Source organism: Caretta caretta, chromosome 24 (assembly GCF_965140235.1).
Source record: "Caretta caretta isolate rCarCar2 chromosome 24, rCarCar1.hap1, whole genome shotgun sequence".
Lineage (NCBI taxonomy): Eukaryota > Metazoa > Chordata > Testudines > Cheloniidae > Caretta > Caretta caretta.
In genome coordinates this window covers 13,518,199-13,645,118 of record NC_134229.1, presented here as the reverse complement: position 1 = coordinate 13,645,118, position 126,920 = coordinate 13,518,199, and the positions used below count along the sequence as shown (strand labels likewise).

Below are 126,920 nucleotides of genomic sequence, written 5' to 3'. Positions count from 1 at the left end.
GGCAGCTGGGGAACAGCCGCACAGGGATGGCTCACCCAGCTCTGAGATGCAGCCTCCTCTGGGGTGGGGTGCAACAGGTGTTTAACACACAGATGCACAGCAACACTTTGGGACAGGAAGTGAAGGAGAATCCTGAATTCAACTGAAAGCTCTCTAAGAATCTATGAATCAATAAACGCTTCTGGCAAAGGCTTTGGATTTGCTTCTGTGCCATTATTTTTCTCCCACCTACATCTTAGTTAGTTAGCCATTTCTCTTTGCACGTGGCTAAATAGACAAACAATCTCCTTCTGAGCCCCCGCTGTCCTGCTCCCAATAGCACAGTGCTCCCTACTCAGTCCCCGTCCTGCTCTCTGCACCCCAGTGCCCCCTACTCAGCCCCCATCCTGCTCTCTGCAGCCCGGCGCCCCCTACTCAGCCCCCACCCACGACACCCACGACTGCGCCCCCTACTCAGCCCCCGTCCTGCTCTCTGCAGCCCGGCGCCCCCTACTCAGCCCCCACCCACGACATCCCCTACTGTGCCCCCTATTCAGCCCCCGTCCTGCTCTCTGCAGCCTGGCGCCCCCTACTAAGCCCCCGTCCTGCTCTCTATAGTCCGTCACCCCTTACTCAGCCCCCCCACGACACCCCCTACTGCACCCTCTACTCAGCCCCCGTCCTGCTCTCTGCAGCCCAGCACCCCCTACTCAGCCCCCCCCACGACACCCCCTACTGCGCCCCCTACTCAGCCCCCGTCCTGCTCTCTGCACCCCGGTGCCCCCTACTCAGCCGCCATCCTGCTCTCTGCAGCCCAGCACCCCCTACTCAGCCCCCGTCCTGCTCTCTGCAGCCTAGCACGCCCTACTCAGCCCCCGTCCTGCTCTCTGCAGCCCGGCACACCCTACTCAAACCCCCCCCACGACACCCCCTACTGCGCCCCCTACTCAGCCCCCGTCCTGCTCTCTGCACCCCGGTGCCCCCTACTCAGCCCCCGTCCTGCTCTCTGCACCCCAGCACCCCCTACTGAGTCTCTGGATAGATAAATAGAGAGAGAGGGAGAGGAAGAGAGAGTAGTGGATGGTGGATGGAACAATAGGTTGATGCACCAAAGGATGGAGTGATAGATAGACTGGTGAAAAGCAATATCACACTGACCCCTGGGCAACACAGAAGGAAATTCAGGGAAATGCATCAAATAAGTGGGGAAAGCTTGTGCCAGGAGGCAGATTCATACTGTCACGAAGTCCAAGGCCAGAAGGGAGCATTGTGACCTTCTCGTCTGACCTCCTGGATAACACAGGCCAGAGACCTGCCCCACAATGAACCCTTGAGCAGATCTGTTTATAAAGCATCCAGCTGGGAGCTCAAAATGGCTAGTGATGGAGAATCCACCACACCCCTGGGGAAATGGTGTCAATGATTCATTCCCCTCAAGGTTGAAAATTTACACCTCAGTTCCAGTCTGACCTCATGAAGCTTCTTCCACTTCCAGCCATCAGATGGTGTTAGACCTTCCTCTGCTCAATGGAAGAGCCCATTACTAAATATTTGCTCCCCACTGGAGGAGTGTTTAGAGCACCAGCAGCCAGGGCACAAAGCAGAAACTTGGGAAAAGGCATTGTAGCAGGTGATCCAGAGCAGTTGTGGAATGGTTGCCCATGAGAGTTCAAGGTGGACACTCTGTATAAAGAACGTGCCACAGTGGTGGAGGCAGCCGAATTGGCCAGTGTGCTGGAGAGCCATAGGGAGGCATCAGGGAGCAAGGAGCTGTTAATTCCTTGGAAAAGAGATTCAGGGTGACTGGGTCAAGAGAGGAAAGCCCAGGGAAAGTTGTCCCAAAGGAGAGCAGGATGGTAGGAAGGCAGACGGGAAATATGCAGCTATAGAAAAGAGATCAGGTTGGTTTGGCACGACTGACCTTTATAAGAAAGAGTTTCCTCCCAGATCAGATTGGCAGAGATCCGGGGGGGCTTTTGCTTTCCTCTTAACAGGCCATTTGCTGGAGTAAATGGTGGAGTCCTACTAACTTGAAGTCCTTAAATCAAGATTTGACGACTTCAATCCCTCAGTCAGAGGTTCCCGGGTGGGTGGGTGACATTCTGTGACCTGCAATGTGCAGGTGGGATGCAAACAAAGGTGTGGTGGATGGCGGGTACGTCACTGCTCCCAAGTTACAGAGAAACTCTCTCCCTTTAAATACATTTACACATCTCATTGCAATCACTACACATTGCATCACACAGTCTTGGCTTGGCTTAGTTACTTTGCAGGAACCAATCCCTGTGCAGCGTGCTCTGGGTACATATTGTCCATGTTCAACCTACTCTTTACCTCATCTCTACATTCCTAACTTATTGTGAATTTGTTCACAGTAAATATTTCCCTGGGAGTTCCCCCACTTCTCTTAGCTAGCTCAGACATTCTGTCTTTTTGCTTACTGACAGATTTACTTACCTTGGTTAGCACAAACATTTGGTTTCCAGCCTGATGATTTATTTACCTCCCTAATCCTATCATCCAAAGACTGAGGCATCGCCCCACGTGTTTAATTTCACATGTCAGGCCAGGCAACCTCAGGCATGCCTCAGCCTTATAGCCCTATTCTAGGGGAAGCAATTTAACTCTTATAGACACCGTAGGTAACAGCACAAAGTTCGTGGTTAGGTACAGGGTCATACACATTGGTCATAAACATGGACAAGTAGTAATGGGCTTAATCTGCAGCAAGGGAGATTGAGGTTAGACATCAGGAAAAACTTTTCAACTCTACTCTATCTCTGGGATAGGCTTCCAAGGGAGGTTGTGGGATCCCTGTCACTGGAGGTTTTTAACAACAGGTTGGACAAACACCTTGTCAGGGCTGGTCTGGGTTTACCTGGTTGTGCCTCAGCGCAGGGGGATGGACTTGAAAACTTCTCAAGGTCCCTTTCAGTTCAGCATTTCTTTGATACCATACTACAGAAATCTGTGATTCACACACACATAGAGGTTGATAGAAAGGACCTGTGGGGGTGGAGAAACGCCGGGTCTCGGTTTATCATGGTTCAGTCCAATTTCATAGAATCATAGAATATTAGGGTTGGAAGGGACCTCAGAAGGTCATCTAGTCCAACCCCCTGCTCAAAGCAGGACCAAACCCCAATTTTTGCCCCAGATCCCTAAATGGCCCCCTCAAGGATTGAACTCACAACCCTGGGTTTAGCAGGCCAATGCTCAAACCACTAAATTTAATAGAGCTAAAGATAGTTCTCCCCTGCAGGGGGATGTCTCTGACCGGCATTGAGTACACATTGTCCGTGGTCCCTCTGTCTCGTGTAGACATGGAATGGCCTGGGGATTCAAGTCTGGTTGAAGTTGAGTCGTCAGACACAATGAGTGTAGGTATTCTTGGGGGTAATGGCTTGACAATAGATCAGGGATGGGCAAACTTTTTGGCCCAAGGGCCACATATGGGTATGGAAATTGTATGGTGGGCCATGAATGCTCACAAAATTGGGGGTGGGGCCAGAAATGAGGAGTTCAGGGTGTGGGAGGAGGCTCCGGACTGGGCCAGGGGGGTCGGGGTGCGGGGGGGGTGAGGGCTCCAGCTGGCGGTGCGGGCTCTGGGATGGGGCTGGGGATGAGGGGTTGGGGGTGCAGGAGGGTGCTCTGGGCTGGGACCGAGGGGCTCAGAGGGCAAGAGGGGGATCAGGGCTAGGGCGGGGGGTTGGGGCACAGGACTGGGTCAGGGGTGCAGGCTCCAGGCAGCGCTTAACTCAAGCAGCTCCTGGAAGCAGTGGCATGTTCGCCCTCCAGCTCCTACGCAGAGGTGTGGCCAGGCAGCTCTGCGCACTGCCCCATCTTCAGGCGCCACGCCTACAGTTCCCACTGGCTGCAGATCCCAGCCAATTGGTGCTGCGGGGGCGGCACTTGGGGTGGGGGCAGTGTGCAGAGCCCCCTGGTTGCCCCTAAGCATAGGAGCCAGAGGGGGGACATGCCACTGCTTCCAGGAGCCACGCAGAGCCATGGCATGTTCGGAGAGGGGCAAGCCCCAGACCTCACTTCCCAGCGGGAGCTCAAGGGCTGGATTAGAATGTCTGAAGGGCCAGATGTGGCCTCCAGGCCGTAGTTTGCCCACCCCTGCAATAGATGCCAATATTGATTTTATGGTCACACACAACCAAAGGGAAAAGCTGGCTGCAAATCAGCAGAAAAATGAGCTCATTGTCATTGTGACGCTGTATGGAATTGTGAGACACGTTGTATTAATTATTATTATTATTAATACCAATATTATAAAATTGCAATGAATCGTGCTAGATATGCCATGTAAGGTGTGAGTGAAAATGTTATGAACTGCCAAGTATGATAAACTTGTTTATATGTTTGTATCACCTTTGTATTATGAGTTATAGATATGTAGGATATATCTGTATTTCAAACTTATGCTGTGTTTCTGGGTGACACCCCAGACAGATTGGCATCAGCACTGCCTAGCCTGTTTGATGGCCAAGGGTCATCAACTGTACAATGAACCCATTGAAAGGAGCCAGGGGATACATTTAAGAGTTAGCAAGGCATGTAGGGGCAGGCCTGTGGTCAGAGAACTCTAAGGCTTTTCTATGCCATGTGCTGTGAAGCTTGTGCCTGGGACACAGGAAGTACGAGCCACATGGCAAAAGGAATATAAAGGGCAGCTGAATCAGCTCCATTTTGTCTTCAATCCTGCTTCTTACCTCTGGAGTGACTTTTCTACAAACAAAGCTCTGAACAAAGAACTGAATGACCCACCCAAGCTATGGATGTGTTCCAGAGGGACTTTCAAGCCAGCAAACTCACCAGCACTGCTAAGAATCTGTTATATGGACTTTGAAGTCTCTGTATGTATGTGATTGCTTTACCATTTACCAACTCTCTTCTTCTTCTTTCTTTTTTCTTTATAATAAACCTTTAGTTTTCTACACTAAAGGATTGGCTGGCAGTGTGGTATTTTGGGTAAGATCCAAACTAATATTGACCTGGTAACGTGGCAGGCCCTTTGGGGTTCAGAAGAATATTTTGTATAGTGAGCAAGAGTTTTTTAAATAACTTCTTACTGTACTGGACCTAGGTGCTGATTGGGAGCCAGAGAACTGGAATGCAATGAAGGGGGCTGTGTAATTTCTTTTTTTAGCTTCTCAGTAACCAGTGGGGGGATCAGGAGCACAGTCTGTGACTGGCTGGGGAGTTTAATTTCAGTGTGACCCACCTGTCTTGGGAGAATCTGCTCTCCTTTTTGCAGTCTGCCCTGTCATTGACATTTTCAGTGAGGGCTGCCCCAGGCACATAGGTGCACAGTCACGAAGCAACGTGATATGGCCTGCAATAGTAAATACATGTCCTAAAGGGAGCAGTGATTGAAAACCTCCCTTATAGTGATGGACTCAACGCGCTCACTCTAGTTAGCGAAACAAAGAGAAGGCTAAGGGGTGACTCAATCGCAATACCTACACAGGGAACAAATATTTAGTAGTGGGCTCTTCAGTCTAACATGATCCAATGGCTGGAAGTTGAAGCTCAACAAATACAGACTGGAACTAAGGTGGAAATTTGTAACGATGAGAGTAATTAGCCATTGGAACAATTTCCCAAGGGTGATGGTGGATTCACCATCAGTGACAATTTTTAACTCAAGGTAGGTGGTGTTTCTGAAAGACCTGCTCTAGGGGTTATCTGGGGGTAGTTCTCTGGCCTGTGCTGTACAAGAGGTCGGCCTAGATGACCACAGTGGACCCTTCTGACCATGGACTCTATGAATCTGTGACGGGAACGATGTGACTTCTGAATGCTTTGAGGCTGAAGAGCAGAAAGATGAAGGGTGAAGCCCCAGCTCTGAAACAACCCCTTGAAGCGTTGGAGCACAGCGAGGAATTTAGAAAAGAATCATAGACTCGTAGAAGATTGGGGTTGGAAGAGACCTCAGGAGGTCATCTAGTCCAACCCCTGCTCAATGGGGGGTGGGGGAATAGCTCAGTGGTTTGAGCATTGGCCTGCTAAACCCAGGGTTGTGAGTTCAATCCTTGAGGGGGCCAGTTAGGGATCTGGGGCAAAAATTGGGGATTTGTCCTGCTTTGAGCAGGGGGTTGGACTAGATGACCTCCTGAGGTCCCTTCCAACCCTGATATTCTATGACTTCTATGACAATGCAGGACCAGCCCCAACTAAATCATCCCAGCCAGGGCTTTGTCAAGCCAGGTCTTAAAAACCTCTAAGGATGGAGATTCCACCATCTCCCTAGGTAACCCATTCCAGTGCTTCACCATCCTCCTAGTGAAATAGTGTTTCCTAATATCCTAGACCACCCCCACTGCAACTTGAGACCAGCAGAGGGATAGATCTCAGGCCCAATTCAGGGAACTAGCCACTGGGAAAGTGAATGCTCTCTCCCTGACAGCTGTAGGTGTCATGCTTTGGGGTGCTGTGACACACAGTCCGCACACAACAGCCAGTGGACAAGCATGCCAGTATCCTGAGTGCCCATGTTGTATGCTGCCCTGATTCAGCACTCGTGACCCCAGCAGCCTGCTGACAACACGACAGCCCCACCCTGCTTTCCACCAGCTTTGCGGGTGACCCCACCACCCTTCCAGTCCTGAATTCTTCTCAGCCCAATCATCCCCAAAGTGGCCAACCCCCTCCTGGGCCACTCAGAGAAATAACGAGGTTGGTTTGCTCCTTTAAAGAGACAATCCCCAGCAGCTTGCCATGTTGACTGGAATTAACAATCACTCCCATTCCAAGGCAGCACTGGGTTGGTTTAGACTAAAATACGACAAGTTGATTAACAAAAGGACATAGGTTCAGTGACACCAAGGAAACCCAAATGAAGGGGGAGATGGTGACAAAAAAATAAAAGTGAAAACGTGCACCGAAAAGTCTAAAACTTACTCTAGCAAGGCCCAGCTGTTAGGGGGCTTATTCCTTCACCCACTTACTTCCCTGGTCCTTCTCGCATGAACAGAGAGCAACAATACCCGAAGTCCAAAGGTGCAAACAATTTGATGTTTATTGGGGTGAACGTCCAGCAAGCATGATTCCAGTTTCCTTCCTTAGTGTCCCCCTTCCCAGCTCTGACACCACAGAGCCTTACACCTGTGTCCGTGTTCCCATTCCTGCCCTTAGCCAAACATGATTCCAATTTCCCCACCCCCATTCCCTGTTCCCATCCCCCCCACACGCACCCACTCACTTCCTGATTGACTGCAGACTATATAGTAAAACTTGAGTTCTGCTTAGCTTAGAGTTCTGCTTAGAAAACTTGAGTTCTGCTTAGAAAATCATTTTCCTGAAATTTAACGAACCAATCCTAACATATTGTAACATGATTATTTAACCAATTATATCCCACCACCTTAATTAGTTTACACCCAGCAAAATTAATTATACAGTAGACAGGAACAATCACAGAACCAGACAGAGATTATACAGACAAACAATAGGAAAATGGGGACTACAGTGATAGAACAATACAGAAGTGAGGATTTCACATCCCAGCTATTGATAAGTGAGTTCTTACCAGACAGGATGCTATCAAACTAAGTTTCCTTTTACATTTTCGAGGCACTTCCCTTTCTCTGGAGGCGATCGGCGTTATCAGGACAGGATTGTATTCCTAACAGCCCAATAGCACCTTATTTCAATGTGACTAGTTTGGAATGTGAGGAGGTGACCGGTCGCTTCCCAGCTTATGGCTGCCTCTGCTGCTTAGCCAAAGGCCTTAGCCTAAGAACAGGGCCTCAGACTGTCACAGTAAGAGAAGGCCCTTACACCGGCAGACAGTGATTTTGATTCTTTCTTTTATACCTCTATAACTAGCTAAGTGATAAGAATACACCTAAATTCTTAGAGTATAGGCCTTTACAAACAGGCCTGAATATCTATATCCTAACATCGGCCTTTGGTTAAGATGGTTTGACTCACCAGTTACTCTTGGTCCATCATGGGTGACTGTCTGTCAGGCAGGGCCTTGCAGGGAAGTACGAGGCACTGGGTTTCCCTTATCTTCTTAGGTGAAAGGTAAAGCCAGAGTCTCTGTTCCGTCTATTCCCAGAGAATTGTCTTTGTTCTCAAAGTCAGGAAGGCCTCATGGGGATTGTGTTTCCTGTGTCTCTTGGGATGCAGGAGCCAGGTTAATTCTCTAGACTTGTCTATACTTACAATGGTACAGCAGCCGATGGGAGTTTTCCCGCCAGTGTATGTAATCCACTTCCCTGAGAGGCCGTAGCTAGGTCAAAGGCAGAATTCTTCCATCAACCTAGGGCTGTCTATACAGGGACTTCGGTCAGCTTAACTATGCTGCTCAGGAGCGTGGACACAGTTGGGTTGACCTCATTTTCTTCTGTAGACCAGCCCTCTGTCTCTCAAGTGAAAACTCAACACAACCCACGCTGGTTTGCCTGATAGCTTGGCTTCTGGCTACTTGGTAAATTGAGGCAGACCCATATTCCTTTGCCTCGGACAGCCCTGGTGGAGTAATTACTTCATAACTTCACATATGGGGCTAACGCTCACATTTTACAATGATATTCGTGACCAGGGTGCTATTAGTTTTCCAGGGGTGCCTTCCAAGGAATACTCAGGACAAATATCATTGCAGTAGCATGTAGTGTGAATACTGGGGGGCCCTGGTGGGCAAAGAGTGGTCTGGGATAAAAATCTGTTGTTTAGAGAATGGGTCTATTAGAAGGCCAGGGCAGTATGAGGGGGCAAAGGTGGCTAAGAAATGGGCTAATTAACCTAGCAGCACCTGGGGAGAGATTTAGGCTGGATTGACAAGGACTAATTGAAGATGGAACCCATCTGTGGGAGGGGCTTGTATGAAGCCAGGAAATGACCACAGAGGCGGGAGTAGGAAGAAGCCCAGGGAAACGCCAGCAAGGTTTGGAACAGTGCAGACCTGGGGTGGGCTGGAACCCAGAGGAGCGGGCGGTCCCTGGTTCCCCTGCCAGCCAATGGGAAAGTGGCACACTCTTGAATCAGAAGACTGCCTGGGATGGCACCCAGATAGCTGGTCCAGTGAGACTTTGATACCCTGGCAGGGGAAACCTGTGTAGTGACTAAACCACGAAGAGGAAGGGCCAAGCCACAAAGAGGAAGCACTGCGACTCCTAGAGATCAAGAGGGGCCGCAGCACGAGCTAAGTAGGGGGCATTGGACCCAGCAGAGCTAATCCCCAGACTCAGCCACCAGGAGAAGCTCCAGTGATGCACGTGTCACAGGCAGTCAGAAGGAAGCTTGTAATTCCCACGAAACCGAGGGAGCAGGCATTGCCAATAGCTACCTTTGGGGGACATATACTGACGACAAAGCTATTTACAGCAAAATAGGAGACTCTCCTCTCCCACATGTGCAAGCTGGCTTAACAACTAAAGTGGTAAGATCCAAAGTGGGTCTGACCAAGTAACGTATCTCAGATACTGAGAAGGAAATGAAGTTGTGAGGCAGGAGCGTAGTAAGGTAGAAGACATAACAGGCCAGTCTCCTCCCAAGACCAAGAATCAGGCATCATTGTTCACAGGGCCAGCAGAATATTATGGACAATTTATTACAAATTTCAGACCTGAAGAAGAGCTCTGTGTAGCTTGAAAGCTTGTCTCTCTCTCACCAACAGAAGTTGGTCCAATCAAAGATATTCCCTCACTCACCTTGTCTCTCTCATATCCTGGGACCCACTCAGCTATAGCAACAATGCAAAGTACACTGGGACACCAAGATGGGGTCCCTTCCCTATTCTTTGCAAACAACTTTCAGACCTAACAAATTCATTACACCAAACACGAGTTGCAGTATATTTATCCATAAAGAGTAAGCATTTTCAGGGTTTTTTTGTAAAAAAATTTGGAAACCTTTCAGTGTTTATTTTCCAAGCATTAAAACCAGGATTAAATCAGGTTAAAAATTAAAAATTAAAAAATTGGGAAAAATCGGGGGAAAAGAAAAACAAAAGAACATTTATAATATATACATTTTACTACAGTATAATTGGGAAAAAATGTAATGTACAAAGGTATACTTTCTCTCTCTCAGAGCTAGTAGCTTTTCCAGAAATCCTGATTTGCAAACGCTCACATAATTTTCTTCAGAGTATCCTCCCTCACGTTGAGCCTCTTGCTGTCTTGGAGGTAGTCCAGCTTTGAAAATAAGTGCTTTGCATCAACAGACCAAGGGGGTACACTCAAAGCTCACCATGCCCCTTTGCTGAAGTTGGAAAGTGTGTCTTGATGACTTCCAAAATTATGGGGAGTGGCTGGAGAGAGGCCTTGATCTGGTCTTGGGGCTTTCCGATCCTCTGGCACACCTCACCAGATCGGACGTAGCTAGAAACATTCTTGCCCATTCCCTCCCAGTGAAATGACTTCCCTGAATGGTCTTTGGTTCCGTTCATCCCAGAATGGCCACTAGGGTGATCGTGGGCTAAGCTCAGGAGATTTTCCCTATACTTAGTTGGAATTACCATCTGTCTCTGAGGATGCCAGTCCTCCTTGTTCCCACCAAAAAGGGTTTCCTTGGATAAGAGTCCTCCTTCAACAACAAACCTGGACCTATTGGAAGAGCTGAGAGGCGGTGGGTTGTTCCGTGCCGCTGTCTAAGCTCAGGCTTTCATCTGCTTCCTGCTCTGCCTGGAACTGCTCCCTTGATGCTGGAGACATCAGTTCCTCTTGGGTTGTGGACTTGGGTGTGACGTCGCACTCCATATGTTTTATGGTGTGGAAGTGGAAAAAGGGATAAAGGGAATTTGAACACAGACATCTTAGTTTTCTTAGGAATAGAGCAAGAGTCAGGCTAACTCTAACTCTAATAAAGCAAGACGTTAAGGCAGGGCCTGGGCGAGTAGAAAGCGAGTGGGAAAACTGTAAGAGATGCTGTTTTGACCTTGTGTCAGATAAGAATGGAATGCAGACTGTAGCAGGAACTGCTGAGAAAAGTAAGATATCAGGAAGGAATATGTATAAACAAGATGCATCTGTTGATCATTATTATGCAACAAAAAGTATAAATGCTTGCCCTAATTCTTTATCTGGCGGAGACCTGCTGAGGAAGGGGGAATCCCTGTCCGTGCGCACTCTCCCCCTTGCAATTGCTTGAGAATAAACTGTCTCTGATTTGTTGCAAACAAGCTAAGAGTGAAGACTGCATTTTTCTTCCACAATTGAAATATGCTAATCATAGAATCATAGAATATCAGGGTTGGAAGGGACCTCAGGAGGTCATCTAGTCCAACCCCCTGCTCAAAGCAGGACCAATCCCCAATTAAATCATCCCAGCCAGGGCTTTGTCAAGCCTGACCTTAAAAACTTCTAAGGAAGGAGATTCCACCACCTCCCTAGGTAACCCATTCCAGTGCTTCACCACCCTCCGAGTGAAAAAGTTTTTCCTAATATCCAACCTAAACCTCCCCCACTGCAACTTGAGACCATTACTCCTCGTTCTGTCATTTGCTATCACTGAGAACAGTCTAGATCGATCCTCTTTGGAACCCCATTTCAGGTAGTTGAAAGCAGCTATCAAATCCCCCCTCATTCTTCTCTTCTGCAGATTAAACAATCCCAGTTCCCTCAGCCTCTCCTCATAAGTCATGTGCTCCAGTCCCCTAATCATTTTTGTTACCCTCTGCTTGATGTTTTCCAATTTTTCCACATCCTTCTTGTAGTGTGGGGCCCAAAACTGGACACAGTACTCCAGATGAGGCCTCACCAATGTCGAATAGAGGGGAACGATCTGCTGGCAATGCCCCTACTTATACAGCCCAAAATGCCATTGGCCTTCTTGGCAACAACGGCACACTATTGACTCATATCCAGCTTCTCGTCCACTGTAACCCCTAGGTCCTTTTCTACAGAACTGCTGCCGAGCCATTCGGTCCCTGTCATCGAGTCCCCGGGCGATGCTCTGGAACTGCTCCCTATGAAGCCAGGCAGGACTCTGGTGAGGTCTCCTCTCTACGAGCAGACTATCTCCAGGACACACAGCTCACACAGCTTCCACCTTCCTGGGTCTGACCTCGCAGCATTCAGCATCCTCTGTCCCTCCATGCGCTTCCCATAGTGAGTCCGCTCAGGCTGGGTCCTGGGGAAGCCAGAGGGTCCTGCCCCCAACTTCGCAGTCAGACGTGACTCTTAGCCAGCCAGTAAAACAGAGGTTTATTAGACGACAGGAACATTGTCTAAAATAGAGCTTGTAGGTGCGGAGAACAGGACCCCTCAGCTGGGTCCATTTTGGGGGGCAGTGAGCCAGACAACCATGTCTGCACTTCACTCCATGTCCCCAGCCAGCCTCAAACTGAAACTCTCTCCAGCCCCTCCTCCTCTGGGCTTTGTCCCTTTCCGGGCCAGGAGGTCACCTGATTCCTTTTTTCTCCAGCCCTTTACCTCTCACCTTGCAGGGGGGAAGGGCCAGGCCATCAGTTGCCAGAAAACAGGGCGTTGGCTCTTCTCTGTGTCCAGACCCCTGCACACACCTGCCCACTAGGGCTCTGCAACAATCATACACTCTTCTCCCACCACCTAGATACTTAAGAATTGCACAGGGGAAACTGAGGCACCCCCACAATATTCAGAGGAAACATTAAGAACAGTCCGGCTACGTCATATCCCCTAGTCTGTAGCGATGAATGGGATTCTTCCATCCTAAGTGCAGGACTCTGCACTTGTCCTTGTTGAATCTCATCAGATTTCTTTTGGCCCAATACTCTAATTTGTCTCGGTCTCTCTGTATCCTATCCCTACCCTCCAGCGTATCTACCTCTCCTCCCAGTTTAGTGTCATCTGCAAACTTCCTGAAGGTGTAATCCACACCATCCTCCAGATCATTAATGAAGATATTGAACAAAACTGGCCTGAGGACCAACCCTTGGGGCACTCCACTTGATACCGACTGCCAACTAGACATGGAGCCATTGATCACTACCCACTGAGCCCGACAATCTAGCCAGCATTCTATCCACCTAATCGTCCATTCATCCAGCCCATACTTCTTGAACTTATTGGCAAGAACACTGTGGGAGACTTTGTCAAAAGCTTTGCTAAAGTCAAGGAACAACACGTCCACTGCTTTCCCCTCATCCACAGAGCCAGTTATCTCGTCATAGAAGGCAATTAGATTAGTCAGGCATGACTTGCCCTTGGTGAATCCATGCTGACTGTTCCTGATCATTTTCCTCTCCTCTAAGTGCTTCAGAATTGATTCCTTGAGGACCTGCTGCATGATTTTTCCGGGGACTGAGGTGAGGCTGACTGGCCTGTAGTTCCCAGGATCCTCCGTCTTCCCTTTTTAAAGATGGGCACTACATTAGCCTTTCTCCAGTCATCCGGGACCTCCCCCGATCACCATGAGTTTTCAAAGACAATGGCCAATGGCTCTGCAATCACATCCGCCAACTCCTTTAGCACTCTCGGATGCAGCACATCCGGCCCCATAGACTTGTGCTCGTCCAGCTTTTCTAAATAGTCCCGAACCACTTCTTTCTCCACAGAGGGCTGGTCACCTCCTCCCCATGCCGTGCTGCCCAGTGAGCTGACCTTGAGCTGACCTTGTTCGTGAAGACAGAGGCAAAAAAAGCATTGAGTACATTAGCTTTTTCCACATCCTCTGTCACTAGGTAGCATCCCTCATTCAGTAAGGGGCCCACACTTTCCTTGACTTTCTTCTTGTTGCTAACATACCTGAAGAAACCCTTCTTGTTACTCTTAACATCTCTTGCTAGCTGCAACTCCAGGTGTGATTTGGCCTTCCTGATTTCACTCCTGCATCCCCGAGCAATATTTTTATACTTCTCCCTGGTCATTTGTCCAATCTTCCACTTCTTGTAAGCTTCTTCTTTGTGTTTAAGATCAGCAAGGATTCATTCTTAAGCCAAGCTGGTCGCCTGCCATATTTAGTATCCTTTCTACACATCGGATGGTTTGTCCCTATAACCTCAATAAGGATTCTTTAAAATACAGCCAGCAATCTTGGACTCCTTTCCCCTTCATGTTATTCTCCCAGGGGATCCTGCCCATCAGTTCCCTGAGGTTGTCAAAGTCTGCTTTTCTGAAGTCCAGGGTCCATATTCTGCTGCTCTCCTTTCTTCCCTGTGTCAGGATCCTGAACTCGACTATCTCATGGTCACTGCCTCCCAGGTTCCCATCCACTTTTGCTTCCCCTACTAATTCTTCCCGGTTTGTGAGCAGCAGGTCAAGAAGAGCTCTGCCCCTAGTTGGTTCCTGCAGCACTTACACCAGGAAATTGTCCCCTACACTTTCCAAAAACTTCCTGGATTGTCTGTGCACAGCTGTATTGCTCTCCTAGCAGATATCAGGGTGATTGAAGTCCCACATGAGAACCAGGGCCTATGATCTAGTAACTTCTGTTAGTTGCCTGAAGAAAGCTTTAGGTGTTACTTGTAACAAGAGCAGGTACAAAATTTTTAGGCAGACAATCAGGTAGCCCTAACAGTCCTTCTCCGGGTACAGCTCCCCATTCCAAGAAATTCCCCACTTACAAGGTAGGCAATGATAAAGAGGCCTTCTTAGACAATTTCAAAAGGGCCTGCCTTAGGTACAGCATCCCTGCAGACCAGTATATGGTGGAGCTGAGGCCACAAATCAGTGGACCCTTAGCAAGGTGGCAGCTGAAGTGCCTAAAGAACACATGAACGAGCACAAACTTTTTAAACAAAAGGCCAGAATTCGGATGGGGCTAACACCCAAGTAGGCCTGTCAGTGGTTCAGAGGCCTACAATGGAAACCAGACGTGGCATTTCCCCGACATGCCAACCACATTGTGAAAAATTGGGATGTCTGGATATCAGGAGCACATGTTGAGTCTCAGGAAGATCGGTCTCTCCTAATGCAAACGGAGCCATTCTCAGAGGGTGTTCCTGAGGAAATAGAAAGGTTCATCCTCAGTGGGAAGCCCAAAACTGTAACTGAGGCAGGGGAGAGATCGGAACCAAACGGGTGGAGGTGGTGGAGAAAGAGAAAGCTAGTAGCAGTTGGAGCAGATACCAAAGGGGCAATCCGAGACAACACCCCACCATCGGGGTCAGCCCAAGGCCCCACCTCGCAAGGAGAAGCCCTCCGTGCAGCCAGAGAGACCCCAGATGCCCTCTTGTCCCACCATCCCACTCTCCAACCACCCACGTCGCCCCAGCCCACAGTCAGCTGGGCGATGCTTCAAATGTAATGAGCTGGGGCATGTGAAGGCCAACTGCCCCAAGAGCACCAGCCGACTGCAACTCATCACCCCAGGGTCCCAACAAGAGCCTTCACGGCCAGATGCCTCACAAATATCCCCAGAGCGAAGGGAAACTGTGAGTGTGGGCGGGAGGAAGATTACTGCGTGGAGAGACAGTGGAGCACAAGTGTTAGCTACCCACCAATCTCTGGTGGACCCCAAATTCATTGACCCAGAGGCCCAACTTATGGTGCAACCCTTTAAAGCCATTTACAATCGACAGAGACACCCCCATCACCTACATCGCTTCCAGTGGGACCAAGTTCAATGTGACGGGTTCAGTCACAGAGACCCCCTTGGGATTGTCACCTGATGTGCTGAAACTACCTCTGAGCCCATTTTCCCTGCCAGCTTGGGACTTCAGAACCCTGACTTGTTGAGCCAGACACGCAAGCCTGCTGCAACACAGACCCAGGGTCTGAACCATGCGCCTGAAGCTGCAGACTGAACTGGAAACAGCTCGGCAAGTACTCCTGTCTCCGGCACTCAGACACCCAGCTCCCAATGGGATCCAAATGCCAAATAAATCCATTTTACTCTGCATAAAGCTTATACAGGATAAACTCATAAATTGTCCACCCTCTATAACACTGATAGAGAGATATGCGTAGCTGTTTGCTCTCCCAGGTATTAATCACTTACTCTGGGTTAATTAATAAACAAAATGGTTTTATTAAGTATAAAAAGTGTTTTATATACTAGTATATAAGTGTATAAGTGGTTATATACTAGTGGTTATTTAATAGTATAAAAGTATATAAGTGGTTTCAAGTAATAACAGTCAGAACAAAGTAAGTTACCAAGCAAAATGAAACAAAACACGCAAGTCTAAGCCTAATACATTAAGAAGCTGCATACAGGTAAATCTCACCCTCAGAGATGTTCCAATAAGCTTCTTTCACAGACTAGATTTCTTCCTAGTCTGGGCCCAATCATTTCCCCTGGTACCGTTCTTGTAGTGCCAGCTCAGGTGGTAACTAGGGGATTTCTCATGACTGGCCGCCCTTTCATAGAATCATAGAATCATAGAATCATAGAATATCAGGGTTGGAAGGGACCCCAGAAGGTCATCTAGTCCAACCCCCTGCTCGAAGCAGGACCAATTCCCAGTTAAATCATCCCAGCCAGGGCTTTGTCAAGCCTGACCTTAAAAACCTCTAAGGAAGGAGATTCTACCACCTCCCTAGGTAACGCATTCCAGTGTTTCACCACCCTCTTAGTGAAAAAGTTTTTCCTAATATCCAATCTAAACCTCCCCCACTGCAGCTTGAGACCATTACTCCTCGTTCTGTCATCTGCTACCATTGAGAACAGTCTAGAGCCATCCTCTTTGGAACCCCCTTTCAGGTAGTTGAAAGCAGCTATCAAATCCCCCCTCATTCTTCTCTTCTGCAGGCTAAACAATCCCAGCTCCCTCAGCCTCTCCTCATAACTCATGTGTTCCAGACCCCTAATCATTTTTGTTGCCCTTCGCTGGACTCTCTCCAATTTATCCACATCCTTCTTGAAGTGTGGGGCCCAAAACTGGACACAGTACTCCAGATGAGGCCTCACCAATGTCGAATAGAGGGGAACGATCACGTCCCTCGATCTGCTCGCTATGCCCCTACTTATACATCCCAAAATGCCATTGGCCTTCTTGGCAACAAGGGCACACTGCTGACTCATATCCAGCTTCTCGTCCACTGTCACCCCTAGGTCCTTTTCCGCAGAACTGCTGCCTAGCCATTCGGTCCCTAGTCTGTAGCTGTGCATTGGGTTCTTCCGTCCTAAGTGCAGGACCCTGCACTTATCCTTATTGAACCTCATCAGATTTCTTTTGGCCCAATCCTCCAATTTGTCTAGGTCCTTCTGTATCCTATCCCTCCCCTCCAGCATATCTACCACTCCTCCCAGTTTAGTATCATCCGCAAATTTGCTGAGAGTGCAATCCACACCATCCTCCAGATCATTTATGAAGATATTGAACAAAACCGGCCCCAGGACTGACCCTTGGGGCACTCCACTTGATACCGGCTGCCAACTAGACATGGAGCCATTGATCACTACCCGTTGAGCCCGACAATGTTCTGTTCCACCCCCTTTTATAGCTTTGGCACAAGGCGGAAATCCTTTGTCTCTCTCTGGGTTCCCACCCTTCCTTCTAAATGGAAAAGCACCAGGTTTAAGATGAATTCCAGTATCATGTGACATGTTCACATGTCCTGTGAGACTTCATTACTCACTGACTGGCACCCAGAGGAAGACTTACAAGTAAACAAAACCATTTACAACCAATTGTCCTAGTTAATGAGAGCCATCAAGATTCCAAGCCACCATTAATGGCCCACACTTTGCATAGTTACTATAGGACTTCAGAGTAATACTTCGTATTTCTAGCTTTACATACAAGGATGATACATTCATACAAATAGGATAAACACATTCAGTAGATTATAAGCTTTGTAATGATACCTTACAAGAGACCTTTTGTATGAAGCTTATTCCAGTTACATTATATTTACACTCAATTCTCATAATGAGAAAGCAGGTATGATCAGCGAGTTAGCTTAAGTGCCTATACACAAATGCAAGAAGCCTGGGAAACAAGCAGGGAGAACTGGAAGTCCTGGCACAGTCAAGGAATTATGATGTGATTGGAATAACAGAGACTTGGTGGGATAACTCACATGACTGGAGTACTGTCATGGATGGATATAAACTGTTCAGGAAGGACAGACAGTTGGATCTTTATTCTCATTTACATAACCCCTATTCTGATTTATTGGGAGTGCTCACAAGTGCTACGTGGTTTGCAAGAGCAATGGTTTAAGGAAAAACTGATAAACTGGGGCACACTGCCCCTTTGGGTGCAGAGGATCTGGTATTTCTGGGAGTGGCTAGTGGTAGGGGCTTGATATCACACAGGAATGATTCAAAGGAACTTGGGGTACACCTACTGTTAACCAGCCAGGTAAAGACAGGGCTGGAATAGCCCAGAGGAGAGTGTTTGGCAGTGCCAGGGATCTGACTCCGAGCTGCCACAAGAAAGATGCCTCTCACTGAAGGAAACTACTGGGTAAGCCTGAGAAACATAACAGTGGTGTTGGCAGCAAGATCTGTACTCCATTTTCTAGCTATCCACATACCACACTCCCAGCACATACCCACCAGTTGCTGAGAGACTACAGAGCATGAAGGTGGGGAGTAAGTGCAACCCTTCTGCCACGCGGGACTGGCACCAACCAGGGCCAGGTTCAATATCTAGGGGTTACTTTTCAACAATACAACACAGAACCGGCTCGAGCCCCCACCCTGTAACCTGGGAAAATTACATACCACCCCATGGACACCTCTGTAACGATGCTGGTTCTGGCGGGATCCAACTGAGAGTGCCAGTTCAGGACAAATTGCTTCAAGCAGGGCAGTTACAGCCCAAGCTGGGGTTTCTATGCACACCAAGGCAAACCAAACCAGCCAGACAGAGAAGACTTTGGTTTCACCCCACTGGCTAACCACAAGTCACACAAGCAATTCCCTTAGACACTCCAGTTTCCCAGTATCACCACCAGTGCCACTTTATGAAAACCAATACCCCAGTAACAGAAAATAGGTTCTCTCGATCCCAAAGGACCAAGCCCCAGACCCAGGTCAATATTCAAATCAGATCTTACCCACAAATCACGCTGTTGCCAATCCTTCAGAATCTAAAATCTAAAGGTTTATTCATAAAAGGAAAAAGATACAGATAAGAACTAGAATCGGTTAAATGGAATCAATTACATACAGTGATGGCAAAGTTCTTGGTTCAGGCTTATAGCAGTGATGGAATAGACTACATGTTCAAATCAAGTCTCTGGAGAACATCCACAGCTGGGATGGGTCTTTCAGTTCTTTGTTCAATGCTTCAGTGCAGCAAAGTTCCTCCAGAGGTAAGAAGCAGATTGAAGACAAGATGGAGGAGCTGCAGCAGGTTTTTATATTCTCTTGCCATGTGGTCTTTCTTTCTTTGTTCCAAAGACAAGCTGTCCATCACATGGCCTGGAAAACGTCAGAGTTCTGTCCATAGGCATGTCCCTGCATACCTTGCTGAGTCGCAAGGTGTATCCGCCTTCTCTCAATGGGTCAGTTTTATAGCTGATGGTCCTTAATGGGCCATCAAGCAGGCTAGGCAGAGCTGACACCAACTTGTCTCGGGTGTCACTCAGAAGCATAGCACAAGTTTGAAATACAGACAGTATAGAGCCAATAGTCATAACTTCAACTACAAAAATGATACACACATATAGACAGCATAATCATAACCAGCAAACCATAACCTTGTCTCAGACACCTTATTCGACCCCCTTCATACAAGATTTGGTGTCACTACAGGACTTTGGTTGCAACAATGATCTATACGGTCCCAGTTTATGTCAATAATGTCACATCCCCAACGCAAAATTGATGCAGGAAGGGATGACACAAACATCACTGACTGCATTCCAAGAGCTCCCCATCCTGGGTTGCTAGTATTGTATTAGAAGCTGTACCAGTGTATAACTGAAATGGTTTATCAAAGTCATGTTCAATAACATGATTGAATCTCTTTGCAAACTCAAGGTAAAACCTGGTTAGAGCAATAGTGGATTGGATCTGCTCTTGCAGCATGGTTCCTGTATGTCTTATGTGATCTTGCCAAGAGCTAAAGAACATAGCTACCTTATCCATACAAGCTCTGGCAAATGTTTGAAACCCAATTAACATCAAGTCAATGTAGACATTAATGTTGTCCATAGTATAGAAATCTTGGCATTTAGCCATGAAAGCAATATGGTAGTGTGCCTCAATTTCCCCTTTCATACAGCACATCAGGTTTGGAATATCTTTTTCACTGTGAAAAGTTCCAAGACTGTTTACAGGCAACATCAGTATAACAAGGCCTTTTAACATAAAGTGTGATCTTACCTATCGCTTTTAACATAGTCAAGGGATTTTCCAAAAGATTAGGCACATTTTACATTTTTACAGATTTTGGTAATAGCAACACATCAGTTACAAGAATTACCATTAGCAATAACAACAAATTCATTGCAAGTGTCCATTTACAATCATTTTTGTCATGCCACACCTTTGGCTCAATACCATTGGGGTTTGGGCCTTCTAGGGTTAGCCTGTGGCTTCCCTTTGCAGAATTAAGGTCACCCTTTCCCCCTTGTCCTGAAGGATCAAACCCCGATTTTTCTTGCTTAACAGAATTCACTGGCTGATTGGGTGTGCTCTCTGTGCTAACAGCTATTAGCAAGTCCTTTTTCTCCCTGCCAACCAAGTAATTTGCATTACCACAGACAGGAGCCAGTTCACCAGTTTTCAGATCCTCAACTGCTACCAATTCCAATGCTGGACTCTTGTCTTAAAGAGATACCATCCATTTCCACTAACAAGCCAGACTCAAAGTTCTGTTGCCCTTCCCTTACCAACCTCTGCTTCCACATGGAATCAGATGTTAAGTTCACTGAGAGAATACAAGTCATATCCAGAGTGTCTAGAGATGAGAGTATACCTGCCATCCCCTGCATTCTCAAGAGATTACCTGCACAGCTGTTCTGCTCTGCGGACTCAGCTACCCAGTCTTCCCTCTGAACCGTATGACTACACTATGAAATTAGGTCAAATTTATAGAAGTCGAATTTTTAGAAAACAATTTTATACAGTCGATTATGTGTGTCCCCACTTAAGACCATTAAGACCATTAAGTCGGCGGAGTGTGTCCACAGTACCAAGGCTAGCATCGACTTCCGGAGTGTTGCACTGTGGGTAGCTATCCCACAGTTCCCGCAGTCTCCACCGCCCATTGGAATTCTGGGTTGAGATCCCAATGCCTGATGGGGCAAAAAACATTGTCGCGGGTGGTTCTGGGTACATGTCGTCAGGCCCCCGTTCCCTCCCTCCCTCCGTGAAAGCAAGGGCAGACAATCGTTTCGCACCTTTTTTCATGGGTTAGCCGTGCAGACGCCATACCACAGCAAGCATGGAGCCCACTCAGCTCACCGTCACCGTATGTCTCCTGGGTGCTTGCAGATGTGGTACTGCATTGCTACACAGCAGCAGCTCATTGCCTTGTGGCAGCAGATAGTGCAATACAACCAGTAGCCATCCTCGTCGTCTCCTGGATGCTCTTGGCCAGCCTTGGTCAGGTCGGTCGGGGCGCCTGGGCAGACATGAGTGCTCCTGGCGGACCTCGGTAAAGTCTGTCAGGGGCGCCTGCACATAAATGGGAGTGACTACAGTCATTTTCTTCTTTAAGTTTTGTCTAATGGAGAGTCAGTCCTGCCTAGAATATTGGCAGAGGGATAGCTCAGTTGTTTGAGCATTGGCCTGCTAAACCCAGGGTTGTGAGTTCAGTCGTTGAGGGGACCAGGCTGCTCTCCCAGCCAGCAGCACCATCTACTGCCAGCCTACCCCTCCGTGAAAGCAACGGCCGACAATCATTTTGTGCCTTTTTCCGTGCGGGCGCCATATTGCTGTCAGCATCGTCATCCACCCGCCGCTTCCACTGCCACTCTGCTCTTCTGCTCACGCCATACCACGGCAAGCATGGAATCCGCTCCAATCACTGTGGCAGTTGTGAGCACTCTAAACACCACGCGCATTATCATGCAGTATATGCAGAACCAGAACCTGCAAAAGCAGGTGAAGAGACAACAGCAGCGAGGTGACGAGAGTGATGAGGACATGGACACAGACTTCTCTCAAAGTATGGGCCCCGGCAATTTGGCCATCCTGGTGGCAATGGGGCAGGTTCATGCTGTGGAATGCCGATTCTGGGCCTGGGAAACAAGCACAGACTGGTGGGACCACATAGTGTTGTAGGTCTGGAACAATTCCCAGTGGCTACAAAACTTTCGTATGCATAAGGGCAGTTTCATGGAACTTTGTGACTTGCTTTCCCCTGCCCTGAAGCGCAAGAATACCAAGATGAGAGCAGCCCTCACAGTTCACAAGCGAGTGGCTATAGCCCTCTGGAAGCTTGCAACACCAGACAGCTACCAGTCAGTCAGGAATCAATTTGGAGTGGGCAAATCTACTCTGGGGGCTGCTGTGATGCAAGTAGCCAACGCGATCACTGAGCTTGCTGCTATCAAGGGTAGTGACCCTGGGAAATGTGCAGGTCATAGTGGATGGTTTTGCTGCAATGGGATTCCCTAACCGTGGTTGGGCAATAGACAGAATGCATATTCCTATCTTGGGACCAGACCACCAAGGCAGCCAGTACATAAACCAAAAGGGGTACTTTTCAATGGTGCTGCAAGCACTGGTGGATCACAAAGGACGTTTCACCAACATCAACGTGGGATGGCCAGGAAAGGTACATGACGCTCGCATCTTTAGGAACTCTGGTCTGTGGGAATGGCTGCAGCAAGGGACTTACTTTCCAGATCAGAAAATAACCGTTGGGGATGTTGAAATGCCTATAGTTATCCTTGGGGACCCAGCCTACCCCTTAATGCCCTGGCTCATGAAGCGATACACAGGTACCCTGGACAGTAGTCAGGAGCTGTTCAACTATAGGCTGAGCAAGTGCAGAATGGTGGTAGAATGTGCCTTTGGACATTTAAAAGCGCGCTGGCGCAGTTTACTGACTCAGTTAGACCTCAGCGAAACCAATATTCCCATCGTTATTACTGCTTGCTGTGTGCTCCATAATATCTGTGAGAGTAAGGGGAAGACGTTTATGGCGGGGTGGGAGGTTGAGGCAAATCGCCTGGCCGCTGATTAAGCACAGCCAGACACCAGGGCAGTTAGAAGAGCACAGCAGGGCGCGCTGCTCATCAGAGAAGCTTTGAAAACCAGTTTCATGACTGGCCAGGCTACAGTGTGAAAGTTCTGTTTGTTTCTTGATGAAAACCTGCCCCCTTGGTTCACTCTAATTCCCTGTAAGCCAACCGCCCTCCCCTCCCCGCTTTGATCACCACTTGAAGAGGCAATAAAGTCATTGTTGTTTCAAATTCATGCATTCTTTATTAATTTGTCACACAAATCAGGGGATAACTGCCAAGGTAGCCCAGGAGGGGTGGGGGAGGAAGGAACCACCACGTTCTTGGGCATCTGGGTGAGGAGGCTATGGAACTTGGGGAGGAGGGCAGTTGGTTACACAGGGGCAGTTGGTTACACAGGGGCTGCAGCGGTGGTCTGTGCTCCTGCTGCCTTTCCTGCACCTCAACCATACGCCGGAGCATATCAGTTTGATCCTCCAGTAGCCTCAGCATTGCATCCTGCCTCCTCTCATCACGCTGACGCCACCTCTCCTCTCACTCATCCCTCCTCTCCTCTTGTTCATTTTGTGCTTTCCTGGACTCTGGCATTGTCTCCCTCAATGCATTGTGCTGGGCTCTTTCAGCGTGGGAGGCCTGCATGAACTCAGAGAACATTTCATCGTGAGTGCGGTTTTTTTGGCTTCTAATCTTTGGTAGCCTCTGGGACGGAGATGATAGGGGGGAGCATTGAAATATTTGCAGCTGCGGGAGGGAAAAAAGGGAGATTAGTCTTTAAAACGAGACATTTTAGAGAACAATGGGTAGATTCTTTCACGGTGAACCAAGCTGTTAACATGACATAGCATGTGTGCTTTCTTTACAAGGTCGCATTTTTCCTCTTATATCGAAGGCCTGCCAGTTTGGTGTGAGAGATCACACATACAGGGCCGGCGGGCAACAGAATTCGGTTTGCAGGCAGCCATGGTAAGCCACAGTCTTTTGGCTTCTTTAACCTTCCTAACATGTGGGAATGGTTTCAAACAGCAGCACCCTCATTTCACATACCAAGCACCCGTTGGGTTGGCCATTTAAAAGGAGGGGCTGTGATTTTTGGGTTAACGTGCAGCACAAACCCAACTGAACACCCCACACACACACACAATTCTCTGGGATGATCGCTTCACCCCACCGCATGGCTAACAGCGGGGATGATTTCTGTTCAGCCACAGGCAAACAGCTCAGCAGGAACAGCCACCTCTGAATGTCCCCTTAAGAAAATTCCCCTAGTTCAACCAGGTGACCATGAATGATATCACTCTACTGAGGATAACTCAGAGAGATAAAGAACAGATGTTGGTTGAATGCCAGCAAACACCGGGACCATACACTGCAATGCTTTGTTCTGCAATGATTCCCAACTACGTGCTACTGGCCTGGCGTAGTAAAGTGTCCTACCGTGGAGGACGGAATAAGGCTGCCGTCCCCAGAAACCTTTTGCAAAGGCTTTGGGAGTACATCCAGGAGAGCTTCATTGAGATGTCACTGGAGGATTTCTGCTCCATCCCCAAACATGTTAACAGACTTTTCCAGTAGCTATACTGGCCGTGAATGCATCCCAAGTCTTCAAGGCAAATTAATCATTAAACATGCTTGCTTTTAAACAGTGTATTATATTTACAAAGGTACACTAACCAGAGCTGTCTTCTCCACCTTCAAGGTCCAGGAGCCCGGGTTGGGAGGGTATTGGATCCAAGGTGATAAACAGTTCCTGGCTGTCAGGGAGAAAGGTTTCTCCACTTGCCTGGTGTGTGCTATCTTCAACCTCCCCCTCCTCATCATCTTCCTCGTCCCCCAAGTCCTCATCCCTGTTGCGTGAGACTCCCCCTTGCAGGAGTCCACATACAGGGGTGGGGCACTGGTAGGGGCACCCCCTAGAATTGCATGCAGCTCATCATAGAAGCGGCATGTCTGGGGTTCTGACCCGAAGCAGGCATTTGCTTTTTGGGTTTTTTAGTAGGCTTGCCTAAGCTACTTAAGTTTCATGTGGCACTGCTGGAGGTCCCTGTGATAGCCTCTGTCCTTCATGCCCTTGGAGATTTTTTCAAATATTTTGGCATTTCGTCTTTTGGAATACAGTTCTCATAACATGGATTCGTCTCCCCATACAGCGATCAGATCCAGTACCTTCTGCTCAGTCCATGCTGGAGCACTTTTGCGATTCTGGGACTCCATGGTCACCTCTGCTGATGAGCTCTCCACACTGGCCAAACAGGAAATGAAATTCAACAGTTCACAGGGCTTTTCCTGTCTACCTGGCCAGTGCATCTGAGTTGAGAGTGCTGTCCAGAGCGGTCACAATGGAGCACTCTGGGATAGCTCCCGGAGGCCAATACCATCGAATTGCATCCACACTACCCCAAAATTCGACCCAGCGAGGTCGATTTCACTGCTAATCCACTTGTCGGGAAGGAGTACAGAAACCGGTTTTAAGAGCCCTTAAAGTCGGAAAAAATGGCTTCGTAGTGTGGACGGATGCAGGGCTAAACCGATCTAACACTGCTAAATCCAACCTAAACTCGTAGTGTAGACCAGGGTTAAGAGAGCAAGATGACTGCTTAGAGCTCCGGTATGAAACTGCAGAAAAACCTGGGAGTCTCTAGATTAAGTTTAGAAATGTGAGCAACAAGGGTGATGTCACGGTGGGAGTCTGCTATAGACCACCAGACCAGCGGGATGAGGTGGACAAGGCTTTCTTCCGGCAACTAACGGAAGTTACTAGATCACAGGCCCTGGTTCTCATGTGGGACTTCAATCACCCTGATATCTGCTGGGAGAGCAATTCAGTGGTGCACAGACAATCCAGGAAGTTTTTGGAAAGTGTAGGGGACAATTTCCTGGTGCAAGTGCTGTAGGAACTAACTAGGGGCAGAGCTCTTCTTGACTTGCTGCTCACAAACCGGGAAGAATTAGTAGGGGAAGCAAAAGTGGATGGGAACCTGGGAGGCAGTGACCATGAGATGGTCGAGTTCAGAATCCTGACACAAGGAAGAAAGGAGAGCAGCAGAATATGGACCCTGGACTTCAGAAAAGTAGACTTTGACTCCCTCAGGGAACTGATGGGTAGGATCCCCTAGGAAAATAATAAGAGGAAAGGAGTCCAGGATTGCTGGCTGTATTTTAAAGAATCCTTATTGAGGTTTCAGGAACAAACCATCCCGATGTGTAGAAAGGATAGTAAATATGTAACCCTTCTGCCCGTCAGAGTTGGCAGCAACAAGGGCCGGGTTCAATATCTAGGGGTTCCATTCCAATAACACAATGCAAACCGGCTCGAGCCCCCACCCAGTGACCTGGGACAAATATATACCACCCCCGCTGTGCGCCTCCAAGAGGCAATACTTCCCCTCTCGCAAGCACATAGTCTGAGTGTAGCAAAAGCCTTTTAATAACAGAGAGAAACAATGTGGCATTATGTTGGGGAAACACCACCAACAGGATTCATAACACAACCCATGAGCAAAAAAAAAAAGAACCCACCCCAGGCAAATTGGGGCATGCCCTTTTCCCTTTGGTTCTTGAGTCCAGCAACCCCAAATCACCCAAAGTCCCAAAAGTCCAATGCCCCAAAAGTCTCTGTCCCTGGTCAGGGCAGCCCCAGAGTTCGAAAGTTTATCTGCGGAGCTTTACCTCCCAACCTGGGTGGAAATGGGACGGGGGTAAGAGGCACCTTACGTGATCTGAAGCTGACCGCCCCATAGCTCCATAGCGGCACTCCGCTCCGCCAGCTGCCCCACAAACTCCTTCGCTCAGCTGCACTCCGCTCCGCCAGCCGCCCCACGAACTCCTTCGCTCCGCTCCGCCAGCCGCCCCACGAACTCCTTCGCTCCGCTCCGCCAGCCGCCCCACGAACTCCTTCGCTCAGCTGCGCTCTGCTCCGCCAGCCGCCCCACGAACTCCTTCGCTCAGCTCCACGGCCCACAAGCCGCTCCTGCCAGCCACACACTGCTCCGCGTCGAACTGCTTCACCAGCCGTCCCGCAAACTGCTCCACAATATATCTTCAGGCTCCCCCACTACTTAACACAACACTCAGTGATTTCAGCTCTTAGGTGAATTCAGCTTATAGTAGGGGAGCCCCAGTGCTGGTGCACTGTCAGCCCAAAGTGAGCTCAGCAGCCTATAACTAGACTTCTAATGAAATCAAAATTAGCTCTGATATTCCACAGTGGAGAGAGGAGGAAGTGCAATTAGCATGTAAGGCCCTCACCAAGGGGCCCATGCCACCAAGTATTAATACTTGTCCCCAGCCTCTCTCCATTCACACAGTTTTGGAACCCATGACCCTTGCCTAGCGAGTGCTACTTAGTTGATGGTGAATCCCTCCATCATAACAAAAGGCCACGTACAGTTCCAAGCACAGTTCCCATAATCAGGGTAATAACAATTTATTCTTCCTGCCCCAATAACAGAGACACTGGGGACCCCACAGCAGCCAAAGTGACCATTTGGGCAGCTATGGTCTCATTCTAGGTGGGGTGGGTGTGCCTATGCAAATGAGATCGGCCCCTGAAGTTCTTTTCCACAACTTGCCACACCTCACCACCAGATGTCAGGGTGGAGCTCATCCTGACACTGCTTACATCCTCCCCCCAGCCGAGACTTTGTCGTCCCGACAAATCACACTCCCTTTATACCAACTCATTGGTTTCCTCCAAAGGGCCTCAGGAAGCCCACTTTAGCTTCCACAAGCCTGTGTGCTAAATGTATTGGCTCCTCACTAGTCACCCCAGGTGCATCATAAGTTAACCGTTTCACTGGTCTTATCACCCTGTCTCGTCTATTGAGAATCTCTGTTGTCGAGGTAGGGGGAACATCCTCTTGAGTGACGGATGGAGAGGCTTCCCTGGAGGGTCCCTCGGCTACTGGCGTAGGCCCCTGCACTCCTAGTTCTAACGCTGGAGGGTCCAAGGTGCCCAGGACATCCTCTACCTGTCTGTCCCCATTGTCCAATAACCTGTGTGTGTCATCACAGGGGGGTCTCATCAGCAGCACCGGGGTATCAGAAAGGGGCCTAAATAGTTCCGCCATTGGGTTTAGGGCGGAAGAGGGAAAACTCTCGTTTGGTTCAGCTGATCGAGACTGAAATCTTGTCTCCATCCCAGGATACACCAGGGTTGTGTCTTCCTCCTCAGACTCACTCTCAGATGTGCAGAATAGGGATAAGTTAGCTGCAGGGGGCCCACTGTCTGTGTTGGATGGCGGCTTTGGTCTAGCACCTCTCTTCTGCCCGGCGGCCCTGCCGTGGCCCATCTCACAAGGGGTGCTTACCAATTCCCCCACAGGGAGCAAAAGGTTTCTATGCACCGTCTTTATTTGCCCTGGACCGTCTTCAGGTTTGATCTTGTAGACCGGCAGATCTCCCAGCTTTTCCATCACCAGGTAAGGTATTGCCTTCCATCTGTCAGCTATCTTGTGTTTGCCAGCAATACCCAAATTTCGCAGCAGGACTCTGTCCCCCGGCTGGAGCTCCTGCGAACGCACTCTAGCATCATATCGATGTTTGTTGCGGTCTGCGTTCTTCCGAGCCGCAGCGGTAGCTAAGCGATAAGCATCCCGCAGCTTTTCTCTTAGTCGGGATACATATTGCTGATGAGTTTCATAGCTATCTCCATCCTCTGATACACCAAAGCACAAGTCTATGGGTAATCTTGGTTCTCGCCCAAACATCAAGAGATATGGGGTGACTCCCGTAGCATCGTTCTTTGTGGCATTGTAGGCATGCACCAGAAATGCGACATGCTGGCTCCAGGTTGCCTTCTGCTCTGGTCGCAAAGTTCCCAACATATCTAATAGGGTTCGATTGAACCTCTCTGGCTGAGGATCACCTTGGGGGTGATAAGGCGTTGTCCTAGACTTTTTAATTCCTGCTATCTTCAGCACCTCCTTCAGAAGGTGACTCTCAAAATCCCTCCCCTGATCAGAGTGTATCCGAGCCGGGAATCCATAGACTGAGAAATATTTGTCCCACAATACTCGAGCAACGGTGGTGGCCCTCTGATCACGTGTGGGATATGCTTGTGCATACCGTGTAAAATGGTCAGTCACTACTAGAATGTTTCCAACATTCCTCTTGTCTACCTCTACAGACAAGAAATCAATGCATACCAACTCCAAAGGTTTGTTGCTGGTGATGTTCTTGAGATATGCAGCCCTCGTGGGCAGAGTTTTCCTTTGAACACATCGAGCGCAAGTCTCACATTTCCTGCGAACATCTTCAGCCATTCGGGGCCAATAGAACCTACTACGAATAAGTTCCAGGGTCCTCTCCATCCCTAAATGCCCAAAGTCATCATGAAGGGCCCTCATGGCCAGGGCTCTGTACTTTTTTGGCAGTACTAGTTGTGCTCGTTGTTTTTGTAAAGGGTCAGTGGTCATTCGGTGTAGCACTCCCTGAATCAGTTTTAGTTTGGTCCATTCTCTCAATAGTAGTTTACCCTCCGGGTTAGGTGGGACAACCGCAGCTGGGCTTCGCCCCTCCCTTTTGGCAAGTAGTGTATCACGAATGTCAATATCTTGCCGCTGGGCTTCTTGCCAGTCAGCCGCATTGAGCATGGGCAAAGGAGATTGGTCTAATGCAATATAGTTCACCGAAGCAGAAGGCATGCATTCAGGGGGCAGGCCCAAAGCTTCTGCAACACATCCCTGAAAGCCCTCACGGGCCTCTGGCTCTCGGCGACTCACACTGCAAATAGCTCTCACTCCATCTGTGGGTATCACAGCAACTTCTGGAGCCTGCGGACGCCTGGACAATGCATCTGCATCTACATTGCTTCTCCCTGATCGGTACTGAATGCTGAACTCATAGCTAGCCAAGGCGGCCACCCATCTCTGCCCTGTAGCATCCAGCTTAGCACTTGTTAACACATAAGTCAGTGGATTGTTGTCTGTCCACACCTGGAACTGAGCACCATACAAGTAGTCTCGAAATTTCTCAGTGATGGCCCATTTCAAGGCCAAAAATTCCAGCTTGTGGGTGGGATAGCGAGTTTCACTATCAGACAATCCTCGGCTGGCAAAGGCTACAGGTTTACATTTGCCTTCCACTTCCTGGTACAGGACTGCTCCCAGACCCTCCAAACTGGCATCAGTATGCAGGATAAATGGTTTGCTTGGGTCAGCAAAAACTAGGACTGGAGCATGAGTTAGGCAAGTAATGATTTCTCGAAAAGCCCTTTCACATCTCTCATCCCACCGTGGCCCAAATGGTGCAAAGGGGCCATTGTGTCTCTGCACAGGAGGCTTTGGGGACCTCCCCTTATTCTTGGACTTAGATTTGTTCTTGCTGGACTGATGTCCCCTGGTAAGATCATTCAGAGGCTTTACAATCGTAGCATAGTTTTTCACAAATCTGCGGTAGTAGCCACTAAATCCAAGGAAGGTCTTGAGTTCTCTGTAGTTACTTGGACGTGGCCATGTAGTGAGTGCTTCTATTTTATCAGGATCAGTACTCACACCTTCTTGGGACACAATGTGACCCACATACTTCACTGAGGTTCTGCAGAACTGGCATTTGTCAATTGAAAGCTTCAGACCATAATCCTCCAACCTATCAAGCACTTTAAGAAGTCTTTCTTCATGCTCCTCTAAGGTTCTTCCAAACACAATCAGGTCATCCAAATAAACTAACACTTGCAGTAAATTCATGTCTCCCACAACTTTCTCCATGAGACGTTGAAAGGTGGCAGGTGCTCCAGAAATCCCTTGGGGCATGCGTTCGAACTGATAAAACCCTAATGGGCAGATGAAGGCTGTCTTCTCCTTATCTTCTTCTCCCAGAGGGATCTGGTAGTATCCACTTCGAAGATCCAACACAGAGAACCACTGGCTTCCCAGCAAACAGTCTAAGGCATCTTGCACTCGAGGCATAGTGTACTGGTCGACCACAGTACAGCTGTTTAGGGTGCGGTAGTCAATACACATCCGGATTTTCCCATTCTTTTTGCGGACTACCACAATGGGTGAGGCGTATGGGCTGCGGGACTCTGTAATGATGCCATTCGCAGCCAGCTCCTGAAGATGATGTCGCACATCTTCCATCTCAGAGAGAGCAATCTTCCTAGATCTCTCCCTGAAAGGTCGAGAGTCATGTATTCTGATATTGTGCTCTACTCCTTTTGCACATCCCACATCCCACTCATGCAGTGAGAACACCTTGGATCTTTCACAAAGGTTCTTCCTCAGGCGATCTTTCCAGTCCTCGGACACTGGTGAATCTCCAAAGTCAAATTTTGCTGGGTCTATTGTCGGAACTTGAGTTTCACACTGGGGTTTTATAATCGACTCAGGCTCAAAGAGGTCTGCTATCTTTTGTCCTTGCTTCACAAAAATATCACGACTCGTTTCATTAGCAATCAGTATAGTCACCCTTTCCTGGGCGTCAGCAGGTAGGGTTATGACTCCACTGGGGACCAGCACTCCTTCAGGGAGCTCTCCTCCCATCGGCTGCTCTATCATTGCTAACGTCCCTTTACTGCCTTTCAGACAGGTACTCATGACAAGCACTTCTTGCTCCGTCCTTGCAGGCACTACTAAGGGGGTTGTGCCCGCGTACTTCAGTGCCCCAAGTGGTAGCTCAGATGTGTCCCTTTTAGCGCTCTCAATTTTCCTATAGGCTTCAGCACAAAGCGTATGGATCATCAGGGTATTAAGGTACTGGTCCCCAGCCCGCCTTCTGCAGTAATCCGCCAGTACCTTGAAGAGACTGGAGTTGGTCCCTATCAGCACAGACACATCAGAAGTCCCTTTAGGGTCAGGGCATATTAAGGCGGCTGTGTCTACCTCTTCTCTTACCCCAGCAACCTCCTCTGGGAATTCCAGGTGCACTATGACATACCCTTGGTAGGGGTATTCATCCATGCTGAGGCCACACAGGCCAAGGCCAGTCAGTGGCTGTATTGGCAGGTGCCTAAGCATCTGTTGGTAGAATGACTGAAATATAATAGTCACTTGAGATCCAGTGTCAAGCACTGCTTTACACTCCACCCCTTCGATCCTCACCTTGACCTCTGCTCGAGGCCCTATCAGTCCTGCAGGGATCCCAGCTGGACAGTCTTTTCTGGGGGAATCTTCAAATCCTGCAGACCTGGGGGGTCCCCGTCCCCAGACCCTTTGGCAGCTACCGGATCTCTCCCAACTGATCCTCAGCTTTCCATACACTAAGGAGGGGTTTTCTTCATTACGGCACTTGGCAGCACTGTGTCCATCCTGACCACATCGGTAGCAGAAGAATTGACCTTTCCCCCTTTGCCTGGGGGGGATGGTGGCTCTAAGTGCGGGCTTCTCAATCGCCACAGTTTGAGGCTTCTTATTCCTGGAAGTCTTAACTCGGTCAACGGTACTTTGCAGCTCAGCTATCCGTTCCGTCAGGACCTGCATTTGTTGGGCAAGTTCCTCTCTGGTGCTCACCATCAGTACACTGGCCGTTTGCAGTGGTGTTGTGCTGGCTGGATCCGATGTTTGGGCTTCCCAAAACTCACTGGCAACCTGCCTCTCTTCCTCCTCTCGGACCTCTTTTATCAGCTGGGAGTAACTTGGGGGATGTTCCCGTCGTTCTCTTAGCTGGAGATGAAGTAGAATCGGGTTCTGATACTGAGTTCCTCTTACAATTTGAGCCAGTCTGGTCTGATCCATCTGCTCAGCAGTCACTGCTCCCCTCATGACAGCTCTCTGAAGCAGTCTCTCCAGTCTCTGTATGTAGGCTGAAGCCTTCTCGCCCTTTTGTTGTCGGGAATTAAGGAACTTACAGTAGCTGTCTTCAGGGCCCTCTACGCTCCCAAAGTTGTGTTCAAGGGCCTCTAGGCAGTCCTTCACACTGACCCCAGGGTCAATGAGCTTCAGGGTGCGAATCACATCTAATGCTGGGCCGCCAAGGCTCTCTATAAGGCATCTTCGCTTTTCTGCATCTGGTACGGCCCACTCTTGCAGCATTTCAGTGGTATGCTCTAACCAGGGTTCAAACTCCTCCTCCCCAGCAAATAATCTTAACTTACGACAAGAGTCTGACTCAGCATGGGGCAGCACAACCTTTTCCAATATTTGCCCCAGAGCTTTTGTCCAATCATCAGCCGAGGCTGCAGCCTCTGAGCTAGAAGCTGCTGAGCCAGGGCCCAACAAACCTGACATATTAGCCATTATACAAACAGTAATTTCCTCAAAATATAAGCACAAACAAAAAAATATAAATTGTTTCCCAATGTAGTGGATCACTCAACAGGTGCTTGCGAGGGGTACTGACCCAGGCGATCCCGGACGAGCCCCCAAAAATGTAACCCTTCTGCCCGTCAGAGTTGGCAGCAACAAGGGCCGGGTTCAATATCTAGGGGTTCCATTCCAATAACACAATGCAAACCGGCTCGAGCCCCCACCCAGTGACCTGGGACAAATATATACCACCCCCGCTGTGCGCCTCCAAGAGGCAATACTTCCCCTCCAGAGGCAATACTTCCCCTCTCGCAAGCACATAGTCTGAGTGTAGCAAAAGCCTTTTAATAACAGAGAGAAACAATGTGGCATTATGTTGGGGAAACACCACCAACAGGATTCATAACACAACCCATGAGCAAAAAAAAAAAGAACCCACCCCAGGCAAATTGGGGCATGCCCTTTTCCCTTTGGTTCTTGAGTCCAGCAACCCCAAATCACCCAAAGTCCCAAAAGTCCAATGCCCCAAAAGTCTCTGTCCCTGGTCAGGGCAGCCCCAGAGTTCGAAAGTTTATCTGCGGAGCTTTACCTCCCAACCTGGGTGGAAATGGGACGGGGGTAAGAGGCACCTTACGTGATCTGAAGCTGACCGCCCCATAGCTCCATAGCGGCACTCCGCTCCGCCAGCTGCCCCACAAACTCCTTCGCTCAGCTGCACTCCGCTCCGCCAGCCGCCCCACGAACTCCTTCGCTCCGCTCCGCCAGCCGCCCCACGAACTCCTTCACTCAGCTGCGCTCTGCTCCGCCAGCCGCCCCACGAACTCCTTCGCTCAGCTCCACGGCCCACAAGCCGCTCCTGCCAGCCACACACTGCTCCGCGTCGAACTGCTCCACAATATATCTTCAGGCTCCCCCACTACTTAACACAACACTCAGTGATTTCAGCTCTTAGGTGAATTCAGCTTGTAGTAGGGGAGCCCCAGTGCTGGTGCACTGTCAGCCCAAAGTGAGCTCAGCAGCCTATAACTAGACTTCTAATGAAATCAAAATTAGCTCTGATATTCCACAGTGGAGAGAGGAGGAAGTGCAATTAGCATGTAAGGCCCTCACCAAGGGGCCCATGCCACCAAGTATTAATACTTGTCCCCAGCCTCTCTCCATTCACACAGTTTTGGAACCCATGACCCTTGCCTAGCGAGTGCTACTTAGTTGATGGTGAATCCCTCCATCATAACAAAAGGCCACGTACAGTTCCAAGCACAGTTCCCATAATCAGGGTAATAACAATTTATTCTTCCTGCCCCAATAACAGAGACACTGGGGACCCAACAGCAGCCAAAGTGACCATTTGGGCAGCTATGGTCTCATTCTAGGTGGGGTGGGTGTGCCTATGCAAATGAGATCGGCCCCTGAAGTTCTTTTCCACAACTTGCCACACCTCACCACCAGATGTCAGGGTGGAGCTCATCCTGACACTGCTTACAAATATGGCAGGTGACCAGCTTGGCTTAAGAGTGAAATCCTTGCTGATCTTAAACACAAAAAAGAAGCTTACAAGAAGTGGAAGATTGGACAAATGACCAGGGAAGAGTATAAAAATATTGCTCAGGCATGCAGGAGTGAAATCAGGAAGGCCAAATCTCACCTTTAGGTGCAGCTAGCAAGAGATGTTAAGAGTAACAAGAAGGGTTTCTTCAGGTATGTTAGCAACAAGAAGAAGGTCAAGGAAAGTGTGGGCCCCTTACTGAATGAGGGAGGCAACCTAGTGACAAAGGATGTGGAAAAAGCTAATGTACTCAATGCTTTTTTTGCCTCTGTCGTCACGAACAAGGTCAGCTCCCAGACTACTGCACTGGGCAGCACAGCATGGGGAGGAGGTGACCAGCCCTCTGTGGAGAAAGAAGTGGTTCAGGACTATTTAGAAAAGTTGGACGAGCACAAGTCCATGGGGCCATCCAAGAGTGCTAAAGGAGTTGGCGGGTGTGACTGCAGAGCCATTGGCCATTATCTTTGAAAACTCATGGCGATCAGGGGAGGTCCCGGATGACTGGAAAAAGGCTAATGTAGTGCCCATCTTTAAAAAGGGAAGATGGAGGATCCTGGAAACTACAGGCCAGTCAGCCCCACCTCAGTCCCTGGAAAACTCATGGAGCAGGTCCTCAAGGAATCAGTTTTGAAGCACTTAGAGGAGAGGAAAGTGATCAGGAACAGTCAGCATGGATTCAAGCGCAAGTCATGCCTGACTAACCTAATTGCTCTCTATGATGAGATAACTGACTCTGTGAATGAGGGGAAAGCAGTGGATGTGTTATTCCTTGACTTTAGCAAAGCTTTTGCTGCGGTCTCCCACAGTATTCTTGCCAGCAACTTCAAGAACTATGGGCTGGATGAATGGACTATAAGGTGGATAGAAAGCTGGCTAGATCATTGGGCTCAACAGGTAGTGATCAATGGCTCCATGTCTAGTTGGTGTCCGGTTTCAAGTGGAGTGCCCCAAGGCTCGGTCCTGGGGCCGGTTTTGTCAATATCTTCATTAATGATCTGGAGGATGGTGTGCATTGCACCCTCAGCAAGTTTGCAGATGACACTAAACTGGGAGGAGAGGTAGATACGATGGAGGGTAGGGATAGGATACAGAGAGACCGAGACAAATTAGAGGATTGGGCCAAAAGAAATCTGAGGAGGTTCAACAAGGACAAATGCAGAGTCCTGCACTTAGGACAGAAGAATCCCATGCACCACTACAGACTAAGGACCGAATGGCTCGGCAGCAGTTCTGCAGAAAAGGACCTAGGGGTGACAGTGGACGAGAAGCTAGCTATGAGTCAACAGTGTGCCCTTGTTGCCAAGAAGGCCAATGGCATTTTGGGATGTATAAGTACGGGCATTGCCAGCAGATCGAGGGATGTGATCTTTCCCCTCTATTTGACATTGGTGCTGCCTCATCTGGAGTACTGTGTCCAGTTTTGGGCCCCACACTAGAAGAAGGATGTGGAAAAATTGGAAAGCGTCCAGCGGAGGTCAACAAAAATGATTAGGGGGCTGGGGCACATGATTTACGAGGAGAGACTGAGGGAACTGGGATTGTTTAGTCTGCAAAAGAGAAGAATGAGGGGGGATTTGATAGCTGATTTCAACTACCTGAAAGAGGGTTCCAAAGAGGATGGATCTAGACTGTTCTCAGTGGTGGCAGATGACAGAACAAGAAGCAATGGTCTCAAGTTGCAGTGGGGGCGGTTTAGGTTGGATGTTAGGAAAAACTTTTTCATTAAAGGGTGGTGAAGCACTGGAATAGGTTACCTAGGGAGGTGGTGGAATCTCCTTCCTTAGAGGTTTTCAAGCTCAGGCTTGGCAAAGCCCTGGCTGGGATGATTTAGTTGGTATTGGTCCTGCTTTGAGCACGGGGTTGGACTAGACACCCTCTTGAGGTCCCTTCCAACCCTGATATTCTATGAAAACTCCATCCCAGGGCAGGGGGGGGTCCAACCCGCAACTGTACCTGCTACTCAATGGCCCACAGAACAACTGGCCCCATTGCTCACTCTGGGACTATCTTCCCACCCGGCCCTGACGCCTCCTCTTAACCACCTATCCAAGCTAGAAATGCCCTTGGTTTGTCTTTCCAGGGAAGGGAAGGAAGCATCAGACTAGGGATGTGAAAAGCAAAGGAGCTTCCTGCAAACAAACAGACCTGGTCACCTGCCAGGGGGTGAAACAAGGAAATAACCCCAAACCCATGCCTGAGGCACCCCCAGCATGTACCTCAGACACCAACCCCTACCCCCAGACCTCCCTGGGCTGACCCAAGCCTGCAATCCCTAGGTTCCTGCCAGGTCACCTACTTGTTGTGTCTGATGCTGCCCTGAGATGGGAGTTTCCCTGCGGGGAAGGGACTGTTGGTGCAACAAAAACAAGTGGGAACAGAATAGCTGGTACTCCGGCCAGTGGGTGTTTGTGATCTAGTTGGCACAGGCTGTCTGTGCACCGGGACCCTGCAAATCCCAGCTGGTTTGCAGGGCTGAGGGCTTCCACAGAAATCTCTCTGCTCCATGGGCACCAAATGGCTCCTGGAGGAGGTGGTTAAAGGAAAGTCACCAGACACCCTGTCATAACCATAGGGGTAGCCTACATTCCTCCTTACCTGTAAGGGGTTAAGAAGCTCAAGTAACCTGGTTGGCACCTGACCAAAGGAACCAATGGGGACAAAAGATACTTTCAAATCTGGTGGTGGGGAGAGGTTTTGTTTTTGGGTTCTTTGTTTCTGTGGCCCTTCACTCTTGGGACTAAGAGGGACCGGACATCAATCCATGTTCTCCAAATCTTTCTAAACAAGCCTTTCATATTTCAGACTTGTAAGTAACAGCCAGGCAAGGCGTATTAGTTTACCTTTGTTTTCTCAACTTGTGAATTTTCCCTTTGCTGAGAGAGGTTTATCCCTGTTTTGTTGTAACTTTGAAACTAAGGCTAGAGGGGGTTCCTCTGTGCTCTTTGAATTTTCTGCTACTCTGTAAGGTTAACTACCAGCCTAACTTTACAGAGGTGATTCTTTTACCTTTTTCTCTTTAAATAAAATCCTTCTTTTTAAGAACCTGACTGATTTTTCCATTGTTCTAAGACCCAGGGGTTTGGGTCTGTAGTCCCTTTGTAACCAATTGGTGAGGATATATGCTCAAGCCTTCCCCAGGAAAGGGGGTGTAGGCTTGGGGGAATATTTTGGGGGAATAGGACTCCAAGTGGTCCCTTCCCTGATTGTTTGTTAAACCACTTGGTGGTGGAAGTGACCGCAAGGCAAGAAAGGAATCTGTGCCTGGGGGAAGTTTTAACCTAAGCTGCTAAGAATAAGCTTAGGGGGTCTTTCATGCAGGTTCCCACGTCTGTACCCTAGAGTTCAGAGTGGGGAGGGAACCCTGACATGGTGGCAGCGGTCCCAAGGCAAGAAAGGAATTTGTGCCTTGGGGAAGTTTTAACCTAAGCTGCTAAGAATAAGCTTAGGGGGTCTTTCATGTGGGTCCCCACATCTGTAGCCTAGAGTTCAGAGTGATGAGGAAACCCTGACACACACCTTGAAAGTTTCCTGAATGAAACCCCAGTGCTCTGTCTCTCAGAACAGCCCAGCCTGTTCTGGTTCTAAAATCCTGTTTTCTTCTCTCTGCTTCAAAACCAAGCTCCTCTGGGCCCTCACACCTGTTCTCACCCCCCTAGACTAACACACCCCCATCTTTGAAGAGCTCTCCCTGGCTTCTCTTTGCACCCAGCTGGGCTCTGCAGACAGAGCGTTATCGCCACCTGCTGGCAAAACCCAACCATTGCTGCACCCTCACAGGTACCCATCTCCACAAACATGCCCTCAGCTCTCCCGTCAGATCTGCCCTCCTGTGACCCACCCCCCTCCAGCTCCACACACCATCCTCCCCCACAAATCCCTCTTCTGCATTCCCTGCCAGCCCCAGAGCCCAGCGCTCACAGCTGGCCCCCAGCCCACTCTGCGATGGCCTTGGCTGGGGTCAGGGTGGGGGGTGTAGTGAGACCCTGTCAGCGACAGGCCTCAACATTCCTGTGACTCAGCGTCGCCCCACATCCCCCGTCTATGGCACAGGGTTAGAGCAGGACTCCAGCCCCTGAAACGAGTGGAGACGGTGCTCAGTCAGGCTTTGGGGGGGCACTGGCAGAGCTGTGCGAGGAATGCAGGGCTGGACAACGGAGGGCTGTGGGTCAGGATTGAGGGCCTCCAGCAAAGCTGCTGGGGGAGGATGGACCCCAGGACTGGGATAGCAGGGGGCTGCAGACCAGGATTCAGCAGCACTGACAGAGCTGTTGGGTGGGGAGCAGACAGCTGCGATAGCAGTGGGCTGCCGGCTGTGGGTTAGGATTGAGCTCAAGAGGGAAAATTTGGGTTTTAATGTGAAGGTTCCTCTTTGATCTCAGCCTCGGCCTGTTCACTGCCCACACGTGATGTAAACCTGCCCTTTTACTACAGTCGAACCTCAGAGTTACGAACTGACCAGCCAACCACACACCTCAGTGGGAACCAGCAGTACACAATCCGGCAGCAGCAGAGACCAAAAAAAAAAAAAAGCCAATCCAGTGCGGTGCTGTGTTAAACGCAAATTACTAAAAAACAAAGGGCAAGTTTAAAAAAAGACTTGACCAGGTAAGGAAACTGCCTGTGCTTGTTTCATTTCAATGAAGATGATTACTTCTGCCTAGTAAAGTTTCAGAGCTGCATTAGGCCAATGTTCAGTTGTAAACTTTTGAAAGAACCAGAGTTATGAACCCCTCCCTTAAATCATAGAATATCAGGATTGGAAGGGACCTCAGGAGGTCATCTAGTCCAACCCCCTGATCAGAGCAGGACCAACACCAACTAAATCATCCCAGCCAGGCCTTGTCAAGCCTGACCTTAAAAACCTCTAAGGAAGGCGATTCCACCACTTCCCTAGGGAACCCATTCCAGTGTTTCACCACCCTCCTAGTGAAAAAGATTTTCCTAATATCCAACCTAAACCTCCCCCACTGCAACTTGAGACCATTGCTCCTTGTTCTGTCATCTGCCACCACTGAGAACAGTCTAGATCCATCCTCTTTGGAACCCCCTTTCAGGTAGTTGAAAGCAGCTATCAAATCCCCCCTCACTCTTCTCTTTTGCAGACTAAACAATCCCAGTTCTCTCAGCCTCTCCTCATAACTCATGTGTTCCAGTCCCCTAATCATTTTTGTTGCCCTCCGCTGGACGCTTTCCAATTTTTTCACATCCTTCTTGTAGTGTGGGGCCCAAACCTGGACACAGTATTCCAGATGAGGCCTCACCAGTGTCAAATAGAGGGGAATGATCACGTCCCTCGATCTGCTGGCAATGCCCCTACTTATACATCCCAAAATGCCATTGGCCTTCTTGGCAACAAGGGCACACTGTTGACTCATATCCAGCTTCTCGTCCACTGTAACCCCTAGGTCCTTTTCTGCAGAACTGCTGTCGAGCCATTCGATCCCTAGTCTGTAGAGGTGCATGGGATTCTTCCGTCCTAAGTGCAGGACTCTGCACTTGTCCTTGTTGAACCTCATCAGATTTCTTTTGGCCCAATCCTCTAATTTGTCTAGATCACTCTGGACCCTATCCCTACCCTCCAGCGTATCTACTTCTCCTCCCAGTTTAGTGTCATCTGCAAACTTGCTGAGGGTGCAATCCACACCATCCTCCAGATCATTAATGAAGATATTGAACAAAACCGGCCCCAGGACCGAGCCTTGGGGCACTCCACTTGATACTACCCGTTGAGCCCGACAATCTAGCCAGCTTTCTATCCACCTTATCATCCATTCATCCAGCCCATCCTTCTTGAACTTGGGCTGGCAAGAATACTGTGGGAGACCGCAGCAAAAGCTTTGCTAAAGTCAAGGAATAACACATCCACTGCTTTCCCCTCATCCACAGAGCCAGTTATCTCATCATAGAAGGCAATTAGATTAGTCAGACACGACTTGCGCTTGGTGTGTCCATGCTGACTGTTCCTGATCACTTTCCTCTCCTCTAAGTGCTTCAGAATTGATTCCTTGAGGACCTGCTCCATGAGTTTTCCAGGGACAGAGGTGAGGCTGACTGGCCTGTAGTTCCCAGGATCCTCCTTCTTCCTTTTTCTAAAGATGGGCACTACATTAGCCTTTTTCCAGTCGTCCGGGACCTCCCCCGATTGCCATGAGTTTTCAAAGATAACTTCACGCGGTGCCCGTAACTCTGCGGTTCTGCTGTACGTGTGTAACCCCCACACGTCCTGGGTGTGCTGTTCTGTCCCATCTAGTGGCACTGAGACCACTTAGAGCACTGGTTCTCAAAGTTTTGTACTGTGACCCCTTTCACACAGCAAGCCTCTGAGTGCATCCCCCCCTTATAAATTAAAACCACATTTTTATATATTTAACATTATAAATGCTGGAGGTAAAATAGGGTTTGGGGTGGAGGCTGACAGCTCGTGACCCCCTGAGGGGTCCTTATCTCCAGTTTGAGAACCCCTGACTTACAGAGAGAGTGAGAGAAAATGAGTCTGCTCTACAGCCTTAGCTAACAGCCAGGTGGCTTTTAGCTCATGTGTAGAGGCTCCAGGTTCGATCCCACCTGACGACAACTGGGGTCTGTCAGGGTTACACATGTTCTCAGGAGAGCTGAATTTCCAGACTCAGCATTGTCTCCCTCACCTTCCTGACATTACAGTGGGGATGTTTGCGGTCCCAGGGTGTGCTACCCATAGTGGTGTGAGGACCCAGGCACATGGGCTGCGACAAAAACATTTTCATATTGCTTGAAACACTGTGACAGTGTGTCTCAGCCGGGGGAGCCGGGAGGGCCACGTCCCCCCGACTTGTTACCAAAAGAACCATGCCTTGGGGCAGGCGGGTGGGCTGCCCGGGGCACCTGGCACAGCGCAGCCCTGGGCAGCGGGTGCTGCGACATGTTGGCCTGGGAGAGGGGAAATTTTAAAAAAATGCTTGCACCCTATTTTTGCAAACCCAGCAGGTGCCCCTCCCCCATGCCACGGCTTTGCCCCCTGCCACTCTCTGGTCTGAACCTCATCCCTGGGCTGAACCCCCGGGTCCTGTTCCCCCCTGGCCCCTCTCCTGCCCCTGCCTCCAGCTGCTTCACCCCCCCACCCCCCAGACCCTGCCCATCCTCCCCACTCCAAGTAAGGGCAGAGCGAGGGCAGCGGCTTCAGCAGGTGTTACCGAGCATGCTCGGTCCGGATGCGCATGCTCAGTACAAGCCAACCGCCCCGTCTGTCTGGGGGCCTATGGGGTGGGGACTACAATTCCCAGCGTGCCTTGGGGCGGGTGGAAGAGGGAAGATGGCCGAGTATCTGGCCTCCATCTTCGGCACCGAGAAAGACAAGTGAGTGGGGGGAGGGGGGCAAAGGTCAGATGACCAGAACTCCTGGGTTCTCTCCCTAGCTGGGGGGCTGGGAGTCAGGACTCCTGGGTTCTCTCCCTGGCTGGGGGGCGGCTGGGAGTCAGGACTCCTGGGTTCTCTCCCTGGCTGGGGGGCGGCTGGGAGTCAGGACTCCTGGGTACTCTGCCTGGCTGGGAGTTGTGGGGGGCTGGGAGTCAGGACTCCTGGGTTCTCTCCCTAGCTGGGGGCGGGGTGGGAGTCAGGACTCCTGGGTTCTCTCCCTGGCTGGGGGGTTGGGGGGGGCTGGGAGTCAGGACTCCTGGGTTCTCTCCCTGGCTGGGAGGTCGTGGGGGGGCTGGGAGTCAGGACTCCTGGGTTCTCTCCCTGGCTGGGGGGTTGGGAGTCAGGACTCCTGGGTCCCAGACACTGTGCGGGTTGCTGGCACCACCAGCCCCTCGCTCACTAAACGTCTCTGGCCCTTTTCCAGGGTTAACTGCTCTTTTTACTTTAAGATCGGGGCTTGTCGGCACGGAGACAGGTGTTCCCGCCTCCACAACAGACCCACCTTCAGCCAGGTGAGCCTGACAGTGGGGCTCCGGGGCGCAGAGTCTGGAGGATCAGGAAACCACCACCTCTGGGACGGGGCGGGCAGGGAACAGCCACACATAACGCCACATGGGGACTGCTCACCTGGCGCTGGGACACGGCCATCTTCGGGCGGGGGGCAGCTGGGGAACACGGACACCTCACTGTGTCTCCATCTCCATTTGTAGACCATCGTCCTGCTGAATCTGTATCGGAACCCACAGAACACGGCCCAGTCGGCAGACGGCTCGCACTGTGAGTACCCGATACCCCCTCCTGGCCCAGCTGCATGAGACACGGTCTGGGGAAGTGTACGGCCTCCCAGCCCTTCCCGTCCCTTAACGCCCTTGTTGGGCCTCCGTCCATGGTCCTGGGCACCGCCTTGCTTGTGAGGAAGCTCGGTGCCTCCTTCTGGAGACACCCCTCACTCCTGGCGACAGGAGGCACGGGGGGTACCGCATGCAGCTTGCCCATTGTCCGACAGCATAGTGAGTCTGTGTCTCTCTCCTCCAGGTCATGTCAGCGATGTGGAAGTGCAGGAGCATTATGATAATTTCTTTGAGGTAAGTCACTGAAAGCAAGCTAGGAATAGAACCCAGGAGTCCTGGCTCCCCCCTCCCAGCTCTAACCGCTAGGCCTCACTCCCCTCCCAGAGCTAGGATAGAACCCAGGAGTCCCGGCTCCCAACTCCCCCCACTCTACAACCAGCAAACTCCACTCCCCTCCCAGAGCTGGGAATAGAAGCCAGAAATCCTGACTCCATCTCACATCAGGCAAGCCATCCTGATGTGGTATCACTGTGCGGCTGTTCCCCAGCTGCCCTGCCCCAGAGGTGGCTGCATCCCAGGGCCAGGCGACCCATTCCTGTGCAGCATTATGTGCGGCTGTCCCCCAGCTGCCCTGCCCCAGAGGTGGCTGCATCCCGGGGCAGGTGACTCGTCTCTGTGCAGTGTCGCTGGGTATTCGCCCCATGAAGCTCATTCTGTCCCTGTGCCAGGAGGTCTTCACGGAGCTAGAGGAGAAGTATGGGGAGATAGAGGAGATGAACGTTTGTGACAACCTCGGGGACCACCTGGTCGGCAATGTCTATGTCAAGGTAACCGCCAGGCCCTGCCCTGAGGCCGGATCAGGGCCAGCGCCTCCTGGAAGGGAAAGGCCCAGTGCCCCATTCCTCCCACCCTCCCCAAGCACCTAGAGGCAGGCCCTTTTGACTCTCGTTCCTCCCCAGTTCCGGCGGGAGGAGGACGCCGAGAGGGCCGTGGGGGAGCTGAACAATCGCTGGTTCAATGGCCAGGCCGTGCGGGCCGAGCTGTCCCCAGTCACCGACTTTCGCGAGTCCTGCTGCCGCCAGTACGAGATGGGGTAAGTGACCGGACACAGGGATGGCACCTCTGGGACTCTGCCCTCGTTAACCCCTCAGGGATCACCCTTTCTGGCTGGTACCTGCTGGGCGCCCAGGCCCCATAATCCCTCGGGATCACCTCTCCCCAGGAAGGTACCTGCCAGTCACCCCAGCCCTCTAACCCCTCAGGGACCCCCCTCTCCCCAGGCCAGTACCCGCCAGGCTCCCTGGTCCTGTTAACCCCTTGGGGACCTCCCCTCCCCAGCAAGTACCCACTGAGCGCCTGGACCCCATTAACCCTTGGCAGTGTTCCCTCTCATTTTTTCCACCCATGTGCGGAATGAATTTTGTGTGACACGTCCCCTCCATATTGGCGCACCTAACAAAATTCATGTGGTGGGGTGGGGTTGAGGGATTCAGAGTGTGGGAGGGGGCTCAGGGCGGGGGCAGAGGGTTGGGGGGCTGGGAGTGTGGGCTCTGGGGTGGGGCTGGAGATGAGGAGGGGTTTGGGGTGCAGTGGGGCTCCCTGGGGCTACCGTGGGGAGAGAGGACTCCCCCCATCTCTTTGTCCCCACAGCAGCACCTGGGCTGGTGGGGAGAGGTGCCTTTCCCCCAGCCGCAGCAGGTCCGGGCGGGGCGGGGCACGGCGCCTGTCCCCCAGCCGCAGCAGGTTCGGGGCCGGGGGAGGTCTGGGCCTTGGGGAGAAGCATTTCTCCCTGTCTTAGCCCTAAGCACCTGTGTGGCACTTAATAGGCAGCTGTGTGGCCACGCAGGGAGGGAACTGAGAGCCTTGGGGATTCCTCTCCCCAGGTAGGTACCCACCAGGCGCCCAGGCCCCGTTAACCCTTGGGGATCCCTCTCCTCAGGCAGGTACCCGCCAGGTACCCCGGCCCTGTTAACCCTTCAGGGTCAGTGCCCCCTGGGCAGCACCAGCTGCCACAAGGTGCCCCCATCGCCGACCGTCACACCCTTGCTCTCTGCCCCCCAGGGAGTGCACACGTGGAGGGTTCTGCAACTTCATGCACCTGCGGCCGATATCCCGAGAGCTGCGCCGGCAGCTCTACGGGCAGAGCCGGCGCCGGCGGTGAGTGGGGGTAGGGGGCCTGGGCTCCTGGGGCGTGACTGGAGGGCAGGGGCAGCTCTGCAGTGTCAGCTGCTGTCCCGGAGCAGGGGGGCACAGGGGTCCTGCGGGGGCAGGGTAGGGAAGTCCCTGGGCTGTACAAATGAGGTTGTGGGGTGCTGGGGCAGAATGGGTAGCAGGGGTCAGGGGTGCTGGGTGAATGATGATGGCAGGAGGAGGTATAGGGGCTGAGGGGCAGTGCCCCCGAGAGGGAGCTCAGGAGGGAAGAGAGGGTGACACAGCACCCCCTGGGGGGCAGGGGGAGCTCTAGGGGCCGGGGGGTGACGCAGCGCCCCCTGGGGTCTGGCCATGGCCATACTGACTTTGTTCTCTCCCCCAGAGCCCCATCCCCCTCGCGCTCCCACGACCGGCCCCGGGGCAAGAAACGCCAGCGCTCACCTGACCATCGCTATGGACGCTTCTGACCCCTCCCCGGGCTCCTTGCCTTCCCTAGCCTCCCCCAGCCACTAGGTCAGCCCCCCGACCTGCCATAGACCCAGCGGAAGTGCGGCAGCTGGAGCCCCCACAGTGGGAGGGTTTGGGGATCCCTAAGGCCCCTCTCTATTTACATTCTGCTAGTGTAACCCTGCATAGCCCATGATTGTATTGGGCGGGCCTGTCCCCAGCTGTGGAGTCGATAGCACCCAGGCGTCTGGGGAGCAGTGCTCAGGGAGTGATGGTCTGAACTTTCTCCCTCCACCTGTGTGGGATGTAATGATGAGAGCTGGAATACACTAGACATGATCCACCCCACTCCTGTCTGCTTCACTCTGGTTGCAGCATGAACTAGGGGTTAGGTCGATTGGCAGCAGGAGGCGCATTGCCATGGGGAGGGGGCAGGGGACCATTAGGGGGTGCTGTGCTGCAGGGAGCGGGGTTGGGGCACTGTGCTGAGGGGTTGGAGGCATGGCAGGGAGCGCTGTGCTGCGGGGAGTGGGGGGCTGTGCCATGGGGTGGGGGGCATGGCAGGAGGCACCATGCGGCAGGGCTGGGGGCTTGGCAGAGGGCACCGTGCCGTGGGATGGGGGGCATAGCAGGAGGCGTGCCATGCTGGGGGGCGGGGGGGCCATGCTGCAGGGTGGGGGGCATTGTGCTGCAGGGCGTGGGGTGGGGAGCCTTACGCAGGGCAGGGAGCGCAGGAGGGGAACTGAGTCTTGGTTTGCATTTGTCCTGTTGAGTTCCGTTCCCGAAATGAGCTTCGTCCCTGTAAAATGTGTTGTCTTGCAGCTACGTCCGACCTTCCCGCCGAGCCTGGCGCTTCCCCTGGCTAAGCAGGACGCTGCCCGTCTCCGGGCCTGGCTATTTCCCCAGCTGTCGAGCGGCTCAGCCACGAACAAGCGTCTGCATTTTGACCTTTTTAACGGTGTTAGAAAACCGGGCCAGCTGCTTTTCCTTGGTTCTGCGTCCACGCTTTGTACACCGGAGTCGTGTTACGCTGCCAGGTTACTCCGGGGGATTGTGCGCTACTTCGTGTGCGCACAATTAACGAGTCCTGCAGATCGCCAACATTTTGAGCAGAAAGAAGCTGCTGCAGTTTTCTTGCTTCAGTGCCGCCTTTTTCCCACCAGAGGGCGTTGTGGTGCTAGAACAAAGCTGCAGCTCCCCACCAGTGAGGGCAGAGTAAGAGCCGGCCTTCTGCACAGTGCCGGCCAGGCCAGGCCAGGCCAGAAGACAGGGGCTATGGGGAGACAGACCGCGTGGGGTGCTGGGGGGTCAGACAGGGGCTCACAAGGGCTAGTGGGGGAGGACAGACTGGGGCAGGGGCTCAATGGGAGTGGAGGCACAGAGCCATAGTGGGGAGGGAGGTGCAGGGCCACATGGTGATGGGGGGTGGGGGGCAGAGCTACATAGGGACGGGAGAGGTTGGATGGGGACAGAGAGACACATGGGGATGGGGAAGGGGTACAGGGCCACAAAGGGACAGAGGAGGGGTGCAGGGCCACTTGGGGATGGGGGTAGTGGGTGTCTTGAGTGGTGGTGGAGGGACACATAGGGGTGCAAGAACACATGGGGATGGGGCAGATGTGCCTGACTGAATGGGAGAGGCTCGGGGTCAGCCAGGGTCTGCATGAGGGAATCTCCTGAACAGTCCCGCCCCACCCCCCAAAAAAAACCCTCCAAGTTCACACGTAGGCTCCTTCCCAGCAATTTACTTCCCTCTCCCTCAGCAACTCCGTTACACCGGATTCCCCCAAGCTTTTGCACCGCTTCTGAGGAGTGCGGGAAATACGGTTCTGTATTGTCGTTTAAATGAATTATTACTCAGAGGTCTGTATTAATATGCCTAGTAAGGAATCTATTTGTCAAAAAACATTTCCTAAATATTTTCTGTTGTCTGTAGGGTTACAAACATACTTGCTGACAAGTATTTTGAAATAAATGACCAAAAATAATTGAAACTGGTGTGATTATATTGTGTTATGCAGAATTTTAAAACGTGTGCAGAATTTTTAATTTTTTGGTGCCGAATTCCCCCAGGAGTAGCAAGGGCAGTTCTGGTAACAAGGCACAAACACAATATTTTCCAAGGGTTTCTTCTTTCTTCAAGAAAACGCCCTTCAATAGGCTGGAGCCAGATGTGAAACAAAACCTTTGGCCTTTAAAACGACCTGCTGCAGTAAGTGTGAACTGCATGTAGTGACTGCGGGGACTGGGCGCTCGATGAGCCAGGTTTGGAGATCTAACAAGGTGGGTAATTATAAACCTTTGCTTTTTAGCTAGCACTTCCCAGCAGCGCATCTCCAAACTTGTCACAAAGCTGGCCTGTTACGACACTGGGGTTGGTGTTTAACTGTCACGCTGTCCGAGGTGGCTCCCGCAGATTGTCACAAGCAGAGCAGATACCCCCAGGCTGGTGGTGTGGTCTGTAATTAGATTTCCCTGATCCAGTAACAGATGAGAGCGCCTGGATCGTGGCACCCGTCTCACCATAGAGTCCCAGACAGTCTGTGGGTTCTCCATTCTGTCTCGCCACCCAGACAAGCTGGACTTCGTGATCAATGGTCACTGACACATTCATGTCACGTCTGGTCCCAAGAGACTGCTCACCCCAGATCCATGGGACCCTATATCAGTGGGTTTCAGCCTGTGTCCGCAGATGTTTTGTGGGCCGCAGACTATCCAAACTCCATTCAAACTTTTTTAGGGGTCTGCAGATGAAAAAAAGGTTGAAAACAACTGGCCTAGATCTTCCCCCAAAGAGGATGTCTATAGTCTATTACAGGATCAGCCATCTATTAATTAGGAATGAGCGAGTTATTTACAAGTTAAAGCAAACCTATGTATGTTGGCAGGGGTCTAGCTCCCTCCTCCCTTTCAGTTCCCAGACCCACTTTGCCGAAAAATAGCTGTCCAGAGTCCCGTTTGCAGGCAATTGGATGGGTTTATTGGGGCTAAACAAACAATCTTCTTCCGAAGCCCATCGCACCAGTCGGGCTATCGCTAGACACCGATAGTTTTCCTCTTCCTCTCCCCCAGCTACAGTTCTATAAGCTGCCAGAACCCCCTTCTTCTCCTGACCCCGAGCTTTGCCCGCCGACCTTGGCAAACATACTTCTACTGGTAGTGCCCCTCCCCGCTACCTCCCCTTTCCATACATAGTCGTGTTCTGTTCTGGGGGGTCCTGAGGCTGGGGTCGATAAGACTGCCTCTTTTGTACCTGAGGCGAGGGGTAAAGAGCAGGGATTCTTTTGGTCACGGTCACTATTCTGCAGCCTCTGCGTCTCCTCCTTACACCCTCCCCTGCCCTCCAGCTACTTGGTAACCGTTGCAACCCCTTACTCCATTAGCCCCTTATCTTCCAGGGTACCAGCTGTGGGGGGAAGAAGCGGGGGGCAGCCTGGTGCTTTCACTTACATTCTCTTACTTGTTTATTTAGCCTGTTTAAAGCAAAGCCAGAAGCAAGGTTATTATTGTTTAGTCTCTACCCTATTTACTTTACATTCTCCTAACAACCGACACACTGATGAGTTACCATCTGATCTGAAGAGTGACTGAGGTTGTAGTGATCTGTCTTTTGGGGTGGATCCCCTGGGATCTCTGGCTTCAGTGAGAGCCTCTGGCCCTGTCGGAAGTGCCCAGATGGAAATTGTTCCTGTGACTTTCTTTGATTTCCTTCATTCAGCTTCTAAGCTTCCCTGCACAGAGCAGTTCTCCGGTGGGACAATCCTTCGCATTGCAAAACGTTTTCAGAGGTTTAAAGCAAAACTCATGTCTTTCCTTCTCGCCGGGAATACCGACATTGCAAGTGAGATGAACCCAGGCAGCAATTTACGAGCATGTCATAGAGGCTAACCACTAAATCCGTCCTCATTAGACTAATACCTATTCTGGGCAAAACTAGCAAACAGGTGACCTGGTCTGGGCTTCAGCTATGAGTCCGTTAGGTCTTCGCTAATGCCTGCAGCCTGTGCGTGGGCTGGCAGCTGGCCTGCCAGCATCACGAATGTAACTTGGGAATCTGTGAAATTTCCACAAGGCGACTATCTGCACTTTTTGATTCTTACACCCCTGTCGAACTCTGGCCTTGTGGCTTTGCAGAACTTGTAGCTCTCAGTTTCTCCCGACTGCTCTGGATTCACAGAAAGAGGGAAAAGAAGCTTCTGGCTTTTTCAGCTCCCAAGCAGTGGTGCGATTTGGAATGAACTGGGCCCAAAAGACAAAAAATGTGCCCTTTGCACCTGCCCCATAAACTGCATCCCAAATGCTGATGGTAAAAAGCTTTTCTCCCCCACAGGAACTGTAACAGCCACAGGGGGATGGCATGCCCAATGCTGAGATGCAGCCACCACTGGTGTGGGGCAGCCAGGGAACAGCCACACATAACGCCACACAGGGACAGCTTGCCCGACACTGAGATGCAGCCACCTCTGAGGGCGGGGCAGCTGGGGAACAGCCGTGCAGCACCAGCCCCAGGCTTATAGGAGTGAGAGCGTTCCACTCAGTGACCTTCATTCTACCAAGAACCATCTCACCCCTTCTCAGTCCTGCCCATTTAGTGTCACTGGCTTTTCCTGCACTCACATCCCATGTATTTTATCTAGATTCATCAACTGCAAGAACCTCAGAGCTGGCCGTGTCTCATTGCCGGGCGAGCCATTCCTATGCGGCAATACATGTGGCCGCTCCCCAGCTGCCCCCCCCGCCGGCAGAGGTAATTGCATCTCAGGACCTGATGAGCCTTCCCCGTGTGGTGTTCTGTGCGGCTGTTCCCAAGTTACCCTGACCCAGAACTGGCTGCACCTCAGTGCCGGGCAAGCGGTCGCCATGTGGCGTTATGTGTGGCTGTTCCTTGGCTGCCCAGCCCCAGAAGTGGCTGAAGCTCAGCGCCAGGTGCGCCATCCTGTCTGGTGTTCCGTACAGCCGTTCCCCAGCACCCCCGCCCTGGTGGTGGCTGGGTAATCCCCAGGCGGTTCGCAGTGCTGAGTTGACTGGTTATATCAGCCTCAGCTGACTGCTGTTTTTCAAGCTGGCAGGAAGTGTGCAGGGTGGAGACGGGAAATGGGGGACAGGCTGGGGTAGGGGAGGCCAGCACCACAGAGTCCACATGCCTTACAGAGGTGAGCAGTGAAGCAGACACACGTGCAACTCGCCAGCCCAGATGAACGTGGTGGGACAGCAGGAAAGAGCATACACACGCCAGGCAGGGGTGAGAGCCTGGGGACAGCTGGGGCTGGTAGGGGATCGGGGGGGGGGGGCACAGGCTGGTGGGATTATGGAGGGTGTGTGGGGAAGGGGTACAGACTAAAGGGGTGAGCTGGGGGGGAGGGGTACAGGCTGTAGGGGTAGGATTAGTGGGGCGGGGGCTGAAGCAGCCAGGGGGCCTGTGGGGAAGGGATACAGGTGGGGTGGGTTGACGTGAGCTGGGGGGTTACGGGCAGCTGGCTGGGGGCGGGAGGGGTGGAGAACGGGGATTTAAGGACCTGGATGTGGTTGGGCTCAGGGTCAGCTGTGGGGGGTATCAGTAAGGCAGGGGCTGTGGCTGGGGGAGGGAGTAGCTGGGATGTGGGGGGGTTACAGCCCCAGGAATGTGGGGGGTTGGGGTGAGCTGGAAGATGTGGGGGGCTTGTAGGTGAACCCCCCCATCTCCCCTCCCCATATTCCCCCCTCTCCCAGGTCCCAGCACATCCCAGCCCCCCTCCCCTCCCCACGGTCCTTGCCATGCTGCTGCCCCTGCTTCTCTGTCTCCTGCCGCCCCCCGGCGCCTGGGCGAGGGCCCGGGGCTCCCTGTCCAGAAAGTGCGGCCACCTGCAGTATTGGCACCAGGAGGTCCAGGCCTGCGTCCCCTGTGAGATCGGCTATGCACACCTGGTCCCGCTGCGTGGTGAGTGGGAGGGCAGAGAGGGGTCAGCAGGGGGCACCATGCTTCGGGGTGGGGGGCTCATCAGGGGGCACCATGCTGTGGGGTGGGTGGCTTGGTAGGGAGTGCTGTGGGGTGGTCAGCAGGGGGCCCTGGGGCACGGGGGGGGGGGGGGAGCGCCGTGCTGCAGGGAGCGGGGCGGGGGCTCTATAGGGGGCGTTGTGCTGTGAGGAGGGTGGTCAGCAGGGGGCCCTGGGGCGCGGGGGGGGGGAGCGCCGTGCTGCAGGGAGCGGGGCGGGGGCTCTGTAGGGGGTGTTGTGCTGTGGGGAGGATGGTCAGCAGGGGGCCCTGGGGTGCGGGGGGGGGGGGAGCGCCGTGCTGCAGGGAGCGGGGCGGGGGCTCTGTAGGGGGTGTTGTGCTGTGGGGAGGGTGGTCAGCTGGGGACCCTGGGGCGCGTGCTGTGGGGCACTGTGCCATGGGGCTCTGATCCACTCCACGGTCTCCCCAGGGCAGGAGTTCACCGTGAACTGTGGCATGAGGGACACAGGCGGCCGTTTCGCAACTCCCAGCCAGGCGTGTGCCCCCCGGTCCTTCAACAATGGGCAATTCCTGCTGTGCCAGCCCTGCTCCCAGTGCCCGCCCGGCACCCAGCTCAGCCCCTGCACCCCTCTGCAGGACACCCAGTGCTGCCCCCCCGGGTATGACATGGACCCACCTTGGCTAGAGGAGGGGCTGGGAGTCAGGATGCCTGGGATCAATCCCTGGGCCTGGGAGGGGAGTGGGGTCTAGTGGTTGGGGGGGGTTGGGCACCAGGACACCTGGGTTCTCTCCATGGCGGGGGGAGGGGTGCTGCTCTCTGCCCTGTCCGACTGGCTGCTCTCGGCTCCACAGGCAGCGGTGGGGGCCGGCTGGCAGGTGCCAACCCCGGTGCTGCTTCCCTGACGAGCAGTGTCACCCCGAGGTCCGGGCTTACCTCGACTGCAGCAGCCCAGCGGAGGTAGGTGCCGGGGGTGGGGAGGCCGTATCAGTTAGAGCGGGGGTCTGGAAGCCAGGACTCCTGGGTTCTATTCGGACTTGGGCGGGGGGGGGCGGTGTCAGATGTGTTCATTCCCAATTGCATGGCTCTGCCTTTCAGGCTCCCGGCGCCGAGTCTTCTGCCTCCCCTAGGTCCCCCACTTGGCTTCCGCCTTCAGAGATACCGGGACGCTCTGGCCATGCCCCAGGCTCTGCTTTGGCCCCCACCTCTGGGACCCCTCAGGGCCCTGGAGGGCACGAATCCCGCAGGGACACGGCAGGTATGTGGGGTCTGTCAGCGCCCCAGCTGGGCCAGACCGGGTCTGGAGTCACAGGGAGCTCCCCCCACACCAGTACACCCACCCTGTGCCCACAGCGGCCCCTGCTGGCCAAGGCCAGAGTAGCCAGGAGCTGTCCCCATGACCCACTGTCGCCCCCTTGCAGGCTATGGTGGGTATGTCGCTCTTCTGATGCTGCTGCTCGTGCTGCTGGCTGGGGCCTTTGCCCTCCTGGTCTGGACACAGCGTGGCCTATGCCCCCACCAGGGTGAGTAGCCAGCCAGCCCCACGGCTGCCCTGCAGCACTGCCCCCCTTCTGCCCATGCTGCAATAGACCCCCAACTCCATCAAGCTCCTCCCGCTGCTGAGAGCCCCCCCACTGCCCATCAGGCTCCTCCCCCATACCCCAGCCTCTCCATCCCCCACTCCCATTCTCATTGAACTCCTGAGGCAGAGACTAGGAGGAGCCTGCCCCCTTGGGAAGGGGTGGGTCTGCTCTGTTCTGCGAGGAGCTCCTTGGAAGAGTGGGAGGGGCCTGCCCCCAGAGAAGGGCTGCTCTAAGCACTAGAAACCCATATCCTGGGGGCAGTGCTGCTTGGACAGCAGGTGGGGCCTAGCCCCTCAGCTGATGCTCCTTGGGGAGCAGGTGGGGGCCTAGTGCCTGGGGGGTGAAGCTCCGCTCCATGAGCGGGGGGCAGGGTTCTGGTAGCTGCTCAGTGCTCCCCTCGGGCTGGGGATCCAGGGCCTCAACCCTCACCACCTCCTTCTGCCCCCCAGCCTCCAGCCCCATGGCTAAGCCCCATCGGCTGCTTCCCCCCCAGAGTACAGACAAGACATCTGGCAACATAGCACCCCCCGCTGGCCATGCAGGTAGGTGCGGCTCCCTTCCCCCACCAGCCATGCCTACACCCACACCTCCCCGGTCCCAGCTCACCCCCGCTCTGTGCCCCACAGGCCTGTGGGGGGCACCGCTGCAGCACCTGCTGGACAACGTGGACGTGCTGGAGGAGCTGATCATGCTCCTGGACCCCGAGGGCAAGGCCGGGGGGGGGACCCGGCACCTGGCTGCGCGCTACGGCCTCTCGGCCACCTGGATTGACTACGCCTATTCCCTGCGCAGCACACGCAGCCCCCTGCGCGCCACCCTGGAGACCGTGGCTGCCCGCCAGCCCGATGCCACGCTGGGGCAGCTGGCCGGGCTGCTGGCTGCCCTGGGGCGCAAGGATGCCCTACAGGTGTTGGAAAGGGCGCAGGTGGGGGTGTGAGCTGCCTGCCTGGACTGACGCTCAGACCCCCCCGCCAACCACAGGAAGGAAACAAGCCAGGACCTCGTTCACGTTGCCCTCCGCTCTCTAGCTGCGCAGCCTCACTGCTACAGCCCCCCTCCCCATGGCCCGGGGGAGGGAAGGGGGGCAGGCCACTGGGGTTCCCATCTATCCCCCTCGGCCAGAATCACGGAGAGCACAGGACAGCTGGTTTTCCGCTGCTGGCCTCTTCCCGAGGGGGGCTATGCACCAAGAACCATCAAGGAGCGTCGTTACAGTGAAGGCCAGGACACCTCGGTTGCCAGGGGGCTGGGGGCAGCATTTGCCCCCATGCTAGAGGAGGGTTGAGGGGCAAGCAGCCAGAGGGGCTGCCCTCCCCAACTAGTCTCAGAGCCCATGGTGCAGCCGGTCACATCAAAGGCCAGCAGGAGGCGCCAAAGCCGCACTGAAGACCTTGACACCACCACCAAGCCCAGGAGACCGAGTCTGATGCAGGCCAGGAGCGTTTGAGGCAGAGCATCTGAGTAACTGCCACACTGCAGCAACCCAGGGGGACAGCTCGCCCAGCACAGAGATGCAGCCACCTCCGGGATGGGGCCAGCCCCTGCCATGAACCTGGCCCGAGCAGCAGGCACAAGCCCTGAAGGTGTCTCGGGAGCCAGCGGACGCTGCCCAGTGGAACTCTGCCTGGAGGCGTGAGACGAGGGAGGAACGGAAATATGTCCCAGAGTCGCAGAGCACCCCCTCGGCCAGCATCCTCCTCCTGGTGTCAGAGATGGTGACTTTGGCCAGAGCCAGGTTGAGGCGGCTGGGGAAGCAGCAGGGAGCTGTGGCTGCCCCAGGCCTGAACCAGTGGAACAGAGGAGGCCCTGTTGCAGAGCAGGAGGGAGGAGCTGGGGCAGGCCTTTCCCAGCTGGGGGCAGTGTGCCCAGACCCCCCCTCAACCTCTGGGCATCTCCACAAAGCCCATTTCCTCCCCCCCCCGCATGAGAGCGCCCCCCCTTCCCCAGGCACTTATGCGAGGAAGAGCACAGCATGTGAAAATGACCATTTATTTAAAATTATACCAACGGGGCGGGGCCGGGGGGCACAGGGCCGACTCACCGCTTTAAATAAAAAAGTGCATAGAAAATAAACAGGTTTAGAAACATCTGTACAAATATCTACAGGGTTGGGGGGCCGTTGGGGGGCCTGCCCTGGCCCCCCACCCCCCACTCACACCCTCCCCGTACAAAAAGGAAAACAGCCCCTGGGCCAGAGCTGGGAGTTCAGTCTCAGGAGGCGGCAGCTGGGCAAACTCCCCCCTCCCCACACACCCCTCATGCCTCTGCTAGTGCAGATCAGCAGGGGGGTTATTGTGCACCCCTGCTCTGGGGGGAACCCCACTAGTCCAGCCCACATTGGGGGCTCTGAAAAAGGGGGCAAGACCCTGTTCCCCAAGGGGCCTGCCCCAAGTCAAGTCTTGCTCCTCCCCGCCCAGGAAAGGGGGTCAATTGAGGGGCAGGAGCCACAAGCTGCCCTGGAACCAGGGGCAGGGGGGGAAAAAAGGGGGAGATCACAGCAGAGGAGTCTGGGGCACCGGGCCCTGCCCCCAGCACTAACACAAGGGGCCCTCCCTCCTCAGGCCAGTGTCTGGGGGGTGCTGAGCAGCTGGGCTCCCTCACCCCCCAAAAACCCAACCCCGGGCTGTTGGGGGCCTGGAAGTGGTCGGGGGATGGGGAGAGGTAGCAGGAAATAGGGGGTCCCAGCGAGGCCGGATCCCAGCCCCCAAAGGCCGGGCCAGGCAGAGCAGGGAGCACTAGTTGAGGAACCGGCGGCAGCGCTTGGCCCCGCAGTTGCAGGGCAGCTTGGAGCCGGCGTCCTCAATGGGGAACTTGTAGTCGTAGGTGAGCTCCTCGCCGCGGAAGATGCGCCGCAGGGCGAAGATCACGATGTGCTTCTGCCCCTCCACGTGGATGACGCGCGAGTAGCAGTTGGGCTCGCACGAGTGGTTGATGAAGCGGGCGGCGTTGCCGTGCATCGTGGCATCCACCACGTCGAAGTCGTCAATGCGGAACATGTAGCAGCCAATGCCCTGCGGGGCGGGGGCGGGTCACGGGAGGCTCCATGGCCGCTGCTGGGCCCCCGAGCCGGCAACCCCCCCAGCCGCTCCTCTGCACCCCCTGAGCCAGCAACCCCCCCCCCCCCCCAGCTGCTCCTCTCCTGCCCCCAGCCACCTCTCCCGATCTCCAGAGCCAGCAAACCCCACCCCCCCAGCCACCCCTCTCCTGCCCCCAGCCGCCCCTCCCGATCTCCCGAGCCTGCAACCCCCCCCAGCTGCCCCTCCCGATCTCCCGAGCCAGCAACCCACCCCCAGCAACCCCCCCTCCGCCACTCCTGCCCCCGCAAGCTGGTAACCCACCTCACCGCAACCCCCACAGCCACCAACCTCCACTCACCTACCCCTCTCCTGCCCTCCCCCAAAGCAGCCCCCTCCTGCCCTCAGCCCCTATGGATCAGGTCCCAGCAGCCCACCTCCTGCTCCCCCAGTGCTGACAACCTCCCCCCACCCCCAAGACAGACTTTCGCAGCGAAGCTCCCCCAGCCCAGCCCCCCCACACCTTGCCATCGTAGTACTTCTCACGCTTGTCGGTCAGCACCGAGCGGATGACGATGCCCGAGTACTCAATGACCATCTCGCCCGCATCAATGGTGCGTTTGCAGAACAGCCCACGCCCGTGGATGGCCGACCTGGGGGGGAGGGGGGGGGCACACAGGGTCAGCGCAGGAGCCAGGCCTGAGATCAGAGGCAGCACACTGGGGGGAGGGGGGAAGGCAGGCAGCACTAGCCGAGCACCACAGGGAGGCGCCCCAGGAAGCAGGGCAAGCCAACAGCAAGTGTCCCCAGGGCAAAAAGCAGCAGAGTGAGAGGGGGCGCCAGCTGTAGCCAGATGCCCATTTCTGCCCCCCTGTACATGCCGTGTAAGAGCGGCGCCATGTGCTGGGCCCTGGGATGGGCTTGGGGGGGGGCAGGCGCATTACCTGTACACGCCCACAGCCTCCTTGGAGGTTCTCTTGAGGTGCCGGAAGCGCATGGCCATGGGCAGCTCCAGGCTGGTGGCTCGCCTGGGGAGAGAGCAGGGCACAAAGCGGATCAGAACCGAGCCCACCCAGGGCCCCCGCCAATAGACACAGGGCAGCCCTCCCACAGCTGGACACAGAACCCAGGAGTCCTGGCTCCCAGTCCCCCCCCGCTCCATTACCTGGTGGATTTCAGCTGCACCTCATCCTCTTCCTCGTCATAGGTGCCGCCCTCGGGCAGCGTGCGGTGCTGCGACGCCAGGAAGTTGAACATGTCAAAGGTGCATTTCCTGGGTGAGGGGGGGCGGGAGGGCAGGATTAAAGCACCATCGACCCCTCCCCCATTCCCACCCACATCCCCACCCCGATCAACCCTGCACCCCCCACCAACCCGCACCCCACTCCTGACAGACCCCTCACTCTCCTACCGGCCAGGTCGCAAGCCCCACTCCCAATGGCATCCTCACCCCAGGGTGTCTCCCCCACTCCCTGAGACCAGACCTGCTCCACCCAGGTCCACGTCCCCTCGGCCCCACCTGACGTAGACCTCGGCGCGGGCGCAGCCACGGGGGTTCAGGGGCAGTGACTCCTCCTCCTCCTCGTGCTGGTGGTAGCGGAACTTGTACTTGTGGCAGGACTTGGCGCCGTGCAGCTGCTCCACCAGGAAGGTGACTGCGTCATGGTGCATGCCCAGCAGGCGCACCCCGTTCATGCCTGGGGAGACCCCCAGGCATCAGAGACCCGCATGGCCTTGAGCCCCGCCCCGTCCCAGAGCTGGCAGAGAACCCAGGAGTCCTGGTTCCCAGCTCTGCCCGCTCTAACCACTAGACCCCACTGCCCTCCCAGAACTGGGAGAGAACCCAGGAGTCCTGGCTTCCAGCCCCCCTGCTCTAACCCACAAGACCCTAGGCCAGGGCTCCCCACACTCACCAGCGAATGACAGGTGCTTGAGGCGGGCATTGGCTCGTGCCTCCTGCACCTTCTCAATCACAGCCTTCCAGGCACCTGGGGAGAGAGCAGGGGAGAGCATGAGCCCCTAGGCTGCCTGGCACTCCCACAGCCCTGTGCCCCATTCCCTACCCCTCCCTCCGCCCAAGCCAGCCAGTCCCCTCCCTGAGGCCTGATCAGAGCCGGTGCCCCTTGGAGGGGAAGGCCCAGTGTCCCTTTCCCCCACTAGCCAGTCCCCTCCCAACGGGGCTGCTCAGAGCCAGCATCCCCTGGAGGTGAAAGGCCCCATACCGTCAATGCTGTCAGCCTGCACGCTAAGGCCATCCTCACTGCTGATCTCGAAGCATAGGTGCGGCTGGCTCTTGGGTGGCGCCTCATTCTCCTTATCCTCGCAGTACAGGGCGTCCTCGTCGGAGCTGGACAGCTCCCCTAGGGGTAGAGAGTGAGAATGGGGCAGGGTGGGGCAGGGCACAGAGTCCTGGCTCACGTCTCCACGACACCTCCCACCCTGCTCCAGTCCCAGGCTCCCCTCTGCCTACCAGCCAAGCCCTGCAGCACGGCATCCCCCAAACCCCCTCACAGCATGGCATGATGCCCCAACCCCCCTGCCCCCCCATGGCACAGCACCACACCAGTCCCACTCCCCACACTGGCTGCCCAGGCAGTACCTGTGTAGCGGTGCCACGTGGGCTCTGGCGGAGGCTCCAGGCTGGGATCCGGCATGCGGGGGCTGCACTCCGGGACGAGGGAGGGATCCGAGGGTGACCTGCAGGGGTCAGGCAGAGAGAGCTCAGCACGGACAGGCCACCGGCCGGGAAGGTGGGGCAGGGTAGGGGGCCAGCAGGGCTCACACTCACCCTGTGCTGCCCCCATCGCTCAGCTCCGCCTGCTCCTTCAGCGCCACCAGCTCCAGGACACTCTTCACCGAGGGGGTCTTCATCCGCACCCGGCCGGGCCTACAATGCCAGCACAGCAGTGGACTTAGGGGGCAGGCAATGGCAGCTGTGGGTTGGGATCAAGGGGCCCTGGCAGAGCAGGGCAGGTTGTGGGGAGCCCAGGGCTAGGACAGGAGGGGGCTGTGGGTCAAAATTGAGGGGTACTGGCAGAGCTGGGGGGGGCGGGGTTAAGGCACCCCATGGCACAGATCTGACATGTCCTTACAGGGAGACATGCACTGGGCGGCCATGTCCCAGAATGCACTACTCCCCACAGCTTATGGGGTTGGGGTCACCTACCTGGGGCCCTGCGGGGGGCTGGTGAGGCCGTTCCTGCTCTGGCTGTCAGGGGTACCAGCTGACAATGCAGGGGGCAGCAGCTCCTCCTCTTCCTCCAGCTTGGGCCTCTTGGGGTGGGCACCAGCGACGGCAGAAACCCTCTTGGCACTGCTGGGGAGCTGGTGGGCATGTGGCTGGGGTGGGGGGACAGGCAGGTGGAGCAAGCCTGAGTTGAGGGCCAGGCGCTGCAGCAGGCAGGGCTGGGGCAGCCCCAGCGAGGGCGTAACCAGGGCCGAGGGGCCCAGGGTGAGCTGCCCCCCAGCACCTGGTGGCCGCAGCACATTCATCATGGGCACCATGCTGAGAACAGGCGCTCGGATGGTCCAGGTGGGCACTGGGCTCCTGGCCACGCCCAGTGGGGCTGCAGCACGGAAGATCACTGTGCCCAGGCTGGCTGGGGGCTGTGGGGGCAGAGCCGGGCCTGGCTTGGCAGGGGCACCCGGCCCCTCCAGGCTGCCCCCCGCCAGCGCCTCCTCCCCGCCCTGCATCTTGACAAACACCTGCCCCAGCTTGTTGACCAGGATGACCTTGGAGCCAGGCTTGGGCGGGGCGGGCGCCTCGGGGCCCAGCACCCGGACGCCCGGGCTGCCTGGCACCCAGCCCAAGGCACGGGCTGGCTCGGGTGCGGGGCCTGCCTCGCTGCCATTCACACTGGGCTCCGGGGCCTTGCCCTCGCCCAGGTTCTTCAGCACAAAGTCCACGATTTCCGAAGGCAGGTCCTCGGGTGGGGGGGCGGGGCCAGCTGACCCCTGCTCCGCCCCTGGCTCCACCCGCTTGCCATTGGCACCCCGCCCCTCACCCTCCCCATCGTCCACCCCATCCAGCTGGTCGATGTGGGGTAGCGGTAGGTCCAGTGGGTACGGCGCCAGGTCTAGCTCCCGTGTCACCACCGTGCGGGGAAAGCGGAAGTAGCGCCCAGTGCCCCCAGCCCCTTCCTCCTCCTCGTCTTCGTCACTGGGGCCGGCCAGGGGCAGGCCAGGCGAGGAGCAGGGCCCCCGCCCCTCACCCCCCACCTGGAAGGGCTCATCCAGCAGGCTGTCGTCGAACTCCAGGTCCGAGACGTTGAGCTCATCGAAGGTCAGTTCGGGGGGCACGCCGGGGGACGAGGGGATTGCCGGGGGGGAGGTAGGTGGGCCGGGCCTGGCTGAGGTAGGGGGGTGCTGTGGGCTGCTCCCCGGGGGAGCGGCTCCTGCCCTGAGAGAGGTGGGGCCCGGCGGCCGAGTCCTGGTGGGGCGCAGGGGGGAGGGGGCCCGGCGCGGGGGCGGCGAGAGGGGGCTGTGGCGCCGGGGGCGGCGCAGTGGTGTGAAGTCCGGGTCGCCCACCGTCAGGATGTGGTGGGCCATGGACGACGTGCTGCCTGAGGGGGGAAAACGGGGGGGTGAGATGCTGGCACCGGGTTTGGGGGGACCCCGCACACCCCTCCCAGGCGGGATCAGACCACCAGCCCCCAGAAAGCATCTCACAACCCTTGGCCCACAACACTGCCCCCAATTCCAAACCCCAAAGAGTGCATCCCAGAACCCCCTAGGCCACAACTCCTCCCGCCACCACCACCCCCACAGTGCTTGTTTCCCAGAATCCTTTGAGAGACCAGGCCACGAGCAGCAGCCCACCCTTCTCCCTCCCCCCACAGGGCAACCAGCCCTGCCCCTCATGACCAGGCAGGGGGCACGTACCGGGTGACGGCAGCGGCCGGGAGGAGACCCCAGCCAGGGGCCGGCGCGTCGGAGAGTAGTTGGGCACTTTGATGCGAGCTCCAGCCAAGGAGCGGGGCACGGAAGTGGTGGCCGGCTCCGGGGGAGGCAGGGGCCCCGGGTTGCAGGAAGGCGAGTGGCACTCTGGTGCCAGCATGGCAGGCGCTGTGCCCGGGAGGTGCAGATCCCAAAGGTGAGCGTCTGAAACGGGAGCAAAAACAACATGCTAGGTAGAGCGAGGAGCCGCCTACGGCACGGAGGCCCGACTGCATGGCCCTGGAGACAGCACCAGGACACGCGCCTGGTACGGAAATGCAGCCACCTCTGGGGCAGGGCAGCAGCCACACAACGCTGCACTTTGAGCTGAAAGGAGTCTCCCCTAGCTGCAGCAGCGGGTATTTTATCCTCTGCCAGGGTGAGAGGACAGCTCCCAGGCAGGACACAGGGGCTGGTGCACCAAGGACAGCCCCGCCCCCGAGGATGGGAGCCCCCACCCAGAACACGCTTGGCTTGTGCAGAGCCCACAAAGCCCCCTTGTATGGTGGCAGAGTGTCTCCCCCTTCAACCGGGTCAGCCCCTCACCCCACCCCTCACCTGTGGTAGGGCTGTGCACGATGGTCTGGTTCTCCTCCTGCCCCACCAGCGGGTCTGGCTCCTTCTGGTTCGGCTGGGGCCGGCACTCCAGGATTCGGCACTTGTACCAGCAGCGCCTCCGGGCATCTACCGTGCTCCAATACAGCCGAGTGCACCTGGCAGGAGAGGGCACCGCCCAGAGCCACCTGAGCTCTGGGACAGCACAAGCCAGAGACTCCACCCCCACCCCAAGCCCAGCCGCAGGTATCTGGCTAAAGCACCTCCCTGAAAGGTGGCTGGCCCAGGTCACTGCACCGTGCCCTGGTCACTCCTTCCACTGGTTGCCCCTATCCCGCCTGGTGCGGCCAGTGAGTTGCAATGAGCCTGCCAGGGAACCGTCCCACGGGCTGGACGCCTGCGGCCAGACGGGTCTCGACATTGGCTCGGCACCATATGCGTCCTTGCCACCTTTCCCTTGTGCTGATAGTTCAACCCTCCCTGGCTGCTCCGGCATGGCCCCAGCCGCCCACTTAGCCCCCCAAAGAAGGGCATGGGGGGCTGGAAATTGGGGTGGGGTACACAGGCAGCCCCAGGGCAGGGGGGGGGGGTTGGGGATGGGTTCATCCCTGTAGCGCACACACCGCAGGGCAGGGAGCCAGGGAAGCCCCGCACCGGGGGCCAGATACTCACTGGTAGCCGACAGGGAAGAGGCGTCCCTCGCACTCCGACAGGTCCGTCAGCAGCCCCAGACTGTCTATCTTGATGGAACCTACAATAGGAGATGAGATGAGGACATCCGCACGCACCTACGGCCAGATGGGAGCTGGCACCCCGTGGAGGGGGAGGCCAAATGCCCCATTCCCTGCCCGCCTCTTCCCCAGTCAGCCAGTCCTCCGCTCTGGGGCCGGATGAGAGCTGGCGCCCCCTAGAAGGAAGAAGCCCCCCCGCACTCACCGATCATCATGTTGACTGTGTCGGGTTCGAGGCCAACCATGAATTTCCTCTTGAAGCTGATGCCCTCAAAGTCCACGTAGACCCGGCGCAGCACATCGAACCCGTCCTCGGTGACGATCTCCTGGAGCGGGTGGGGGTATGGGTCAGCAGCTGGGTAGTACCCCCTTGCCTGGAAGCACTTTAGCAGGGACCCCCCACAAGGGCCAGCCTAGCCATAGGGACCCCCCAAACACACCATGGGGCCCTAGCCCTCAATCTCCAGGGGAGTAGCACCCCACAGCCCAACCCGCCCGGCTCGCAGCCCCCGCCCCCCGCAGGTGCATCCGGCACGGCCCCTCACCGTCCCATCCAGCAGGTCCGTGTGCTTCTGGCAGAAAACCTTCTTGTCCTCCTGGAAGGTGCAGCGGCGCAGGCGGGCGCACATGAAGTGGTAATTGCTGAGACAGGCCGACAGGCAGCAGCCCACTGTGGCGCCGGTACGCTGGCAGTGCTCGCAGCGCTGGGGGCACAGCGGGGGTAAGGGGGCAGCGCTCGCAGCCTGGCCTGCGCCAGTGCAGAGGGCAAACAGCCGGCCTCAGGCGCCCCCCCACCACACCCCGGCCTCAGCCTGCCCCCGCACTGGCCAACAGCTGCCCCACCCCCACAGGGGGAGACAGGCCCCACCCCCGGCCCTCAGCCCTGCCCCCCACCAGGAGACAGGCCCCACCCCCAAAGGCTTCAGCCCCGCCCACCCCAACCCCCCAGTGGCAGACAGGCCCCACCACCCACCTCAATGGGAGAGCAGCAGTCCTTGCCCCAAAGGCAGACACACCTGCTCCCCTACAGCCTTACCCCGCCAGCACCTCAGCCTCGCCCCCTCACTCAGCTGAGGCCGACCCCCGGCCTGCAGGGACCTGCCCCCTCACCATCTGGCGCCCCCGCACCACGGCAGCATGCACATTCTTCAGGGATCCATCGTTCTCCTCAAAGACCTCGGCCGACCAGATGGCGCAGTTGACGTGGGTCCATTCATTCTGGCCGATGTACAGGAGCCGCCCTGCGTCCTGGGGAGGGGTGGAGAGTGAGGGGGACAGGGTCAGCATCACCAGCCAGAGGGGGAGCAAAGGGCAAAAAACTCCAGCAGTGACCTGGGACAGAACCAGGAGTCCCGGCTCCTAGCCCCCTCTGCTGTAACCTTTAGCCCCCACTTCCCCCACCCTGAGCAGGGGACTGAACCCAGGTGTCCAAGCCCCACACTCCATGCTCCCCTGGATCCCCAGCGGCCCAAGGCCATGCGTTTGGGGGTTGATGGCTCACCCAAGCCCTGGTGCAGCCTTGGGGTGGGCCAGGCCTTACCTTGGACGGGGCGTCCCCATACTGAAGGCACAGGGCGCACTGACGCTTGTCCTCAGCGCCGCTGCCCAGCCCCTGCTTCGACAGCGCCACCTCCTGGCCCTTCCCACCTGCCGGGAGAGAGGGTGAGAGCTGCTGGGGGCAGAGACCCGATGGTGGTGATGGGGTGGGGGCGTAGGAGAGAGGCCTTAACAATGCACATGGAGAGTGACCACCAGCTTCCTTCCCCCATCGCCCCTACCAACTCAGCAGCTGGCCCAACTTCCAGCCCCCATTCCCCCAGTCTAACCCACCAGACCTCACTCCCCTCCCAGAGCCAGGGACAGAACCCAAGAGTCCTCTCCCCCAACCACTCGCCCACCCCTGCCCTAACCACTAGACCCCACTTCCCTCCCAGAGCCCGGGAGAACACAGTTCTGGCTCCCAGCTCCCATCCCCCTACTCTAACCCATCAGACCGCACTCCCCTCCCAGAGCAAGGGACAGAACCCAGGAGTCCTAGCTCCCAGCCCCCCTGTACTCACAGGTGCCCATGGTTCCGGGTGCCAACTGGCCATTCTCTGTGGCGCTGGGCTCCTCGGGCCGGCGCCACTGCGCATACATGTGGTCGGAGGAGGGGGGCAGCACAGCGTCAGGCAGCATGCCACTGTGGGGGGGAGGGGGCAGAGTAACAGTGTGAGGGCAAGGGAGCCGGGGCCCTGGGAGTCACCCCAAGCCCTCCCTGAACCCCCCAGTGTCCCTGTTGCCAGTCCCCCCCACCTCCCAGTACTCACTTGGGGAGGCAGCTGCGCCGCTGCCAGCGCTTGGCGTCCTGGGCGTTGAACCAGCTGAACGAGCGCGCCATGAGCTGCAGGAGAGAGCCAAGTGGTGGGGGCTGCACCGGGGAACGCTTGCCACATCCACAGGGTCCCCCAGCCACCCCGCCCACCGCTTCTGCCCCCCAGCCACCACCACGGGGGCCCAGCATCCGCCCCCAACCAGACCCACAGTGGGCCCAACTGACCAGAATCCTGTCTCGCCCCCCCATGTGCAGTGCCCCCCGAGTGCCCTGGCACGCACACCATGCTTGCCCCTCGTGCTCCCTGCGGTACCTCAATGTAGAGCGCCTTGGCAGAGGGACCGCCCTGCTCCTCCTCGAGGCCCTCATGCTCCTCCAGGTGCCGCAACAGGATGCCCACCACGTCCTCGCTGAACCCGTGCTGGGGGGAGAGCGACCGTGGGGGCAGAGCCTAACCACTACCCCGCCCTGCCCACCACCCCCTCTGAGCCCCCCTGCACTGCTCTGTCCCCCACCTCCCTTGCCCATCCTTCATGCTCCATCCGTGCCCTGCACGGCCTGCAGCCCCCTCACCACGGAGCTGTAGTGGCCCTGTTCGAAGAGCTTGCTGATAGTGCGCAGGTTGCAGGGTCGCCGGTGCACCTTCACGCCGTCATCCGGGCAGCACTGCAGGGAAATGGGGGTCAGCACCCAGGAAAACCACAGGTCGCTGGTGGGGGAGGGTCTGCTCTCCCCAGAGTCTGCACCCTGCCCCCCTCTGTGTTCCACTGTCCCAGACCAGGGTCCATCCCCCCGCAGGCAGGGACTCATCCACCTGGCATGGGCCTTGTGCGCCTTGCAGCCAGAAACGCCCCCACAATCAGCTCCCAGACAGCTGCCGGGGGGGGGGGGGCACCAGACAGTGTCACTGCAACAACATGGACTAACGGGGGCTAGGAGCCAGGACACCTAGGTTCTACCCACAGCTGAGAGGAATAAGGGGACTCATGGATTCCAGGGGGCGCTGGGAGCCAGGGGGCTGAGGTCTCTCCCAGCTGGGAGTGCTGTGGGAACTAGTGGGTTAGAGCGCAGGGAGAGGCCGAGAGCCAGGGGGCGGGGGCTCTCCTGGCTCCGGGGCGCAGGGCCGTACCTGGGGGCACTACAGCAGGGGCTGGGAGCCAGGGGGCGGGGTCTCTCCTGGCTCCGGGGCGCAGGGCCGTACCTGGGCGCACTGCAGCAGGGGCTCAGCATGCTGGGAGGCCAGCATTCCCTGCAGCACGTTACGCAGCCCCTTGCGCAGCTCCGAGGTGAGGACATCCCGCCACTTGGCCCGGTCGCTGCCAGAGCAGGGCCGGCAGTTGTAGACCACGCTCTCTGGCAGGCTGGACAAGATCTCGTAGTCCTCGTCTGGGGAGAGAGCATAGCAGGTCAGGCAGCCCCAGCCCCATGCAGCCTTCCACCACGGGGGCAGGGGGCGCATGGGCCAACCATGGCCAGTAAAGCAGGGCCAGGGCTAAGATGGCAGCCCAAGGCAAAAGGGGTGTGCTGCAGATACTGAGGGGACACACTAGGGGGTGCTGTGCCAAAGGGGTCATGGCTCTCCCCAACCAGCAGGGCCAGCCCTGAAGCCCCAGGGCAGCACTTGAGGGCACTGTGGGGGTTCTGTGCTGCAGGTGGGCATGGCTCTCCCCAGCTGGCAAGACCAGCACCGAAGCCCCAGGGCAGCACTAGGGGGCACTGTGCTGCAGGGGGCAGGGCTCTCCCCAGCTGGCAGGGCCAGCCCTGACACCCAGCGCAGCTCACTGGACAAGCCCGCAGACTGACCTGAGAGCCCCTCACATTTGGCATGAACCCAGTGCTCGCACTTGGCGCATTGCATCATCTTGCTCTCGTAGTCGTTGTCCTCGTAGCAGTGAGAGCAGATGGGGCAGTAGTTACCTGGGGGGCAGAGGGGTTAGTGCTGCACATGGGGCTGGCACCCCCAGAGGGAACAGGCCCCATTCCCCATCCCGAGCCAGTCCCCTGCCCTGGGGCCAGATGGGAGCCTGTGTCCCCTAGAGGGGAAAAGGCCCATGCACCATTCCTTGCTGCCCTTATCCAGCCAGCCCCCAACCCTGGGGCCGGATGGGAGCTGGCGTCCCCTAAAGGAGAAAGGCCCCGCATCCCATTCCCCACCCCCCTGAGCCAGCCAGCCCTCCACCCTGGGGCTGGATGGGAGCCTGCATCCCATAGAGGAGAAAGGCCCTGCGCCCCATTCCCCACCACACACACCTTTGTCATAGAGCAGGGAGCAGGGGGGGCAGAAGCTGTAATCATGGGACCACTCTGTGTCCCAGTTCTTCCCTGGGGCAGCCCCACAGCTCTTGCAGCGGATGCAGGCAGAGCAGATCTGGGGAGCCAACAAGAGCGTTAGTGTGGGAGAAACCCCCCCCTCACAACACCTCAACCCTGCCGACCCCAGGATAGACCCTGCCCCCTTCCTCCCCATCCTGGCACGGCCCTGCCCCTGTGCTCACCCAGCCCCTCTTCTTGCGAATGGGCTTGCTGGGGTAGTTGGGGCCCAGGCAGGCCGGGTGGTAGCAGTTGCGGCAGCGCTCGCACTCCAGCAGGGGCTGTGACAGGGCAGAAAGGAGAAGGCAGGCGTGAGACACGGATGGAGACCCCCTGCCCCACCCCGAGATGGCGAGGGCTGAGATGCAGCTGCCTCAGGGTGAGGCCGAAGGCTGGTCACCCAGGGCCCCCTCACCTGGCATTGAGGAGGAGGGGCTGGCAGGGGGTGGAGGTTGTCGGGCCCCTCTGGAGGCTGGCAGGTTGCCACCCCCTCCCTCAGGTGTCCCACCACTCCCTGCCACCCGTCAGGTGTGCCCAGTGGCTGCACTGGGGGTGGGGAGGCTGGTCCACTCTCGGGTGGGGCAGGTCACCCAGGGCCCCTCGCCCGGCACCCTCTGGGGTCGGGTGAGTAGCTGGTCACCCAGGGACCCCCTACCTGGCACTAAGACACAGCCCTGCTGGGAATTCCCAGCTGCTTGGCATTACCAGGTTTGGGCAGGAATGAAAGCCGAGCCCCAGTCACGCTGCCCACGTGGGTGATTTCGGGGAGCAGAACGGAATCACCCGAGGGGGACTAACGGGCCGGACACTTGGGTTCACACCTGGCTTTTGGCGGCAAAGAACTGTACAGAACCCAGAGGAGTCAGGAGGTGGGTGTACAGCGCAGGGGGAGGACGGACCTCAACGCTAGGCATTGGGGCCAGCCCCGACTGCCAGGGAGAGCCCCCGACCCGCGCTCCCTGCAGCACAGCGCCCCCTAGTGCCGTGCTAGGGCACAGGCTAACGCTGCCTGGCGGGAAGGGCCCCAACCTCCTGCCAGGGCACCTACCTTGGAGACCTTGTTCTTGCGCCCACACACGTGGCAGAACTTGCAGCAGCGACAGCACCAGTTCGCTTCCTGCTCCCGCTGCGGCTGCTCGTCCTCCTCCAGGCAGAACACGTGGAAGGGGTCGCAGCAAACCTGGCAGAACACCAGCTGGGGAGGGGACGGGCCGATGAGATGGCTCCGCCCAGAGCCAGGAGGGAACCCTGGAGTCCTGGCTCCCTGCCTCCAGAGCTGGGAGAGAACCTGATCTCTGGGTTCCCAGCCCTCCCCACAACCACTAGACACCCCCCACCTCCAGAGCAGAAGGGGAACCCCCGTGTCTGGGCTCCCAGCGCCCCCTGCCCCCAGAGCGGGGAGAGAACCTGATCTCTGGGTTCCCAGCCCTCCCCACAACCACTAGACACCCCCCACCTCCAGAGCAGAAGGGGAACCCCCGTGTCTGGGCTCCCAGCGCCCCCTGCCCCCAGAGCGGGGAGAGAACCCCGGCATCCGGGCCCCACGCTCTCACCTCATGGAAGCCCTTGCTGGCGCAGAGCAGGCACATGAGCTGGGCTGTGACAGGTCCAGAGGTCAGGATGCTGAGCCCCCCCATCAGCCACACATTCTCCAAGTCACAGTCTTCCTGCAAGAGATGGTGCCCACCCCACAGCTATGAGCCTCTCGCCCTGCCCACAGACGGCTTGCTGGGACCCTGGAGACAGATACGGGCTGGGGCCGCAGCCAGGGACACAGAGCCATGCCACCCTCTGTTCCCACCCACCCCACAGGATCCTAAGTGGGCAGGCCAGAGGGGACCCTCACACCGTGGGGCACAGGCTGGAGATTCCTCAGCGGTGCCTCCCAGCTCAAAGGGAAGCATGGGGACCAGCCTCCCCACCCCCAGTGCAGCCCCTGGGCACACCTGACGGGTGGCAGGGAGTGGTGGGACACCTGAGGGAGGGGGTGGCAACCTGCCAGCCTCCAGAGGGGCCCGACAACCTCCACCCCCTGCCAGCCCCTCCTCCAGCCCTGCCTGGTGTGGGGGGGGGGGCTCCAGCACCAGAAAGGGGCTTAATTCCTTTGCCCCACCACCCGTGTGGGACTGAGCTGCCCTGTGTCCTCAGCACCTCAAGGGAAGGGGGCTGGAGGCTCGCGCTGAGATGTGGAGCCAGTGCCGACACCCCTCCCGCAGCAGGGCCGAGTTGGGTGTGGATTCTGCCCAACACTGGGGACCAGAGAGCGCTGCCCCCTCACCTTGAAGTCAACACGCAGACGGTGGACCCCGTCAGTGGATTTCTGCTTCCCGTTCCAGCCATTGGGGAAGGAAGGGAACGAGCCAGAGGAGAGTGTGTCCTGGGGGGAGAAGGAGGTCAGTGGGAGGGAAGGCAGGGGACCTCCACCCTCTAAGGGGCATCAGCTCCCATCTGGCTCCAGGGCAGGAGACTGGCTGGCTCATGGGGGTAGGGAAGGGACACATGGCCTTTCCACTCTGGACAGTGCGGGCTCTGATCCAGCCACAAAGCAGGAGAATGGCTGGCTCAGAGGGCAGAAAACAGGACACGGGTCCTGGAACCAGCCAGTGAGAGCTGTGCCAGTCATGTGGAGGCCTGGATGGAACAAGGTGGGGTTCCCCATCCTGGCAGACCCCTGCCTGCCCACCCATGATGGTGTTCGCACTGGAATCCCTGGGCCCCATGCAGGCTCCTCTCCCTCTGCTCTGGGCCTGGGTCCTTCCAGTGCTGGAGCATAGGTGCATCACACCCCATACACTGCTCACTCCATGCCTGGGGCCACCTCACCTTCTCCAGCCTCCTTCTCGCCTTGAGCTGCACGACGGGCTGCAGCGGCGTCCTCCGCGGCCGGCTCTGCTCCTCTGCCTCCATGGGGAGCAGGTCTGGAGGGGCAGAGAGACTGTTAGAGGGCCAGCAGCCCCAGCCCACCTGCTGGCACGGCAACATCCCAGGCCCTGACCCCTCTGCACCCCAGGTACCCAATACACAGGTGGGGGAGACAGCCCAGGGAAGCCAGCAACCTGTCACGGGGAGAGGGGAGCCGGCCGCCACGCAGTGGGGGGCGGGTGGGAGCCAGCTCAGGCGCAGGGGGGACGGAGGTCCCAGCAGAGCGGCTCACCCGAGTCGCGGGAGGGCTTCCTACGGGGCGTGGTGGAGCCGGGCTGGGGCTCAGCATCCGAGTCATCCGTGGACTCGAAGATGTCGTAGGAGGGTCTCTGCTTGACGCAGCGCCGGGCCGACTTGCGCTGCAGCAGGGCCTCCTGCTCTGCTGTCTCTGTCGCCCCCAGCATCAGCTCCCAGGGCGCTGGGAACTCCTCCTGTGAGTCCTCCGAGTCCCGCGCCACCACCGGCTTCACCACCGTGCGACCTGTGGGCGGCCGAGAGTCACTGAAACACGGGGCCCATGGCACTGCTGGCCCCATCGCAGGGTAGCCAAGAGACAGCCCCCACCATCCCCACAACCACACAAACCACAGGGGGCAACCAAAACACACAGACAGCCCCAGGTGCCATGGGAGCAGCTCAGAGACACAGATGGGTCCTACAGCCCCACCACCAGGCAACCTGCCAAGAGACACTGATACACAGCAATGCAGCAGCTGCCCCCCAGCCTGGCTCCTCTCAGTAGGTCACAGACCCATCCGCCCCACTAAGCGCCACATACGCAGTGGCCTCCTGAACTGTCCCACTATGGCTTCTCGCAGCACCCACCTCCAGTCAACACAACCCACCAGCTCATGCCTGCCCCCCATGCTCCAGATCCACCCCCCACATGGGACCAGGCACCCAAGTGAACACGGCATGCTGGGCTGGGGCCAGAGATCACACCCCACCCCACTGTGCTCTGCACACCCCCCACCCCAAACAGACCCAGATGCTGTAGGGATGGACCCTGCCCCAGGGGCCTGTGATCTGCAGACAGAGCACAGAGGGGGCAGGGGCCCCACAGGGGGGAGGAGGGAGAGAAGGGGCAGGATAGAATGCAGGAGTCCTGGCTCCCAGCCTAGTGCTGGAGCAAGTCTGGTTCCGTGAATAGCTTCCTCCCCTCCCCCATCCCATTGACACACACCCCAGGGCTCCCCTCCTGCCCCCCACACACCCAGCACCACAGACTCCACCCCACCCATTCCATCTCTCCCCCCAGCCACATATGGCTCATGACCCCACACACACACACCCCTCCCCCACATACATGCAGCGCCCCCCCCATTCCACTCCCCCTCCCCAAGGGGCTGGGACCTTTCCCCCACACACAGGCCTTGAGCCTTCCCAGTGGCAGCAGCACAGAGCAGCCTGTCTGCCCCCCAGCTCAGGTCCCCGCCACAGCCTCCTCCTGCCCCCCAGCTCTACCTGCCCCACCATGCTGGCTGCAGAGCAGGGCCGGCTCTGGGTGAGCTGGGGGCAGGGAGCGGAGGACAAAGGACAGGGTGGTGGGGCTAGGCCAGTTTCCCTCCTCAGCCACAGAGCAGGTGAGGAGGGCTGGCCTACCCACAGGAGGAGGAGCTGGTGCAGCGTCCACAGACCCTGCCCGAGCTTGGGGGCTGCCTCCTCCCCTGGCAGGCCAGGTGTCTCAAAGATGCAGCAGGCCCCTCCAATCTAAGCAGGCAAAGGGGGGGTCCCAGCAGCACTGAGGAAAACATCCAGCTCTCCTCCAGTGCCCCCATCCATAGATCTCAAAAGCACCCCACACAGTGGGGAAACTGAGGCACAGGGCGATGACAACTTACTCGCTCACTCAGCAAGCAGAGCTGGGAACAGAGCAGAGGTCTCCTGCGTCCCAGCCCAGGGCTGTATCCGCTAGGCTGCGCTGCTTCCCCAAGCTCAGCAATCCCTGGCCTCAGAGCAAACACCCACTGGCGAGTTTCACCCTGGGCAGTTTCCCAGCTCAGCAGCTATGCCATGGTGAAGACACGCAGCCCTGCTGGGCCCAGCAGTGCCACAGGGACTCATCCCTTGGCCAGGGCGCCCGGGGCCTTTCCCCCACAAGGATTGTGTGGGACATGTGGACAGGTTAACCCTAACCCTTACTGGCCACTCATGTGCCATCCTTGCCAGCAAGCTCTCTCACAACCTTAAGGAAGGTGCATCAACTTCTACACTACGTTAACTCTGAAGCTTAATAACAATATGTGTCAACCTTGCTGTGTTCACTCTGAAACCTAACAACTCCATTATAAATGAACAACACTACTAGACTGCCAACCTCGGGTTGTGTTAACCCTGATCCTCAACTACTACCCCACAATTGTTGTTGTGTTAACTCTGAACTCTAATGAGATGCCACTGCAGCCCTTGCTACTTACAACCTCTGAGCGTTTCCCGGACAGGATCGGGGAATGGAGCTAGCCAGGGAGGTTAGACGTACGCAGAGCGGGGGGTGTCCCTCCTGAGGGGGACTGGGTCCTCTCTGCGAAACACATGAAGAGGACACTGGCGAACTAGCAAGGAGGCAGCAAGTGAGAGCTGTGACTCCATTCCAACCCCACCTTGCACCAACATCCACCGAACCCAGGAGTTCTGCAAGGACAGCTTCTAGATTCACACCGTGGCCCGCAGCCAGAAGAGGGCATACAGGCTGCTCCCCCAATGCCCCTGGCTCCAGCAGTCAGACAGGAACACCCCAGATATTTTCAAAAAGGGTTGCTATGGGCCAGAGGAGGGACACTGTGGTGAAGGCAATGGGGGGGGGGGTCACTCAGTAGCGGGAGCTCTCCCCTAAGCCACTGATGGCCCCAGTGCCGCACTAGGGGCTGCTGTGCTGCAGGGAGCACAGGCAGGGCTGGCCCAATTTCCCAGGGCGATGCTGGGCTACAGGGGACAGGATGGGGAGCTCTGAAGGTCCCTGGAACATGCAGCTCACAGCCTCAGAGGACTGGGTGAGCAGGACCCAGCTGAGGGTGCCCTCCAGGCTCTACCATGGCAGTTTTTCTGTAGTAGGATGGGGTATGGGCCCCAGATGAGAGTGGGCAGGAAGAGAAAGCACTCCACCACCCGCCCACCCCCACTGCCTGCAGCGCTCAGTGTACAAACCCAGCGTGTGCAGGGGTCTGCAGCACACAGGAAGCCCCAGGACATCTAAAGGTTACTCAGCAAGACACTGGCAGAGCCAGGGAAAGAACCCAGGAGTCCTGGCTCCCAGCCCAGGCCCCTGCCAGGCTGCAGCAGCACTGGCTTTACCTTTCTTGGAGAGCCGCTCCATCTTGCGTGCCTCGATTTTATCGCACTTGCGGTACCTGCCAGGGCAGAGAGCCGGTCAGAGTGAGGGGGCCACAGGCGCGGGATCGCAGAAGGGGGCAGCAACACGCACGGGTATGTGTGTGTTGTGTCCATCACATGTGATGCGAAGGGGAGCTAGCAGGAGGGTGAGTGCATTCACACAGTGCTTTAGGGGGAGCTGGAGGGGTCGGGGGAAATAATACAGGGAGCTCCGGCAAAGTGACATGACTTGCCTTAAGCCACACAGGGGCACAGTCAGGGGGAAAGCATAGGAGTCCTGGCCCCCAACTCCCCACTCTAACCACCATGCCTCACTCCCTGCCCAGAGCCAGCCTGGCAGTCGGGCGCCCGGCCCCCTGCCCCGGGGACACTCACACACAGCACTGTTTCTTGGTGTTGGGTCCCCCGAACTTGGGCTTGTCCAGGCAGTTGACGCAGGCCCCGCAGTCCTGCAGCTTCAGGCAGCCCTTGCACTTGCCACAGCGTGTCATGCGGTTCTTCTTGCCTGAGTGATGGTGGTGGGGGACGGGGCGGCGCACAGGGGGCGGGGCCTTCACTGCCACTGGCTCCACCTTCCCCCGTCGTGCTCGCCCGCCCTCGCTCTCTGAGGCGGAGGAGGTCTCTGTGGGGGAGATGGCAGCGGGGTTACCATGGGGTGCCCCTGGGCCCACCATGTGAGGCATGGGGCCGCCTGCAGGACAGCACCCCGTAGCACAGTCCCCCCCCCACCCACCGCCCCACAAGCCCTCTCACCCTGCCCCTGCAGCACATCACCCCCTGCCAAGCCACCTCATAGCGCAGCCCCCCACCCCACTGCCATCCCTGCAGCACAGCAGCCCCCTCCAAACCCTCCCACACGGCCCCTGCCACACGGCACCCTGCTGAGCCACCCTATAGTGCAGTCCCCCCCACCCCACCCCACCCCTAAATGCAGCCCAGCACTCCCTGGCGTCACCCCAAAGCCAGCACCGATGGTGATGGAAGAGTCACCCACAGGGACAGCCCTGCATGGAGGCACCGCCCTGAGTGGGCACCATCTCCATACTCACCCTCGGCGGCCGGCGAAGCAGCGATCTCCTCCCGCTCGCGCAGGGGCAGGGCACTCAGGCGGGGCATGTCCTCAGGCACCATGGCACGCGATTGGCCCAGCGCCACTGCCGCATGCCGGCACACATGCTTGATCCGGGGGCCCTGCACTGGGGACTCCTGGCCCTGTGGAGATATCACAGCAGGTTGGGTACCAAAGGCAGAGATGCTGTCCTGCAGGAAGTGCCACGAGACCAAGAGGCTGCCTCGCTCCCCAACCACTGGGAGGGGGTGTGCGGAGCAGGGCTGGAGAAGATATATCCTCCCCCCACCACTGTGTTCCTCCTTGTCCCCCATCACCTCTGCACAAAGCCCCCCACCCCACACACAGTGGCAACGATCCAGCTCCCAGCCCAGCATACCAATTTCTTGATCTCGTTCCTGTCCACGCTGGCCAGGTCCGGCACAGCCTCCCCCGGTGCAGCCTCTGCATTCTCCTCCGATTTGACGCTGGGTGATGGCTGCAGGCGGGACACAGACAGACACAGCTGTGACAGCACAACCAGAGCTACGGGGACAGACCCCTTTCCCTCTCTGGCTCTGGGACATTGGTGGGCTTGGTTAAGGCATCAGGTACCCAGCACTGCAGGGTTCTCTCCCTGGCTCTGGGAAAGGAGTGGGGTCTAGTGAGTTAAAGAGGGGGCTAGGAGCCAGGATTCCTAGAGCCATGGATAGAACCCAGGAGTCCTGGCTCCCAGGTCCACCTTCATGCTCTAATAGATGCCACTCCCCTTCCAGGGCTGGGGACAGAACCCGGGAGTCCTGGCTCCCAGCCCTGCCCTTCTCTAACCACGCATCTCCACTCCCCCTCCCAGAGCTGGGGAGAAAAAGACAGTTACTAACCTTCCCTTATCTGTTGTTCGAGTGCTTCCTCATGCCCATGCCATTATGGGTGTGTGCACATCATTTGCACCGTCGCTGGAAGACTTTCCCCTAGCGGTTTCCGTGGGCTTGGCTCTGGTGCCCCCTGGAGCAGCACCTCCATGGCACGGTAGATAGGCACCAGCCACCTCCTCAGTTCCTTCTTGCCAGCAACTCCAACAGAGGGGCAGGTGGGCAGGTTGTGGGATGGAAGTGAGCAACGCATCCTGAAGAACAGGGGTTACGGAAAGGTTAGTAACCGTCTCTTCTTCTTGGAGCGCTTGCACATGGCCAGCCCAATGTAGGGGACTCCCACACAATCCATCAATGGGGGGGGGGGGGGTCAGAGTTCCTGTGAGACTGAATGAAGGAGCACTGCCCCAAAGACTGCATTATCCCTTACCCAGCAGGCAAGGAACAAGTGCCCATGAATGTGTGGCTAGAGGACCAGGTCACCACCTTGCAGATATCTACAAACAGAGCATGAGCCACGAACGCTGCTGGTGAGGCCTGTGACCGTGTGAAGTGCGCTGTTAAGCATGGGGGAGCCATCTTTGCCAGATGCAGGACATTATACAGAAGGAGGTCCTCCACAACAAGACCATGCTGCCTTTCATCCTTTCTGCAACAGCAACGAATAACTGGGTGGACTTTCAAAAGGGTTTGGTCCTTTCTATGTAAAAGGCCAGAGCACATCTAACATCCAGAGAGTGCAGCCTCTGTTTGTGTCTATTAGCATGAGGTTCAAGACAGAAGATTGGAAGATGTCCTGACTATTGTGGAAATGGGAGACCACTTTCAGAAGGAAGGACATGTGATGACACACACAGACTTTGTCTCAGCCATGAAGTTGCCAAGCAGTCAGATGCAGGGACTGCATGTGGCCACGGCCCTGGGAGATCAGAACTGGCCACACTGGGAGACCAACTGGGGCATCTATTGAGAGGTCCAGCAAGATTCTGAACCAATGCTGGCGCGGCCATGCTGGTGCTAGGAGAATCATGTGGGGTTTGTCCCTTTTGACCCTGAGGAGCACTTTGCAGATGAGGGTGTGGGAGGAAAGGAGTAGAAGGAACCGGCCTCCCCATGACAGATAGAAGGCATCTGAGAGAGACACCAGGCTGTGTCCCTGGTACGAGCAGAACTGGGGTATTTCCTTTTGCTTCTGGTTGCAGACAGGTCCACCTAGGGAAACCCTCACTTCTGGAAAATAGCCTCCAGGACGTCCAGCCAGAGAGACCACTGGTGATGACTGGTGAAGGACCTGCTCAGGTGGTCTGCAAGCCCAGAAGCTAAGCAGCCTCCAGGTGAATGGAGTGGGCTAAGCAGTAGTCCCAGAGTTTCAATGCCTTAGACACAGGGGAGAGGATTGGGTTCCCCCTTGCGTGTTTATATAGAACATTGCTATGGTGTCCATGAGGACTGACACATCTGCCCCAGAGCTTGCAACAGAAGGCTTGGCAGGCAAGGCGCACTGCCCTTCGCTCCCTGACACTGATATGCAGGCAAACCTCCTGTATCCGGAGAGGCCCCGGGTGGGCTCCCCACCCCATATCTGGGGCATCTCACACCAGCTCTACAGCTGGTGTGGGCCTTGCAAAAGGAACACCAGCACACACACTGTCCTCACCCAGCCACCACTGAAGGGCGTTGAGCGTCGTCTGGGGAAGAGCAACCACTCGATCTAGTGAGTGACACCTGGTAAATGTACACCACCGCCAGCCACAGCTGCAGAGGGTGGAGTCTGAGATGTGCACTTACATGGAACAGCGTGCAGGAGGCCATGTGCCCCAGGAGCTTTAGGCAGCTCCTGGCTGTAGCGGTGGGGTATGCTGTCTGGCCTGGTATGAGGGCTGAGATGGCCATGAAAGCGGCTCTCCGGTAGGCAGGCCCTTGCTTGAGTCATGCCGAGGATTGCTTCTATGAGTTCTACCCTCTGGACGGGAGTGAAAGTTGATTCTGCTCATTGATCAGGAGTCCCAAGCTCTTGAAAGCGGATAGAACGATTTCCATGGGTTGGACTGACCTCTAAGCAACCGTTGTCCAGGTCAGGATAGACATGCACCTCTCTCCTCCCCAAGGAGCTGCCCCCTCTGCCACGCATTCCGTGAACAGTCCCGGGGCAGCTGAGAGGCCGGAGGGCAGAACAGTGAACTGACAGTGGTTCCAGTTTACCACACACCGAAGGTATCTGTGTCCCCGGAAGAGAGCTATAGGTCAAGGGCGGCATACCAGCCCCCTGGATCCAGCAAAACCATGCAGAACTTTAACTTCTTTAAGAACTTGTTACAAGTTGAGGTCTCGGATAAACCCGAGATCCCCACTGGACTTTGGAATCAGGAAGGAGCAGGAGTAAAACCCCTTGCCACTTAGTTCCCCGGGAACCTCCTCCACTGCCCCCGCCCTTAGGAGCAACTGCACTTCCTGGGCCAGGAGATTTTTGTGAGGAGGATCCCTGAAGAGGAATGGGCAGGTGGTGTGGGGAAGAGACAAACTGCAAGGCTTCTCCTACTTTTGCCGCGCAGAGCAACCACCAGTTGGACATGATGTTGGCCCAAGCTCTGTAAATGTGGGACAAACGGTCCACAAATATAAGGCCAAGATCCAGGTACTGGGCTGGTGCCCTGTCCTCAGGTGCCCCCTCAAAAGCATCGTCTGTTCCCCGACAGTTGTTTCATGTGTGCAGACGTTGAGGCTGCAGAGGAGTGAGAGGCTGGTCTCTTCCTGAAACCCCTATTACTCTGTCACCTGAAGTCCTGCCTCTAGTGGGACTAGTAAATATGGCCCATGGGCTGCGGCTTATCCAGGATGGGACAGTCCAACAATGTCAAGGTCACCCTTGAATCTTTCAGGCTGTGCAGCTGGGCGTCAGTTTGTTCTGAAAATAAGACTGCCCTTCGAATAGGAGGTCCTGAACAGTCTGCTGGACTTCATGGGGGAGGCCTGATGACTGAAGCCAGGAACTTCTCATGACAACTCCAGTAGCCATTGCCCGGGCTGCTGAGTCCACGGTGCTTAGGGCCGCCTGGAGGGACGCCTTGGCTATGGCGCTGCCCTCTTCAGTCACGGCAGCAAATTCTGCCCTAGGCTATGTCTACACTGGCAATTGAACGACAAAACTTTGGTCTTTCACAGGTGTTCAAAAAACCCACTCGTTGGGGTGGAAGATTTTGTCGGCAGGAGAGCTGACAAACAGCAGCTACATGACCCGACTTTTGGCTGCAAGGCTGTAGCAACACAGTCACTTTGCTAAAAGCTGGGTAGTGTAGACGTAGCCCTAGAGTCAGAGGGCAAGAGCTCTCTGAATTTTCTGGACCGCTGACCAGGAATTAAAATTGTGACAGCTAAACGGAGCCTGGTGTTTCGCGACCCTAAGCTGGAGGCGGCTGTGGAATAGATTTTCCTCCCCAGGAGGTCCAGCTTCTTTGCCTCTCTGGCCCCCTGCTGCCTCGCGTCTCCTTCTTGTTGGCTGCAGTGACAACCAAGGAGCCCAGCATAAAGGTATTTGTAACCCTTAGGGGCAGGAAATACTTCCTCTTCACCCACTTGGCCTTAGGCTGGAGAAAGGCTGGGGTCTGCAACAAGGCCCTCACAGGCTGCAGAATGGCCTTGTTCAGGGGCAGCGCAATTCTTGCTGGCCCTGAAGCAGTCAATGTCCACCAACGCTGGCCTGACTCTGCGATCTCCTCTATCTGGAGGTTACGGTTCTGAGCCATCCGACACAGGAGCTCCTGGTGGGCTTTGTAGCCATCCTGCGTCGGGGCTGCAGCCATACCCACCACTGTCTCATCGGGGAGGGTGACAAAGTGGTCTGGACCATTGCCGGCACCTGGTTCTCCTCCAGCCCTGGCAGTCTCCTGCCGGTGTGGCTTGAGAACCCCTGATCTCTGCCCCAGGAACCAATCCTCTTTCCAACAGGGATGCAGGGGGTGCGCTTGTCTCTGAGGGTGCCAAAAAGGAGTGTCCCCCATGGGAGCCCTGGACCTGTGCGGCCAAGGGGTCCAGCATCTGCCATTGGACGGAACCCCACCCTGGTGGGAAAAGTCCCAGGGCCATATCCGTGGGGGGTCTGATCTGCCTAAGGTCCGGTCCCTTGCAAGGCACATGACTCTGCCTGAGATTCGGAGCGCAAGGACCGGCTCCTAGGTGACAGGATGGCGCTGTGCCTCATGGGGCCAAATGACTGTCTTGCTGGGGGCGGCGCCACAACTGCTAGCGGCGTAGGGATTGCGACCGGTGCTGGAGACGAGACAAGGCATCGCTGAAGCAAGCATGGCCTGGGTGCTGAGTCTCCCAACGACGAGTGGGATGGAGGGCAGTGCCTCGCCATAAGAACATAAGAATGGCCATACTGTGTCAGACCAAAGGTCCGTCCAGCCCAGCATCCTGTCTACCAACAGTGGCCAATGCCAGGTTCACTCCCTCTGGGGCACCTAACAGGTAATGATCTAGTGATCTTTCTCCTGCCATCCATCTCCACCCTCTGACAGACAGAGACTAGGGACACCATTCCTTACCCATCTTGGCTAATAGCTATTAATGGACTTAAATTCATGGAGGTTATCGAGTTCTCTTTTAAACCCGGTTACAGCCATCTTCATGGGCTTGTCCAGGACTGGTGCTTGCCCTCTTAATGACTGTCTTGCTGGGCCCCGCAGTGCCTGACTTGTCCCTCGTAGACTGCTGTTTGGAGACAACGGTGCCGGGAGGGGTAAGAGGTTTTGCACTGCCCCATAAGCCTCTGGTGCTGCCAGGTTCATGTCCTCTTCTTGAGGAGCTCCCCACGTGGGGAGCTCCTCAATACTGGACTTGACAGGTCTCCCATCCCTGGGGCTGGAGTCAATGGGCTGGTTGAGATGCACCCGGTTGAGAGTGGTTCACCACAGCTCAGTCATCCCCCAACGCCCCGATCAGACTTCTTTTTGGCCCCAGTGATGGGGGAAACAGTGCTGTGTCATCAGTGCAGATTTCTTGGGTGCCAGAGATGCGTGCTGGGGACCCGACGGACGCCAGCGTGCACCTGGTGGAGGGAGCGCTCAGTACTGGGTCTGGTCACCGCTCTGAAGCGGGACAGAGTGCCATTTCCGTAAGTAGGAACTTCAGTTGATTCTCTATATTTGGGTTCTTGAAGTTCCTACAGATCTGGCACTTACCCTAGATGAGACCCTCTCCTGGGCACTTCAAAACATTGCTCGTGAGGGTCACTAACTGGCATGTGCCCGGCACACTGTTTAAACTAAGTCCTGGGACCAAGGCATGCCCTGGGGCCAGGGCGGGTGCTTACCAGAAAACTAACTAGCTTTATACTTATGCTAACAAACTATTTACGCTTATCTACCATCTATTTACAGGAAGACCACCATGAGGGGATCTATTGCTGAGCAAGAAAAGATCGTTCCAGGCGGAAACAAAACAACTGAGGAGTCAACAGGTGCCCACCAATTGCGCCGTGGAGGCGCCACTCCAGGGGGCACCAGAGTCAACCCAACAGACACCACTTGCGATCAGGGGGAAAAAGCCTTACTTACAGTGACCGTGCATGCAACACACGCACACCCATATTGGAATGGGCATGAGCAAGCACTCGAAGAAGAAACCAGGAGTCCCAGCTCCCAGAGCCCCCTGCTCTAACTGCTCGACCCGACTCCCCTCCCAGAGCTGGGGAGAGAACCCAGGAGTCCTGGCTCCCAGCCCCATCCCCTGGCCCCATGGGAAGCACGGTCATTAAGGCAGGCTGACAGGTCAGCATGTGCAGCACCCCCCACGGCACCCGGAGACCCAGTGCCCGCTTCCCTTCCCCCCCCCGCACGGGGGCTTGGTCTCTCACCGGGGCCAATCTGAGCAGTTGCTGCTGGTCGATCTTGAAGAGCTGCACCTTGGCACGAGTCAGCAGGCTGTAGACTTTGTCCATGCCCGACAACTGGGCTGGCTGTGCAGCCGGCGCTGCCTCCTCCCGGGTGGGTGCCGCAGCTCCCTGCTCCTCGGCCTCACACCCAGAGCCCTCCTCCTCGGACTCATGGCTGGCCAGCGAGGCCACGCGGCGGATGGCTACCTTGCGCACCACGCCTGGCGCGTCCACATCCTCCATCTTGATCAGCTCTGTGTCTGGAGGGGCAGGCAGGTGCTGGGGGGGCTCCCCAAAGAGGGGCAGGGTTAGGTGATTCGTTCGGCCCAGCAGCCGCTTGCCACTGCGGGTCACCACAGGCTCGTAGTGGGGGGAGGGGGGCTCCGGCCGAGGCACGGGGGACAGTGGGGGGTCCTTCCCGGCCTCGCTGAGGCACATGGGCTCCGACTCCTCAGCCGACACGGTCAGCGACTCGTAGATCTTCAGGTGGGCTTCACTGGGGGTGAACTGAGGGGCCCGGAGCAGCGGGAGCCGCCTGGCTGGTGGGGAGGGGGCCAGGAGGGGGCCAGGCGGAAAGATGTGGGACTCCTCAGGGGGCAGCCGGAAGAGGGACTTGCCCGCCTCGGGGGGCAGAGGCGGCGAGGTGCTGAGGGAGGTCCAGCGGAAGGTGGGCTCCCGCAGGATAGAGCGTCGCTTGCCAGGGAGGGTGGGGAGGGGGGAGGCTGGGGGCGAGAGGCCAGGGGAAGGAGGGGATGACGAGAGCGGGGAGGGGTACTCATCAGGTGAGCGGGGGGGCTGGCCAGGCACCACCTCCTGACCAGGGGCCTGCTCTGGGACCGGGGGCTCCCTGCGGAGCAGCTCCCCTGCTTCAGGGACCTTGGCCCGGGGCGCTCGCCGGGGGGGCTCATCCATGAAGCGCCGGGGAGGGCGGATGAGGCGGCAGGAGCGGGCGCTCACCACAGGCATGATGAACTGGCGGATATTCTTCAGGAATGTGGCCTTGTGCCCGGGGGGCTCCTCGCCCGCCGCGCCAGCCCCCTCCCGCTGGGCAGCCGCCACCCGCTCGGCCCGCTGGCTGGGGGTGAGGGGCGGCCGACCCCGACCCCGCTTCAGACACTGTGCCCGCGTGGACTGGGCGATGGAGGCCGGGGCAGCTGACTCCTCCTCTGCCTGGGCCGGGCATGGGGGGGACACCGGCCTTTCCTCCCCAGCACCCTCGCCCTGGGCCGGCAGCTGCAGCCGCCTCCGCCGCTTCCACCGAGCTTGGGTCGGAGAGGCCGGCTCGGCTGGTGCCTCATGGGGCCGCTGCTCCTTCGGGGGGGCAGGGGAAGTGGGGGAGCCCCCTGGCGAAACATCCCTCCTCTTTGGTGGGCTGCTCTTCGTCCTCTTGCTGCCCTGCTTCCTGCCCATGGGGGGCTTTAGCCTGGCACGGGCCAGCGCCACCCGCCCCGACTTCAGCCGCTTGGCTTTGGAGACGAACTTGAGCAGCAAGGGCAATTTCTTCCGCCCACGCCCAGGGCCCTTCCCCCCAGAGCTCGGCCTGGAAGCCGGGGCCGGCTGCTGGCTCTTCCTAGGCGGCGCAGGGGCAGCAACAGGAGCCTTGGCACCCCGCCGAGGAGCTCCCGGCTTCTTCTTGAATGAGCCGCGGGGGCGGCCCCGTGGCCGGTGGGGCACCATGGGGTCTTGACTCTGCCCCCTTGGGGGGCTGCTGGGGGATGGGGAATGGGGCTTGACCTCAGAGGGCCCTGGGTCCTGCTCGGGAGGCGTCCTGGTGGTTTGGACAGGGCTAGCACCCGGAGGCAAGCTTGGCCTGGCCAGTGGGGGCCTAGATCTCTGGAGCAGCTCAGCCAGGGCCTTGACCATGCGCTCCCGCTGGGCCTCGCCCTTCCTCGGCTTGGCCAGCACCTTGGAGGGGGCAGCAAGCAGGGAAACGCCCCTCTTCTTCCTACTGCTGGCTTGGGGCGACATGCCTGCAACGAGAAAGGGGAGGGGGTGAACCGCAGGGGTGGGACTCGGGCCCCCACCCGTGCACCACCACACACCCGGCCAGCCAGCTAGTAAGGGTGGTTAACATGTGACAACTCCACCCCAGCCCCCCAGTGCTGGGGGGAAAAGCAGCCATCACCACAAGGCCTGGCTTAACACTCGGGGGACAGCAGCCATCAACCCAACCAAGGCCTGGCTTAACATTCGGGGTGGCACTGTGTGCCTTGCAGTATAGAGACAGGACCCCCTCCCCCCCACCATTCGTACCAGGGCACCCCAACTGAGATGAGATCCCCTTATTGTGCCAGGCACTGCACAGACACCCCATATCCATTACTGTGAGTGCCAGCCGCTGCCCAGACAGACCCTGCCCCAGCTTACATCAGAGCTCCACTGTGCCAGGCACTGCACAGATACAGTGAGAGACAGGACCTGCCTAAAGAGCTCACTGTCTGAACAGCCAGAGGCGTATTACCCCCATTTCACAGATGGGGAAACTGGGGCCCAGGGAGAAGCAGTGAGCTGCTCAGGATGATGCCAGGAGTCAGCGGCAGAGCCCTAGCTTGTCTGGCATCCCTCCTCTGCACACCTCTCCCTCCCCTTCCATGCTGGAAACGTGCTAGGAACAGACAGCAGGGAAGCCAAGGCTGGCAGGGGGTCTGTGGGCACTGGACAAAGGGAATCCTGCGTCCCCAGGAGGGGCCCTCACCCTGACCGGGCACCCTGGGTACTGCAGAAAGCTGGCGTGGCCAAGCAGTTTCAAGCAGAAGAGAAGCATGTTCGCAGTGGGAAGCAGTCTCAGTTTATCCACACCCAAGTTAACTCTGCCAGGAGAAGCTGGCACCTAGACCCCAGCGGGACCGCCGTTATGCGGTGGGGATGAAACAGCAATTCCCTGTTGTCTGCAGGCATGAGCTATGGCTGGTGTAACTGGGCCCACCCTATGGCGGGAGGTAGGGGTAGCTATTTTAGTTAAGTTTCAGAGTAGCAGCCGTGTTAGTCTGTATCCGCAAAAAGAAAAGGAGGACTTGTGGCACCTTAGAGACTAACAAATTTATTTGAGCATGAGCTTTCATGAGCTATAGCTCACTTCCGATGAACTGAGCTATAGCTCACAAAAGCTTATGCTCCAATAAATTTGTTAGTCTAAGGTGCCACAAGTCCTCCTTTCCTTTTAAATAAGATTCCCTCCCCCCAAGATCAGTCTTCATGCCAGGCCTTGTGCTGCGATGCGAAGGGACATTGAATGGGGAGGCCCAGCTGGGAGAGCTGCTGTAAAGTCAGTGCAGAGTCCTGGGGGGGACAATTAACTCAGTGTCAGAGCAGCAGGTGATGGTTCAGCCTGAATCGTGCCCCGGTCTGCCCCGGCGAGATGAGTGCATCCCCGCGGGTGTGCCCTTTGATTTCACACGGTGCCTGGTCCTGCAGGTTGGTGCCCTTCGGCCCACCACCCCACTACACCCAGGACAGAGGGAAGTGGATTGTCTCGAGTGTTCAGATTTGAGTCGTAACAGGACCAGAGCCCCACCCATTGCTGCACTCACGTCAGCAGCCTCAGAAAATCCTACAGGTCCTGCAGGCTGACCCCTGTGGGACAGAGGTAGCCTCCAGACAGCAGCCCCATTGCAATCAGAGACGGCCAGGCCGCTGTGCAGCGGTGCTCGGCCGAAGGGGGCTGGGGAACCCCAAGGGCCTTATGGAGAAGCACAGCGCAGGAGACGTGATGAGGGGCTGGGGACGTGGGATGCCAGTGCTGACACCTCCCTGGTGCCGGATTGAGGGGGTGTCCGTGTGGGTCGGGCCGGCCAGTGCCCTCACCTCTCTGGGAGCGCAGGACGGTGCGCAAGGAACTCTGGGAGACAGGCTCATCGGGAGGGAAGCCCTGGAACTCTTCCTGCAGGGAGGGAACAGAAAAGGGCTGTGGTTAGATGGAGGGTACAAAGCTCCAGCCCCAATATGAGCCCTGCCCATACCTGGGGATGGCTCCAGCCACCCCTTGCTACATAGCTACATTCCAAGCAGCACCAAGCTGGGCCTACCCATAGCCCCAGGTCCCACTCTCCCATTTGCCCCAGGATGACCTCACCCACCTGGCCCCAGCCATACCCCCTAGGCCCCATCTAATACACCTATTCAGAGCAACTAGAGGTGGCCATGCCCACACCCCTTAGGCTCCACCCACCCAGCAGCTGTCCCACCTACACCCCCTCCACAGGCCCCACCTACTGACGTGCCACACAGCTGGAAGCAAGTGCCCAGGCAGGTAGGCTGGCACAGCCCCACCGTGGGACAGTGAAGGATCAGGATGAGCAACTGCGGCACTGCCATGCCAGCAATGGGGGGATGAGATAATCCCAGTGGGCTCCATGCTACAGCTATGGGGCGGGGGGCTCCCCATCACAGGGGCACAGACTCCCCTTGAGCCACTAGGTGGGGCGGGCTCCTCCCCCATTGCCAGCGGGACTGTACCCAAGGTGAGGCCTGGACAAGCCACTGGGACCAATCCCTCCTCCAGCAGCCCTCTGCTGAACCCAGCCCCACAGCCGCCATGCGTTCAGCAGCCCCGGATGGGGCAGGCAGTGGAGCCCACCCAGCAGCTGCAGTGATCTAACCAGCACTAACCCCTAAGTAACTCCAACTTGCTGGCTTCCTCCTGTACCGGGTCGCCCGGCTTCCATACTGCACACTGAGACACGGCCCATAGGACCCTTGCATCAGGCACAATCGGGGACCCTCAGATGCCCAAGAGTCAGCACTGCCCCAGCCAGCGTGCAATCCACCACGAGGGGATACCCTGCCCCAACATATGTTGCCCATTCCCTCGCAGCTTTGATAGAGGCCCCAAAGGACAGCAAGGGCCTTAACGGATTGCACTCCCCCAGCTCCGAGATGCAGCTGCCTCTAGGGCAGGGCAGCTGGGGAAAGCCGCATACAATGCCACCCAGGGAGGCTTGCCCAGCACTAGATGCAGCTGCCTTCACCAGGGCTTTGGAGCTGTATTCCGGCACCGCTCCAGCTCCAGGCAAAATCCTGCAGCCCCACTGCTTCGGAGCTGCTCCGCGCTCCAGCTCCGGGCTCCGCTCCAAAGCCCTGGCCTTCATAGTGGAGTATGGCAGGCACACAATACATGAGCACTTCATCATCTTGTAGCCGTACCCAGCTACCCAACCCCAGAAGCAGCAACATGTCAGCGGGGTCAATGAGAGACTGTTCCTCAGGTGCCCCAGCGCCAGATAAGTCATCTCCATGTGGCTGTTTCCCAGCATCCCCCAGAGCTGGCTGGATCTCAGTGCTGGACGAGCCGTCCCTGCACAACATGCTTCAGTTCAACTAGCCCCAGCAGTTGGGTACGTTGGGAAGCTAGAAGCAGCCCTGGGGCATGAACCCTGCACAACAGCGCCCCCTCCTCTCTGCCAGTCAGGTGGTGCTGCCCCTCTGTTGCAGGCTCTTCACAATGGGCTGCTTTGCCAGCTCAAGGGCACCCAGCATGAGCTGGGTCCAAGCCGCAAGCATGCAGGGCTATGCAGGTTCATACCACCAGACTCCCCCTCTCCACATGCCGCCTCAAGCAGCGGCCAGCACTGGGGGTGTCTCACGCACCTGGAGGAGGCGGTGGCGATATTCACCTGTGCGCTGGGGAAGAACCGGGGCCTGTCTGAGGTCAGCCTGGGCACGGTGCTGCAGGTGCACCTGACGGTTCGCTAGGCAACAGAGCAAGGCCAAGCTACGGCAGGACAAACTCCTCGGCTCAGGTGCCAAGAGACCACACCACCCACCGGTACATGGGTAACTCCACTCGGGAGGAAACAGAACCAGCCCCTCTGCTGGCACAGCAGGAGACTGGCAGCCACCTCTACATGCCCCTTGAAGGATCTCCAGCTAGGTCAGGAACCAGCAACCTTACGCTGGCAGAACTGCAGCAAAATGAGCCAAGGAATAGCGAGAGCAGGGAACAGAGCAGGAGAGCTTTTCCTCTAGGGGCTCCAGCTGTGAGTAGACCCCAGGGCAGGGACTGGCTGGCTCAGGGGGGCAAGAAATGGGTCATGGCACCTTCCCCCTCTAGGGGGCACCGGCTCCAATTGGGCCCCAGGTCTGTAGTGGCCTTATCCCAAGCGCCTTTGCTGGAGTCTGCAGCTCCCAGCACCCCCTGCAGAAGACAGCTGCACTCCACTGTCCACAGGCCCCTGCAACCGGACAACCCAAGGCCCATGGGCTGGGAACAACCAGCTCCCCATACCCACAGGAGACAAATAACCCATTCTGCAGGGCAGGCTGATCCAGCGCTGGCCTTCTCCCGCCCCGTGGGATCCCTGCCAGCTGGCTGCCCTCACCGCAGCTGGCCCAGCCCCGAACGCTGCCCATTCCAGCAATGTTGGCACCTCTCTCCAAGGCCGGGCTCCTGGAGTCCCGTGACCAGGCGAAATGCAGCGCTTTCCTCTCCAAACAAGAAGGGCAAGTTCCCCGACCCAGTGTACACAGAGACATACAAGAGTGACGGCTCAAGCTCTGGGGCAGAGATTGGCATGTGCAACATCTAGCAAAGAAGGGTCTGTTCAGGCCAGGACCCTCATGTGCTAGGACAGCCCCACATCTCCATCCATAAACTCCAATCATTTCCAAAGAGAGCAGAGTCACCAGCCCCCTTAGACAGGTGGGGAAACTGAGGTATGGAGGGGGGAGTAAGCCAGTGGCAGAGTTGGGGCTGGACCCTAAGTCTCCAAAGTGCCAGGGCTCCATCCACTAGGCCGCACCACCTCCCCAGCATTGCCTATTCCCTAATCCGGGGGTTTGACTCCTGATTCCAGTGCAGCTCCCGCTCCATGCACAAGACCAGCAATGTTCTCTATGCTGCGCTATGTGGGAGGCCAGCTCAGAGCCAAACCCAGCTCCCCAGCACCAGCCGGCCTGCCCACAGCAAGAGCCCATCCAGACCATACTAGCCTCTGGCAGGAGAAGCATGAGGCATGACAGCAAGGGGTAGGAAGGCTGGTGCCAGAGACTCGCCCCACTCCCGAAACAGGGCACCTTGCTGGCCACTAGCCGCAGCAGCACGAGCCAGCTGGCCGTTCACTGGGGTCCCTCAGGACGAGGAAACCCCTCACCCCTCACTGCACGCAGGCCCACCTGAAGAAGGTAAAGGGGGAGACCATCTGTATGTACCCACAAAGAGGGGCCCATGCACTGAGGAGGGGGCGGGCAAGGAACCAAACATGACTCCAGAGCAGATGACGACTAGTTCACAGCGACTTTCCACCACTGATTGTGCAGGGAGGGCTCCGAGCAGTGCCATGCCTGGGGCAGGTCAGGAAGCTGCTGGGGGTGGCATTGCCAATTGCCGCCCAGACTCTGAAGCCAAACTCCGGAGGGGAGCATGGAAAAGCCGAGCCCAGTGCCGGCTACAGCCAGCCAGGGTGAGATGGCCACTACATGTGCCTTCTGCTGCCCAATGCACACCATATGGGCAGGTCTCCCCACAGACCCTCGTCTGACCCACCCCAGCCCAACAGAACTATTCAGGCAGGGGGCACCCAGAACTCCTACAGGATGGGCTCCCCTGGCCAGGTGTCACTTCCCAACATGCAGCATCAAAACTCCTCTACATGTTGGTGGGCTACACCCCACAACTCCCTAGCCCCACAAACAATGACACCTACCCCCAAGCAGAACCCCAACACTGTCCCAGCCCCACACAGGGGCCACCTCGACCCAGCTCCATAGAGTCCACTGACCCCCCTAACTTTCCCCTCTCCCACCAGCAGCCACACATAACACTCCTACGGGGACCCACCCCCACAGGTCACCCAGCACACCCCCAAGATACCCCCTGCCCCAGAGTCACAGACCCTCCATGATATCCCACCCATCAATCTTCCCCACACCTCCAGCCCTGAGGCCCCAGATCCTTTCCCCATAGGGATGCCCCCCATAGCTTCTCCCTATACTTCCCAGTTCCCCCAGAAACTGTTCAGTCCCCTCTCAGCCCTAGGGTCCCAGCACCCCATTCCCCAACCTCACCAGCCCCAGGGCCTCAGTTCCTACCCCTTGTCCCAGCAGCCCCCCAGGCTCCCAGCCACCCAACTGCTCCCCCAAGACCCTCACATTCCCCTCAGCTCCACCTCCCACTCCCCCATAACATCCCCCAACCTCTCCTGCACATGCTCCCAGACTCCCAGCTCCAGCCCTCTCCCCACAGCCCCCCCATGAGTTTCCAGACCCCCAGTTCCCTTCCTACACGATCCCCCCAGCTCTCCCCTCCCCCCAGGTTCCTATCCCAAGGCCCTTCAACCCCCAACTTAGTTCATCTCCCCCATGCTGTAGCTCAAGCCCTTGCCCAAGCCCAGCTGCTCTCCCCAGCCCCAACCCCACAAGCTCCTATCTCAAGCCCCCAAATCCCCAGCTCCTCCACTCAAATTCCCCCCAATCCTCCCCCCCGCTCCAGCTATCCACCCCCCAAGTCGCTCCCCACACAGCTCCTGCCCCCCAACTGCTCCGCTCAAATTCCCCCAACCTCCCCCGCTCCACCTCCTGTCCCCCACAGCTCCTGCCCCCCAACCCTCCCGCTCCAGCTCCTGGCCCCCACCTCCCTCCCCCTACAGCTCCTGCCCCCCACCGCTCACCGGCTCCTCCTCGCTGCTGCCCCCGCCCAGCAGGCCCCGCAGGCGGCGCAGGCTCCAGCCCAGGCCCAGAAGGCTCCGAAGCGCCGGGTCCCCCAGGCCGGGCCCGTCCCCGCTGGACCCGCCGCGCAGGGGCAGCCGCGCGCGCAGCCCGGCCCGGGGCAGAGGGCGGCCCCCGCCCGGCCGCCCGGGGAAGCGGCCCCGAGCCCAGGCGGAGCCGCCACCGCCGCCCGCCGCAGCCGCCGCCGCCGCCATCTTTAACCGCTGGGGGGGGCCTGGCCCGGGGGGGCGGGGCCGCCGCAATAACAGCCCGGCCCGGCCGCGGGGCACCATGGGGGATGGAGTCCGAGCAGGGGCGGCGCCGATCGGCCACAGCGGGGCCGGGACTACAGCCCCCAGCAGGCATTGCGGCTTCGCTCCCCGCCCAGCCCAGCTACGGCGCACCCCTGGGGGATGGAGTCCGGGCGGCGGCGGCGCCCATTGGCCACAGCAGGGCCGGGACTACAGCCCCCAGCAGGTAATGCGGTTCCGCTCTCCACCACCCCCGACCCGGCCGTGGGGCACCGTGGGGGATGGAGTCCAGGCAGAGAGGAGCGCAGCATGGAAGGAATAATAGCTCCCAGCAGGCATTGGTGCTACCCAGCCTCAGAGAGAGACCCCGTTGCATCATGGGGATGGAAATCCATGGTGAGGGCAGTTCTTCAATGCACCATGGGAGTTGTAGTCCTCTTTGGCCTGCAGGAAGGGCAGAAAACTTCATCTCCCATGCTCCACTCGGAGAGATACTGTGCAGCCTGGCATAGGTGGCCCCAGCTCCTCTCTTCCTGTCACATGAAAGAGCTAGATGTAATTAAATGACTACGACTCCCAGCAGGCACTGCGGCTCCCACTAGCCGCAGGGCATCATGGGGCATGGAGTCTGGGGAGGGAGGTGCCATGTAACTCGATCAAGACAATAATACGGGGGACTACAGTTCCCAGCAGGCATTGCAGCTGCCAAGGTGGAGAGGAGGGGGAATGGTGTCCAGCAATTCCGCAATGCACTGTGGGAGTTGTAGTCCTGTACGGCACTTAGAACAAGAGAGGACTACAGCTCCCTGAAGGCATTGCCAAGGTAGGAGAGATGCAGTGCATGCTGGGATATGCAGCCCCAGCTCCCTTTCCATCCCCATGCAGCATTGCGAGGTCAACTCCCAGCAGGCCCTGTCTCCACACAGCTGTGTCAGCCATTCAGGCTCAGCAGCAATGTACCATGGGAAACGCTGTCCTAAATAGTCAGTTCCCTCTCACAATGCCTGGGGGGTGGCAATTAGACTACAACTCCCAGCATACATTGGGCTCATCCTGCCCACTCTTAGCCCAGGGCACCATGAGAAATGTAGTGCTGAGACACTGATCACAACCACCCCATAGGCTGAAGGGGATAAAAGCTTACAACTCCCAGGAAGCATTGTGCTGCATGATATTGCAATGCACTGTGGGAAATGTAGTTCTGGGCTAGGCAGCCCTCTGCCCCAGATTTTGCAGTAGTTGTCCAGCCAGCAGGCATCACACTGATCCATGTGTGACGTGCCCCATACGGCTATTGGGGATTCTCCTTGAGGAGTCCCACTGCAGGGGGATGGAGCAGCAGGGCCTGCACACAGTGGCAGAAGATCCTTTTACTGGAGACGTCCCGCACGGCAAATGACAAATGCCCCTTTTAACCCGCCTGCTGGGGGCGCTGGACAAAAGCAACAGAGACCCCGTGGGGCACCTTTCTCAACTGCATTCCCTGCTGCCCGGCTGGCGAGAAGTGATCTATGAATGGATTTGTGAGACCCTCTGCAGTCATGCGATTTTCCATGTCCAAAGTGCCGCCGGGTAATGTCCTGCAGGCAGGGGCGGGACAGAACTTTTGTGATCAACAGAAAATAACAGAGCCCTTCAGTATCCCTGAGACATTTAATAGAAAATGAGATCCCCGCCCCCACCCCACCACACATACAGCTTGTGGGGCCTTGCCACAAAGGGGCAAGGGACGGGACACAACATACAATGGCAATCGACACTGCAACACAGCTGGCAAAGCCAGACTGAGAGCGGAACGTGAAGGGCTGGCTGGTGAGGCACTCTGGTTGCTGTGGCTTGTTGGTCTTCGATTTCCCCAGCTGTGTAATGGGAGACTCTGCCTGTCCAGATAGGGAAAGTCTTTGGGGCAGGGAGTGTCTCTGACTCAGTGTTTGTGCAGCTCCCGGTGTGATGGGGGCGGTCTGTGCAGCGCCCAGTGCAATGGGGACCTCAGTCTTGTTGATGGGTCTGTGCAGCACCCACAGGGACAGGGGAGTCAAAGCAGGCAGAGGGGGTGTGGGAGCAATGGGTGTGTGGGGCAGGATAGAAGGAGCAGTGCCGAATGAACTCCAGCTATTTGTCCCCGTCCCCCAGTTCTCCAGTCCCTGGCCCTGGGGCCAGTTCTTACCCCCACCCCCCACCGCAGATAACTTCACAGTTCTCTACTTTTGGCTCCGGACCATTTAGCATCGCCTGGATTCCCGCGGGCTAATGAGTCCCACCCCGCTGCCAGGTAATGAGTGACCCACGGTAATCAAGGTGGGCCTTTCCACAGCCACTTTTGACTCTGCGACATTGCAGCCCGGGACTGGCAGAATCCCTCCCCTCCAGTCTCAGCTCTCTGGCTTGCGGCAGGTTCATGCCCTCTGAAGCAGGCTGGCCATGGTGCCCATGCCACACGCATGACTCCCAGCCAGTGCGTGACGCTCCCAGTGCACCGTGTGTCACAGGCAGGGGAGCGAGCCATGGATTTGTGTTCTGCGGGTCCAGCCATGGCCAGTGGTGCCCACTCCCCATGCCAGGCGCTGCCACACCGATGCTGGACCCCACGCCCTCCCTGTGCCACACACCATCGCAGATCCGTCTGCCACACTGACGCTGGTCCCCGCGCCCTCCCTGTGCCATGCACCATCGCAGATCCATCTGCCATGCCGACGCTGGTCCCCGCGCCCTCCCCGTGCCATGCTCCGTCACAGATCCGTCTGCCATGCACCGTCACAGATCCGTTTGCCATGCCGACGCTGGTGCCCGTGCCACGCACCGTCACAGATCCATCTGCCACGCCAATGCTGGTCCCCATGCCCACCCCACCATCGCAGATCCATCTGCCACGCCAACGCTGGTCCCCGCTACCTCCCCGTGCCACGCACCAACACAGATCCGTCTGTCACACTGATGCTGGATCCCGCGCCCGCCTTAGGCCACGCATGAGTCTCCCAGTGCTGTACCAGCGCGGGCGGCTCAGGAGGAGGAGGTGGAGGAGGAGTAGAGGTAGGTGGTCTCGATCGTCCAGTCCGAGGGCAGCTCCTCGGGGCAATGGCCCTTCATGTGCTTCTGCATGGCAGCCAGGCTGGGGCAGAACTGGCAGCATAGGGTGCAGCGATAGGGGGCCGCGCCACCGTGGGTCCGCAGGTGCTTGATCATTGCAGAGTAGTCACGGGAGCGCTGGGGGCAGAGCTTGCACTGGAACGGCTTCTCGCCTGCAGGGGGCAATGGGCTGTGAGGGGGGGAGTATCCCCAGCCCCTCCCACCCCTCTCCCCTGCCCTGGCCCCCCAACTCTCCCCCAAAGCCCTCCCTGCCCTCCCCCCAGCCCTAGCCCGCCGCCCCTCCCCCCAAATCCAGCCTCACTTTCCTGGGGGAAGCACGGGATTAAGGCCATGGCAGGGTGGGGGGCAGGAGGGGTAGGGCTGCCCCCCCAGGACCCAGGGAGGTGGGGGGACCAGAGCACCCCCGACTCCCAGTGGGGGGAGGGCTGGGGGGTGATGGTGTGGGAGCGACACCCCAGCCTGCAGGGGTACAAGGCAGGTATGTACCTGGTTCCCAGGAGTTAGGAGGGGTGCAACACAGTCAGGGAGCACTAGGGGCTGACGTCCGTGGGGGAGGCACACACGGTACGGGGGGGCTAGGGCCCGTGGGGGAGGGGCACATGGCACTGGGGGAGGCTGATGCCTCTGGGGGAGGGGCACATGGCACGGGGGAGGGGATGACACCCATGGGGGAGGGGCACGCGGCACTGGGGGGGGCTGATGCCTGTGGGGGAGGGACGCACAGCAAGGGGGGGATGACACCCATGGGGGAGGGGCACGCGGCACTGGGGGGCTGATGCCTGTGGGGGAGGGACGCACAGCAAGGGGGGGATGACACCCATGGGGGAGGGGCACGCGGCACTGGGGGGGCTGATGCCTGTGGGGGAGGGACGCACAGCAAGGGGGGGATGACACCCATGGGGGAGGGGCACGCGGCACTGGGGGGCTGATGCCTGTGGGGGAGGGACGCGCAGCAAGGGGGGGATGACACCCATGGGGGAGCGGCACGCGGCACTGGGGGGGCTGATGCCTGTGGGGGAGGGACGCGCAGCAAGGGGGGGATGACACCCATGGGGGAGCGGCATGCGGCACTGGGGGGCTGATGCCTGTGAGGGAGGGACGCGCAGCAAGGGGGGGATGACACCCATGGGGGAGCGGCACGCGGCACTGGGGGGCTGATGCCTGTGGGGGAGGGACGCACAGCAAGGGGGGGATGACACCCATGGGGGAGCGGCACGCGGCACTGGGGGGCTGGCGCCCCACACGGGGTGGGGGGCATTGGCACTCTGGCCGGCAGGTCCCACTCACCAGTGTGTACCCGATAGTGCGTCTCCATCTGATGCTTGAGGGTGAAGCGTTTGCTGCACTCGCCGCACTCATAGGGCTTCTCGGGGGGCGCCCGCCGGGACTCCCGCAGCCTGGCCTCAGCCTGGAACCCGCGGGCACAGAACTCCCGCTCCAACAGCCGCTGGCCTGCAGGGATGGCAGCGGGGTCAGTCCTGCACGTCAGGAGTGAGGGGTGCCAGCTGGACAGGGGCGGGGCAGGGGCGCTCACAGCCCAGGCTGTGCCCATGTGGCTGCGGCTGCGCAGCGCCATCTGGCTGGGGAACCGCCGCTGGCACAGCTGGCAGACGTAGCTCCAGGCGCTGGCCGGCTGGGCCCGTGGGGGGCACCGCAGGCCATACATCAAGTACAGCATGGGTGACGCCATGGGTGACGCCGCTGCAGCTGGCTCTGGGGAGGAGCAGGAGAGACACGGCTCAAAGATGGGTCCAGCCCACCCCACCAGCCCCTCCCCATTGAGCCCAGCTGGCTCCCACCCTCCACCCCCCCAATCAGACCCATGGGCCATCTAACCTGGGTTTTCAAGCCCCGCTGCCCTTGGGTGACCCAACAATAACAACGTGCCCAGTTGAAACAACTGAAACATCCACCCCCACACTGACACTGCCTCTCAGGGACCCCCCACTGTCAGTGCCCCCCTGGTCTCCCTTCTTCCGCCCCTCTCACCTCCAGGGGGTGCCGTGCTCAGGGGTGGCAGGTCCTTGTCACAGCTCCGCCGGGCCCGGCAGGGTGGGAGGGGGAACGGGTGGGGCCCTGGGGAGAAAAAGTGACTGTCAGCTGGGGTGTGGGGTGGATGGGGTGAGGGGTCTGGGGCAGGGGCAAGTTACAGGGAGGGGAGCTGGAGGAGGGGCAATGAGGAATGGGATCAAGGATCTCGGAGGGGAGGGGATAGTTGGGGTGGAACTGGAGGACACAGGAGACAAGGGCAATGGGGTGGCTGGGAGGTTGGAGGGGCCCGGTGGAGCCGGTGAGGGGCAAGGTAGGAGGAAGGGCCAGGGGAGGTAATGGGGCAGTGGGTGGTTGGGGTCAGGGGTCCAGGAGCTCCTAGTGGGAGGAGACGGGTCAAGGTGGGGCAGTTGGCAGGGTCCATACCTGGGTGGCACAGTGAGGGGGGTGGATGGTGGGGGGTCTATACATGGGTGGTAGAGTGGGGGGGCAGGGTGGGGGTCCATATATGGATGGCATGGAGGGGCAGAGGGGTACATACTTGTGTGGCACAGTGGGGGCAGGGTGTGGGGTTAGTACAGGAGTGGCACAGCGGGGTGGCAGGGGAGTCCTTATGTGAGTGGCACAGTAGGGGGTAGGGTGGGGGGTCCGTACATGGGTGCACAGTCGGGGGGGCAGGATGTGGGGTCCATACAGGGGTGACACAGCCAGGGGGGTAGGGTGGGTGGTCCATATGTGGGTGGCACAGTGGGGGGTGTACATGGGTGGCACAGTGGGGGGGCTGGGGGCTTTTTACATGGGTGCCACAGCTGTGTGGGCAGGAGGGACAGGGGGGTCCTTACGTGGGTGGCAGAGCAGTGGGAGGCGCAGGGCGTCCGGGCCCTGCTGCGGGCAGAGGTCGTATGCCGAACTCTTGACCGGAGCCACCAGCAGCCTGAGAAGAGGAAAACAAGGGGTTAAACGGCAAGTGACCCACAGGACTCAGGATGGGGCCAGGTGGAATCTCCAACCAGAGCCCCCCATCGCCCCCCAGTCCCCCATAGCTCTGATCCCATTGCCCCTGTGATGCTCTATACCTCAGGGCAACATCCTACACCCCCAGGTTTATCTTTATAAAATGATTGTGTGGTATCCAATGCAAAGTTTGTCATGTTGCGTGTCTTCAGAAGGCTCATAATGCACTGAGCATGGTTGTTATAGGATGTTATAGTAATTGTTACAGTTATTGTTGCATCCGATGAAGTGAGCTGTAGCTCACGAAAGCTTATGCTCTAATAAATTTGTTAGTCTCTAAGGTGCCACAAGTCCTCCTTTTCTTTTTGCGAATACAGACTAACACGGCTGTTACTCTGAAACCTGTTACAGTAATGTTATAGTGAGGTTGTAGATTATCATTTCATGTATATAGTTATGAAGCTGAAAATGTATCCTCATGGCTTAAAGCAAGCCCAGGCAAAAACTCTCCAAGAGCAGAGGCAGTTCACATCTCATCAGGGCAGGTATGGGACAAACCCAGCCCAGCCTCAGAGGAACAAAAGGGCGCTGGCCTAGGTAGCAACAAAAGAATCTGTTAGACCCTGGAGGGAGTCACCCCCTTCCTTTGGTCAGTTTGGGACTGCGATGAGGTAATGCTCACCTGACTCTAAGGAGGGAGGGCAAAGCCAAGAGGAAAAAAGCATGTGATAAAAGGGAGAGACATTTTGCCATGCTCTCTCTCTTACAGCTACATCTACAGATGCCACCACCTGAAGTGCTGATCAAAGGGGAGAGCCTGGCTGAAGAGCAACCAGCTAGCCTGTGGTGAGAAGCATCTAAGTTTGTAAGGGCCTGAAAGTGTTAAGATCAGCTTAGAATGCATTTTGCTTTTATTTCATTTGACCAAATCTGACTTGTTATGCTTTGACTTATAATCACTTAAAATCTATCTTTATAGTTAATAAATCTGTTTGTTTATTCTACCTGAAGCCGTGTGTTTGACTTGAAGCATGACAGAGACTCCCCTTGGGAGAACAAACCTGGTACCTATCAATTTCTTTGTTAAATTGACAAACTCATATAAGCTTGCAGTGTCCAGCGGGCATAACTGGACACTGCAAGATGGAGGTTCCTAGGTTTGTGTGTGGGACCGGAGATATTGGCTAGTATCATTCGGTTGCACAATCCAAGGAGCAGCTTACATGCCAGAGGCTGTGTGTGAACAGCCCAGGAGTGGGGGTTCTCACAGCAGAGTAGGGTAAGGCTGGCTCCCACAGTCGAGGATTGGAGTGACGTAGCAGATCACCAGTCCGGATAACCCAGAGGGGAACATCACAGTGACGCAGCAAGCAGGGTGTATGTGCAGTTTGTTACCCCAAGTGAAGTTTACACTTTAAGCACTGATGTTTGTGATTTTAAGTGAGTCTTAAGTGCAGTGGCTAAGAGCAGTCAGGAGGAAGTCACCGTTCTATTATCTGCTGTTTGTTTATTTCGGGTGAGGGAAATAAGCACAAGAAAGCAGAAAAATGACTATGAGTGAGGCAGCTACAAAACCAGAGCTGACCAGACTGGAAGTGGAAGAGAAGGCAAAGGACCGTGAGTCTCAAATGTGGCAGGCAGAAATGAGGCTCAGAGAAGTGGAGGCAACACCACATCAGGAAGGGATGGGGGCGTAAAGCCTGCCAGGAAGAGAACTGTCCAGGTTGTTAGCTGCCAGCTGAACCAGAGATAAACCCGGCTCTAGATAAACCCCCATTTCCCCCAGCCCCCCACTGCTCTAACCCTACCACCCCCCGGCCCCCAACGACTCTGACCCCATCACCCCCTGACACCCCACCGCTCTACCCCCATCACCCCCCGGCCCCCCACAGCTCTGACTCCATCACCCCTAGCCCCCCACTGCTCCGGCCCCCATTGCCCCCTAATCCCCCACCACTCTGATCCCATCGTCCCCCAGCCTTCCCCCTGCTCTGACCCCCATCACCACCTGGTCCCCCACAGCTCTAGCCCCATTGCCCCCAGCCCCCAACTGCTCTGACCCCCATCGCCCCCTAGCCCCCAATCGCTCTGACCCTCTTGCTGTGTAAGCTTCTTGCCCTGGAGACAGTATGCTCAGAGAGAGGAGGCTCCCCCAGAGTCCTGACTGGCTTCATAGGGAGTAGTTCCAGAGCATCGCCCAGTGACTCTGTGACAACTGGTGGTAAAGGTGGGATAAACTGCACACTGTGGACAGAGCATCCTGCAGTAAGTGACTGGGGAGCAGTAAAACGAAGGGGAATTAGCGAGAGGCAGGCAGGCTGGAGGCTCTGAGAGGTGCGGTTCTAGGAGGTGGAGGAGCCTACAGCTTAACCCCGAGAGAGCGTGGACCCCCGAGAAGGGCTGTTGCATTGAAGGGTTCCTCCCAGGGATCATGGGAAGCTGAGAGAGCACAGGCCTGTGAGTCCGTGACCACTTGGGAACATTGTGGAGGTGCCCTATAACCATCTCCTTAAGAAGGACATTGTAGAACTGTGCAGAGAGAGGGACGCGCATTGGAAAGTTCACTAAGGCACAGCTGATTGCTCAGCTGGAATAGAACGATCAGCTGGTTCCAGAGGCCGGGGTGGACGGGGAGGTGGCTCACACTGGCTCTGGTGCTGTGAGAAACGCCTGCATTTGCTGCCTGCCCTCACTGGGACAGCAGAGGCAAAGCAGAGCTCAGGGGGACCGGAGACCCCAGCTGAGTGTGGGGAAACACAGCCAGAGCGGGACAGCTGCCAACTAGGGCTGACTTGTCCAGAGGTGCAAAAGGCCTGGGAGAAGGGTAAAGCAGCCTTCAGACACATGCCTGCCACAGAGGAGCCTTTTCAGAAGGTGGCCCTCAACTTAATGAAGGACGAATGGGAGGGGAAGGCCTCCTCCAATGGAGAATCAGGGTGAAGCATGTACTGACTTTCCGGGAAAAGCTCGCTGAGAGTGCGGCCAGGGCGAACCTAGCCAGAGCCCAAGGGAGGCAGGTCTGGTAGGATCATTCAGCCTATGGCACCGGGGACCAGCTGAGGGTTCTCATCCTGGTGAGGAAGAATAAGCCACAAGCTGCATAAGACAGGCCCTTCAAGATCATCAAGCAGCTGAATGGGGAGAACGATGTGGTGGAACTGCCCAACGGGGCTCACAGCCACCAAGGTGACCAGGTCAACATGATGGAGCTGTACTGTGACAGGGAGAGGCTGGTACTGGCCGTGTGTGGCCGGTGGGAGAATGGGGAAGATCCCCTGGTGGGTCTCTTCCCTGAGACAGGAGCCAGCCCATTACTGGAATCAATTCCTCTCTGACCAGCTAACCCAGAGGTGGGCAAACTACAGCCCACAGGGCACATCCAGCCCATGGGACCATCCTACCTGGACTCTGAGCTCCCGGCCAGAGAAGCTCGCCCCCAGTCCCTCCCCTGCTGTCCTCCCCGCAGCCTCAGCACGCTGCTCGCCAGCGCTCTGGCCCACCACTCCTGCCAGGCAGGGCGGTGGTGTGGCTGCGAGCCCCTGCCACTCTGAGTGGCATGGTAAGGGGGCGGGGAGGGTTTGGATAAGGGGCAGGGGATCCCGGGGGGGAGTCAGGGGACAGGGAGCAGGGAAGGTTAGATGGGGTGAAGGTTTGGGGGGGCAGTCAGGGGACAGGGAGCGGGGGGTTGGATAGAGGGTGGGGTCCTGGGGGGAGGTTAGGGGCGGAGGTGTGGATAGGGGTCAGGGCAGTCAGGGGACGGGGAGTAGGGGGGTTTGGATAGGGGGTGAGGTCCCGGGGGGCAGTCAGGGGGCGAGGGTGTGGATAGGGGTCGGGGCAGTCAGGGGACTGGGAGCAGAGGGGTTGGATAGGGGGTGGAGTCTCAGGGGGCGGTTGGGGCAGGGGTCCCGGGAGGGGGCAGTCAGGGGACAAAGAGCGAGGTGGGGTTGGATGGGTGGGGGTTTCTGAGGGGGGCAGTCAGGGGGCAGGAAGTGGGAGGGGGCAGGGTCCAGGCTGTTTGGGGGGCACAGCCTTCCCTACCCCGGCCCTCCATAAAGTTTCGCACGCGGATGTGGCCCTCGGACCAGAAAGCTTGCCCACCCCTGAGCTAACCCCTGTCCAGCAGGCAGAGATCAGAGAGATCCTGCATTCGTACCACAGTTGTTTTCCAACCAGCCTGGGTTCACTAACTGAGCTGACCACTGGGTGGAGACGGGAGCCAGCCCTCCCATCAGGTGTTCCCCATTCAGAGTAACTGGGAACCCAGCCCAGGCCCTGGAGGGAGAGGTCAGACACATGCTGGCTTTAGGGGTGATCCAGCCATCCGCCAGCCCCTGGGCCCTCTCCCGTGGTGCTGGTCCCCAGGAAAGATGGGTCGATCTGATTCTGTGTGGCCTATCGGAAGCTCAGTGCCATCACCACGTCTGGTGCCTGCCCATGTCTAGGCCTGATGAGATCCTAGACAAGTTGGGGGGGGACTCGGTACCCCATGACCAGGGATTTCACCAAAGGCTACTGGCAGGTGCCTTTGGATCCAGATGTCAGGTTGAAACCTGCTTTTGTCACCCCTTTGGGGCTGTACAAGTCCCTGGTCCTACCTTTTGGGCTCAAGGATCAGTTACTGAGGGGGATGGAGAATTTTACCCTAGCGTACATTGATGATATTTGTGCCATTAGCCAGACCTGGGAGGACCATGTGTCCCAGGTGAAGAGGGGACTGAGTCACCTCCAGGATGCAGGGCTGACTGTAAAAGCTGGGACGTGCAAGGTGGGGATGACAGAGGTGTCGTACCTGGGTCACAAGGTGGGGAGCGGCCATCAGAAGCTGGAGCTAGCCAAGGTAGGGGCGATCAGCGATTGGCCTGCTTCCCAGATGAAGAAACAGGCCCAGGTTTTTATTGGGATGGCGGGGCACTACCAGAGGTTTGTGCCACACTTTAGCTCTGTGTCAGGTCTCATCACTGAGCTATGCAAGAAAGGTAAGCCAGACAAGCTGGTCTGGACCAGGCAGTGCCAGAGGCCTCTCTGCACACTGAAGGAGGATCTGGTCAAGGGCCTGGTGCTGGGAAACCCAGACTTTGACAAGCCCTTTATGGTGTTCACCAGTGCCACGGACACAGGGCTGGGCGTGGTGCCGAGGCAGGCCAATGCAAAGGGGGAGAAATACCCCATCATGTACCTGAGCAGGAAGCTGCTGCCCCGGGAGCAGGGCTATGCAGCCATAAAGAAGGAATGCCTGACCACGGAGTGGGCTCTTAAAAGGCTGCAGACGGATCTAGTTGGGCGGTGCTTCACTGTATACCGGGACCACTCGCCCTGCCATGGCTGCACCAGATGAGAGGGGCCAATGCCAAGCTCCTGAGGTGGAGTCTGTCCTTCCAGAATTATGACATGAAGGTGGTCTACATTAAGGAGAGTACAAATGTTATAGTTGATGCTTTATCCCAGAGAGGGAGGCCTGAACTTCCCCAGGTCACTGGCTAAAGTGACCCCGGTCAGTTCAGTCTCAAAGCGGGGAGACGGGACGTAGTGTTATGATGGGAAGACGCCAACTTCCCCTCTGCCTCATGGGTGCTCGACCCCCACCCCTGTTCCCGTCCCTGTCCTACCCTCTCCCCGCCCCAATTTCACACCCTTCCCCCAAGTCCCCGCCCCTGCCCCGCTTCTTTACTGCCCCTTCCTCCCCTTCCCCGCCAATGTCCCCACTCCTCCCCCTCCCTCCATGAAAGTCCTAAGCTCTGCCAAACAGCTGTTAATCAGCAGGGCGGGAAGCGCTGGGAGGGGAGGAGCGGGGACACAGAACACTCAGGGGAGGAAGAGGCGAGGACAGAGTGGGGGCGGGGGGAGCTTGGCTGCTGGTGGGTGCAGAGTACCCGCTAATTTTTCACCGTGAGTGCTCCAGCCCTGCAGCACCCATGGAGTCGGCGCCTATGTTATGATGTATGTGAGTCTTACTGTTTTGCATGAATGCTGTGCGTGCCTCAATTTCCCTGTGTATTGCACCAATGTCTAGGTGGTGGGAATAAGGGGGTGTGACTTCTGTAGGGGTTGCTCCAGCTGCCTTCATAGATGCTATGGTTGCCCCTTCGTAACCTGAGAGCCAGGAGGGGGATGCAACCAGGTAACTCTTGGCCCAGGTGCGAGACAAAGGCTGGAGGAGGAGCAATGGGCAGGGCAGGGGCCAGGCAGCTGGAAGCAAGTCAGTCTCAGCTGGCTTGGGGCTCAGGGGGACAACCAGAGCCCTGGCTCTGGGCTCCCCTCCCCCCAAGATGGACTTGGCTGAAAGTCACTGATTTCTGTGCTAACAAGTTCTGTTCTACGCTGTGTTTCTGTCGACTAATAAACCTTCTGTTTTACCGGCTGGCTGAGAGTCACGTCTGACTGAGGAGTTGGGGTGCAGGGCCCTTTGGCTTCCCCAGGAGCCCCGCCCTGGCGGACTCGCTGCAGGAAGCACACAGTGTGGAAGGGGATGCTGAATGCTCCGAGGTCAGACCCAGGAAGGTCGAAGCTGTGTAAGCTTCTTGCCCTGGAGACAGTGTAGGGCGCAGAGAGGAGGCTCCCCCAGAGTCCTGACTGGCTTGATACGGAGTAGTTCCAGAGCATCGCCCCGGTTACGCCGTAACACTCCCATCGTCCCTTACCCCCCCACCACTCTGACTCCCAACTGCTCTGACCCCCATTGCCCCCTAGCCCCCCACCGCTCTGACCCCCATCACCCCCTGGACTCCCACAACTCTGACCCCATCACCGCTGGACCCCACCATTCTGACTCCATTGCCCCAGCCCACCACAGCTCTGACCCCATCGCTCCCTGGCCCCCCTACCGCTCTGACCCCCATTGCCCTCCAATCCCCCACCACTCTGACCCTCTGTGACAAAGTTCATGCCTCAGGTTTCTTGCATGTCCCATTGCTCCCCAGCAGGAGCTGAAGGGTTGTGTCCATGCTCAGACGCCCAGGCTGACCCATAGTGATGGACAAGCTGAGAAGACAATGGAAACCCCCCATGGCCAGAGGACTCCCCGAGACCCTGGCCCAGGGCTAAGCATGGGAAGTTGGGGTGGGACTGACGTGGGGCAAAGCCTCAGACTTAGGGGCAGGGACTGGATGAATGCACTATAAGGTCGGTAGAAAGCTGGCTAGATTGTCGGGCTCAACGGGTAGTGATCAATGGCTCCATATCAAGTGGAGTGCCCCAAGGGTCGGTCCTGGGGCCGGTTTTGTTCAATATCTTCATAAATGATCTGGAGGATGGTGTGGATTGCACTCTCAGCAAATTTGCGGATGATACTAAACTCGGAGGAGTGGTAGATACGCTGGAGGGGAGAGATAGGATACAGAAGGACCTAGACAAATTGGAGGATTGGGCCAAAAGAAATCTGATGAGGTTCAATAAGGATAAGTGCAGGGTCCTGCACTTAGGACGGAAGAACCCAATGCACAGCTACAGACTAGGGACCGAATGGCTAGGCAGCAGTTCTGCGGAAAAGGACCTAGGGGTGACAGTGGACGAGAAGCTGGATATGAGTCAGCAGTGTGCCCTTGTTGCCAATAAGGCCAATGGCATTTTGGGATGTATAAGTAGGGGCATAGCGAGCAGATCGAGGGACGTGATCGTTCCCCTCTATTCGACATTGGTGAGGCTTCATCTGGAGTACTGTGTCCAGTTTTGGGCCCCACACTTCAAGAAGGATGTGGATAAATTGGAGAGAGTCCAGCGAAGGGCAACAAAAATGATTAGGGGTCTGGAACACATGAGTTATGAGGAGAGGCTGAGGGAGCTGGGATTGTTTAGCCTGCAGAAGAGAAGAATGAGGGGGGATTTGATAGCTGCTTTCAACTACCTGAAAGGGGGTTCCAAAGAGGATGGCTCTAGACTGTTCTCAATGGTAGCAGATGACAGAACGAGGAGTAATGGTCTCAAGTTGCAGTGGGGGAGGTTTAGATTGGATATTAGGAAAAACTTTTTCACTATGAGGGTGGTGAAACACTGGAATGCGTTACCTAGGGAGGTGGTAGAATCTCCTTCCTTAGAGGTTTTTAAGGTCAGGCTTGACAAAGCCCTGGCTGGGATGATTTAACTGGGAATTGGTCCTGCTTCGAGCAGGGGGTTGGACTAGATGACCTTCAGGGGTCCCTTCCAACCCTGATATTCTATGATTCTATGATTCTATGACTGCCCAAGGGGGGCTGGGATGCTGATGGGTTCATCCAAGGGACAGGTTAAAAGCAGGGGCACAGCACCAATCCTGTGTATCCGGGACCCCCTACATCATCTCATCGCAACCGCTGCCCTGAACCACAAGCGACAGTCTCGCTCCAGCCCAGCACTGGGAGCTCCCACACCTCACTCTGGACCATGTGGTTATGGCTGGCGCGTGCCAGCGGGCAGCTGTGCTGAAGCTCCAGGGCTGTTTATACACGTGCAAGCTGCCCTGAGTCGTGGGCATGTCCCTGAGCTGGGAAACCCCAGCTCGCAGCATGGAGGGAGCTGGGCGCCAGATCAAAAACCCGATTGCGCACCGTCCCCTGCAGGTCCCCATTCCCCCACACCCCCGGCGCAAGAATCTGCTGGCACTGCTGGCCTGTGCCCCAGCATCTGGGGGTGTTGGCTTGCTGTTCTAGAACCCAGCAGCCCCCCACAGTTCACCCTGCAGATCCCATCCCCCTGGAACATGGCAGCCCCCCACAGTTCACCCTGCACATCCCATCCCCCTGGAACATGGCAGCCCCCCACAGTTCACCCTGCAGATCCCATCCCCCTAGAACCCGACAGCCACCACAGTTCACCCTGCAGGTCCCATCCCACTACAACCCAGCAGCCCCCACAGTTCACCGTGTAGTTCCCATCCCCCTAGAACCAAACAGAACCCACAGTTCACCCTGCAGATCCCATCCCCCTGGATTCCAGCAGCCCTCCACAGTTCACCTTGCAGATCTCATCCCCCTAAAATCCAGCAGCCCTCCACACTTTATCCTGCAGGTCCCCTGTAACCCGGCAGCCCCCCACAGTTCTGCCTACAGAGCCTCAACCCCCTAGAACCCAGCAGCCCCGATGTGACATTATTGACATGAACTGTGACCATATAGATCATTGTTGCAACCAAGGTCCTATACTTGCACCAAATCTCATACAAAGGAGGTCACGTAAGATGTCTATGAAAAGGTTGTAATTTGCTGGTTATGATTATGCTGTCTGTATGTGTGTATCATTTTTGTATTTGAAGTTATGAATATTGGCTATGTACTTGTTTCTCAATGTGTTTGATTCTAAGTAGCATCAGTCAAGCCTTTGGTCAGCTTCTTGAGAAAGGACTATTCTGAGTAAGTGCCCAGTCAAGAAACACTTAACTGACAATGGACTTTGGAAGACTCCAATCCACATCTGAGGAGCCTTCCTGGGAACAAGTTTCAGAGGAACAGCCGTGTTAGTCTGTATTCGCAAAAAGAAAAGGAGTACTTGTGGCACCTTAGAGACTAACCAATTTATTTGAGCATGAGCTTTCGTGAGCCACAGCTCACTTCATCAGATGTGAACAAGGTAGCATGTGAGCAATGGTTGCCACCTGCAAACTGAGTCATGCATGGACATGTAACTTGCCCATGTGACTCCAAACTCCATCTTGCTGCTGTGATTTTCCACAGTAAGAACAAAGAGGTTTCCTTCCACATGGCAGAGAATATAAAATGCCCTGGAAACCCCTCCATCTTTTCTTCAATCCTGCTTCTGACCTCTGGAGGAACTGTGCTACAAACTGAAGCTCTGAACAAAGGACTGAATGACCCATCCCAGCTGGGGATGTTCTTCAGAGACTTGATATGAACCTGCAGTTTATTCTATCACTGCTACAAGCCTGAACCAAGAACTTTGCCATTACTGTGTGTAATTGATTCCATTTAACCAATTTTAACTCATCTATATTTCTTTCTTTTTATGAATAAACCTTTTAGATTTTAGATTCTAAAGGATTGGCAACAGTGTGATTTGTGGGTAAAATCTAACGGGTATATTGACCGGGGTCTGGGGCTTGGTCCTTTGGGATTGGGAGAACCTTTTTTTCTTTTACTGGGGTATTGATTTTTATAACCATTCATCCCCATAAGGAGTGGCGCTTATGGTGATACTGGGAAACTGGAGTGTCTGAGGGAATTGCTTGTATGACTTCTGGTTAGCCAGTGGGGTAAAACCAAAGTCCTCTCTGTTTGGCTGGTTTGGTGTGCCTTAGTAGTGAAGGAACCCCAGCCTTCGGCTGTGACTGCCCTGCTCTAAGCAATTTGTCCTGAATTAATACTCTCAGTGTGTCCCGCCAAAAGCCGCTTTGTTACACCCCATAGTTCACCCTACAGATCCCATCCCCCTAGACCCCGGCAGCCCTCCACAGTTCACGCAGCAAATTCTGTCCCCCTTAAACCTAGCAGCTGCCCACAGTTCACCCTGCAGGTCCCCATCCTCCAAGAAGTCAGTGGCTCCCCACAGTTCACCTTGCAGGTCCCCATCCCCCCAGAAAACCCCAGCCCGTGACAGTTCACCCCTGCAGTTCCCATCCCCCTAGAATCAAGAGGCACCCACAGTTCACACTGCAGGTCTCCATCCTCCTAATATCTGGCAGCCCCCCACAGTTCACCCTGCAGATCCCATCCCCCTAGAATTCAGCAGCCCTCCACAGTACACCCTTGAGATTCCATCCCCCTAGAACCCAGGAACCCCTCCACCCTACATTTCACCCTGCAGATCCCAATGCCCTAGAACAAAGCAGCCACCAACAGTGCACCCTGGAGGTCCCCATCCCCCCAGAACCCAGAAGCCCCCACAGTTCACCCTGCAGATGCCATCCCCCTGGAACCCGGGAGCCCCCCTGTGAGGAAGTTGGGGATTTTTGTAGTGTTTTACATGAATAGCATGTGCGCGCCTCAGTTTCCCTGTGTGCTGCATGTTTAACAAGGTGGTGGGAGAGGGTTTGTTGTTGCAGAGGACCAGGTGTGCCCTCACCTTGCAGCTGGGACCCCTAGACAACGGCCTGGAGATGGGGAACCCTAACAACTGGTGACCTGCTGACTAAGAGGCCCACCCCAGCTTGGCAGTCAGCTGGTTCTGGCCAGTGGGAGGACAAAGGGCTGAGGAGAGAGGACCCCGGTGACCTGACCAGCCAGTTGGAGTCAGAGGGGAACAAAGGACTGAAGAGAGAGGGCCCCAGTTACCTGTTTACCAGGGACAGAAGACAAAGGACAGGGGAGGAGCTGTTGGAGCCAGAGATATCGGATGCCCAGCTGGAAAGTGCAGGGTCTCTGGACTGGAGAGAGAGAGCAGGCAGAACCCACCTGGATGCAGGGCAGACTTAGATGAGCTGTGCTGAGGGAGGCCAGGCCTGAAGCCCAGAGAGTTTCCTGTGCTGTGTTCAGATGCTCAATAAACCCTCCTGTTTTATGCTAGCTGGAAGTCGCTCCAGTCTAGAGGGTAGGGTTGCATTATTCCCTCTGGGAGTGGGGGGTCCTGGGCATCCAGAGCGAGTGGACTCGCTGAGGGAGCCCATGGGCGAGAGACAGGTGTGCTAAGGCTCAGAGAGGTGCGATTCCAGGAGGCAGAGGGGCTTAACCCCAGAGAGAGAGTGGACCCCCAAGAAGGGCTGTTGCCCTGAAGGGGGTTCCTCCCAGGGATTGTATGGGGCCAAGAGTGGGCACGACCTGTGAGTCCATGACACCCCCACAGTTCACACTGTAGATCCCATCGCACTGGAACCCATTCCCCTAGAACCCAGCAGCCCCCCATATTTCATCCTGCAGATCCCATCCCCCTAGAACTCAGCAGTCCCCCACATTTCACACTGCACTTCCCCATCCCCCTAGAAACCGGCATCCCCGCACAGTTCACCCTGGAGATTCCATCCCCCTAGAACCTAGCAGCCCCACACAGTTCAGCCTGCAGGTCCCCATCTGCCTAGAAGCCGGCAGACCCCCCCCCCCCCCCAGCTCACCCTGCAAATCCCCATCCCCCTAGAATCTTGCAGCCCCCATCAAATGATCTGGAACCCAGCTGCCCTCAACATATGCCACAGAACCTGGCCGCGCCTGGTACACGCCATTCCAGAACCTAGGCACCTCCAATTCTTACTCTAGAGTGAAGCTAGTATCTTCCCACACTTCTAGAACTTGGCTGCATGTATCGCTCTAGAATGTGGCAACACTTCCCCCCCCATCCACATGAGAACCCATCTGTCAATACCACCAGGGAACACTCTAGAACCTCACAGCAGATGATCAGAGTGACTCGAGAAAACCACCTAGCCATACATTTTCCTCCAGAACGGGGACATCAACATGCTGAAGCAATCTAGAACCCAGTTGCTCCTGTGTCTACTGTAGAACAGTCTCCAGTTGTGTGGTGCTCTAGAATGCAACCCTGCTGTTCCTGCATGCTCTAGAACCCCACCTCGCCACATTCCACACCACACCCAGGCTGCCTGCATCCTGCTGCCTGGCCCTCTACATCCTTGGCTTGCTGGTGCTCTAGAACTCTTGCTGCAGCCGGTTTTGGTAGATGCAGGTAACGGGAGCCCCGGAGGCCAGGGCTGAGAGGCACCCATTCCTGCCTGTCTGGGTAATGCAGGCCCCACACACGCCTGCTAGACATGCAACACTGTGGCAGCCAAACCCTGGGGGGTTGCCGGGCTGGGGGCACCACTCAGCAGAAGAAGAGATGCGGGGAGCATTCCCCTGTGACAACGTGGCAATTTTCATAATATATTTATGACCCCAATAGGTGCCTCAGTTTCCCCTATGCATGGCTGCCTGGTGTGGGGTAAAGGTCTGTTTTTACTCTCAGGGCAGGCCGGGAGACAAAGCTATAAATGTCACCTGGCTGGCCAAGGTGCGATGGGGTTGTTAACGAGGTCATGAAAATAAACTCACTGACCCCATGTCAATGGGCAATTGGAGAAGACAGCTGCAAAACTGGTCACCAGGACGTAGTCCCTGGCCAGCCCACGACTCAGAGGAGCTAGGATTTCCCTGCCTCACCGCAGGAGAGCTGGGCAGAGACCCCAGAACAGGGAAGGTGCATGGTGGGGGCACAGGAGCTGGCATCAGTCCTGCAGAGTGGACAAGGCCCTCCAGCGCGTCAGGCTCTGTTGGCCATGCTGAACAGAGTGAAGAAGAAGGGCCCGAGGTGCAGCCTAGAGGTGCTGAGGCCATGTGGCAGAACGATGTGAGCCACTTGGGGGGTCTGGCACATCACAGGGGCTATACCAAGGAACTGTTCCAAAGCTGGGGGCACAGCCCCAATTCTGCACTCCCCAATTCCCCAATCCGTAACACTCCCACAACCCCGGCTGGTGCCCAGCTCTGAGCCTAGGGCTGAGCAATGCGGTGCCCATCCCCAGCTGGGCACTAGGGGGCTCCATGCACCAACAAGACTTATCTGGGAGACAGGATTTCAGCAGAAAAATGTGAGTGACCCTTAGGAATTGTTTGAGAACACTTTTACTAGGTGCCAGGAAAGCCAAGCTGGAGAACGGCCATGCCGGATCTGAAACCAACCTGGCTTACAGGGGAAGTGCAGGTGGCTCTAAAACACAAAAAGGGAATACACAGCAAATTGGAAAATGGGGGAATGGAGAGCAATGACTATCACTCAGAAGCTTGGAATTGTAGAAACTGGATAAGGGAAGCAAAAGGATGCCAGATGCAATCTGTGGCCAGCAGAGAGTAGGACAATGAGAAGGAGTTTTTGAAGTATATTGGGAACAAAAAAGAATCCTAAATGCTCTTGGCCCTGCACTATTTAACATCTTTAACAATGACCTGGAAGAAAACAAAATCATCCCTGATAAACTGTCTGATGATACAAAAATTGGACAAATGGGAAATACTGAAGAGGGCATGTCACCGATTCAAGGAGATCGGGGTGGCTTGGTAAACAGGGCACAAGCAAACACTCTGCATTTTAATACAGCTAAATGTCAATGTATCCACCTCGGACCACAGAATGTTGATGGTGGACAGCTCCAAAAGACAGGTTTCAGAGTAGCAGCTGTGTTAGTCTGTATCCACAAAAAGAAAAGGAGTACATCCGATGAAGTGAGCTGTAGCTCATGAAAGCTTATGTTCAAATAAATTTGTTAGTCTCTAAGGTGCCACAAGTACTCCTTTTCTTTTAGCTCCAAAAGAGGCGACCCCAGCGTCTATAAACAGGGGAATCTGGAGAAGCCCAGAGGTTATTTGACCTCTGTACTTGGCCGTGGTGTGAGTGCAGCTGGGACCCTGTGGCCAGTCCTGGAGCCTCTCTTTCAGAAGGGATGTGGATAAATTGGAGAGGGATCCTGAGAGGAGATACTCCAGGCACAGGATCAATTTAGCTGGACACGGGCCAGGTTGAGGGGCAACTTGGCTGCAGTCTGGCATGCTGACAGGGGCACAGCTTGTTAATAACTGGGTCACCAGAGGAAGATCTGCACCATGGCAGGCTGGAAACTGAAGCCAGACTCATTCAGCCCAGAAAGCTTTGGGACCTGGCCCAAGTGCCGAGGGTGCAGGCTGGGCCGCTGTGCGGGTCGAGGGGGCTGGTCCCATGGTGAGGGGCAGGGCTGAGCAGGGGAAGGGCGCACAGTACCCTGTGTGCAATGTATACACATCCTGCCCCACAGCTGGGAACAGGAAAGAGCCGCCACGCGATCCCCGGCCCCTAGTGCACCCCACATGAGGGTGAAAGGTTCAAGTCTTCAAACCACGGCAGCTGCTCAGCCAGAGGCTGTAGGTCGGTACAGGCGGATGGGAGGGCAAGGCTCTGGGGGTGAAGCACGGGAGGGTAGAGCATGATCACAATGGGCCCTTCTGACCTTACAGTCTCTGGGTCTAGGAGGCTGAGAACTGGGGCTGCCCAATGTCCAGCCCCCGTATGTACCCCGACATCCACCCCCACAACCCATATCCCCCCACCCACCAATCCACCCCTACAACAATAGTCTCCCTGCCCACAATCCACCCCTACACCCCATATCCCTCACTGCCCCCATCTAGATCCACCCCTGCACTCCATATCCCGCCTGCTCCTCCCAGATCCACCCCTACACCCCATATCCCACACCCGGATCTACCCCTATACTCCATAGCCCTCCCTGCCCCCACCCAGATCCACCCCTACACCCCATAGCCCCCTGCCCCGATCCACCACTAAACCCCTTATCTCCCCTGCTCCCCAAACCAATCCTATACCCCATGTCCCCATGCTACTCCCAGATACACCCCTACAGTAGCCCCCTGCCCTCCCGATCCAACCCTACACCCCATAGCCCCCGGTCCCCGATCCAACCCTAAACCCCATATCCCCACTCCTCCCCAATCCACCCCTACACCACGTATCCCCCACTTCTCCCACCCCAGATCCACCCCTATACCCCATATCCCTCCTGCTCCCCAAACCAACCCTTCATCCCATGTCCCCCTGCCCCCGATCCACCCCTGCACCCCATTGCTCACTGCCCCACCCCTACACCCTATATCCCACTGCTCCCCAATCCACCCCTACACCCCATAGCCCCCACTTCCCCACCCCAGATCTACCCCTATAGCCCATAGCCCCCTGCCCCAGTCCACCCCTAAACCCCATATCCCTCCGGCTCCCCAAACCAACTCTACATCCCATGTCCCCCTGCTACTCCTAGATCCACCCCTACAGTAGCCCCCTTGCCCTCCTGATCCAACCCTACACACCATAGCTCCCTGCCCCGATCCACCCCTACACCCTGTAGCTCCCTGGCCCCACCCAGATCCATCCCTACACCCCATAGCCCCCTCCCCCAATCCACTCCTAAACCTCATATCCCCACTTCCCCCCACCTAGATCCACTCCTACATCCGCTGTACCCCGATCCACCCCTACAGCCCCCTGATACCCGTTCACTTCCCCACCCTCTGAATTAAGGTAATTTGCCGAGAGGAAAATGTGAACGGCGCGGGGGGGAAGAATGTGTCATCTAGGAACAACTCAGCCCTTTGAAGTCGGGCATGTGGGTGTGGGGCCGGCTGGGGGAAACCCCACTGGCGAGTCACCCGCCCACCCCCTCCTGTGGGGACCGTTTCATCTCAGGCTCCTCTGCTCTCTGGGGCAGCAACCTGCTGGGCTCAGGATCTGTGTGTCACTGAGGGAGCGGGGGGCCCTGAGCCATGACCGGCATAACTGCAAACCAGAGAGATCGGGGGATTTCCCCCCACAGCGCCAGGCCAGAGCTGGGGTACCCAGGAGCTCCCCTCATGGACAATACTTTCCCTCCCCTCAGCTCCCCCGGGCTGCAGTGCCCCTACCCCAGGGTTAATCCAGATGGCCTGGTGCCGGAGGCGAGCGGCTTCCGGCCACGGGTACAAAAGGTCAGCGGTGCTCGGCAAGGTGCCTGCCCCTCCTGCCCTGCTCAGAGCTGCAACAATGCCTGCCTTGCCTGCCTTCAGGGGGAGGGTGCCTCAAGGAGACCAGGCAGGAAACAAGTGACGAGGCCAGTTCCCATGGAACAGGAGCCGCGGGCGAGAGCCAGTGTGCCCCAGAGCCACGGGAGGAGGGGAGGGCAGCAACCTCATGGCCTGAATCATCCCCCCTGGTCCCCTGCTTTAAACACTAGGCCCCACTCCCCTCCCAGGGACAGGGTTAGAACCCAGGAGTCCTGCTCCCAGCCCCCGCCCTGCTCTAACCCATTAGACCCCACTCCCCTCCCAGGGACAGGGATAGAACACAGGAGTCCTGGCTCCCAGCTCCAACCCACTGGACCCCACTCCACTTCCAGGGATAGAACCTATGAGTCCTTCTCCCAGCTCCCCCTGCTCTAACCCATTAGACCCCACTCCCCTCCCAGGGACAGGGATAGAGCCCAGGAGTCTTTCTCGCAGCCCTCCCTGCTCTAACTCACTAGACCCCACTCCCTTCCCAGAGCCAGCCAGAGATAGAACCCAGGAGTCCTGGCTCCCAGCTCCCCCTGCTCTAATCCACTAGACCCCACTCCCCACCCAGAGCCGGGGATAGAACCCAGGAGTCCTGGCTCCTAGTCCCCCCTGCTCTAACTCACTAGATACCACTCCACTCCCAGAGCCAGCCAGGGATAGAACCCAGGAGTCCTGCTCCCAGCCTCCCACAACCCACTCCCATCACCTATGGCTTCTCTACCACCCCCACCCCGCTCACCTCTGGTCTTCCAGTTGCTTCTCTCTGCCCGTGATCCCAATGGGGGCGCCCGGCTTCCCCGTCTCCAGCCCGCAGGGGAAAGGTCGGATGTAGCCATGGAAACCCACGGACGCCGAGAGGGCCATGTGCCCGGGCCCCAGGTCACCCAAGGGCGAAGGCAGCGACCGCAGCTGGTAGCTGAGCAATGGCGGGCAGGGCTGGTAGCCAGCAACCACCCCTTCTGGCCCCCAGAGCACCTCTGGCGGCCAGGGATGGGCGCGGCGCTCCTGAGGCAGTGGCCGGGCCGTGATGACACTTTCCCGTGGCTTGAGGGAGGACTGTTCAAACAAGACCCAACTGGGTGCCAAGCTGCCATCTTGGATTTGGCTCCCCTTACTGTCTGGCCTAGCCAGGGCCAGGCAGGGCCCATCGGCCAATAAAACTAGGTTGTGGTTGCCTGGTGCTACAGTCTTGCCAACAGGGCTGGTGACCACAGACTTCATCTGGGACATCCCAGCCACTGTCTCCTTCCTTGTGTCTTGGGCGCCAACCCCATCATGGCTGCCAGCCCTGTCGCCATTGACAACTCTATCATGGCCACCATCCCCGTTGCCAGTCCTGTCGCAAATGCCCACTTCGTCAGGGTCACCAGACCTGTCACCAATGGCAACTCCATCATAGCCACCAGTCCTGTCGCCAGTGGCAACCCCATCATGGCCACCAGTCCTGTCACCAATGCCAATTCCATCATGGCCACCAGTGCCGCCACCAATTGCAACTCCATCACGGCCACCAGTCCTGTCGCCAATGCCAATTGAATCATGGCCACCAGCCATGTCGCCAATGCCAGTCCCATCAGGGCCTCCAGTCCCCAGTGCCCTGAGGCAAGCCTGCTCCAGCTCCTCCATCTCCAGGTCCCGGGCAGTGGCCAGGAGGCTGGTGAGCTCCTCAGGTGCCACCTCAAGGCTGCCAGTGTAGGCGAAGTCCAGGGCGTGCTTGAAGGTGGCAGGTGCAAGGAAGTCCAAACTGCAGAGCTTGCTGGGGCCCTGCAGCAGGAGGAGCCGGGCCAGGGTGCGGCTGGCGCAGGCCAGCACCAAGCTGTGGGCTGGGAAGTCCCGCTGGCCCACACGCACCAACACATCACACAGGGCCTGTGCATGCCTCAGCTCACCAGCCCGGTGCAGCAGCAGGTCTGGGTGTGAGGGGCTGTGCAGCCTGATCCGCCGCGCCATCTCCCTGCTGCGGGGCTCAGGGGCGCTGCCGGTCAGGGGTCAGCTCCTCCATCAGCCACGGGGCTCTTCCTCCTGGGGACAAGACAAGGAGATCATCAGTGGGGGTGGGCTGTGCAAGATGGCTGCCGGGCTCTCAGACCCAAGGGTCAGGGATGGCAGGAGCGTGGGGGGCAGGGGGACTGCACAAAATGGCCACCAGGGTCACAGACCCAACACTCAGGGATGGCAGGAGTGTGCGTGGGGCAGGATGGGGGAGGACTGCAAAAGATTGGGGTCACAGACCCAATGCTCAGGGATGGCGGGAACATGCCCGTTGAGAGGAATTTGGACCCCCACTTCCTCCCATTTCACTTTAGTTACACAGACATTTGGGGGCTACAGTTGTCCCTCGTTCCGCTCCCTTCTTGCCAGCCCTGGGTGGGACTGTGCCTGGGGGGAGGGGCTGGCAGGAGGGGTGCATGGAGGGGGACAGTTGTGGGGGAGGGCAGAGGGTTGCTGGGGGTTGCGTGGAAGAGGTGGTGGCCTTGCAGGAATTGGGGGCATTGGTGTGTAGATGAGGAACAGGCAGGAGTGGGGGTTTGGGAACAGTGTGTTGGGGGAGGGAATGGCGGGAGCGGAGAGCAGAGGGGCAGATGAGAAGGAGAGGTTGGCAGGAGCAGTATCTCAGTGGGGGCATGAGCGTGGGCCTGGGCCAGCTGTGGGGGTCAGGCAAGGCCGTGAGCCTGTCCCATGGGGGGTGGGGCCTGGGCCAGCTCGGGGGGCCATAAACCCATCTCGTGGGGAGGCAGGGCTTGGGCCAGTTGCAGGGGCCGTGAGCCCGGCTCGTGGGGGGCAGGGCCTGGGCCGGCTTGGGTGGCTATGAGCCCGGCTTGCGGGGAGCAGGGCCTAGGCCAGCTGTAAGCTCATCTCGCAGGGGAGCAGAGCTTGGGCCGACTCAGGAGGGGCAGGGCCTGAGCTGGCTGGGGGGGCCGTGAGCTCGGACCACGGGGGCAGGGCCTCCGCAGCGCAGTGCTGTGGGGTTTGGGGTTTTCGCTTTGTTGTCTGTGAGGCAGGAAGCTGGATGGGAGACGGGGGCGGGGGGTGAGCACCCAGGTCTCTCAAGTGCATGAGAAAGTGTCTGTCTCCCCCCACTCGCTGGCTCTGCTCCCACAACAAAGGCAGCGAGGCTAGTGCAGATTCGGCACATGAAAGAGGCGGCCCCGCCAGAGAGTGCTGGGGGGAGTGGGGCCCTCCAGATTGGGGGTTGACTGGGAGCCAGCACAGGGATTCCCTTCCCCGTCCAGTGCATCCTGAGCCCCTCCAGTACTCCGCCCGGGGAGAGCTCCCCTCAAACTCCTGTGTGCAGTGGTGAGCGCTCAGTGCAACATTGTACATACGGAGCAAGCACTGGGCCCCTCTCCCCTCCCAGTGCCGGGGAGAGAACCGAGGAGTCCTGGCTCCCAGCCCCCCCACTCTAACCACTAAACCCCACTCCCCTGCCCGTGCCAGGGGGAGAACCCAGGAGTTTTGGCCCCCACACAGACGCTTTTTAAAAGATGCCCTGAGCTACTCTTCTCCCACAGTCCCCTGAAATTTGATCCAAGATATCCAGGTGCCCAGATGTCTTAATGAGACCCCTGATTTTTTGTGCGGGGAGCCTGGTGCTTCCTGGACACAGGACCCCCTTTGGGGTGTCAGGCATCAGCATCTAAAAGCACTAGCCCCTTTTCAGAAGCAGTGGCCAAACATGCCCCCCAGACAGGGCAGGGGACAGGGCAGAAGGGAGTGAGATGGGGCCGTTCCAGGGCAAAGCTATAATGGGCACCGCACTTTATGGGGACACCGGTGGCCAGCTCCACCTACACCCTATGCCTGGGTTTGTGGGGGCGCCTCCTGCCCTCTGCTGTTCTCGCAGGGACACTCTGCGGAGGCCGAGGGTTCTGGCCAAGTTCGGATGGATGCTTCTAGCCCCATCAAACTGCTTCTAAGTCACTGCAGCAGGGTGGCCCTCCTTGGCCAGCCGAAAACCCAGAGGCCTCCACTGAGATCAGGACCCCCTCACCCCCTTGATTGTGCCGGGTGCTGCATAGGCCCCAACCAAGATCAGGACCTCCCTCCCCCCACCTCCAATTGTGCCGGGTGCTGCCCAGACCCCAACTGAGATCAGGGCCCCCGAGTTGTGCCAGGCGCTGCAGATATATAGCTAGTGATTCCCTCCACTGAAGAGCTTACAATTCAGATTGACAACGTAGACAAAAAGAGGGTTATGCACTCCATGAGGAAACTGAGGCCCAGACAGCCTGGGTGACATCCCAAAGTTCCCTCAGGAACTCCATGGCAAAGCTAGGAATCGGGCCCAGGTGGGGTGAGTTCTCATGTTCTGGTTATTATTAATTTAAAATAAAAAAAAACAAAGAACCAAAGCCCACAGCCCCCCCCCCTCCCCCTCAACTCAGACACTTGCAAAACCATTGGGAGCAAAACCCTCTAAAAACTTCTCTTCGTAGGGCATGCATGTCCCGTCCTCTACAGAGACTGCCAGGCAAAAACAGGGCAGGGCTGGGGGGACCCAGGCCTATTTCCAGTGTCGAAGCAACAAGGACCCCCCAAATACCAGCTCCAGCCATCACTAGAAAGCACCAGGGAAAGAGGGCAGTGCCCCTCATTTCCCCCAGACTCCCCCATGTTCCAGGGCACCTTCGGGAGGGCCAGTTTCCTGGCCATGTGGCCCCTGCACGGCATCTGTCAGCAATTGTGGCAGCTGCCAGCTCGGTAAATTCCTGATTGTGCGGGTACAAAAATCCCTCCCCTTTTCCCAGCATCCCAGTAAACAAGGGGCAGAAGGAGACTGCAATAGTCCATGGGCACTCAGAAGGGGATGGCAGGGGGTAGATCCCAGAGCCCTGCCATGAGCATCATTAGCCTGGAAGAATCCCCCTTGGGAATCAGCAATATAGGACACATGACACATGCACATCAGTGGAGCTACAAAGAATCTTCATTACTGGCCTTGATGGACCAGTGGTCTGAGCAGGGATGGGGGATGTAGTTTGGCTGGGCCCATGGCTGGTCCAGGGCAGCACCCTTGAGGAGTGACAGGGCCAGATTTCTGCCCATTCCCTTCCCACGCTGACATAAATGGGGAGCAGCTCCCAGGGATCAGTGGGGCTGAGTCTCCTTGTTAATCCGGCCTGGGACTCCCTGAGCTGGTGTCTTGGGACCAGACAGGAAACGGGCTGCGCACCCGGTTCAATGGGGACCCCTAGAACCAGCTTTGGGGCAGGGATTGGCTTTCCGTTTGGCCTGTCCAGTGCCTGACACAATGGGGCCCAGGGCCGTGGCTAGGGCTCCCAGGTGAGGAGCTGGGGGAGAGGAGAATCCTCCCCATAATGACACTACAGCCGGGAGAGGGACCCTGAACTTGACAATGGCTATCTATTTAACAAAGCTCCCTGGGAGGGGGGTAACCCCAGCACAGCCCATGGGAGGGGACAGGAATCGGGGGGCATTTTAAAGCGAGCCTGGTAGCCACGGCCCAGCCAGGCCAGGAGTAAGTGACTGGAAGGCTCAGGACTAGCAGAGGAGGGTGCCGGCGCAGGGCACACACTGATGGAGGGCTGAGAGCGGGACCCACGGCTGGCATCTGGGTGATGCGGGGGGTGGGGGCCTCAGTGAGTTAAGTACACCAGTCGGGTTAATTCCACAGGGGGTCCTGCCCCGATTTCCTCTCCCTGCTGGCAGGACACCCTATGGATTTGCTGACAGCTGGAAGTCAGGGGGCACAGTGCAGCCGGACTGGGGGATGGGGAAGGTGAGGGGGCTAGAGACCATCCGCAGGGACCCAGTTGCTGTGAAAACATGAGGGGCTGGCTCAGGGGGGCAGGGAATAGGGCAGGGGCCCGTCCCATTTCAGGGATACTGGCCCCAATCCAGTCCCAGGGCAGGGGACTGGCTGGCTTAGGGGGTGGGGAATGGAACATCAGGCCTTTCCGCTCTAGGGGGCGCTGGCCCTCATCCACCCCAGTGCAGACCCCTGCGTTGGTGGCATAACCCACAAGCAGTCGCAGACCTGGGAGAAATGAGTTGTCGCTTTCTCAGCTCCCTCAGCAGCTGGGGCTGAGCAGGGACCAGCTAGGGGGTCTCCCTGGGGGCACAGCGGCAGGGGCTGGCAACTCGCACTGCTGCTGTCCCCAGTGCTCAGGTTCCCCCCACCCCGGGCCCTAGAGGGGCTGCCTTGGTTGGAAAGGGTTACGCACACCGCGGTGGAGAGGGTGGCGAGCGTGGGACATCCTGTGCTGTGACACGAGGAAACAGACGTGCACAGAACCTAGAGAGGAGGGAAGAGAAAATGCAAGGTGCGGTGGAAACGGGCAGCCGCCTCCCTGGGGGATTGTCCCGAGGTTCCTCCCCCTCCTCTCCCCTCCCCAGAGCCAAAGCCCTGCCACTCACCCTGCCCAGGAGCACCGAGCCAGCCCCATCCATCCTTCACCCGCAGCAGACGTCTCTTCCACTGACAGTCCCTGTCAATCAGGTGTCAAGGTCTTGGGTCCCATCGATGGGCCAGGGGACCCACCCACGCCTTGCCATTGGCTGGGGAAGGTGTCTGGTGAGCTCACATTGGACAAGGGGAGCTGTCAGCAAGGACCAATCTGGCACCACCCAGAGGGATTTGACTTTTCGGAGAAAAAATTATGTTTTCTTTGAAGGGAAACTTGATTTTTTTGGCGCTAAGATGCAGCCAGCTGTGGTGCGGGGCAGCTGGGGAACAACCACACATAACACCGCATGGGCACGGCTCGCCTGGTGCTGGGATGCAGCCACCTCTGGGACAGGGCAGCTGGGGAACAAACGTTACACACGAGTGTGGGGGGCTGAATGTGACTCTGACACACACACCCCAGTGACTGGGAGGGGCAGACAGTACCATCCTGTCATGAGAACTCAGGGTCCAGTTTCTCCTGAGCCTCCCCCAGCTTCAGCAGGGCCCCATGGCAGTGGTAGGGGGGCTGCATTGTCCCATTGCTGCCCTCCCAGCAGGATCTCGCCCCACCCCCCTGGGGGTGCCAGGCTGAGCCAATGCCCAACAGCTTCACACCCCACACATTGCAGCCAGTTGGGGGGAACCTCCTGTATGGGGAGGCTGCCCCCAAAACACATTGTTCCCTGACCCTTCCACCCGCACATCCACACCTTCACCCCACATTGGCACCTCACCCCGAGGGTCACCTGTGTTCCCTGCCCCACTCCAGCCATGCTATTACTACCTCTGCCTGGCTTGCAGGGGGGCAGAGGGAGGCACAGAGCCTTTCCCCTCTTGGGGGCGCCAGCCCCAGGGTGGGGGATGGGCTGACTCTGGCGATTCCCCCCCCCTCCCCCAGAAATAACCGAGAGGGGCTGGTTTTCGTTTTACTGAGAAACAAAAGTGAAGGGTGGGGGCGGGGGCAGGGGACACTGTGGGGCCTGGGGATGATTCAGCGCCCACGACTGTGGGAAACGGGGACAGGGCAAGTTTCTGCCAGGAAGAGCGGGCACCCGCTGACACATCCCTGGGGGCCGAGTTGCCCTGCCTTAGCAGAGAGGGGGTGGGGCGGGAGTGGGGACACCGGTAGAACAAGAGGGGAGAGCCCAGGGCTGGGCTAGCAGGGGGCTGCAGGTCGGAAATGAGGGGCGCCAGCAGAGCTCAGGAGGAACCCAAGGCTGGGTTAACAGGGGGCTGTGGGTCGGGAGTGAGGTGGGGAGCTTAGGGCTGGGATGGCGGGGTGGGGGGCTTCAGAACCACAAGTGGGTTCTTCTCTGGACTGTAGGGTCCAAGTTGTGATTTCTGGCCACTGAAATTCAACTTCAGAGATGACATTAGAGTGGCAGGACATGGCTGAGTGCAATGTGAAACCAGTTCAGAGGGAATTATCTTGTGGGAGCCCGGATACCTGGGTTCTTTCCCTGACTCTGGGAGGGGAGTGGGATCTAGTGGTTGGAGGGAGGGCTGGAACTCAGGACACCTGGCTCCTTTCGCTGCTGTCTGATCTTGGAGAAGTTCCTTGCCTCGCTGTGCCGCAGTTTCCCCTGAACAAGCCGTGTCAGACGGGATCAGGATGAGAGGGGCGGGAATCCTGAGCAGTCACTGCCCCTTGGCGTGACCTGCTGGGTTGCTGGGGTTTCCAGTCCCACAGAGGTGAGGACTCCAGGGCCTCTGGGCAGGGCCAGGGACTCCGCGGGCTGATTCATAGCGAAAGGAAGATGCAAATCGAACGGGCCGGGGCCTGTAACTGTCTACGAAGGGGAAAATACGGGGGGTGAGCCAGAAACTCAGCGACCCACCGCAGGGCTGGCTCTGACCCATGGCTCCCCCCATCCTGGTGCGGGACTGGCTATGGCCCATGGCTCCCCCTGGTCCTGGTGCTCGGCTCGCTATGACGCACAGCTCCCCCCCAATACTAGTACTGGGCTGGTACAGTCTTGGTGTGGGGCAGGCTGTGACGCACAGCTCCCCCTGTAATGGTGCAGGGCTGGTTGTGACCCACAGCTCCCCCTGTCCTGGTGCTGCCCTGGCTGTGACCCACGGCTCCCCCCGTCCTCATCCTGAGCTGGCTGTGATGCACGGTTCCCCCAATCCTGGTACTGGACTGCCTGTAACCCACAGCTTCGCCCATCCTGGTGCAGGGCTGGCTACGGCACCTGGCTCCCCCCGGTCCTGGTGCTCAGCTGGTTGTGACGCACAGCTCCCCCCCAGTACTAGTACTGGGCTGGCTGTGACTCACAGTTACCCCTGTCCTGGTGTGGGGGTGGCTGTGACCCATGGCTCCCCCCCCATCCTGGTGTGGGGCTCGCTGTGACCCACAGCTGCCCCCGTTCTGGTGCAGGGCTGGCTAAACCCCAGGCTCCCCCTGTCCTTGTGCAGGTGGCTGTGACCCACGGCTCCCCCGCATCCTGGTGCAGGGCTGGCTGTGACCCACTGTGACGTTATCAACATAAATTGTGACCGTATAAATCTATCAACATAAATTGTGACCGTATAAATCATTGTTGCAACCACTGCTATATATTTGCACAAATCTTGTACAAAGGAGGTCCAGTAAGGTGTCTATGGAAAGGTTATGATCTGCTGGTTATGATTAGGCTGTCTGTATGCATGTATCCATTTTGTGGTTGAAATTATGAATATTGGCTATGTACTTGTATCTCAATGTGTTTGATTCTAAGTAGCATTATGACAGGTTTCAGAGTAGCAGCCGTGTTAGTCTGTATCCGTAAAAAGAAAAGGAGGACTTGTGGCACCTTAGACACTAACCAATTTATTAGAGCATAAGCTTTCGTGAACTACATGCAGCCGATGAAGTGAGCTGTAGCTCACAAAAGCTTATGCTCTAATAAATTTGTTAGTCTCTAAGGTGTCACAAGTACTCCTTTTCTTCTTAAGTAGCATTTGGTCAGCTTTTGAGAAAGGAATTTGCAGATTAAGTGCCCAATCAAGAAACACTTAACTGAAAATGAACCTTGGGAGACTCCAATCCATATGACAGGTTTCAGAGTAACAGCTGTGTTAGTCTGTATTCGCAAAAAGAAAAGAAGTACTTTTGGCACCTTAGAGACTAACCAATTTATTTGAGCATAAGCTTTCGTGAGCTACAGCTCACTTCATCGGATGTAGCTCACGAAAGCTTATGCTCAAATAAATTGGTTAGTCTCTAAGGTGCCACAAGTACTCCTTTTCTTTTTGCCAATCCATATGAGAAGTCTTCCTGGGAAAGTTCAAGGTAGCATGTGAGCAATGGCTGCTCTCCCTGTAAAAGAGCTGAGTCATGCATGGACATGTTAAGTCTTTGGGTTAAGTTTAGAGGTGAGAGCAACAACAGTGATGTCGTGGTGGGCGAGTGCTATAGACCACCAGATCAGAAGAATGAGGTTTTCTTTGGACAGCTAACTGAAGCTTCCAGATCACAGGCCCTGGAACTAATGCAGGACTTCAATCACCCTGACATCTGGTGGGAGAGCAATACAGCAACGCACAGACAATCCAGGAAGGTTTTGGAGAGTGTTGGGGACAACTTCCTGGTACAAGTGCTGGAGCAACCGACTAGGGGCTATGCTCCTCTTGACCTGCTGCTCACAAACAGGAAAGAAATGGTAGGGGAAGTAGAAGTGGGTGGCAACCTAGGCAGCAGTGACCATGAGATGGTTGAGTTCAGGATTCTGACAAAGGGAAGAAAGGAGAGTAGCAAAATATGGATCCTGGACTTCAGAAAAGCAGACTTAGACTTCCTTGGGGAACTGATGGGCAGGATCCCCTGGGAAGCTAATATGAGGGGGAAAGGAGTCCAGGAGAGCTGGCTGTATTTTAAAGAAGCCTTATTGAGGGCACAGGAACAAACCATCCCGATGTGCAAAAAGAATAGCAAATATAGCAGGCAACCAGCGTGGCTTAACAGTGAAATCTTCTGTGAGCTTAAACTCAAAAAGGAAGCTTACAAGAAGTGGAAATTTGGACAAATGACTAGGGAGGAATATAAAAATATTGCTCAAGCATGCAGGGGTGTAATCAGGAAGGCCAAGGCACAATTGGAGTTGCAGCTAGCAAGGGATGTGAAGGGTAACAAGAAGGGTTTCTACAGGTATGCTAGCAACAAACAGAAGATCAGGGAAAGTGTGGGCCCCTTACTGAATGGGGGAGGCAACCTAGTGACAGATGTGGAAAAAGCTGAAGTACTCAATGCTTTTTTTGCCTCGGTCTTCACAGACAAGGTCAGCTCCCAGACTGCTGCACTGGGCAACATAGTATGGGGAGTTGGTGAGCAGCCCTCAGTGGTGAAAGAACAGGTTAAGGACTATTTAGAAAAGCTGGATGTGCACAAGGCCATGGGTCCAGATCTAATGCATCCAAAGGTGCTGAGAGAGTTGGCTTATGTGATTGCAGAGCCATTGGCCATTATCTTAAAAAAATCTGTGGTGATTGGGGGAGGTCCCGGACAATTGGAAAAAGGCAAACATAGTGCCCATCTTTAAAAAAGGTGTCATAAATATAAAGGGAAGGGTAAACCCCTTTAAAATCCCTCCTGGCCAGAGGAAAAATCCTCTCACCTGTAAAGGGTTAAGAAGCTAAAGGTAACCTCGCTGGCACCTGACCAAAATGACCAATGAGGAGACAAGATACTTTCAAAAGCTGGGAGGAGGGAGAAAAAACAAAGGGTCTGTGTCTGTTTGTATGCTGCTTTTGCCGGGGATGGAACAGGAATGGAGTCTTAGAACTTTTAGTAAGTAATCTAGCTAGGTATGTGTTAGATTATGATTTCTTTAAATGACTGAGAAAAGAGCTGTGCTGAATAGAATGACTATTCCTGTCTGTGTGTCTTTTTTGTAACTTAAGGTTTTGCCTAGAGGGATTCTCTATGTTTTGAATCTAATTACCCTGTAAGGTATCTACCATCCTGATTTTACAGAGGTGATTCCTTTACTTCTATTAAAAGTCTTCTTGTAAGAAAACTGAATGCTTTTTCATTGTTCTAAGATCCAAGGGTTTGGGTCTGTGGTCACCTATGCAAATTGGTGAGGATTTTTACCACACCTTCCCCAGAAAGGTTTCAGAGTAACAGCCGTGTTAGTCTGTATTAGCTCATGAAAGCTCATGCTCAAATAAATTGGTTAGTCTCTAAGGTGCCACAAGTACTCCTTTTCTTTGGATGGGCTATTACCAGCAGGAGAGTGAGTTTGGGGTGGGGGGGCGAAGGGTGAGAAAACCTGGATTTGTGCTGGAAATGGCCCAACTTGATGATCACTTAGATAAGCGATTACCAGCAGGACAGTGGGGTGGGAGGAGGTATTGTTTCATGGTCTCTGTGTGTATACAATGTCTTCTGCAGTTTCCACGGTATGCATCCGATGAAGTGAGCTGTAGCTCATGAAAGCTCATGCTCAAATAAATTGGTTAGTTTCTAAGGTGCCACAAGTACTCCTTTTCTTCTTCCCCAGAAAGTGGGGTGCAAGGGTTGGGAGGATTTTGGGGGGAAAGATGTGTCCAAACTACGTTTCCCAGTAAACCTAGTTAAAGTTTGGTGGTGGCAGTGGAAATCCAGGGGCAAAGGATAAAATTAATTTGTACCTTGGGGAAGTTTTAACCTAAGCTGGTGAAAGTAAGCTTAGGAGGTTTTCATGCAGGTCCCCACATCTGTACCCTAGAGTTCAGAGTGGGGAAGGAACCTTGACAAAAGAGAAGAAAGAGAACCCAGGGAACTACAGACCTGTCAGCCTCACTTCAGTCTCCGGCAAAATCATGGAGCAGGACCTCAAGGAATCCATATTGAAGCACTTGGAGGAGAGGAAGGTGATCAGGAACAGTCAACATGGATTCACCAAGGGCAAGTCCTGCCTGACCAACCTGATTGCCTTCTATGATGAGATAACTGGCTCTGTGGATATGGGGAAAGCGGTGGATGTGATATATTTTGACTTTAGCAAGCTTTTGATACTGTTTCCCACAGTGTTCTTGCCAGCAAGTTTAAAGAAGCATGGATTGGATGAATGGTCTATAAGGTGGATAGAAAGCTGGCTAGATCGTTGGGCTCAACGGGTAGCGATCAACTGCTCGATGTCTAGTTGGCAGCCGATATCTGGTAAGTGAGATCAGAAAGAGTCTGTTGCTCAGGAATGTTCCTTTAGAGCAAGCCCTAGGTGAAGGGGGTAAGGGCAGAATTTCTGTGAGGGGTGAAATAGAGAAGCTCCTAGGAAAAGGAATCCTCATGGTAGTCTTAGCAAGCAGTTTGCTACAACTGAAGGGTGTGGAAGTGATTTGATCAAGGAAGTTTTAGTTCCTAACAGCCAGAAATTTTCTGTTGTGAATGGATCCACTGACTTTCCTTTTGAAAGAATAGCTTTGAGACTCTCAGATGGAGTAAAAGCTGTTAAAGTTTAACAGCCCTATAACCAAGTGCCTGTGCTTGACCAGTTTGTTGGGGAAACAAGGTTGTTAAGAAAGAAATGTCTCCATGCTAATTCTTTGAGTGAATTGTCTGTGATTCACAGTTAATGCCCATAAGTCTGAGGACAGATTTGGTTATTGGTGTTTCAAAGCAGAGCAATTTTATGGCTGAATGCCTAAGGCAGGGGTAGGCAACCTGCAATCTGCCGCACATGAGCTGATTTTCAGCGGCACTCACACTGCCCGGGTCCTGGCCACCGTCCCGGGGGGCTCTGCATTTTAATTTAATTTTAAATGAAGCTTCTTAAACATTTTTAAAACTTTATTTACTTTACATACAACAATAGTTTAGTTATATATTAAAGACTTATCGAAAGAGACTTTCTAAAAACGTTAAAATGTATTACTGACACGGGAAACCCTAAATTAGAGTGAATAAATGAAGACTTGGCACACCACTTCTGAAAGGTTGCCAACCCATGGCCTAAGAATACCGGGGAAAGCAAGCAAACTCACCCTTAGGTACTTTGAATTGTTTTGGTATCGCTTTAAAACAAAATCCAGCCTCTAAGTTGCTGGGGGTGGTAGATTAGCAAGCAGGCAGAAGAGCTTCTGTGTAGATGCTCAAAGCACAGAGAATCTGCAGTTGGTGAACACACCTAGCCAGCAAAGGAATTCCTGTGAGCAGGAAGTTTCAGTTTTCAGCCTTCTAGAAAAACGGCATAGGGGAAAAGAACCCAATCCTGCTGAAGGGAAGAATGAATGTCCAGCCTTGAAATTGGTAGCAGCTGAGAATTTAAAAGCTAGTTTTTGTGTTGATGCAAATTACCTGACTGACTGAAGGGAGAAAAACTTGCTAATAGCTGTTAGCACAGAGAGCACACCCAATCTGCCAGTGAATTCTATTAAGCAAGAGAAATCGGGGTTTGATCCTTCAGGGCAAGGAGGAAAAAGAGAAAAGTTTGCAAATGAAAGCCACAGGTTAACCCTAAAATGCCAAAACCCCAACGGTATTGAGCCAAAGGTGTGGAATAACAAACATGATTGTAGATGGACACTTGCAATTGATTTGTTTCAGAGTAGCAGCCGTGTTAGTCTGTATCCGCAAAAAGAAAAGGAGGACTTGTGGCACCTTAGAGACTAACCAATTTATTTGAGCATAAGCTTTCGTGTAAGTGAACTGTAGCTCACAAAAGCTTATGCTCAAATAAATTTGTTAGTCTCTAAGGTGCCACAAGTCCTCCTTTCCTTTGATGGATTTGTTGTTATTGCTAATGGTAATTTTTGTAACTACAGTTCTTGGTAATAGCAACACATTAATGTACAATGTGCCTGATCTTTTGAAAAAACCCTTGAACATGTTAAAAGGAATACATGAGAACACACTTTATGCTAAAAGGCCTGGTTATACTGACATTGCACAGTTAATGCCTGTAAACAGTATTGGAACTTTTCACAGAGTAAAAGATGTTCCAAACCTAATGTGCTGTATGAAAAGGGAAACTGAGGCACACTACCATATTGCTTTCATGGCTAAATGCCAAGATTTCTATACTGTGGACAACATTAATATCTACAGCAACTTGATGTTAATTGATTTCCAAACATTTGCGAGAGCTTGTATGGATAAGTAGCTATGTTCTCTAGCTCTTGGAAAGATCACGAGACACACAGGAATCATGCTGCAAGAGCAGATCCAATCCACTATTGTTCTAACGAAGTTTTACCTTGAGTTTGTAAAGAGATTCAATCATGTTATTGAACATGACTTTGATGAACCATTTCAGTTATACACTGGTACAGCTTCTAACCCAATACTAGCTGTAGTAAGACAGAACCAAGGATGGGGAGCTCTTGGGATACAGTCAGCGAT

The 126,920-nt window shown here is 56.3% G+C and overlaps 4 protein-coding genes across 8 annotated transcripts; 2 read left to right on the top strand and 2 right to left on the bottom strand.

Annotated features, from left to right (window-relative positions):
• Positions 1-41,927: 41,927 nt before the first annotated feature.
• U2AF1L4 (U2 small nuclear RNA auxiliary factor 1 like 4) lies at positions 41,928-47,448 on the top strand. 3 transcript variants are annotated; one of them, XM_048828537.2, is made up of 9 exons: positions 41,928-42,005; positions 42,490-42,577; positions 42,776-42,842; positions 43,101-43,150; positions 43,585-43,683; positions 43,816-43,949; positions 44,918-45,013; positions 45,390-45,520; positions 46,277-46,412. In XM_048828537.2, exons 1-8 carry the CDS (start codon positions 41,962-41,964, stop codon positions 45,472-45,474), a joined length of 663 nt encoding a protein of 220 aa, XP_048684494.1. In that variant the 5' UTR covers positions 41,928-41,961; the 3' UTR covers positions 45,475-45,520; positions 46,277-46,412. The 3 variants fall into 3 exon arrangements, with proteins under 3 accessions (XP_048684494.1, XP_048684492.1, XP_048684493.1); XM_048828535.2 differs by lacking the exon at positions 45,390-45,520 and having other exon boundaries at positions 46,277-47,448; XM_048828536.2 differs by lacking the exons at positions 43,585-43,683; positions 45,390-45,520 and having other exon boundaries at positions 46,277-47,448.
• Positions 47,449-50,517: 3,069 nt separating this feature from the next.
• Positions 50,518-55,040, top strand: IGFLR1 (IGF like family receptor 1). Of its 3 annotated transcripts, XM_048827945.2 has the most exons (8): positions 50,518-50,696; positions 51,164-51,371; positions 51,856-52,045; positions 52,239-52,344; positions 52,483-52,642; positions 52,806-52,907; positions 53,417-53,509; positions 53,594-55,040. In XM_048827945.2, the coding sequence occupies exons 1-8, from the start codon at positions 50,649-50,651 to the stop codon at positions 53,902-53,904; spliced, it is 1,218 nt and encodes a 405-aa protein (XP_048683902.1). In that variant the 5' UTR covers positions 50,518-50,648; the 3' UTR covers positions 53,905-55,040. The 3 variants fall into 3 exon arrangements, with proteins under 3 accessions (XP_048683902.1, XP_074979092.1, XP_074979093.1); XM_075122991.1 differs by lacking the exon at positions 52,806-52,907; XM_075122992.1 differs by lacking the exon at positions 50,518-50,696 and having other exon boundaries at positions 51,252-51,371; positions 51,861-52,045.
• KMT2B (lysine methyltransferase 2B) lies at positions 54,943-89,740 on the bottom strand. Its single transcript, XM_048827944.2, has 37 exons — positions 89,474-89,740; positions 84,675-84,750; positions 80,853-82,840; positions 74,527-74,625; positions 74,128-74,290; positions 73,454-73,700; positions 73,040-73,095; positions 69,981-70,229; positions 69,650-69,744; positions 69,105-69,203; positions 68,380-68,493; positions 67,875-68,021; positions 67,012-67,107; positions 66,767-66,884; positions 66,320-66,433; positions 65,718-65,902; positions 65,090-65,182; positions 64,830-64,937; positions 64,512-64,585; positions 64,263-64,384; positions 63,743-63,849; positions 63,313-63,450; positions 62,748-62,906; positions 62,408-62,528; positions 62,144-62,222; positions 61,475-61,629; positions 60,863-61,081; positions 59,148-60,543; positions 58,770-58,868; positions 58,581-58,678; positions 58,204-58,341; positions 57,895-57,969; positions 57,501-57,678; positions 57,147-57,254; positions 56,926-57,009; positions 56,505-56,634; positions 54,943-55,978 (listed from the first exon to the last, which is right to left on the bottom strand). Exons 1-37 carry the CDS (start codon positions 89,723-89,725, stop codon positions 55,703-55,705), a joined length of 8,055 nt encoding a protein of 2,684 aa, XP_048683901.2. The 5' UTR covers positions 89,726-89,740; the 3' UTR covers positions 54,943-55,702.
• Positions 89,741-92,065: 2,325 nt separating this feature from the next.
• Positions 92,066-114,159, bottom strand: ZBTB32 (zinc finger and BTB domain containing 32). Its single transcript, XM_075123015.1, has 5 exons — positions 112,949-114,159; positions 95,680-95,771; positions 94,838-94,924; positions 94,136-94,300; positions 92,066-93,000 (listed from the first exon to the last, which is right to left on the bottom strand). Exons 1-5 carry the CDS (start codon positions 114,157-114,159, stop codon positions 92,762-92,764), a joined length of 1,794 nt encoding a protein of 597 aa, XP_074979116.1. The 3' UTR covers positions 92,066-92,761.
• Between the last annotated feature and the right edge of the window lie 12,761 nt (positions 114,160-126,920).

Coding starts and splice junctions, on each gene's coding strand:
- U2AF1L4 (XM_048828535.2), top strand. CDS start 41,962: ATGGCCGAGTATCTGGCCTCCATCTTCGGCACCGAGAAAGACAA. Junction 42,843..43,100: donor GTCGGCAGACGGCTCGCACT/GTGAGTACCCGA, acceptor TCTCTCCTCCAG/GTCATGTCAGCGATGTGGAA. Junction 43,950..44,917: donor TGCCGCCAGTACGAGATGGG/GTAAGTGACCGG, acceptor TCTGCCCCCCAG/GGAGTGCACACGTGGAGGGT.
- IGFLR1 (XM_048827945.2), top strand. CDS start 50,649: ATGAACGTGGTGGGACAGCAGGAAAGAGCATACACACGCCAGGCAGGG. Junction 52,046..52,238: donor ACCCAGTGCTGCCCCCCCGG/GTATGACATGGA, acceptor TCGGCTCCACAG/GCAGCGGTGGGGGCCGGCTG. Junction 52,345..52,482: donor ACTGCAGCAGCCCAGCGGAG/GTAGGTGCCGGG, acceptor TCTGCCTTTCAG/GCTCCCGGCGCCGAGTCTTC.
- KMT2B (XM_048827944.2), bottom strand. CDS start 89,725: ATGGCGGCGGCGGCGGCTGCGGCGGGCGGCGGTGGCGGCTCCGCCTGG. Junction 68,022..68,379: donor CCAGCAAGGGCTTCCATGAG/GTGAGAGCGTGG, acceptor TCCCCTCCCCAG/CTGGTGTTCTGCCAGGTTTG. Junction 56,635..56,925: donor GAGGCTGTGGGCGTGTACAG/GTAATGCGCCTG, acceptor CCTCCCCCCCAG/GTCGGCCATCCACGGGCGTG.
- ZBTB32 (XM_075123015.1), bottom strand. CDS start 114,159: ATGGCGCGGCGGATCAGGCTGCACAGCCCCTCACACCCAGACCTGCTG. Junction 95,772..112,948: donor AAGCAACTGGAAGACCAGAG/GTGAGCGGGGTG, acceptor TCCTCTTCTCAG/GCTGCTGGTGGCTCCGGTCA. Junction 93,001..94,135: donor GCACTATCGGGTACACACTG/GTGAGTGGGACC, acceptor TGCCCCCTGCAG/GCGAGAAGCCGTTCCAGTGC.